At 39.3% G+C, this 127129-nt stretch overlaps 2 protein-coding genes and 1 non-coding gene across 3 annotated transcripts; 1 reads left to right on the forward strand and 2 right to left on the reverse strand.

Annotated features, from left to right (window-relative positions):
• Positions 1 to 9877: 9877 nt before the first annotated feature.
• On the forward strand, positions 9878 to 10984 carry CLDN2 (claudin 2). The gene has a single exon (XM_072957804.1). The coding sequence runs from the start codon at positions 10007 to 10009 to the stop codon at positions 10697 to 10699; it is 693 nt and encodes a 230-aa protein (XP_072813905.1). The 5' UTR covers positions 9878 to 10006; the 3' UTR covers positions 10700 to 10984.
• An 11379-nt stretch (positions 10985 to 22363) lies between these two features.
• On the reverse strand, positions 22364 to 72446 carry MORC4 (MORC family CW-type zinc finger 4). Its single transcript, XM_072957795.1, has 17 exons — positions 72067 to 72446; positions 71868 to 71940; positions 66599 to 66731; positions 61298 to 61516; positions 60412 to 60558; positions 57988 to 58120; positions 57540 to 57668; positions 54331 to 54450; positions 52819 to 52919; positions 41150 to 41248; positions 38045 to 38173; positions 36223 to 36291; positions 35765 to 35816; positions 34213 to 34388; positions 24167 to 24860; positions 23578 to 23861; positions 22364 to 23265 (listed from the first exon to the last, which is right to left on the reverse strand). The coding sequence occupies exons 1-17, from the start codon at positions 72166 to 72168 to the stop codon at positions 23112 to 23114; spliced, it is 2814 nt and encodes a 937-aa protein (XP_072813896.1). The 5' UTR covers positions 72169 to 72446; the 3' UTR covers positions 22364 to 23111.
• Positions 72447 to 91735: 19289 nt separating this feature from the next.
• Positions 91736 to 91842, reverse strand: LOC116279367 (U6 spliceosomal RNA). Its single transcript, XR_004188725.1, has one exon. It is a non-coding gene; the product is annotated as a U6 spliceosomal RNA (small nuclear RNA).
• Between the last annotated feature and the right edge of the window lie 35287 nt (positions 91843 to 127129).

Consider the following 127129-nt stretch of genomic DNA (forward strand, 5'->3'; position numbering starts at 1 on the left):
ACACCTATATGGAGGAGGAGGAGTCAATGAAGAAGTAGCCAGAGAGATAGAAGGAATATCAGGGGAGTGTTGTATCACAGGGGCCAAGAGAAGAAGGCAATTCAAGAAGGGCAAAGTTAATAGGGGCACTGAATGCTGTGTAGAAGTCAAAAAAATTAAGGACTGGAAGGTGGCCATTGGATTTGATGACACAGGGGTCATTCGTAACCTTGATGAGAACTTCTTGGCTTGGTGGAATAGTGGGGATAGACTCCTCTCTGCCCTTAATTCCTTCTCCCATAGTCCTTTCTTTCCTGCCCCTTTGCCCCAAGAATCTCTCTTATTTCTCCTTCTAGACTCCTCCTTTCATAGCATCATCTCCTCCCTCTTCCTCAAGACTCTGCTTTATACAGATCTCTCTGAGATTTTCCTCCTCAAATACCCCTCTTCTACCTCTTCTCCTGCTCGCCTCCAGAAGCCATCTCTTCCCAGATCTCATTTTCCTCCCTTTATACTCTCACTGCTGACTCCCCTCCTTAACCAGATACTGCTTTTTGCAGACAGCTATTTTTTCCTATCTTCTTTCAGACTCCTCAATTCCTCCACCTACCTAGGTTCTCAGCAGGAGTCTTAGCAGATTACTAAAGAGCCTTCTAGTCTTCACACCAAGCAGTCACGGTCTTTGGCATGATTCCACCAGGATCTGATAGTGCCGACCCATAGGAAATGCAGTGTTGGAACCTACTCCTTGAGTGACTGCCAATCTGGTAACCACATCCTGCCCTCATCCGCCCTGGCACCTGCCGCTAAGATTCTGCCTTTTCCTATCCTCAATAGCACAGACTCACTGTGAGCTGATAAGGTGCCCCTCTACCCCAAATTCTATCTTGCATTCAACTAGCATTTCTACTTGTCAAAATGCTTTCATAGACTTTAGCCCAGGCTTGGGAAGTCAACTGGGTGAAGCCTGGAGAAAGATGTGAAGGTTTGCCCCAGGTCACACAGCTGGTTAGAGGATTAGCCTGCTAGCCCTCCTGCCCCTTCAGTTTTGCTTACTTTCATGCCCACAGACTCCCCAGGCTTGAGCTCAGGCATGGCAGCCCTTTTAGCCTGTCCCAGCCTGCCAAGGGGTTGCTCCCTGGAAAGACCCCTGCTCAGGAGCACTGCTAGGGGATCAGGATTTGTACCTGCAAGACAATTACGGGCCACCTTGGGAAGGAGGATGATTTCTGATTTGCTTCACTGAATTCACATGAGGCAACAAATCTGGTTGTTTGCTTTGACATTGCTTCCAAAATGGAGTAGAGCCTAATGATTGAGAGCCACCCTCCAGAGCTGGCTCTTAAAACCCAGGCTTGTTTCTGCTCTGCTGTAACTCAGTCAGATGGTGCATATGAAACCCTCAGCACAGTGCCTGACACCTAGAAAGTGTCCAAAGAATAGTGGCCACTAGCCTTATCATTTCTATATAGCAATCCTTGGAAGAAAGTCAGTGTGGTACGCTGGCAAGCTTACTGAACCAGACATCTAGAGACGTAGATTCCAGATCTAACTATTACTGCTCAACTTGGGATGCTGGGGGAGTCATTCATCTCATCTCACTGGGCCCAGGCTTTCTCCTCTGGAAATAATAATAGCTGCCCAACTTCTGTAATATGTTGTATTAGCCTTTAAAGCATCCATGCTCTCTGACCTAGCAATTCTAGTCCTAGGAATTTGTCAGCTTTATGTGCAAAGATGCTAGGTTATAATAGTGAGAAAATGGAAATAACAAAAAAGTCTAATAGTTAATGGTTAAATAAATTATATTTCTATATGATAAGATACAGCACACCCATAAGAGAATGAGGCAGATCTGTTTTGTCATTGACCTGAAAATAGGGCCATGTCAGTGGACCATGTCAATGTTATATCATTAAATTATTTAGAGGTGATAGAAGGTTACAGAATTGTAGGGAAGAATGTGATTCAATTTCATAAAAAGTATTTCTATTCATGTCTTCTACCGTACATCAAAATGTTTATCATGATTAAGCTATATCTCTTGTTTGTGGTATTAGGAGGACCTGTATTTTCTTCTTTATACTTTGTTTTCTGAATTCTTTGCAATAGCCTCTAGTATGTCTCTAATCAGAAAAAAAAATTAGGGAAGGTTTTTTTTTTTCATTTAGCGAGGAAAGCCAATAGCCATACTCCACTCCACAGAGCTTTTGAGACACTCAGGTGCCGCAGAGCGTGCTCTAGATGTTGTGGTTATGAAGGAGGGGCCCACCAATTACCATGGCTGCCTCAGGCCCGCCTTGTAAGGACCAGGAGCTGCTTTTTGAAGCCACCAGGGTCTGAACCTACAGTACACATGTCTCCCTTGTGTCTTGGAGTCAATCTGAAGGGTGAGGTAGGGCTGGGAGCTCGCTAGAGAAAAAGCTGGATGGAAGAGCCTGCAGGGGTGTAGGCAGTGCAGGGCTGCTTAGGAACTACTCACCAGGGCCGTTTTTATGAAGCTTACTTCTTGCTGGGCCTCAGGGCCGCTGGCCAGGAACACTTAATGGGGGTTAACAGAGCCCCCTCCTTTCCCCACCCCAAAGCTGAAATGTTCCGAATTCCACCTTGGGCCAAAGCCCTCTCCCTCCAAGACCTCTCCTGGGCTCACAGAGGTCACCACACAAAAGCCCAGCTGGAGTTTTTGACAGGAAAAACACAACACTCACGGAAGGTTCTTTTTTTTTAAGTACCTCAATCTTCCATAGCTTCCAGGGGTTTAATTCTGATCTGTAATAAGTCTCTGACCCAAGGCTGAGATTTGCAGATGGATTTTGCAAAGCTGCAGCGAACAATTAGAAATCCTCTATCACCTCAGCCTGGGGCCCCTTGCACCCTCCTCCCCTCCCTCGGGAGCCCTTCCTTCCTCTCCAGGGCCACACATCTCCTCCAAGGCTCTGCAAAAGAATCTCTTCGTAAGTGCCTCAATTCTTATTTATTTCCTGCCTAGGTGGGCTCTGGTTCCTGGTTAGCATCAATTTGGCCCAGGGCTGCGAAGCCTGGCTGGGCCACCTCAGGGCCCGAGGGAAGGGGGCAGGAGGGGGAATTCAGGAGCACTTGGGTTGGGAATATTTGTTCCCTCAAGGCTACCACAAAGCTTCCAGTCTTTGAAACTGCGGGGCCAGGGGATGCACTCTCCAAATTAGATAATAATTTCTGAATGGTGCTTTTGAGGGCAAAAGGACTGAGATAAAGGGATGGAAGGAAAGGAGCTACAATTTACCCCTCTGCTTCACTGCAGGGGGCTGAGGAAGATTGGAAGGGTGCTCCCTCATAGTTCTAGTGCCTTCCTTGGCACTAAAGCTCAGGGAGTGGGCAGAAGATAATTTCTGAGTAAAGTCGTAAAGTCTCCCCCTTAAGCCCTTAGATAACTCTCTCCCTTCGGTCTGCAAGTTTGTCATTAGAAATTCTTTCTTTGAAGAAAATCCTGCCATTTACAACAACACGGATGGACCTCGAGAGCATTGTGTTAAGTGAAATAAGCCAGAGAAAGACAAATCCCGTGTGATCTCGCTTTAAGTGGAATCTAAGATAAACAAACAAACAAAAAAACCCCAAAATGGAGCTCATAGATACAGAGAACAGATTGATGCTTGCCAGAAGTGGGGGTGGGGATGTGTGGATGAAATGGGTCAAGGGGGTCAAATTGTACAAACTTCCAGTTATAAGATAAATAAATCCTGGGGATGTCATGCACAGCGTGGTGACTACAGTTAACAATCCTGTATTGTATATTTGAAAGCTGCTAAGAGAGTAGATGATAGAAGTTCTCATCAGAGGGAAAAAAAGAACAAATTTGTGACCGTGTGTAGTGAGAGTTATTAACTAAACTCATGGTGGCAATCAGTTTGCAGTATATGCATATATCAAATCATGGACACTTAAAGCCAATACAGTGTTATATGTCAATTATATCTCAATTAAAAAAAAGAAATTCCTTCTTTGGACTGAGACGTTATTCTCTTCAAGAGGCCTCTTTGAAAATGGAGCATGCTAACATGAGAGTGCTTTACTTTGATGATCAGGACCAAAATAAACTTCTTTTTAAAGCAATTAGAAAACCTCTCAATCCAGTTGTTCCCTGAGCTGTCATCAACCAACTGATGCGGAAGGAAAGGTGAACTGCTCCAAGAACAAGCTTTCCAGAAAGTAGGGCTTCAAAGGAATGGCTTTGCCACATACTAGAGCCCTCGGTTGCGGGGAGGTGAGGTGCGGTGAGGAGAGCAAGTGTCTCAAATTTCTTTGAGAGGCCGTGAGACTGAAATGAGGTTAGTTGACAGATGAGAGCTGTAGTGGCCTCCATCGCCCACAGAACACCACATCGGATCCTTCCTAGAGCATGAGAACCCCACCTGTCTTATCCCACAGAGTCTTATGAGAGTGCCCTCCAAGGAAGGGTACCACGCACCAGACTGTTGGAGCAAAAAGTGGGGAATAGCAGGGCAAGTACCCAGGCAAGAAGGGGTTAATTCAGGAGCTGCTGTCAGTCTTGACCCTCCTAATCCTCTCCTGCAGTTCCAATCCCTCCCCTAAGGAAAATTAAGTAAGAATCCTAAGCGAAGCCTTCTTGCCCAGCCCTTGGGCCATGGCTTGTGTTGGCCTCATGCCCAGAAGACAAATTCAGCTGGCAAGCCTAGAGTTCTGTGTTCTTCCCAAGCCACCAAGGCTTGACTTCTAGGAGAACCCCTTGAAGAGAGGAGTTATTTTGAAAGCTGCCTGCTTCTAAGAACAGCTGTTCAGTCTTCTAGATTTGTCAAAGTGGCTTCCTGTCCCCATTCCTTTATTTGAGACTTAAAACTTTGGAGATTTTTTTTTCTCATCAAACTTAGGGCCCTGAGAAGTTAGGGGACTTCCTCAACAGGTTCCAGGCAGAGGCGAGATGAGAAGTTAGTCTTGATTCTCAGGCCAAGACTCATTCTCTAAACCCTCCACTGCTCATCACACAAAGAAAAGTAGAACCCAGACTGGCTCACCATCCAACCACTTGCTAGTTTTGTCCACCTCTGACTTCCAGACCCTGGCAGAAAGCCGACCCCACTGGGCCATTTTTTCCCATTTGAATAAGCTTCAATGACTTGTTCTTCCCCCAGACTCTTTAGATTCCAAGCCTCAGTGACAATATTTTTAAAATTCTGCCTTCCCTCAGCCCCAAGCCACTTTCCTACTTAACTCCTACTGAGTTAGGACTGGCTCTGGGGAGAGGCTCTCCTCTTGGGGACACTGTTGACTCCCATGGGAAACCCAAGCTGTGCTCTTCTGCCACCACCCCAGGAAGGCCAAAGCAGGAGCTGCTCCTCTGGGAGGCAGGGAAGTCTTCTCTGAAAGCTCATATGTGCATAGGAAGCACAAAGGGAAAGTATTTAACCCAGCTTGGGTTGGAAGAATGGTCCAGGGAAGGTTTCATGGAGAGGACGAGTCCTGAAGGATGACTAGCAATTATCCAAGCAAAGGGTGGATGGCTGAATAACATGGTTAAGGGTCTGGAGACAGAGAGAAAGGCAACTTCAGAGAAGCACATGTGCAGGTATGATTGGATTGTGTGTGTGTGTGTGTGTGTGTGTGTATGCACAGAGGAGCATAAAGTATGAAGTTGGAGGTTACTGGTTACAGATGAGCCTCAGAAGAAAAGCAGGAGCCAGACTTTGGAGGGCTTTCCTGATTTCCTGGGCAAGACACTTTGAACTTCATTGTGAAAGCAATTAAGAGGTCTCAAAGTTTTTTAAGCATGGCAAAGAGGTGGGGTGGTACTAATGATTTGATTGACGTTTTAGAAAGATTCTTGTCTACTGGATTGATTGCCGGGGCAGGGCAGAAGTGGAATTAGAGAAACCAGTTTGAGGTACCTATGAGATTTTCAAGTAGACAAGAGGTAATAGTTACAGGGTTTGAACTAAAGTCCAAGCAGTGAAGATGGAAATAAGTGGAAGCATTCAGGATGTATCTTGAAAATAGATCTGATAGGACTTGGTAAGTGATTACACATTAAGAAGAGATGAGGAACCAACCAAGGGTGACTGGCTTGGGTTGCTGGATGAATGACGGTCCCACTGAGATAGGGAACTCTGTATGAGAAATAGTTTGGGGGTGGAGAGAGAAGACTAAAGGTGATTTCAACTTTGCAAAATGTTGAGTTGGAGGTACCATTAAACTGTTCAGATGGGGTCATTCCAAATGCAGCTGCGTATACAAATCTTGAGTTCAGGAGAGAGATCTATGTCAGATGTATGGATTCAATATTCATTGGCATAGAGACAGAGTGGATGTGATCACCCACGGAGAGTGTAAAGAACATGAAGAGCAGTCTAGAAGACTAGATGAAACCCTGGGGTGGAGGGATTAGGCAGATTTAGAGAATGGTTAGAAGAGACAGAACTTATAAAGGAGACCTAAAGGAATCATTTTGAGGAGCAGGGAAAACTGGGAGTGGTGCTACAGAAAACAAGGGAGAAGACAGATATATGAAGGAGAGGGACCAGGTGAGATGACAGAGATATGACGACTGGATTTGGGGACCAGGAAATTGGAGTGACCTTGGTGAGAACATTTTCAGTGGTGGGCTGATGGCCGAAGCCTAACTTCAAAGAGTTGAATAGTGAGTAGGAGGGGGAAGAAGTAGAGACATCAGTATTAAAATGGCTTGTTTAAGAATCTTGGCTGCAAAGAGCATGATGGGGCTAGGGCAATAGCTGCAGAGGGAGGAAGTAGGGTGGAGAGCTCAAAGAGAGTGCTAAGTATTTGATGTCATCACCAGGAGATGCTCACCAGGGAGAAGTTGAAGGACTTCCAAGCAGCTCTGAAGGCCCCATCGAGGTGCACAGTCATGATCAGGATAGGTAGAATTGTGCCCATTTTAGCAATAAGAAAACCAATGCACGGAAAAGACTTGTGCAGTGTCACAGCTGATAAGTGACAGAGCTGGGAGTCAAATAGATTGCCCTCTGCACCTCCTATCAAATGTTTTTTGGCCCCTGCTGCGCGCTGCTTTGCATCCATATTGACATTTTTGTATCCATCACTGATGAGTAGTATCGTCTACCAACCATGCACCCAATGCTGCAGAGGCACCACCCAAATCTGATATATGGTTTCTTCCCTCAAATTGCTTAGAATTTGGTGGAAGCGACAAGATACCCAGCAAATGCATATACATGTAAAATGGTGAAACTGCATCTCTATTTCTCTCTCTTTCTCCTGTGTTCCCCAACCCCTCTTCATTTCCCTCCCTCTTCCTCTGATTCTCTTTCAATCTTCATTCCCAACATTGGGCAGCTCTTGTCCCTTACTCTGAATGGTTATTGACTCATTTAAAAGATTATATCTTATAGTCCCTTAAACCTCTTTACCATTTATATTTATTCATTTGAAAGACATTTTTGAATACCTGCTCTGGGTGTGTAATGGGTGGGTAACGCACTGTGCTAGGCACTGGAGATGCAGAGATGGATAAGATGCAGTCCTTGCTCTCAGGTAGCTCACAGACTAATGGGGGAAGAATAGAATATAAAGACGAAATTACAGTATATTGAAATAAGTATTATCTGTATCTCAGTTTCCTTATCTATCCAATAGGGATTATTGGTACCTACTGCAAGACATTGTGATGATTGAGTTAATATGTATAAAGTGCTCATAATGGTTGCATAGGGTACACTCTATGAGTGTTACTATTATTATGATTATGATTATGATTATGATTATTATTAGTAGTAGTAGTAGTAGTATGATGGAGGTGAGTAAACACAAGATACCATAAGAACACAGAGAGAGGAGGGAAACGTGACCCAGGCTAGAGTAAAAGACATCTGACTTGAGCCCTAAAGGATGAGAACATTCTGCACAGTAGGAACAGCCTGTGTTCAGGTTTGGAAGCAAAAAGACAGCATGACATGATTGAGGAACTGAAAGTAATTTAGTTCAGCAAGAGCTGAGTATGAGGAGGGGAATGGCAAGAGATGAAGCTTGACAGGTCATCGAGTACAAACAAGTTTGGACTTTATCCTTTAGCCACTGGGGAGCCACTGGAATGTTTTACGCAGAGTAGAGACTTGATCAAATCAGTGTTGAAAGATCACCTTAACAACAGCATGGAGAATGAATTGGAGGAAGCAAGATTGGAAATAAGACCGGTTAGGACATTGCTAGATTCCAGGGGAGAGAAGATAACGAAGCACTGGAATGTAGAAGGAGCAGTGGGGATGGAGAGAAGGGTGCTATGGATTTGAAGTGTCGTCAAGAACTGGTGAGACAGTGACGGTAGAAGGTAAGGGAGAGAGGTGTTAAAAACCACTTCTAGGCTTTGGGTCCGGTGCAAGGAAATAGATAGAGGTATCATTCAGTGACCAGAGGGAACCCAGGGAACAACCGTTTGGAGAGAGGTGTAATGGGAGAGATGATGAGTTCTCTTTTAACATGTCAAATGAGAGGTGCCTATGGGACTTCCAAGTGGACCATTTAAATAGGTGATTAATCCAGAAATCCTGAAGCCCAGGAGGAACGTCTATGCTGAAAATACAGATTTGGGAGTGCCAGTGGATGGGTAGGAGATTAATTATGTCATGGAGGTGGATATGTTTAATATTCACATTTGAGAGATGATTAAAAAAAGAAATTAAAAAAAATTTATTATTTTATTTTCTGGGGTGGGGAGGTCATTAGGTCTATTTATTATTATTAAGTTTTATTTTTAATGGAGGCACTGGGGATTGAACCCAGGGCCTCGTGCATGCTAAGCATGCACTCTACCACTTGAGCTATACCTCCCCCTGAGAGAGAGAAATTTTGAAGGAGGTTAAAATGTAACAGCCAGATTATGGTGGCTTGAAAAACTAGTGGGCTGGAGGGTCTTGTAGTGGATAGAGAGAAGGATGTACCCTTGACCCTTAGTGTCTTGAACTTGGTAGGAGTGTTGTGCAGGGGCTCACTGAACACTGCAAAATCCTGAACAGCTCTGAGATTCTAGAGCATTGACTCGGATGCCTGCCTCTTACAGAGCTCTCTACTCTAGAGCAGGGAGCCTTTCCTCTGTCCATCCTAGTGTCCCTAACAGATAGTCTAGGGAATTTCAGGCCTCCCTCCAGGCCTTGGAAAATCCTTTACTCCAGATTCCTGCCACATCACCTGAGAGGCCTAGGGATGGTGGGGCATCTATTAGGAGAGCAGACAGGAAATGTCTGGATGTGTGATCCGTGCTGGAGGCCTTAGGCTAGCCTGTGGAGGGGGATTTGGGAAGGGCTGGGAGGACTGGAACTCTCAGCGAATGGACAGAAGGCTTTGTTGCCTGCCCCAACCTTCCATGGAGTAAACTTTCATGATGGACAGATGACCCAGGGCTAGATCATTACTCTCTATGCCTTTGGAGACTCAAGAGGCCTCTAATAAGTGGGAGTCCGAGGCTGTATCTTAGGGCCTCTTCCTCCTGACCCAGTCTCCTGGAGTTTGGCCCCAGTGTGCAATCCAGGGGCCCCATGGCTCTGTTGCTGGGCAATGTGTTAAACAGGAGGCCTTGGAGTCAGAACCATGCCAGCCAACAGCCTGACCTGGAGTTAACACAGTCACCACAACCGACACTGCCATCACCACTTTCTCGGAAAGCAGCCACCTGTCTGGCCCTTGGCTTTGTCTAACTGCCAATCCAAAGCATGTGCCTACGCAGGAGGCGATGACATTTTGGCTTCACTTTCAAAGTTTTTTTTTTTCTTTCGCATGTGTTATTTCTAAAGATAACAAAGGTCAAAAGGCATCCAGCATTTTCTGGTTTCTCATAAGCTTCTGGTCAATATTTAATCTGGTTTATGGATTTTTTTTAGGTCTTCTAGATGCCTTCTTGAGCCTGCTTGTGGCCACCCACAGACACTTGTAAGGAGGAGAGAAGTCGGCCTGGCAGAGACGCTCTGAAATGAGGGATTAGAGGCCAGGAGCCAAAGAGCAAGAGCAACAGCCAGAAGACAAGAGAGCAGGCCCTGAAGACGCGCCCACTGAGAGGTCCGCCATGGCCTCTCTTGGCCTCCAACTCGTAGGCTACATCCTGGGCCTTCTGGGGCTGATGGGCACCCTGGTTGCCATGCTGCTCCCCAGCTGGCGAACAAGTTCTTATGTCGGTGCCAGCATTGTGACCGCCGTCGGCTTCTCCAAGGGCCTCTGGATGGAGTGTGCCACACACAGCACAGGCATCACCCAGTGTGACATCTACAGCACCCTTCTAGGCCTGCCTTCTGACATCCAGGCTGCCCAGGCCATGATGGTGACGTCCAGTGCAATCTCCTCGCTGGCCTGTGTTATCTCTGTGGTGGGCATGAGATGCACCGTCTTCTGCCAGGGCTCGCAAGCCAAAGACAGAGTGGCAGTAGTAGGTGGAGTCTTCTTCATCCTTGGTGGTCTCCTGGGCTTCATCCCTGTTGCCTGGAATCTTCACGGGATCCTGCGGGACTTCTACTCCCCACTGGTGCCCGACAGCATGAAATTTGAGATCGGAGAAGCTCTTTACTTGGGTATCATTTCGTCTGTGTTCTCCCTGGTAGCTGGAATCATCCTCTGCTTCTCCTGCTTATCCCGGGGAAATCGCTCCAACTACTATGATGCCTACCAGGCCCAACCCCTCGCCACTAGGAGCTCTCCCAGGCCGGGTCAACCACCCAAGGTCAAGAGTGAGTTTAACTCCTACAGCCTGACAGGGTATGTGTGAAGAACCAGGGGCCAGAGCTGGGGGGTGGCTGGGTCTGTGAAAACCAGTGGACGCCCCCCACCCCCCAGGGCCACAGGTGAGGGACATTGCCACTGGACCATGTCAGAAGGTTCTGCTGAGGATACACTGACTTTGACCACTGGATCAAGCAGAGGCAGAAACGGGAGCTGGTGTGAGAGCATGCAGGTTGAACTGACCAGATGCTGGCCAAGCCAGAATTTCTGTTTCTTTCACCTTGGCTTCCCATCCCCCACCCTGAATCCCCAGCCCTCAACTCTGAACTCACCCTTCTACCCTGGGCTAGGTCCTTCTGTCCTGTGGTTTACCTGGGAATCCATCCAGAATCCACTAATCACATCCGACTGACCGACCCTCTCTGTGATCTAAGACCCTCCCTCTTGCTGAGGTTGGCTCTTAGCTCATTGCTGGGGGATGGGGGTGGGTGGGTAGGAGGGTGGCTTCTATGGGGATGGCTCTGACCTCCTTCTCAAGCCTCCCTCCAAAGAAACTGACTGGCCAGTAACAGGCCCTGGAGCCTCCATCCCATTCTTGTTTATGACTCCACAGTGTCTAGACTGGTTTGTGTATGAACTGAAATAAAGCCATCCCACAGTACCGAGGGAACAGAGAGTAACTAGGTGTAAGATGGGAGGGAGAGGCGGCAGCCAAGGACCAAAAAAAGACCAGAATCACTGCCCAGAGAAAAGTAAAGAAAATATGGTGGAGCGTTCAAGGAGGCCGTAGACTGATCCTTCCAAGGAACTCCCTCAGAAGCTACAGCTCCAACTTTCACTGAAGCCCCTGCCTCCCTCTGACCTGGCGTCCTGCCAAACAACAAGGCTAAGGGGCCTATGTAATGGTTTGTTTAGGAACAGGAAACTTGCTTTTCCAGAGATGGCTGTGGGCTGGGGGATGACAGCATGGGAGCTGTTGGGGACTGAGGAAGATATCACCCCTCGATGCTGCCTCGGAAAGAATAAGAACTTGAGTATCTGAGAAGCCGGGTGAACATGTGTGGAAACTCCAGTGGGGAGGGGTTCTATTGGGCCCGAGAGAGGCTGCCTCCAGAGACTCTTCAAGCCTAATGGAAAATCAGGCCAAAGGCTGAGATCGGGCCCCCGGGGTCTTCCCACAGAGCGCTACAGAGCCTCTGAAAGACCACAGCTCCAGATGGGCCCCCATCAGTCCTCTTCCTTATCTCCCCACCATCCTTCACCCTGCATTGCAGAGTGGCCAGCGGGCATCCAAGGGCTCCAGTGTGGAGTCATCCTGCCCAAGGTGCCTTGGCCCACATCTGAGTGAGAGCTGAGCTGCTGCCTGGGATTTCTGTTGCGATGGAAGAGCAGAGAATGATTTCCAGGCAGACAGTTCCAGCTCCAAGGTCTGACAATGCACCACTTCCCCTGGAACAGGGGTAGGGGTGAGAGTCACAAACAAACCAAAGGCATTTTCCTTCAGTGGCTTGAACATGACCAGCTTCTGACAAACTCCAGTACACCTCCCCCAACCTCATGCCAGCAGGAGGGGCCCATCCATCATCTGTAATGGGCTTTTCACATTGCTACCTTCTTGCCTATATTTAAGCTGCTCTCTGACGCGGGAAGGCCCTCTCCCCTTAGCCAAGTCTTCCTAGGGCTCGGAGAATTTGCTCAGCGCCACCTCCTTCACTGAGCCTCATCTGACCACTCCGTCCCTCTCCTACCCTTCCGTCCTCCAACCCTCAATGTCAAAATCACTCTTTGATGCTTATCGTTCACAATTTTTGATGGATAGTTATCTTTCCAAGTGTATGTATCTGATTTCACGAGTACGTTGTAAACTCTTGGAGGGTAGGGGCCGTATCTTAGAACTGTCTGTATCTCCCAGACTATCTATAAGAGTACTGGGCACACAGTAGGTGATCAATAAACACTTGTTGATTGCATAAATGCTTTACTAATTAAATTTAATTCAGACTGGGTAGGTATGATGGAGGGAATTGGGCTAAAAGGAGAGTAGAATGGAAATTGGCCTTTTTACCCACTGGGTGGATAGAAAATTCTAGACTTTACTGGAGACATTAAGAAAACAGGATCCCCCCGCCCCGTAGAGAAACAACCATTTCATTGTGTCCAGGGATCCTCCCTTTTCACAAGAGTTGTTTCATTTAAGTTATTTGCTAAATGGCTATGGGTTACACCATCCATCTCTGAACCACCATTATGAGGAGGGTGAAATAGATCTGATCATCTCCATTTGGCACACTGGGAAACTAAGGCCCACATCAGTAAAGAGATTTTGCCAGGGCCACACTGCTGGTGTTAGTGCCCCAGTCTCCTGATTCCCAAAATAGCACTGGGCCAATCTAACAACATTCACCGCCTGTAGGAAGAACCCGCCAGAGGTCCCCACATTGTCTGAAAACAACAATCTGTGGCCACGAAGGTAACATCGGGGACACATAGGCTCTCTTGGTCTCCTGTGAGGGGGATCTGGGAGAGTAGGTCCAATTCACTGCTTGGAACTGCCCCTCCTGCTGTGCTGGCCAGCTGGCCAGCTTGGGCCCAGCTAGCTGTCCCATCAGGGGAATGCCAAGCTTACATTTGAATAAGACATGACACCTCAGTTCCAATTCCTCTACTTCTGGACATGTGGGAGTTTGAGAGGCCAATGATTTGGCCCGGTTCCAACCTCACTGGGAATTAACAAAGGCTGATTCATAAAGATGTTAACGGTGGCAACATCAACAGTAATGGGCCCTATGAGATTCAGCCTCCTCAGTCTCCGGACCCAGTGGGCCTCAGCACACAAGAGCCAGCTATAAGAGGCACGACCCACGCAGTCTCAGGGTGGGCCTTCTTTGTTGCAGAGGCTAGGGCTCTGGCATCCAAGACTGTTTAGATGGAATAGTGGCAGGCAGGAATAAGAATGGAGAGAGGGTGCTCTCTGAACAGAAGTGTAATAAGAGGTCATATCTCAGGTCTGACACCAGGAATCCCAGAGCCCTCCACTGGGGGGTCCTGGAAGTTGGACAGTGGATTGGCCATGCTGACTCTGCTATGCTGGGTGGGCAGCAGTCTGGTACAGGCTCTGATGGCCCACCATCTGGAAGCCAAAGTTTCCAATCCACAGTATCCTTGAGTCCTCCAAATACCCCCAATAAAGCAGGTGTTTTACAGGAGACAAAATGGAGGCCCAGAGAGGTGAGTAAATTCCCTAAAATCACAGAGTGTCCGAGTCTGAGCATGAGCTTGGAACCTATTCCCACAGCAGCGTGGGTCTGGGATTCTGTCTCAGGAGGGGCCTGTTGCCCTTTGCATTCTTGCCCCACTCCTGTCTCTGTCTGTTCCTGAATATGAGGGCTTTTGAGGAAAATAAGGCACTGAGCTTCCCTTCATCTTAGGCTGAGGCTGGCCTGAGAGGTCCTCCTTCCTTTTAATCTAGGAAGATTTTTTGGAAGGAGTTAGATGTCCATCCTCAACAAAAAAACTAGGGCAGACCCAATAAAGAGCAACTCTTCCCTCTGGCTCATTGAGCAAGAGATGTCTTGCTCTAAACAGTTTCCCAGAACTCTCCCAGAGTCTGGGTCCAAGCTGAATGCTTTCCGCTCACTGCACTGCCTTCCATCATAAAGTAATTAAGATTAGCCATAGACTTAGGGGGTTGTGAAGGCTGTTGGGTTCATTCCCTAGCCTCCAGGTTCCCACCCTTGCACAAGGAGAGATGTTTCTGCCCTCCCTCATTCCTCTGATAATGGCGTGACTCATGTTTTCTCCTCCTGGGGGCCCTAGTGACCCACTGCTATGGGATCATCAGTTGAGAGGAGGAGGCTGAAACCGGCTTCTTGGTGGAAAGACAAGCTCTGACTTTCTGTGAGACCTTCATCCAGTCAGTCAAATGGTCACTCAGCCAGTTCTGTCACCAGCCAGCTAGCCTGCTGGCCCGCACTGATTGCAGTCTCATCTGGTGGCAGGCAATGTGCTGAAGGCTTTGAGGGCAACAAGTGTGAACTAAGTAAAGTCTGTGCCTCATAGGAGGTGACAATTGATCTAAGGGAGATAAAACATGCACACCAACCAGTGGGACAAGGCACAATATGGCCTGTCCTGTGAGAGATAAGGAAAAAGGGCCATAAGACAGGGGTGTGTCTGGGGCTCATTAGAAAAGCTCTGTAAATCCCCTCAAATCCCAACCCCTCTGAAATGAGGGTCTGGCACTACTTGAACTTCTGGGGGAGGATGATCAAAGGGGACTGCTTCCTCCAGCTGAAGAACTATGGGAAATAGAGAACTAGGGGAGAGGGCTGTGCTCAGGAGGAAACAGGGACCCGCCGCACAGCCAGCGGAGCAGCTCTCTGAGTCTTCCTCACAGGACCTCTAAGTGGCAGTGATGGCCAGAGGGACCCTGGGGCTCAGCCTCTCCTCCCTTATCTCCTTCTCCCAGGAAGGTCTCCAGAAGCTGCTGGGGGCAGCAGAGGGAGGGCCCATCCAGGTAACCTGAGGTCTTTTGGCTCTGGACCAGAGGAGAAACACAGGAGCTGGAGGAGGGAGCAAGGAGAGAGGAGGCCAAATGAGGTCTCGCAGGGTCAACGGTTCTCTCCCATTCAGCCCCAGGCTCATGGACAGGGGGTCCATTCGTGCCTGCAGCTGCCCACTCCGGGACACGGAAGCCCGGGGCGGGGAAGTGCACGCGCTCCTCCTCAGCCCGCTGAGGCCCGGCCTTCGCCTTACCGGATCTTGCTGTTGTCCCAGTGAGCGGCTCCCAGCTTTGATGAGAAATTCTGTTATCTTGACTGGAGGGGTGGCGGGGGGAGCACTTCAAACAGGAAGTCCAGCAGGTTATCACTCTCTTTTGCCCTAAATGGTGGCTCCCTACGTGCTATGATGTGATCACTGATAAAATATTAACAGGCTGTTATCAGGCACAGCAATACAGCAGCTGTAATCTGACCATGACCACCCCCTCCACCTCACACAACCCACCACTTTCCTGACACTTGCGGCTCAAGGATTCCTAGTTAAAACTTACCTACATTTCCTTGCTCTAGGCCTCATTTTTCGACAAGACATACAGGGGTGTCTTAGGGCTTGACAAAGGGGGCAGTCACCACACAAGAGCAAATCATCAGATCCTGCTTTCCTCTCATCCCTAAAATCCCATTGCTCCAGAATGCCCCCTTCCCGCACCACTCCACAAGGAGCTTTCCGGGAGGGCTTTGAACAACTTTCTATTTGCAAACACGACCTCGTGGAGAAAACACTGAGGAAATTCACCTGCTTTCAAACAGATATTAGGGAGGAAAATGGGATGGGAAATTAGACGCTAAATGAGTATGAGTAGGGTGACAGGCAACCCAGTGTTTCAGTAGTAACTCTTTTTCTCCAGTAACCCTTTCAAAGTCTGTGATATTTAACAAAGTTCTGTGTGGGTTGCTCAGGAGAAAGGCCAGTCACACCACAAGCACAAAGAGAAGATGCTCCTTGCAGCCTCTTGACTTGGACTCATTTCTAGAATTTCCCAGTGGGATGCAAGGGGTGGATCGGCATCCCCACAGAGGATACCTGATGATATTGTAAAGACCCTACTCTCTTGGTTCAAAGGCACTGAATGCCTTGATTAAAAAGTAAGTATGCTTTCTGGGAAGAAAAATACATTCAGCCACAGATTAACCATTAACACCAGAATTTGTGCTAGTTTCTCAATTTAGCCCTTAAAGGAGCCAGAATGAGAAGATGAGTCCAGTGAGCTTTTAAAAGAGAACACTAATTCAGAGACACTGGATGCTGGAATTTGGGGGACCAGGGGACTTCTCTGAGTAACACATGTACCCTTCAACTAAATGATTCAACAGCTTCAAAAATGGACATGAGGTAGAAATCAAGGAAAAAGCAGACAAGATGAGAAAGGTGGTGTCATCTTTCCCTTGGCAATTCCAAAGGCACCTCATGTGGTTAATTTTACTCTTCTGTGTGTAATAATAAACCAATATGTTCTCAAGTGTCACTTTCTCACTCCCCAAGAGACTTGCCCAACTCAGCACTGTCAGAGGGGGTGGTGCAAGGGAGCCAGTGAGAACACTCAAAGGCAGAGGCCAACAAGTCCAAGACCTCCTGGAGTGTAAGAATAGGATCTTGATGGCTGTTTTGGTATCAGGAAAGCTGCCAAGCGACAGCCCTGAGTGAAAAACCCAGTCAAGAGGAAATGAATTTCCACGTTGTTTGGAGGGATATTCGTTACATAAGTGAACGATTTCCTGATCACGAGGGCAGTTAAACATTGTGTGGGATAGTGGAACTTTCTTCCTTGGAAATTCCTATTCGTGTGGGCTGGCTGTAACATTTTCTTGTCAAGAAGAAGAAGACAAGACTGATCATTTTCAACATAGCATGGTTTAGAAGGGAAAGAGCCTGGACTTTGGAGTCAAACCTGGGTTTGGTTTGGCTTCTGTGCTTTCCAGATGTGTAGTCTTGGGAGAGACTCTTCAATTCTTTACACTTTAGTTTCTGCGTCTGTAAAATGGGAATGATGCCTGCCTCTCAGTGTGTAGGTCCTCAACAAATGGTTAACTGTATCCTAAGCATGTTGGTGACCTAGAAAGTAGTGCCAAAGTCACACTAAAATGTGTATGTCTTTGGGAAAAGGAGACAGATGATAAAGTATATTTTCTACCACAGATTGGAATCTACATTAGCAAGGGGATATTTTTCCCAGGCCAAATCTTCTCAAGATCCTCCCCAGAAGTCTGAATGAATAACTTGAAGATCTTGAATAGGCTTCTGCTCATCAAATTCCATTAGCAGAAGCCAGAGGAAAAGACTTGAGAAGTTGGAGAAGAGAGTGGTAATGATGGCTCTTTGACCTTCACGCACATTTGTGAAAATCTGAGGTGGGACAGAACCATGATCTATCAGGTCCTACTTCTAAGGAAAAGCTTAGTCCACGGGAACTGCAAACTGGGGATAATTTCCCAAACTCATAGACAGTTAGGGAGATTTCAACAGCCACTTTCTGAATTCATATCCTACGAAGGCTCTACTGTTAAACAGATTTGGCATAGCCCCCCACTTGCAGGCATTCCAAACCCTTGGTTCATTCTCTTCCTTATGCTCCAAATTGAATACTTCACTATTCTTCAAACCCTCTTGGATGTTCCCTGATTCATCCTCAACCCAGTCTTGTGACTTTTCTTATGCTATTCCCTTGAGCCTTTGCTTAAAGGCATCTTGCCTGGACCTGAGGATGCAATGGTGTATGGAATGTGCTTGGCACACAGAAGGTACCCAAAACATTTGCAATATTATCTAGAAGTGTGTTTGGGATCTCTGGTGATTCACGTAAAAACTTTGGGTTTAGGTGTAGAGGCAAGTAATGAAACACATTTCTTCTGCAGATTTTATTTTCCATTAGAAAATGAATGCTATTTATGTCTCACTTAATAAATAAAGCTTTAACATACCCAAGACTAAGTCAGTTCTTTCCAGTTTTGTAGTTTATTATCTAACCACATTTCTGACTTTTGATTCATTAAGTATGGTTCATGAATTTCCTCTCTGCTTAAGGTAAGTTATGAGTTAGGGATGTACTTGTCACCAAGCACAAGTTATTTGTCTGAGGAGATTACACTTGACTTAGCATAGCTCACCCCTAGCTTTCCTAAGCATACCCCTTGCTTCAGTCCTAACACAGTACTACAGAAAGAGGTTTTACTTCATAGTACAGAACTCTGAAACGTGTTCTATCTGGAGATTACCCTTAGGAACTGAGAGCCTCCCAATTAAGTCTCTACATTGTTACCCTAGATTATTTGCAATCACTGGTCTTGGGCAAGCAAATCTTCTTGTCCCCTGCAGCCACAAAGTCTCTGACCTAGTCCTCTTCTAGCTGCCCATTTGTTCATCCAACAAGCATGTACATACAGTTGCCCTTTTGCTACTGTGTGGGACTGGTTCCAGGACCTCATCGGATACCAAAATCCAAGGCTGCTCTAGTCCCTTAACAAAATGATGTTCGATTTGTATACAACCTATACACATCCTTCCCTATACTTTAAATCATCTCTAGCTACTTATAATACCTGATAAAATGTAAATGTTATGTAAATAGTTGTAAACACAATGTAAATGATATGTAAATAGTGCCCACAGGTAGCAATTTCAAGTTTTGCTTTTTTGTAAATTTCTGGATTTAAAAAAATATATATTTAAAATCTGTGGTTAGTTGAATTAGTGGATGCAGAGCTCAAGAATTTGGTGGTGGGCTAACCCTACTGACTTCTTAATACGTGCGGGGAACTTAAGAGGTATACCTCAGATATATTGCAGGTTTGGTTCCAGACCACTGCAATAAAGTGAACATCTCAATAAAGCAGGTCACACGAATTTTTTTGTTTCCGAGGGCATATAAAAATTATGTTTACACTATATTGTAGTCTGTTAAGTGTGCATTAGCATTATGTCTAACAAAACAATGCACATGCATACCTTAATTAAAAACACAATTAAAATACTTTATTGCTAAAAAATGCTAACCATCATCTGAGCCTTCAGTGAGTAACATAAAAGGTCATTGATCACAGATCATCATAACAAATATAATGATAGTGAAAAAGATTGAAATATCCCAAGAATTACCAAAGTGTTGACAGAGAGATGACATGAGCAAATGCTGCTGGAAAAATGGCACCAATTAGACTTTCTCCACACAGGGTTGGCACAAAAACAAAAACAAAAACAAAAATGCAGTACCTGTGAAGCGCAGTAAAACAAGGTATGACTGTATTTTCTTGAGGCATGTTCTGTCTATTCTGTGAAAGAGGATAGCTCCTCTTTCTTCTCTGGAAATAAACTATCACTGCTCTTGGAAAAAGTGAGCAGAAGATTTCTCAGAGAGAAATGGCTGCCAGGGAAGGCCTGTCTGAGAAAGCTGACACTTAGACGAAGACCTGAAGGACGAGCAATAGCCCGCTATACCAAGACTGGAGATGTGAGCATTCCAAGTGACGAAACAGCACGGATAAAGGCTCTACATTAAGTAAGAGCCTGAAATATTTCAGTGGGAAGACCACAGTGAGCAAGGGGAAAAGTGAGGTATGATGAAGAGTTGCAAGAGATAGAGCAGAAGAAGCAGGCAGGGGTCTTGTAGGACTTTGTAAGGAGTATAGATTTTATTCTAAGCGCAATAAGTCATTGCAGGAGTTTAAGCAGGGAGTCATGTGATCTTTTTTTTTTAATCACTCTGGTTGTAGTAAGACAATTGTGGGAACAAGAGTGGAAGCAAGGAACCATTTAGGACTTGCAATTATTTGTGGGAGGTGATGATAGTTTGTATTAAGATAGATGTGGTAAAAATGAGTAGAGTCAAACTATACTTCGAAGACAGAATTGACAGACTTTCTGGCAGGCTGGATGTGTGGGGCTAGAGGAGAGGAGGATCTAGGATGACTTCCAGGTTTACAGCTTAAGCAACTGGGTGGGTGGAGGTGCCATTTTCTGAAATGAGGAAAGTTGGAGGAAGGAACAGTCCCACGGTGTGTATGTATCACTGTTTAACATGATTTATTTGAAATGCCTGTGAGACATGGAAGTGTAAATGTCAAGTAGGTGGTTGAATATTTGAATGTGGAGCTAATAGGGAACACAGAACAAGGAAATTTGTGATAAGAGCCTTATAAGTGACAAAAAACTTGTATGTTCAAAGAAAACGTCATGTTTGGCTAGGTTAATCAGAGGGGTTTCCAAGAAAAAAGGTGATATTTGAGCCAAAGGAAAGATGATGAAGGAAGACATTCCAGGCAAAGAGAATGAAGTGGCAAAGGTGGAAAAGGAGAAAATCTCAAGACAGGTTCAGAAACTGAAAAGTAGTTCAGTTTGGATGGAACATGCTTTGTGTTTGGAATGCTGGAAGAGTCTGGAGTGCGTGGTTGAAGCCAGATGGGAAGTTGTATTGCACTCAGTGGGCAACTGGGAACACTGGCAAGTCTTTGAGCAGAGGCCTAATCTGGTGAGGTCATTAAAAGCGATTCAGTGACAGTGAGTAGAGTTGGCTGAACGAGTGAGAATAGGAGACAAGGGAAGCCAGTTAAGAATCTGTTTTAATTAGGGAGGCATGAAGTTGTAAGGACCTAAATGTTGACTGTGGAAACTAAAAGTTAAAGGGCAAATGGGAGAGACACTTGAAAAGAGGATTATGACTATGTTCCCCTAACAGGATAGCCAGGAGACGCCCACTTTCTTCTTCTCAATGTCTTTTGCCTCCACACTATATCATAAGCTCTAGTAGGGCTGGGTGACTCTCTCCAATCTCTCCTCTGTGGCATTTAACTTTGGGTAAAGGGACCGCATGCTGGTATGGTTTCACTGTAAACAGGGAACAGAGGGGTAGCTCTGGTATTGTAGTGAATGGACGCAACAGATAACTGTGGCTGGAAGAAGCAGTTTGGGGTTGAGACCACAGAGAGTAAGTACTGGTAAGGATGAATTAATTTTTTTACACCTTTCTCATTTTAAAGCTCAATTGCCTGTACTCCTTCCTACTCTGCCCCTACACTGACCACACACACACACACACACACACACATACACACTCCCCTTTCTCTCAGGCTGAATCTTCAAGGCTCTGAATTTTTCCCTATACCATCCTCCCTTCCAATATTGTCCCTGTCAGTGCAAAGTCCTGCCCTTTCACGGCCCCCATCTGAAGAAGAAGTATCCCTGAGAGAATGGCTGAATGTGCTCCCACCCATCCTTCAATAAATTTATATTTAGACAACCGAGGTCTTCCATATCATGGTCTAAATGCTGGACGTGAGAATCAATCACGTGTCAGGGAAGAGCTGCAGTGATGTGAGAAAAGGGGGCCAGGGACAGCTTTAAGCACTCATGCTAGTGGTAAATCATGGCTCTGGCCTCCCCCTATTCCTTGCAATCCCACTGGGAAAATCGACGATGGGCTTCCTTTCAATATAGTTAAAACACGTTTGGGAGAGTCTTCTGAAGTAACTACGCAGAGGAGAAACAGAATGAATGCCCAAAACATTCCTCCAGACGAGTTAACTCTTTTCAGATTGCTTGATCCCACCTCCCTTTTACAGATTCTCCATTACTTCCTATTTTTCACTGTTGGTATATTTTATGTATTTATTATTCAGTATCTTTTGAAGAGTACCTTGAACTGTTTGGAGAGTATACACTATGTAAATATATAGTAATAAATAAATATAATAAAGAAATGAATAAACAAAATGTCTACTTTTACAAGAAGGTTTTACCACTTTTGATATGAGAGCCACCCCTCACTCAGCACCAGCCTGAAGAGTAGGTAAGTGTATTCTGAGGGACAGCAAAGAGATCTCGCTGCTCTAAAATACCTCCCCCACAACCTGAAGTCCCACAGTTTGCTGATACACAGTTTAAAAATTTAAGCCTTGAAGATTTCTTTTTCAAGAATTCCTTATTAAAATGCAAATACCACAGAGGGGGGTAGGTAAATGGGTCATGATTTAACCTTAGTTCCCTTTACATTAACCCATCACTCCTACCAAACACATTTTTTACATTCCAGCCTTTTCTGTGCTTTTGTTCATGCTATGCTTCCAGAAGTGATGCTAAATATGACATAAATTACAAATTAAAATTTACCTTATGTTTTCACAGTCTCTCATGTGATATCTAAATCCAAGCCTACTCATTCTTTTTTAAAACGATTTATTTTTTCCAATGTAAGAAGAATAACAGGTTTATTATAGAAAATTTGAAAAAAGCAGGAAGATAGGGAGAAGAAAAACTATCAACCACAGTCCTACCACGTGAAGAACAACAGTCGTTAACAGTGTTGTCGTGCCGCTCTTTAAACCAACCTCAGTTTAGGTCCCATTTCTGATGTGATGCCTTCCTCCCCCAGAACTTCTCTATCATGTTTGTGCCACTTGCTTGTACAAGTCAATTAACTTGGTGTGTATCTTGTGTTTCCAACTAGATTGTGAGATCCTTGAAGGCTGAAACCATGAGTTATGCTTCTTAACTTATCCCCAAACACTTGGTACATTGGACCCAATATTTGCTGACTGATTTAACCTAAATGAATACAAATCATTTCAGAAACAATACGAAATAGGCCAAGTATCTGAGTCATGAAAGTTAAAGCTTTCCAGTCACCTGGTTTGGTGACTATTACTCTTCTGTTCCTGGGATTCTTAAAAGCCTATTTAACTAGACTCTTTCTCCACACCAAGACTGAATGAGAAGCAGACTGATTAAGAGCCAGGATTTACTCAAAGATTCTCGATGTAAGGCATAAAGGTGAGAGAGAAAGAAAGAGAGAGAGAGGGAGGGAGGGAAGAGGGGAGAGAGAGAGAAAAAGAGAGAGAGGTGTGGGAGGGAGGGAGGAAAGGAGAGGGAAGAGAAGGGTAGAAAAGGGGATATAAAGTATCTGGTGCTCAATCCAGTATGTGATTTGCCTCCAGCACCGTATACAGGATCCCATCCACTTGTTCTGAGTCAAACCCGATCTCACGAAGCTCCAAGTGAGGGAGGACAGAAGTAAGGAGATAGCTGACGTGGGTACGCAGCCGCGTAAGCTTTGCCAAAGCCCTGTATGATGGAGTGAGGGACAGGAGAAGAGATGACATGAAGTCGTTAGCCAACAGAACAAAATGAAGCTCCTTCAACATGGGCCTACATCTCTCAACAATTACATTTCCATTAGCTAGAAAGAAAGAAGGAAGCACAATGCCACCAAGCACAGGGAGACTGGCTGCAGCTCTCTAAGAAGTGATTCCTCAATCCTTGGTGGCCTAGGAATTAATTAAGGCTTCTTCCCTTATCTGCGACCAGTAACGAGGGGTCCTAAGGGATGCTTCCCATTAGCACTCTCAAGCTGATAACTAAACCCTAGTAATTAACCTTTCTAGGTCATCTCCCTCTGGGGTCCGGTAGGAGACCTGAGCCTTCTGCAGCACTTCCAGGTGTGTCTCCGTCTCTTTCAGTTTCTCTTTTAGTTCCTGCTTTTCCTCTTTGGTTCTTTCCAGCTCAGCTTTCAGAATCTGGAATTCAGCTTGGCGATAGCCCATGTGTTTCTTGCTCCAATACAAGCCTTCCGTCTCCTGGGCGCTATAAGTCACCAATTCATGTTGGACTTTCTTGAATTCAGAATGCCAGTGATTCCTCTCCTGTTCCAGCTCCTCCACCTGCAGTCCAAGAAACAGAAATTCAATGACCCCACATACTACTGAAAGCTAAAGAGAGTGCCCCCAAATTTCCCGACTATTCACCCTGGAATTCCTCTACAGATATTCTTCTCCCTATGGGCCTTTTCATCCCAAAATATGGGAAGGAAGAACATTAGGGTTCACTTAGTCTGAGACATACCACAGAATCACTCAATGGCTTATTTTGTTTAAGGCCTCAGAACATGAGATCATCGGAATTCCAGCTCTCTGGTCCCTCAGTTACAATGACCTTGTATTCCTGGTGGTAAGGTGTTGCCCCTAACCTTTTGCTGGAACATATTCCTTTCTGCCAAAACACGTTCCAACTTTTCTGTGGTTCTCTTCAGTTCTTCTAGCTCTCTTTGGTTCTTCATCTTTGGCGTATTACGACCCCCGCTCTCCTCGTAGCCTCTTCCTTTCTCCACAACGGCTGCAGCAGGGGTGGCAGCAGAGGCCACAGAAGAATAAGGCACCGGGTTCCAGGATTCAACTGCTTTTCTCCTCTCAGCAAGCTCCTCTCTGTTAAAAGGGATCAGCTGAATGGGAGCTCCTGAATCTCTAACACCTTTTGCAACACCGACAACAGCTACAAAAGGTCCCTTGTTTACTTCTTCCTTGTTTATGTGTGTGCTGCCCCTGTTAGATTCTTCTGCTACCAATCTTGGCATCTGATCTTCTAATTCTTCAGAGAGAAGGGCCCCCTGCTGTTGGTCTTGTGCCCCTGAATACAGACCTGAAACCTCCCTACTCTGACCGGTGTTCTTGATTGCTTCGGGGTATTCCGGGGAAAGGTACGGTGGTGTGCTTCTCTCAGAACTGGATTTCTCGTGGCTGTTCTCCCCTTCTGGGTAGGCAACTGCTGCCTCTACCCTCCTGTAAGGGCCAGGCATGGAATAATCCAGAGGAGGTGTTGTCATATCATTCTGGAGCCTTCTTCGTTTCTCCATAGGTTCCTCACCTAGGATCCATTTGTACTTACTGCAAGAAGAGGAAATTCAATTTTAAGCTGTCACAATACAAGCGAAGTATCTTCCTTATCCTATGGAACCCCGTCCTCAAATTTCCCATGTTAAAACTGACTCTAGCTGTTATTCACAGGGCATTTCAGGTTAGGACTACATCTTTACTCTCAAACCACAACCCGTTCACTCATGCAATTTGCTGACATAGCAATAGGCCTTAACGGAGAGATGAAATCAAAAGGCATGAAGACACGGTATCTGGATAAAACAGGACCAGGCTGACCTTGCTAAGACTTCTGAAAATAGGATGGAAACTAGACTGACTTAAAAGTTTCCAAAAGACAAGTAGAGGGAGGAAAAACAAACAAACAAAAAAACCACATGCAAAATCCCCTAACACAAGAATGGAAAAAAAGGTCATAAAAAGCCTATTGGAATATGTAGAGGAGACTGAGCCAGCTCGTTAACTTTAAAGTGTCACAAAAACCTTCCAGGATCAAAGACTTAACACACATTTTTATATTCCAATGGAACACTACACAATGCCTTTGCCAGCCAACTGGATTGGGGCTACTGCCCATTATCCACTTGTAAAAGTTAATTAAAACACAAGGCTCTAGTCAGAAACAAAGAAACTGAATTGGCCAATTCAAGTCATTTCTCACTTTTCACAAAAGAATTCCTCTCTGTTGGGGCAAACAGGCACTCCCTCAGTTCTTCAGGAAAGGCCAGGATAGTGACCTCAAATCACCTTCCATTTCTGGCTGCTATATACACTAACGGTTGAAGGAACATACAAAAAAAAAAACGATGCCAGTGAAATCCATAGGCAATTATATATATCATGCAGCAGGATGGGACCCCCATTTTTATCCTTATAACTATTCTGCTCTCTCTCCAGAAAACCAGGAAATTTCAAGGTAAAAATTAACTTTCAAATTTTCAATGAGAAAGAACCAGGCATGTTATTTGCCACCGTATCTCAAGGATGCCCACATTTCTCTGCAATTTCTGAGAGTATCTGTTAAGACATCACAAACCTTAGCTTCTTATAACGCCTTAATGTTCTCCAAAACTAGTGTTCACCCTGAAATAAAATTGGTCTGCTATCTTAATAGATCTTGTAGTGTCAGCCTCAGGGGCAAAGCAAAAGGACTTAGGGGCTATGTAAGAACAAATGTATCCATCTTTAAACATGCATAAGGGCCACTGTAGATGGTCCATTTAGCTGTGGAACTGAGGCAAATAGTAAAACAGTTTGCTGGTATGAAGGAATAGTATATGCTACCAGATAGAAACAACAAAGTTTTATGAAAAGCCATTAAGGTCACATTATCTGCCTTCTCTTCAATTTCCCACCGCTAAGGGAAGCATTAAGGTCCTTAATTCTCTTCTCTCCGTACATTTTTTTTTCCTTTGGTAATGTCATACAACCTTTTGGCTCGAACTTCTGGGAAATAACCCCCAAGTCATTCCCCCAGCCCTGATCTCCAGCACTGAATTTCCAACTGCCCATCACATATTTCTTTCTGGAGGTCCCACTGGCATCTCACTCAGTATGTATAAAACTGACCTTTCACTTTTACCTTCAAATATGCTCCTTCTCCTATGTTTCCTATTTGTGTTCGATACCACCAAACTCTCAGTAATTTTATGTAGTTTTACCATTATCAATACTCAAAAGTTCAAGCTCTCATGACCTCTCCTGGACTATTGAAATGGCTACCTCCAGTATCCCCGTGTCACACCTCCAGATCACCCACTGCCACTTTAATCTTCCTATGGCATTGCTCTGATTATGTCACCTCCCTACTTGAAATCTTTAGGTATTGTTCCCCACAACATAAAAGCTTTAATGTCTTAGCTTGGTATTTAAGCTTTTCCATTCCAAAACATAGGAAACAATTGCTGAACACTTACTCTGTGCCAGCCAGTGTGAAAAGTCGTAATGTGTATGGTCTGACCCAAATCTCCCAGTTAAACCTGAGGTAGGTGGTATTCTTAACTTCACTTTTAAAAGGATGCTCAGGCCTAGAGAAGTTAAATAACTAGTGAAGATCATGTAGCTAGTAAGTGGCAGAGCTGGGATATAATTTGGCCCTAGCTTTTTCTCTCACTATTTCCCTTCAAAAACACCAGCCAAACAGAATGCCCCATGATTTCCCATGCTGCTTCTTTTGATTGGAATGCACTTCTCCTCAACACTGCATGTCTAAGTCCAGTTCAAATACAACCTCTGAATTCCTATAGCAATTTAGTAATCTCTATATAACATACATTACTTTCTACTGTGTGTGTGTATTGTAGGTTCGCCACTTAAGTATAAGCTCCTTGACAGAAGGGAGCTTAACTGTGCTACTTGGGGATGAGGGAACAAAATTTTGTACATAAGAGGTGATCAAAAATGAATTATTATGTTTTTGTTTGTTTTGGTTTGTTTTTTTGCAGCCCACAATAAGTTTATTGTGTCTTCAAGACACTACAGTGTAGAGTCCTCTCCCAGAGAAGGGTCTTTCAGAGACAAGGAACCATTATCCAGACGAGTAGCTCATTTGTTATTTTCATAGGCAGCTGGATTCTTCCTTTTGGATCTCTCAAATTCTTAGAACTATTATGTCAATGAAAGGCAATGAGTGGATTTTACTTATTGGTTCTATAAATACTTCTGGTTCTTCCCTTTAGGAATCAATTTACTGCAGATCTGTATTCATTTAGTAAAGATTAATTTAGGGTTTACATATTAGTAATTCTTTTCCAGCTATATAATCTCTTCTCATTTTCTTTTTCCTTTTTGTCATATTCCTCCATTGGCTGTCTGCAGAGAAGCCAGCTGATATTTTGACAGGGATTCATTTATTATTTTGGAGTGTATTATTTAATTTCCACATATTTGTGAATTTCCCAAATTTCCTTCTGTTGTTGATTTCTAATTTAACTCCACTGTGGTTGAAGAACATCCTTTGTATGAGGTCAATCCTTTTAAATTTCTTAAGGCTTGTTTTATGGCATAATATATGGCCTACCCTGGAAAATATTCCATGTGCTCTTGAGAAGAAAATGTGTTATGCTGTTTGGGGGCAAAATGCTCTGTACATATGTGTCAGGTCCAGTTGGTTTATAGAATTCTTCAACTCTTCTATTTCGTTGTTGATCTTGTACCCATTATTGAAAGTGGTAAAGTTAAGTCTCCGACTATTATTATTAAATTGTCTATTTCTCCCTTCAATTCTGTCTGCTTTTGGTTCATTCATTTTGGGGCCTCTGTTGTTATGTCCATATATGGGTATAATTTTTATATTTTCCTGATGGACTTTATCAATATAAAATATTCCTCTTTATATCTAGTAACATTTTCTGTTTAAAGTCAATTTTGCCTGATGTTAGTATAGCCACGGTAGCTCTCTTATGGTTGCTGCTTGTATGGTATGTCTTTCTTCAACTTTTTATTTTCAACCATTTTTATCTCTGAATCTAAAGCATATAGGTAGTATAGTTGGATTTTAAAAATCCAATCTGATAATCTCCAACTGGAGATGAATTGTTTAATCTTTCTGTTTTCTGTATGTGTCATACCTTCTTTGTTCCTTTCTTCCTCTACTGTTCCTCTTTCCATGTTATGTGGGTATTTTCTAGTTGAACATTTACAAATCTAACAAAACATTACTACAATCATTACTTATGTAATGTTATATCTTTTGAGGAAGTGGAAGAAGAAAGTAGAACAAGTACATCTTTATATTTATAGAGTTTGCTAAATCAATCTTCTTATTTTTCCATTTTTTTATTTTCTTCATTTCTTACTATGGGTCTGAGCTACCATCTGGTTTTATTTCCTTACTCCAGTACAGCTTTGTTTCCACTCACCTCCTCTGTGCTGTTACTGGCAAACATTTTACATCTGCAGATAAGCCCAACAATAAAATTATATACATATATACGAAAATATACACAAATATATACATATTGTTTATGCAATTATTCTTTAAGTCAGTTAAGCATAGAAAGAAGAAATATGCCACTGTATTAGCTTTTATAATTAATTACATTTATCATTGCCAGTACTCTGTTTTTTCATGTGAATTTGAATTACTATCTGGTATCACTTGCTTTCAGGCTAAAGAACTCTCTTCAGTATTTCTTGCATGGCAGTTTTGCTAGAAAAAAATTCCATCAAATTTTGTTTATAAAGGAATGTATCTATTTCACCTTCATTTTCTAAAGATAGTTTTACTGGATTTATGATCCCTGGTTGAAGTCTTTCTTTCAGTACTATGAATATGTCATCCCACTGCCTCCTGGTATCCAATGTTTCTGATAAGAAGCCAGTTGTTAATCTTATTGAGGTTCTCTTTTACATGATGAATATTTTTTCTCTTCCTGCTTTCAAGATACTCTCTTTACTTTTGGTTTTCAATATTTTCACAATATTTTCACTGTATGGCTACAAATCTCTTTGTATTGTTTCTATTTTGAGTTACTTGAGCTTCTTGGATGTGTAGATTAATGTTTTTCATCAAATTTGGAAACTTTTCAGCCATAATTTCTTTGAATATCATTTCTACTGGTTTTCCTCCCCCTCTCTTCTCCTCTTATACTCCTATTTTACATATGTTGGGCGCACTTAATGGTGTCCCACATTTCTCTGAGGCTTTTTCCATTTTTCTTCATTCTTTTTCCTCTGTATTCTTCAGATGGCACAATCTGTAACTGATATAACTTCAAGTTTCTGATTCTTTCTTCTGCCAGCCTTAATGTGCAGTCCTTTTAGTGAAATGGTTACATTAGTTATTGCATATTTTACCTCAAGAATTTCCACTTGGTTCCTTTTAAAAATAATTTCTATCCCTTTATTAATATTTTACATTTGATTAAACATGTTCTTTGAACATATTTATAATGGCTGCTTTGAAGTCTTTGCTAAATCTAACACTTGAATCTTTTTAGGAGCAGTTTCTATTACCTGCTTCTTTTTTCCCCTATGTACAGATCACACTTTTCTGTTTCTTTGCAAGTCTCATAATTTTTTGTTGGTAATTGATATTTTAGATAATATAGTATGGCAATTCTGGACACTGATCCTACCTCCCTGAGTGGTTGTTCCTGTTGTTTGCTGTTTTTTTTTTTAATAGTGACTTGGCTAAACTGATTCCTTGAAATTTATTTCCTCTGTAGTATGCAACCTCTGATGTTCCTGCTCAAATTTCTTCTTGGTTTTTAATCTTTTATCTGGCAATCTAGGAGTTTCCTTGGGTTAGCATAGGTCAAAAGTCATGATTAAGACCCCTTATCCAGTTAGATTTTTACCTTTTGCCACTGAATGTATATGTGGCTTGAAGGCTGCTATCACAGTTCAAGGAGTTTATGTTTCTGCCTCACATTCAGCCAGGTAGTAGTAACTTGGATTTTTCCTCTTCGGTTACCTCTAAGAGGGCACAGCCTTATGCACGTACAGTCTTTCAGACTACCATGGATATATATAATTTTATTTTTAAGCCTGGCTTCCTAGGAAAGGCTCCTGGGTCAGAGTAGTTTATTGTTCAGCCAGTGGTTAATCAGAGGTTGTGCTTAAGTCCTTAGTGCCAGTGAGGCTCCTGACCTTTGTTGTTTGATCTATGTGAGGCTTGGGGACTGCTTTAAAGTCCACCTTATCTCCTGAGTGGTACACTCTTGTGCTTACGCACAACCTTCCTGCACAGGGTTGACTATGATCCCAAGAGAGCTCTTCTTAGCTGTTCTTTTGATTAGTTCTCTCTGTTAACAAATTTCTGATTACTCAGTCATTTTGCCTGTTGTAACTTGTATCATGGAGCTATGAGTGCCTTCTTAATTGTTCACCACTAAGATTTTCATTGTTTTTGATAATACTCTTAGGAATGGAAGTCTCCATGATCTGTTCCACACAAAGTCAGTTCCTTCAGGTAGAACTGGGAATTCTTCAACTGTAAGGCCTCCTTCTCTCCCTAAGCAGAACCTTTATTCCACTGTGTAAGAGCTAGGGGCAAGGACTGTGGCCCACTCTCCAAGGGTGAAACCTTTTCTTTACAAATGGACGCTGGGATGGTTTTTGGCTTGTTCCTTCTGGCATGAGCCTCTGCCCTAAGCTGGGGTTGGTGCAGTAGGGGTTCAGGATTGTCAGCATGCTGTCCCCAGGTGAGTGCTTCCAACCTCTGAGTGGGGACTGGGAAGGGGAACAGAAAGCTGAGTGGAAGAAGAAAGACCTGGTCCTCTTGAGTTTGCCTGAACAGAACTTCTGCAAAACAGACCTAGGGAATATGAGAAATATCAGAGGCCTGCCCCTTCCAGGGGCAGGTGAAACCATAGCTCTAGTTTAAGAGCTGGGGAAGAGGGAGCCCCCAACTTCTTGACCACATCCACTTGGTTAGAGCTCCTTGAATAGTTTTCATGAAACATAGTTTGGAGGGGGATAAGAGCAGGCTAAATGCCTTAGACTCTTGCTGTTCTTTCTGAGACTTAACAGATTTTCTTGAATGAATGTTTCTCTATTAGCTGTATGCTCCTAGGACAATTTCCAGGAAGTAGGGATGACTGTTTTGTTAAATAATTTTTCTCCAGTTAAATGGTTATATGTTGGTGAAAGAGTTCATCACACTCCTCATTTTGCCATTTTGGAAATCCCTCTCAAAGATCATATTTTAAAATGTTAATACTGGCCCCCAAATCAATCTTATTCACTTACAAAACTGTTTTTTTCTATTTCTAACTTGTATTTGTTGTTTCAATATTCCTTTAAATATATTAGAATGTCTTTTCCCCTCTCCTTCCACTACTAAAATGTAATTTGGATTTTTTGTTATCCTTTTAAAACATTAAATAATTAAGTCTTTGACATAATAGCTTGCTCAAAAGTTCTCTAAACAGCTAAATAAATTATAGCCACTAATTCTCACCTTTGTCCATATGCTCGTGGCTACTTTAGACCTTAATTTATATCACTCATATGAAACCTAGCATGTATTAGGGATGCTTACATATATAACTTTGAGTACCATAAGCTCCTTCATCTTTGATTCCTTAGAGCACTGCTTTCAAACAGTAAGCACTCAAATATATGTAGAATGAATGAACAGGAAGGACTATTTCCTTTAACAGAAATAAGCTATCTTCCCCTAAAAGGTTATGCTTGCTTAAATACTGGCTGAATCTACTCTTTATTGCAGGTCTTCACCTCCCATTGCTACATTCACAAAGCTGTTTCCAATGATGCATCTGTAGCCCCTTCTAGGTCTTATAAGCTACCACACTAGAAAATTTTAAAACACTCTTGGTTATTGTAGGCTTTATTTTATCTAGAGTTAGAGAGCTGTACTACATGACCCAAAGACCCTTAACAGCTTCAGGTTTTGATAACAAAGGAGATCTTTGTAAATCTTGACTAAACCTATGATTCCCTTTAACACTCTTTTATCAGAAAACCCTATGTATTTTACTCAACTCTTGAATACCTTACTTTTCCTCTATAAAAAGGCAGCTTATTTCCAATTAATCTGAATCCCCCTATACATGTAGCTCAAAGTGACATCACCATCATTTACTGACCTCACATAAGACATTAGCAGCAGCAATTATCACATATCTCTTGAAAGAATATTATTCTCAAATTAAAGTTACACATAAACAGTCGAAGTATTTTACCTGTTTTCTAGAGCCAAAACTCGGCTCTGGATATAGCAGTTCCATTAAGACTTAAACAGAAGTCCTAATAAAGACTGATGAAGTATGCCACCCAATGGATGTACTGCCATACTACACTCATAAAATACACACATAACATAGGTTAGCATTTGTAATCTCCTTCAAGTTACCAAAATCCACTAGATAGTAACAGCAGAAACACTGAAGGGAAAGGAAAAGTGGTCACAGCAGGGAAAGGACAGCCTTCAAGAGCAATGACACCTTGATATTCCAGTGACAACTCTGATATACAACCAACTCAAGGAGATCAAGGTAGAGAGGTAACAATGTGCTTAAAAAAATACCGCACTTTACTGTACACCCCTCCCAATCTACAATGGGAGCTGGAAAACTATGTATGGAAACAGCAGAATTAAACTCAAATCCCTGAGACCAACCTAGCTATAATTCTTACCCCCTTGCTGTATAGTTCTATTTTAGAAATTGTTCCTTCAATACGACTCAGATTCAACCACTAGTTACTAAGTACCTACTATCTTCCAAGGCACTGTTTTAGATGCTTTCATACAGATTCTTGTTTCATCTCTTCAGAGTTTTATTAGTTTTTCTCCTAATAGCTTACTTCCCCTTGAGACTCTTTGTTCATTCTCAGGGGGTCATGGGGTTCTTTTAATATCTACAGGGCTTAATTGTGGAAGAATCATTGAATAGGGCACTTGCACACATGAAGAGATGTTTGTCTAGGTGAGAAGCTGAAAACACTCACCTAAGAAGCAAGGAAGAGGGAAAAGAATCAGTAACATTAAGAGGGGCAGGGACAGGAGTCATTTTTATCCTATCATATATCCATTGCTTTTCTCCTGCAGTATGTTGAGAAGATATCCAAACTGGAAAGGGTTAATATAAAGTTCACAACCCACTATATAATAGTCACATTATTGAGGACTGTAGAAGTTTCTACTTTTAGAGAGCAACTCTGTACCTTCCCTATGGCTTGGCTCTGCCAGAAGCGAGAAGCACAGTAGAGAGGAGAAAGCAAGTCATAATCAACAGTTCTGAGTTCCAGTCTCATGGCAGCAGTGGGGCATACCTTTTAGTGCTTCAAATATTCCTGATATTTAAGAAAATTCTTGTTGTAAATACTAACAAAATAATATGGACGAGGTGCTGAAAGATGGAAAATAAGTCCCAAGACTAAACTTATACTCAAAATTTACTCTAGGAAACTAGAAGGCTTATCTAATGGCACAAACTTCTAATACTTATTTTTATATGTGGCCAACGTGTGCTAGGCCTATGGGGCCCCACAGGATTTTACTATTCCTAAACTTAATGAAAGAAACAATGCTTACCTATGTAATATTACCTTACATTTGTATACTACATTACAGTATGCAAAGAGTTTTCATGTCCATTATTTCACTTACACAATTCCCAACATAATGTGAATACATAATCCATAAAAGAACATTCATCAGATGATTACCTCAAAAAAGTTAAAAAAAAAAGAGAGATAGGTAGACAGACTTGACATAGCAGTTATAATGTTGAAAAATTGGGGGTATATGCAACATACAATTCTATCAACTCAAAAATGTTGTTTTTCCTCTGAATTCCATGCCAGGCCTTAGGAAAAAATGATAACCATACCAATGTATTTTACAGAAAAAAACAAACCTTGAGGCTCACTGAAGAGAGACTGTTTTTTTACCCACCTGGAAAATGGAAAAACACTGGAATCCAGAGGCTTAAGTTGAAGAGAAGGTGTTCTGCTTTCTTCTCCAACAGATGAAAGCCGGCTAGGGCTATCAATTCCCTCATATCCAGTTGTCTTATTATTCAAGTCATCCATATCTTGAATAGAAGGGATCTTCAGTGGATTAGTGAATACCTAGTAAAGAAAGAAACAATTCATTAAAATCCCAATTTCAAACTAAATACCAAAGGATGAGTCAATCCTCTGATGCTAGGAAAGAACACTTGGCCAAATAAAAAGAAACTGTTTCCTACACAAAACAAACAGCGCGCAGTAATGAACACTAGAACACTGACCCCAGGCATGTTCAGTTATAACCTTATCAGCTGGACACCAACAGACCTCCCCAAATCACTTACTGGCTCCTAGAGTCATCCCACCCACAACACAAACCCAGGTCCCCTAATCAGTGTCTAATTCTCTACTGTGACCCAGTTTAAGGCTGAGTTTTCACTCCTCTGAGATCTGTGATGAGGGCAGGGATGGAGGGAATAAGCACTGCAGCAAGAGTCTGTGCTGGTCTTGGAGAAATGCATGCGAGACTAACATGTATTCACATTGCACACACACAGAGACATGCATCTGGGATCTTGTGGGAGAGCCAGCTTATGAAGATAGTATGAATGATGAAGGTGAAGGAGTATAAAGGGGAGGTAAACTGACTGAGGACAGGGCAGTCCCAGGAAATCTCCCAATCTCTAGATCAGACTATTGAGCCAAGACATTAGGGTATGAAACCTGTTTATGAATACACCTGGGTCTTGGTAGGGTGTCAGAAGAATTAGTATTTTTTTGCCTCTATCCTCACCAGTCTGACCTACCCTGACTGAGTGGGTGGAAAGTGAATCTAACATGCTACTAGCAGATATCTCTGGGAAAGAGGGTCAAGAGGAAAATCATGCAGAAAGGCAAGGTTGGGAGGGGAAGATATATGGGTGCTATGGTGGCTGTCAGGAAAGGAGTGTCCCTGAAAGGACGGCCAACCTTATTGCACCCTTCAGCGTCCGGAGCTGGGCAACCATGTCCGAGAGACAGTGCTCCTGAAAATTCAAAACAGCAGAGTCTTTATAAAGCCAGCCAGCCTGAAAGCAGGGATAGGGAAGGGGCACAAAGAACCACCCCTTCTTCCCAAGGAAGGAGGAAGGAATCACCCCTGAATCCTGGAAGAAAGGAGACTGAGGAAAACCAGACACTCAACAGGAGCAGCCTGTATGAGGATGGAACATAACCCTGAATATTCTGTGACAACAAATATGACATTCACACTGTCCAGAATCAGTACTGAATCTAAATATGGGCAATAAATGATTTGGCTCATCTATTTTTGGTGATCTGAACATCAGTAGCAGCAGCTCAAAGCAAAATCAAAAGATCCAATGAAAACAAAAGACCACCAGAACAAATGGTTCATTATTTCTATGCAGCTTTCAAGAGTGCTGCTTCCTTCAACCTATGTCTTCTGTTGGGGAAAATTTTATGTGAGAAAATGAAAAGGGTGGGCTGTCTCTCACCTGGTGGCTCTCATTTTCCATTGGCAACTTCTTCTTCTCAACAGTTTGATCTCTATAGGAGAAGATAAAAGTGCTATTTAGTTCACTCATGAAATTTCTCAGTCTGAAATGGATTACCATTGTAGATTTAGGCTGAAATGTTCCTTCTAAACTAGAAATATTGTGAGCCTCTTTTTGTAACTAAGGGTTCCTTCCTGAACTCTATGATTAAAGAGAGCTTTCAAATGTCCTATCAAAAGAGGAGCAGGGGAAGGAGAGAGGCTAAGTCAACCACTAGTTGAGACATTCAGGAGATGATTACAAAGAATAAAGAATTAGAAGAACAGAGAGATCAATAGGGAAATCATTAAAAACAAAACAAAGAAAGTCATCTCTCATCTCAAAATTCCCCTGTCCTATTAAGAAGGCTCAGGCTGCACTACTGCATGATACAGAACACCACCTCGGGTATACTCAACTGTTTCTTAGCTTTGTTCAAGTACAGGTCTTCATCAATGAGTTCTTGTTCCTCTGGAACAGAGCATCTCCTGTAGTACAGAGAAGAAATCATCTTTTGGAAACAAAATGTGTCCTTCATTTTTACCCCTTACTTTCCTCCCAACTATGACAAGGCAGGTTAACAACCTTCCAACATTATGGAGTTCAGACTCTACCCATATTACAAAACCTGTGTGCAGGTTAACATGTAGCAGTTCTTATTTCGAGGTATATCATATCATTATTTTTGGTGCATGTATCACCTTTCTCCCAAGTCATTCAAAGTACCTGATAGCTACAAAATTCATATTATGGTGGACAGCATAAACATAATCTCTATATTTACACAGTGAGGTTCAAGCACAAGAGACTTGCTTGAGGTTCCACACAAAGGAATATTGCTGAAACTAGAACCTAGGCCTTTTGCCTCTCGTCTACTAGGAAAGTAACTCCCAAAGTGCAGTCTAGAAGCAGAAGAATCCCTAAACTATGTGATGATGCCTGAACAAGGAAATCAGAGGCTATGACAGCAGCAAGAAGAGACTAGGAGCTTCCATTATAAAAAAGAACAGAACAAAGATTAGCTAAGAGGAGAAAGAGAGGATTCCATAAATGAAAAGACACTTGCTATATGTAGTATTTAGCTTATTCTGAAGAAGAGAATTTTGGGAGTAAAAGCTGAAAGGAGTACTAGAACATGTATTCAGAAAATTCCTAGAAATAAACAAAAATTAATAATAAGTGGAAACCCTACGTTATACCCATTTTATAAGAGGACAAAGTGCCCTGAGAGGTTACGTCTTCTGGACTAAGTATAAACTGATAGGATATACAGGATTCAAAAACTGAGACTTCTAAGCACTCTGTCCCATGTTTTAATCACACAATCCCAGTTACTCTGCCTGAAGAGGTACTGAAGCACATCTGGAGACTATGGGGGAATGCTTGCTCATTACAGACCTGGACTTCATTTACTTAATTTTCTCCCTTTTAAACTTTTACTTTTTCTAAAAAGCATATTCTGGTTTAGTACCTTTTCTCTGTCAGGATTTACTCTGCAGAAAAAAAATTAAGAAAGTCATAGCTGAATTGAAGCAAACTGAGTTATTACTATGAACCTATGAGACTGACTTAAATCAAAAATATCTGTTAAATTGAAATGAATGCTTATGGCTATGCCAGGCACTATCTAGATGTTAGCTGCTTCAAGGAATATATTAGAAAGACAAACATGCATTGAATGTACAATAGGTACTATAACAGATTCAGGTATAGGAAGCATATGAAGAAAAGCATCGACTCAACCTGAAAAGTAAATCCCTTGTTCTCGAATAGTTTACAATCGCTTGAAGAGCCCAAGTTCATACATATGAAAAACATCCGAAAAATTCAAATAGTATGTGAACAAATGTCAAGAATTAAATACCACAGGAAGCCAGAGTAAAATCACTGTAAACTACTGTCAACAGAGAAGTATCACACAAAATAACCTTCCCAGACAGATATAATTTGGATGCAGATGGAATGCAGAAAGCCACTGTAAGCAAGTGGGATGACAACATCAAGTCCTGGAGGAGGGAATGTGTGTGGCATGTGCAGGGAAGAGTGAAGCCACAGGCCTGCTAAAGCAGAGGGTTTGTGTTAAGATACAATGAATAATTAGGCTGGATAGGTAGAGTGGGACCAGTTAGCACAGGAGCTTGAATGCCAGGCTGAAGACTGTAGATTTGAGATGAAGAACGTTTTAGAATATAGAGACAAATCAGGTGTTATCTCTGGCATAATATTGAGTCTTAACCTTACCTGTACTTTGGATGGGAATTATAGTAACAAAACCATCTTGCAGGTAATGTAGATGGATCAACCTTGCCAGGAAGCTTTCTCCATTTAAGACATTCATCACATTGTACCCATGTCTGATCAGGAATCTTCCTGAGTGAAGGAAAACAGAAGTATGACTGTATATTCTAGCTCTGTGCTCTGTCTTATATTAGGGAGGCATACCCTAAAAGCAAAAAAAACATGATTTTATATATGAAATGTGTTAGAAATATTATAGTAAGATGTCTAAAAAATATATATATACATATCTTGATCTTCATAGATAAAACAATGATAGAACTAGACCAGATATGGATATGAAAAATAGTAGCAAGTCTTAACGTGGTGAGCTACCATGTTATAGAAGTCAATAGTATTTATCCCAGAATCTCTCTTTTTTTTCCTTTTCTTTTTTTAATTAAAAAAATTTTTTGCAAGAGGAGTTAATTGGGTTTATTTATTTAGTTTATTTTAAGTGGAGGTACTGGGGATTGAACCTAGGACCTTGCCCATGCTAAGCATGTGCTCTACCTCTGAGCTATGCCCTCCCATCTATCCCAGCATCTCTTGCTCTAAGCAAACAAAAGGATAATTTTAACTTGAAAATGCATTAATCAGCAAAAAAATTGATATATATTACAGTATTACTAAAAAGTAAAACCCATAGTATCATTTTATTTGCTTCTATACAATCCCATGATAGATTTGAAATGCATTTCTGAGAGTTATTGAAGCATCGTCATCAAAATGTCTACCCCATTTCCCTGCAGTCTCCCTAGTCCTCTTTTTTTTACCTTTCAAAATTTCTTTGTTTATACTTAAATCAAAATTTTATTAGTTTGATATTCCCAAAGTTAATCCGAAAAAGTAACAAATTTGATTACATTTCATAACTAGAAATGGTGGCTCCAGTCCAACAACTGGGTTAAATTATTAAGATAAAATTCTTCAAGAGTTCTACTTTTAAAACACATACCCATTTCCATCTCCCCCAGGAAGTGTAACCCAATGACCTACACTTTAAAGTGAATGTGTTTCTCTGTAAGAGGAGGTGGTCCATATATAGCAGAAGTAGTCAGCATCTAATATGTGAAAGGCAGACCAGAGTGGGAAGGGGGAAGGCTGGAGAAAAGCACAGAAAGAGAGTAGAGACGCACCTAGAACCAAGTTGTAAACCATGTAATTTAGCCTAGGACAGTTTTCTGTATGTTACATTTATACTGTTCTTATACTGGACATTTTAATAAAGTAGTGTGATTCTTTTATGTCTTAGTTCAATATTTTTCTTATCTTTTTGAATAGTCCTTTTTTCCTACTTATAAAAGCAATATCAGTGTATATAGAAAAACTAGAAAATACAGAAATATATAAAAAAGAAAATAAAAGATGCTCATAAGTCTACCACTCAAATACAATGTCCCCTTCTTGTTCAAGACTCTGTTTTAACAAAAAGAATTCATACACGTTTTCGGACACACAGCTTCCTATCTCCTAGCTGCTGGCTGCTACAGGCTTGCAACCTTTAAGCTCTAAGCTCAGGCCTGACCTCTGGTGTCTATATATTTCCATACAGCGACTGTTTTATTTAGAGCCAGAGAAAGCAGTTTCAGCAGTAATGGAAAGAGAAGAAAGGTCCTATTAGCTTTGGTTTTACATGCACATGCACAGAAGAGTCTCTTGCAGAAGCACGCCAATATTACTTTCTCAGGGACAAGCATTAGAGACAGCAACTCCCTGCCTCAGGTTACATGCAGGCCATAGTAGATCCTTTCATCCAGGCAGATAGGAGAGGCTTTTAGCTCGTGCTTGTAATAAATAGGTAGTTGCAGGGGCTATGACATATCCTTCTCATTGCATCCTTCCAGAAGGGTGTTGTGATTAAGAACTTGGGTTTGGGAGCTGGGCTGCCTATAATTTTGGACCTTGGATCTACCAGTTTCTACTTGTCTAGTCTTGAACAAGTTATTTAAGCGCTCAGTGTGTCAGTGTCTACATTTGCAAAGAAGTAATAATATCATCTGTCTAGTTCACAGGGTTGTTGTGATGATTAAATAAATGTAAAAACATGGAAAGAACTTAGACAAGTACCTGACATATAAGTAAGTACTTAATAAATAATCATTATTACAATTCTATCTCCAGAAAGGCTATATAGCATACATACACACAGTCTAGGAATATATGAACATCTGTTTTATTGCATTAGTCACTGCTTACTTAAAAGGCAAAAAAAGCATCTCATCTTAATCTGCATTTCTTTGAAAATCATGGAGGTTGGGCATGAGCAAGGATCTTTAGAATAAGACAGTGATATTCATATGGCAGTGAATCATGTTGCATTTGAAACAAAATTTTATATCACACATTTGTCTGATGATTTCCATCTGAAAAAACAGGTGCTTATCCCAAAATGAACTTTTAACACTCTAGTCTTTGTCTTGATGGTGTAATTGACTGTATACGTGTTATTACCCACTCTATCCTCTGTGTTATGCTCCTTTCTTGGCTTACTGAGGCATTTCATCCTGATCCACCATTCTGTGTATAATTCCCTGTCTTAGATTCAATAAATTCTACATTTTTCTGATGTGTTGGGTTCTCTATTTCTATTATCAAATTTCTTGGTACGGTTCCAACAATGTTCACTAGGAATAAAGGGAAGGGAAGTTTGCTAAGATTTCTGAATGCCTACTATATGCCAGGTACTGTGCTAAAAAGGTTATGTCACCTTATTGAATATACTCAGAGAGGTGAAAGGACTTACTTACTCAAGCTCATCCAACTATTAAGAAGCAGATCCAGATTTTCAAACAGGAGTAGCTGATTTAAATGCCTATCATCTTCCACTATATCACACTGCCTATAGGATAAACTGACAGTACCAAACTCTTCATATTTATGATCCAAACAACATAAGTATTATACCAGAATGAAGAGGTCTAGAGAGAATGATGAAGTTAGTAACTGTGATTTCCTGTTTTTAGTTAATTAAACTTCCTTATGCAAAAACACCACCTTACCCTATTCCTTCCATTTGCTCTATAGAAATTACCCTTAATATTTTTATATTCTAAAGTTACTACTCACGGTATTGGCCTGACTATGGCTGAGGTCTCAAAATTCTCTTGGGAGGTCTTTTCCTTCCAATAAGCATTGAGCTTCTGGGCAAGGGCATTTATTGTCAACCTGACAGAAAAATAAATAAATAAATAAATAAATGTACTTAAGCATATCAATGTTGAGAATTTGTTGAATAATTTTGCAATCTTTAAGATGCTACCATTTAACAGAAACCAGCAATTTAGAATATTCACCATAGGTTTGAATATCTAAACTTTCAGAAACTAGGATGGGAATCCAATGCCTTTGCAAGTTACATGTCAAAATGACAAAGTCATAATATTGAATAGTCACTTTGGTTGAAAAGATAAGATGATTACAAGTCTTAAAAAATACTGTGTTCTCCAAATTTTCAGGGCTTTTAGAATCGTGGTGAGGGGAGCTGATATTAGAGACAATGACGGAAGACTAAATAGTAGATATGTTATTGGGGGGTTATTGTCAGATAACTACAGATAAACAATTCAGGACCAAGTTGAAAGTCAGAGGGTCAAATACCGCACCCTATCTATTACAAATCAATCAAATACTTAAATGTCTATATAGTTCTTCATCTAAATGTTGATCATGGCAGTTACAGCACCAATGGGCAACAAAGTCTCCTTCAACCTTCCACCACATAGCTGTTAGTGGAGGCTGTACCTTAATTATGGCTCTTGCCTTTTCTCCTTTATCTTTTCCCAAATGAACAAAAGCAGACCCAGGGTCAAATGATGTAATGTGTATAAAACCTGAATTTTACTTTTAAAAACTGCCGATTTCTAGTGACTAATTCCTATTTAATTCTACAACCCAGGATTACAACTTAATGTAGAGCTGTAGATAATTGAAATACTACAAATTTAGTATTTTTAAAATCTCTTGACTCCCTGGATCATTCCCCAAGGGTTTTGCAGACCTCTTCTCTCCTAAAGAGGAATTCTTCCTTAACTCCTTACTCATATTAAATTAGATTCTGACTGCACAGAGAAGATTAAAATAATTATATATAAGCTTCCCTATAAAAATCTTATTCCCCTACAACATACCAATGTTCCTACCTCTATGCTTATATCCTTATCTAAAAGTCACAGATGAAGAACCATTCCTTGTTTTCTCTTAAAATTCTACTTTAAATCTACTTAAAAAATGTAGATTGGGGGTGGTGGTGGTGATATTGCTCAATGGTAGAGGTAGAGTACATGTTTAGCATGCATGAGGCCCTGGGTTCAATCCCCAGTACCTCCATTAAAAAAAATCAATCAATCAATCAATCATTTGAAAAAAGTAGATTAGATGGGATTCTGGGAAGATGGTAGAACAGGAAGCACCAGGAATCTGCTTCCCCATCTAGAAAACAATTGCCCTGGCAGAATCTGTCTAATGTAACTATTTGGAACTCTGGAGTCTACTGAAGACCTATAATTTCCAGGGGAATTCTTGGATCATAAATTGGCAAATTTCAGCTTTTAGTGGTAGCTATTCATCTCCTACCCCAGTCCTCTGACAGGCAGCTGTCTGTGCACATGTTCCAAGAGCAGCTTGCAGGAGCCAGGGTGGGCAAAAAGGACCCTGTCCTCTAAATACTAGGGATTTGTGCTCTGATCACTGTTTGCTACTCCTGATCACAGGATCATGTAATTCCTTTGTAACCACAAAGAAATAGCTATAAAACATACACAAAAGGAAATGAAAAGAATTTAAAGGTTTCACTACCAAAAATCAACTAAACACAAAAGAAGATAGTAATACAGGAGATGAGGGACAAAATATCTATAAAGAGCATGTAAAATAAATAGCAAAATGACAGAAGTCCTTTTTATCAATAATTACTTTAAATGTAAATGGATTAAACTCTCCAATCAAAAGATACAGAGAGATAGGTAATATATATGGGTTTAAAAAATGATCTAAGTATATGCTGTCTATTGGAGACTAACTTTAGATACAAACACACAAATAAGTTGAAAGTGAAAGAATGGAAAAGGATATCTCATATAAATAGTAACCAAAAGAGAGCAAGGGTGGCTATACAAATATTATACAAAATCACAGACTACAAATCAGAAGAGCTAAAATGTGGAAGCAACGCAAGTGTCCACTGATGGACAAAATGCAAAATGCAGTATATACATACAATAGATTATTATTCGGCTTTAAAGGAAGGAAATTCTGACATATGCTACAACATAGACGAACCTTGAGGACATTATGTTCATGAAATAAGCCAGTCCCAAAAGACAAATATTGCATGACTTCACTTACATGAGGTATTCATAGTAGTCAAATTCATAGACAAAAAGTAGAATGGTGGTTGCCAAGGGCCAGGAAGAGTTAAGAATGGGGAGTTATTGTGTAATAGGTAGAGAATTTTAGTTTTGCAAGATAAAGAGTTCTGGAGATGGATGGTGGTGATGGTTGCATAACAGTATAAATGTACTTAATACCACCAAACTGTACACTTAAAAATGGTTAAGATGGTAAATTTTATGCTAGGTATGTTTTACCACAGTAAAAAATGAAAAAAGTGACTAGATATGTGGTCACCAGGGGTTGGAGAGGAGGGGAAATGGAGAATGACTGCTAGTGGACAAGGGGTTCCTTTTGGGGATGATGAAAATGTTTTGGAGTTAGAGAGTGGTGATGGTTGTACACCTTTTTGAAAATACTAAAAACCACTGAAGTATACCATTTAAAATGGTGACATTTATGGTATGTGAATTATAGCTCAACTTAAAACATAAAAATAAACTTCTGTTCTCATGTATTCAGGCAAAAATATTAAGGTAAAATTTACACAGGATAAAATTCATCTTTTAAAGTGTGTAGTTCTATCAGTTTTGAGAAATGCATACAGCCATGCAAGCACCACCTCAATCAAGACACCGTTCTCATGTATTCTGAAACCCCACTCCTTCTTGCAAAAACCTGCCTTGACTCCACTGTTCTGTTAATATCCTCCCTTCTACTTCCCCAAACTTGGTATATGTGGTCTATACCTACTACCTCCTCTTCATTCTCTCTTGTCTTAATCCTCTACAATCAAGTTTCCACCATTGCCACTACATGAAACTGTTCCTTTTCCCAACCTCATTATCTATCAATGATCCTGCCAATGTCCCAGTCTACTCAATTTGAGGCTTTGAAGTGACCTTTGATTCTTTCCTCTCCTTTATTTCCCTTATCCCATTATTAATATATCACCAAATTTTCTGATCTTTTTTTCACACTATCTGTCATATACTTCCTTTTTCACAGCTACTCTTATTTCAGGTCGTCACCTCATACCCAGATTACTCCAATAGCATTTAATCTTTTTTTTTCAATCTATCCTGCATTCTGTTTTCAGATTTATCAACTGACATATGGTTTATAAAGTGCTTTCACATAAAGCAGCTTATACACCATAAACCAGTGCATAAGTACAATGTACTATATTCTTAAGATAGAATTGTTTCAAGTCACTTCTCTATTCAAAAATATGCAATGAATTCTCATTGCTTAAAGTATCAACTACTCTATCCAATGTCCCTCTAAGACAGAAGTTCTCAAACCATCTTGGTTCATGGCACCTTTAGTGTCTCAAGTTTCTCACGACATCCTTCGGTCAAAAGAAATATGTACTAGTTCCATTTACTATTAAACAGTTAGGTCCATACAACTTTATAAGTATTTATGTACTAAAATTTAGTATCCATTTGAAAAAAATTATATATATATATAAATTTAAAATTTAAAAATTATATATATATATATATATATATATATATATATATATATATATATATATAAATTTAAAAAATTCTACTTCATTCTTAAATAGCCACAATTACATATAGTGGGATGGGTATGCCTGTTGGGTACTGCTCAACCACTCAAACCTTGGAATCAAATTGGACACAGCTTCCCTCATTTCTTATTCAATACTGATTTTTATCTATTACTTGCTTTTTATCACAGAAATCACAAAAAAACCCCAGATTCACAAAGATGTGATGCAATCAAAAGGAATGTAAACATTTTTGTACCTGGAAGTGGGGTGCTACTATAACAAATACCTAAAAGTGCAGAAGAAGTAGCTTTGGAATTGGGCAGTGAGCAGAGGCTGGAAGAATTTGAGGAGCATCACAGAAATTGCCTGGATTACCTTGAACAGACTGTTATTAGAAATATGGATGTTAAACATCCCACTGGTGAGGGCTCAGAAGCACAGAGCATGGTACAGAAAACACAAATTTCCTCAGAGAATTTCTGAAACATTGTGAACAGACTGTTAGTAGAATTATGGGTGTTAAAGTTGTTGCTGGTGAAGGCTCAGAAGGAAATGAGGAACATATAATTGGAAAACTTGAGGGAAGGTGATCCTTATAGTGGCAGAAAGCTCAGCAGAATTGTGTCCTACAGTTATGTGGAAAGCAGAACTTATAAATGATAAAACTGGATATTTAGCCAAGGGGATTTCCAAGCAAAGTGTTGAAAGTATGTCCTGGTGTTGGTTGCTGCTTACATAAAATGTGAAAGGAAGGAAAGAAATTGAGGGAAAAATTGTTAAACAAAAAGAACCAGGACTTAATGATTTTGGAAACTATCAACTTATCCAGACAACAAAGGATGCTAAAATTTAGAGATTCACTGTCAAGAATACATGCTCTAGAGAAAAAGCCAAGGCAGTGGCTGGACAATCTTTTGCTATTATTTCAGGAAGATCAAAAGGTCAATGTATTGAGTCACACAGAAACCTCTCTGAAAAGATTAAACATTTCAATCAGATCTCTACCACCATCTCAGCAGAGCCAAGAACAGAAATAGGATTATCTAGGAAAGACCTGTCAAGAGTGTTGTCTAATGGAGTGAATATCCACCATATATACTTGAGACCCACAAGGTCCTTAAGAATAGTATACGAGAACAAAAATTGCTAGACTGGATTGGATTGAAAGGGACAGAGAGAGTATAGATGAAAGATGGTTTTTGGACCCTCAAAACTCTACAGTCAGGAAACAGGCTGATGAAACTACTCAGCTGAAAATACATCCTACTTTACATGAAGAAGGAAAGATGACTCTGAGGGTGGTGCCATGAACCCAGAGAACAGAGCCTTAAATCCAGAGGGTGGAGTTGAAAGCCCCAGATTATTCCCAGGTCTTGAAATTTAATGGAGTTGGCTTGACTGGATTTTGAAATTGCTTGGAATCTTGTGGTTCTTTTTCCCTCCAATATTTCCTCCATGTTTAAACTGGAATATCTATAACTGGTATTCTATGCCTGTCCCATCATTAAATTTTAGGAGCAAAATACAAAAAAAAAGATACATCTGCAGATGGAGCGGAATTTTACACTAATATGCATCAGACTCAGAGTATCACCCATATTTGATTTAGATGAGGAGATTTGGGGATTTTGAGCTGACGACATTAAGACAAGAGTTTAGACTTTGAGTTGAGGTAAGAGTTAAGATTTTGGGACTCAATCAAGAAGAAACTGATCACTTGAACAAATCGATCACTAGAAATGAAATAGAAATAGCAATTAAAAACCTCCCTACAAATAAAAGTCCAGGACCAGACGGCTTCACCGGGGAATTCTACCAAACATACAAAGAAGAACTCATACCAGTCCTTCTCAAACTCTTCCAGAAGATTGAAAAGGAGGGAATACTCCCAAACTCATTCTATGAAGCCACCATCACCCTGATACCAAAACCAGGCAAAGACACTATTAAAAAAGAGAATTATAGGCCAATATCACTGATGAACATAGACGCCAAAATCCTCACCAAAATATTAGCAAATAGAATCCAACAGCACATAAAAAAGATTATACATCATGACCAAGTGGGGTTCATCCCAGGGACACAAGGGTGGTTCAACATACGCAAATCAATCAATGTAATACATCACATCAACAAGAGAAAGGACAAAAACCACATGATCATCTCAATAGATGCAGAAAAAGCATTTGATAAAATTCAACACCCATTTATGATAAAAACTCTTGCCAAAGTGGGTATAGAGGGAACATGTCTCAACATAATAAAAGCTATATAGGACAAACCTACAGCCAGCATAGTACTCAACGGTGAAAAACTCAAAAGCTTCCCACTAAAATCTGGGACAAGACAAGGATGCCTACTATCACCACTCCTATTCAACATAGTCCTAGAAGTCCTAGCCACAGCAATCAGGCAAGAGAGAGAAATAAAAGGGATCCAAATTGGAAAAAAAGAGGTAAAAGTGTCACTATATGCCGATGACATGTTACTATATATAGAAAACCCTAAAAGGTCCACACAAAAACTACTAGAGCTGATCGAACAATTCAGCAAGGTAGCAGGTTACAAGATTAACATTCAAAAATCAGTTGCATTTCTTTACACTAACGATGAATCAACAGAAAAAGAAAGTAAAGAAACAATCCCCTTTAAAATAGCACCCAAAGTGATAAAATATCTGGGAATAAATCTAACCAAGGAGATGAAAGAATTATACACAGAAAACTATAAACCATTGATGAAGGAAATTAAAGAAGACTTTAAAAAATGGAAAGATATCCCATGCTCTTGGATTGGAAGAATCAATATTGTTAAAATGGTCACACTGCCCAAGGCAATCTACAGATTTAATGCAATCCCTATCAAATTACCCAGGACATATTTCACAGAACTAGAACACATCATAATAAAATTTATATGGAACCATGAAAGACATAGAATTGCCAAAGCATTACTGAAGAGAAAGAAAGAGGCTGGAGGAATAACTCTCCCAGACTTCAGACAATACTATAGCGCTACAGTCATCAAGACAGCATGGTATTGGTACAAAAACAGACATATAGACCAATGGAACAGAGTAGAGAGCCCAGAAATGAACCCACAAACTTTTGGTCAACTCATCTTTGACAAAGAAGGCAAGAATATACAATAGAATAAAGACAGTCTCTTCAGCAAATGATGTTGGGAAAACTGGACAGCACCATGTAAAGCAATGAAGCTAGAACACTCCCGTACACCATACACAAAAATCAACTCAAAATGGATCAAAGACTTAAACATAAGACAAAATACAATAAGCCTCCTAGAGGAAAATATAGGCAAAATATCTGACATACATTTCAAAAATTTTCTCCTAGAAGAAATAAAAGCAAGAATAAACAAATGGGACCTAATGAAATTTACAAGCTTCTGCACAGCAAAGGAAACCAGAAGTAAAACAAGAAGAAAACCTATGGAATGGGAGAACATTTTTGCAAATGAAACCGACAAAGGCTTGATCTCCAGAATATATAAGCAGCTCATACGACTCAATAAGAAAAAAATAAACAACCCAATCCAAAAATGGGCAGAAGACCTAAACAAGCAATTCTCCAAGGAAGACATACAAATGATCAAAAGGCACATGAAAAAATGCTCAATATCACTAATCATCAGAGAAATGCAAATCAAAACTACAATGAGGTATCACCTCACACCAGTCAGAATGGCCGTCATTCAAAAATCCACAAATGACAAATGGAGAGCTGTGGAGAAAGGGGAACCCTCCTACACTGCTGGTGGGAATGCAGTTTGGTGCAGCCACTATGGAAAACAGTGTGGAGATTCCTTAAAAGACTAGGAATAGACTTACCGTATGACCCAGGAATCCCACTCCTGGGCTTATATCCAGAAGGAATCCTATTTCAGGATGACACCTGCACCCCAATGTTCATAGCAGCACTATTTACAATAGCCAAAACATGGTAACAGCTTAAATGTCCATCAATAGGTGACTGGATAAAGAAGAAGTGGTATATTTATACAATGGAATACTACTCAGCCATAAAAACCGACAACATAACGCCATTTGCAGCAACATGGATGCTCCTGGAGAATGTCATTCTAAGTGAAGTAAGCCAGAAAGAGAAAGAAAAATACCATATAAAATCGCTCATATGTGGAATCTAAAAAACAAAAACAAAAACAAACAAACAAAGCATAAATACAGGACAGAAATAGGCTCATAGACATAGAATACAGACTTGTGGTTGCCAAGGGGGCGGAGGGTGGGAAGGGATAGATGGGATTTCAAAGTTGTAGAATCAATAAACAAGATTATACTGTATAGCAGAGGGAAATATACACAAAATCTTATGGTAGCTCACAGAGAAAAAAATGTGACAATGAATATATATAAATATATGTTCATGTATAACTGAAAAATTGTGCTGAACACTGGAATTTGACACAACATTGTAAAATGATTACAAATCAATAAAAAATGTTTAAAAAAAAGATTTTGGGGGATGCTGAGATGGGGTAAATGTATTTTACATGTGTGATGTAAGTGGACCTTACAGGTTCAGAGGGCAGACTGTGGTAGGCAGAATAATGGTCCTCCAAAGATGTTTTGTGTCATAATCCATGAAACCTATGAATATATTAGGTTACATGGCAAGAGAATTAAGGTTGAAGATGGAATTAAGGTTACTCATCAGCTGACCGTTAGATTATCCTGAATTATCCAACCTAATCACAAGGATCCTTAACAATGGAAAAGTGAGGCAGAAGAGTCAGAATCAGAGGAGGAGATGTGATGACACGAGTAATGTCATCAGAATGATGCAATATGAGGACCCAACCCACTACTGATGGTGGTGGAAGAAGAGGGCCAAGGAATGCTGGCAGCCTCTAAAAGTTGGAAAAGTCAAAGCAACAGATTTTCCCCTAGAGCCCCTAGGAATAAATGCAGCCTTGCCAATGCCCAGAGATCTGTGACAGACTTCTAACCAATACAATTCTAAGACAATAAATTAGTGTCCTAAGCCACTAAGTTTGTGGTAATTTGTTACCACAACAACAGAAAATAATTTCTATTGCTTATAGGCAAGAGTCAAGTATCACTGTATTTCCCTCAAAAATTTAAATATCCTATGACTCCCCATAAGTTCATTATGTGCAGCTTGTCACAGAGTTGGGAACTGTGGCTCTAGAACAGGGTCAGCAAACTACAGCCTGTGGGCCAAATACAGGCCACTGTTTTCATAAATAAAATTGTATTGGACACAGACACGTTATTCATTCTTATTGTCTATGGCTGCTTTCATACGATAGCAGAACTGAGTAGTCGTGACAGAGACCACATGGCCCACAAAGCTTAAAATATTTACTTCCTGGCCCTTCAGAGAAAAATTTGCCAACCCCTGCTCTAGAATAGGGCCCTACTCTATCCATCTGACTTTATCCCCCTTCACTCCAGTTACATCCCCTTATCCCCACTCCCCATATTCTTCCCATTCTGAGTTCCTGTCACTGCCTTAGCTCATGCTGTAATTCCATTCTAGAATTCCCTTCCCTCCTTTTCCAAAACTTATATCCTTTAAGGTTACTTTCAAGTCATACCTTCTACCTAAAACCTTCCCTATCTGTTCTGTCAGGGAGTGCTTCATATACCATACCACTTAGTTTTGATTGATCAAACGTCCAGTTTATTGTTCTTTAAACCATTTCGTGTATGTGACAATCTGTCATTAGACTGTGAACTCTTCAAAGACAGCAACCATATCTCAATTTCTCTGGAAAATTCCACAAAGCCTAGCCACTGTGCTATGCATCAGTGAGGTGCTCAGTTAGTATGTGCTGACCGCATTTCTTCAACCAAAATTCACTCTAAAAATGTAAGTTTGAGCCCTGATAGCTGTAGCCGAAATTTGATATCCACAACTATTAAAAGTGATATTACAAATGATTTATTTGTAGACATTCCAGCAGTATGATGGCTGCTATCTTTTTTAGCATTTGCAGCTTTGATATCTAAAGTAAACACACAGAGGATGAGTTTGTGATAGCAGACAACCTTTTCTAACTATCCTCTCAAATTCCCTTATTTTTTAACTAAACACCTTTTCATTTAATATAAAATAAACTGAGTAAAAAGGGAAATGATGCCAGAATTGGGATGAGTTATGCAAATGTATTATCCTCAGAAGACTCTGTATACAGGATAGTATAATAGATTTCTGTTTTTAATAAAATGTGTAGTAGATATTAAGCTACTTAAGCTAATAAGCTACTTAATAAGCTACTTAATAAGCTACTTAATAAACCTACTGCCTATGGAATATCCAGATCTGGATCCCCGGTCATCAGCTCAAATTCATCATACTGAAACTAAACATCACAAACCAAGGATCTAATACCTCTAAAACTTAAAAGGTAGATGGGGACGTGGCAAAGATGGCAAAAGAGAGATGTTATGTAATTTTTAATATCTAACATTTGGGTTTCACAAATCTTAACTATTTGATTAATCACTAGAAATTCACTATTCCTTTCACTCAAGGGAAACAGAATGACTTGGCTCTGAGACTTCTGTCAAACTCATGTAATTTTTAAACTTTCACTCTTATGAGTCAAGTCCTAGTCAAAGATCTTCATTATGGGCCAGACTCAAAAGATCATTTTACTTAAACTAAGGGCAAGCAGTTATCATAACCTATGAGGAGCCCTAGTGACCAAGAACCAATTACCCTGAAATTAATCTGGGCTTGCCATCCAAATAGTTCTCTTTTTGTCAAATACTAAACCTAAAATTCTTATGGTTTTATATAAATTAAGGTACAACATATAACTAATTTTACTACAGTTTTGGACACAAAACAAAAGAGATTTGGGGAATTACTTTTCCTCTACTCTAAGAAAAAGTTTGTTATTGAGATTTTAAGGAAAACAATACCAAATGTCCTTATGCCTTCTTTCTCAATACTCCTAGAACACTCTTCGCCCTTTCACATACTTCCCTCTGCTTAGAATGTCCTTCCCCTATCTGTCTACCAAACAAACTCCAATTTTTCCTTGAAGTTTTAAGTCAAATATATTTTGCTTTGTGAAGCCTTCCTTGACTCTGGTAGGCATATTTAAACGTTGTTCCCATTTTGCATATATCTCCCATTAAAGTAATTATTTTATAGATATTTAAGTTTCTTATTTACATACATCTTATCCCATTTGTTCATAGGCATCAATGATTGTTACCTTTTATTCTTATGGAGCTAGTATCTGGCACGTAGGAGATATCTCATAATACTTAATTAAAGAAGGAATGTATGATCCATCCCTCCCCAAAAGTTTTAAAACAATTATATACTGGCTTTAACAACTCCTTTCTTTGTCTCCTAAACATATCCTTGCTGGTTCAGCTTCAATGTCAAGTTCCTTTCTGACTCTTTATTGGTCTTACCCATTAAATGTTTCCCTGAAAACATACGTCTTTCCTGCCACTCCAATACGTTCCTCTCAGTCTGTTCACTGACTTCAAGAAAATCTTTCGGGACAAACTTCAAACTGCTTTTTTTTTTCCCTCAACATATTCATTAACTTTATATGCACTCATCTCTTTTCATTAAGATCAATTCCAAGGCTCTTTGTTTTACCAGAACTGTTTTACTAAATTTCTATGCTCTTTCCATAATTTTTAAAGTTAAGGTTTATCTCAGTTGGGTTCCATATATCATGTATCAGCAAGCTTTAACAGAAAAATCAAATCATTTTATCTCTAATTTTAGGTAATAGATTTGAAGGAAGTTAACTTATCTGGCTGGTTTTTAGAGATGATTTTAGACATTTCAGAGAATAGAATCACATCTGAAGAAACTTTCAGAAACACCTCAGGTTGGGAGTGACTCACCGGTACTCCTTGGTGTACTCAAAGTCTTGTTTGTTGTAGGCAGGTTTTAAGAAATTGCACTCAATGACTCCAATTACTCCCACACCTTCTCCATGAGTTGGCTTAGAAGAAAAATATTAATTTCAACACTTACATTACTGTTGACTGTCTGGAGGCACTTCCTTTTGATTCCAAAAATAATAGAAGGGTTGCGTAACGTCCATGGGCAAGGAAAGGGCAGCAAGATCTAGAGAATCACTGAGGGAGGATCTACTTCAACAGACTGTATTATAATGAACTGGAACCTCTGGCAAAATCTAGAGCAGAGATTTTCAAACTGTGCTCCATAGGTTCCCCAGGATTTTCCAGGGGGGGATTAATAGTTATCTCTACTTCACCCACACTTTGCCCACTTTCAACTGTTTTATATTATGAGATAGTTATAAGATTTCATTTAAACAAAGAGTGACAGGGTTAAAAAATCATGGTTATATACTCCTGTTCTAGGGAACTGAAAGCAAATTTCATCTGAAAAAAATTTAATTATGTTATGTAATTAAAATATTCTATTAAAATAAACAATTTTTATATATGTAGGCCACCAAACAACTACTAAAAAGAGTCAGACTTGCAGTGATTATTAATTACAAACTGATACAAGAGATGTTTGGATTTAAAATCATTTTTGTATTCTTTAATAGAAGGAAAGGAGTCAAAGTATAATTAGACTTGCACACAAACAAGCTGTATAAAGACAATATAACAATGAAAAGCAATATAGGCTGAAAACTAGCTCTCTTGGGTCATATGTAACTTTGTCCTACTGTGTAATATAACGCAGTTTATCATTCTTTGTGCTTGAGCAATCTTATCTGCAAAACAGGAATGAATGAGATACTTGTGGATATTACTATTTTAAATTGTCATTAAAATTTTAAGATGATGGTAATATTTGTATTCTTCAGTTTATAAAATACTTTCACTTAATTTATCCCATTTAAAGCTCTCAATCCTTAAACTCTAAGGTAGGCAGAGCAGGTAAAATTATTATTCTTGTTTCCATTTTACCAGTAAGAAAATTGAGCCTCAGAGAAGTTAAACAACAGAGCACAGGTTATACAGCTTTTAGGTGGAAAAGCTGGGACTCGAATTCTTGTCATCATCCACTAAAATTTATGTATCTTCCACTATGCTTTATTGTCTTCCCAAGAAAATGGAAAGAGCAACCTTAAACACTAGAAGCTTATACACATGGCAGAGTTGCTTATGCTCTAATTCTCCCTCTTATTAATAGCCACCTAGAAAATGCATTCAGTAAAGTTCCTGGGTTGATTAACTCTACAAAGAATGAGAAGTAAAAAGAGCTTCTGGACACAAGTCAGTTCACTGGTAACACAGAATTCCAGGATCAGATTTAACAACCAACTCAAGATGGGAATAAAAAGCCACTCATGAGTATATTCCCTTTGCAAATTTTAAATCCTTTTCTGACTCTTCTCGGCATTCTAGGTCAAAGAAGCATTAACTACTCACCTTCACCTGGCATCCCACCTTCTCAAAAGACTTTATGAGTCGGTTATTATGATACATCATTACTCCAAACTGGTTATTATTCTTGCAAGAGAACCCAAAAGTTATTTTCACCTGCTTATTCTGAGAAGAAAATCATTAAGGAGACAAACACCAGGGGTTTTAGCAGACAAAATTTTGTACTGTATTATAGCAAAAAACATCAGACACCACTGGATACAAATTGGTACAACCTTTCTAGAAGGCATTTAAAAAATCTGTAGCAATAGCTTTGAAAATATTCTTAAACTTTGACCAAATAATTCTCTTTCTAGGAATTTATCCTACAGAAATAACCAGGGAAGACCAAACAGTTTTAGTAGTTACAGAAATTTATCAATTATTTATAATGGCTAAAAAAGTAATTTAAATGTCTGATAATAAGGGAATGACTAAATAAATCTTGGTATATCCATATGGTCTATTATGCAGCTCTTAAAATGATGTCCTTGAAAAATATTTGGGAACATTAGGAAATGTTCAGACTATAGTAACAATTATCATCTAAAAATATGTATTACAAATATATACATAGACTATGATTACCAAAAGGGAAAGGGGAAGGGGAGAGGGAAAAATTGGGAGTTTGAGATTAGCAGATACAAAGTACTATATATATAAAATAGACAAGCAACCAAGTCCTACTGTATAGCACAGGGAACTATATTCAACATCCTGTAATAAACCATAATGGAAAAGAATATGAAAAGAATGTATATATGTATAACTGAATCACTTTGCTGTACATCAGAAACTAACACAACATTGGAAATCAACTATACTTCAATAAAAATAAAATTTAAAAATAAATGCATATACATAGAAAAGACTGTAAGAAAATATACCAAAATACTATCAGTGATTTAAAAATTCATAAATAATTACAAAATGTTTCTTAACCATTGCTAATTGCTTCATTTGCTGCTAGGTAAGGTAAGAATTGTACATGGTACAACACAGATCCACACAATTATAAGCAATAAGGTAAGTGTGGCTACCATACAAAACACAATGACAGCAAAAGCACCAAGAACAAAATTACTTAAAGGTAAAGGACAATAAATAGTCCTGTTGTAATATATTTCATGGAAAGAAGTTAACAAGCTTGGGTAAGTGAAATAAAGAGAACTAATTATTGTACATAAAACATGAATAATTATCAGTTTTTAGCAAGTCCTATTTGATTTAAAAACCAAGGTAAGACAGTGAGAAAGACAAAGGGGAGACAGAGAAACTTACATTTTCATTAAAAAAGTACTAAGAAATCCTCATGTCCAAAATGAGTCATATGAAAATCTGTTTGTATTACTTTTTCAAGAAATAATCTCTATTACCCCCTCTAAGAACAAGCTACTTGGCATCAAATGCATGTGACAAATGGGTCAGGTATTACATGAAGACATGATACAAGTGGGTACATACATAAGTAATATTTGGCTCAGAACATATAATGTTCTGGGTTCTAGAAGCTTAAATCAAACCTCAAATAAGATCCTATTCCAGTGTAAAAACAGAACAGGACAAAACTCTCCAAAACAAAAAACCAAAACTGTATACCATAAAATTAACATTTTTTATGAAAATGCATATGTGTATGTATATACATGACTGGGACATTGTGCTGTATACCAGAAACTGATACATTGCAACTGACTGTATTTCAATAAAAAATGAACATTTTAAAGATAAAGACTGTCAAATTCTTTCTGTTGTATACTTTTAAATTCTAAATTATGGGGTGGGAGTACACTGGGGTAGGAGGTTCCCCCAAATTAGTATAGGGAGAAAGGACAAGAGGAGATCCTTTAATAACTGAGGAATAAATAAGTTAGTATCAGTAATCTTGTCCTTCAGTGATCTTAGGGAAACTCTATTAGTAGTTTCATGCCTATAGTGAATTTGTTTAACCCAAATTCTAATAGGGGAAGGTAACTAATTTAATGGGAAGGGATGCTGAGAAGAGCTGAGGTACACATGGAATGCACGCATAGGAGTTACCCTGATAGAAATCAACAAAAGAAAGAAGCTGGAGGCAGAAATGTGGTATATTCTGAAACAGTAGTTGAAAAGCACTTTTTTAGACTGGCTCCATTAAACCTTCAGCACTAAGATCCTAGCTACATACAGTGATATTATAACTAATTTGCCTACAGATACTACCAATGTTAGCTTTGGCTTTGTTAAGTCGGGTTTGTTTAGAGCTTTAAAAAAAAAACAGACAAGGTATGTGTTCTCCAAAAGGAGAAAATCCATCTGCTTATGAGTAACAACTATATGGCTTTTAAAAAGGAAATAGCAATTTCTAATTTTTGGTCAGAGGAAGAAAGACAAAGCGGGCTAGATAACACCTTTGATAAAGCAAATAGAGTGTGAACATGTTTCCTGGGGCAAGAGCAGAATTTAGTTACTAGAAAATAAATTACAAGAGCAATTCTTCATAACTACTTGTGAATTCTCACCCTTTCAAAGACTTTCTTGGCCCCCAAATCTATCAGTGAAGATGGACCTAATTTCTATAATTTAAGATTTTCTCAAGACTTTGAAATTCATTCCCAGGACAATGGAGGTTAGAAGTGAGTAATTATTCTCTGAGTGGCTGCCATTATGAGAAGTACCAGGAAATCCAAGTCAAATTTGTTGAAGATTTATCTTACCCTAGAAAATCAACCTTTAATTTCCACTCTCTTAAGTTCTATCAACATAAATCTGGACTTGTTATGACAAAAATCATAGTATGTCCAAAAGATTAACAAGTTCTAGTCAATATTTTGCTTATTTCAGTCAATGTAATATATAATGAAATTCCAGTACAAACCAAATGGTGTGGATCATTCCTTACAGCAGAGCTTTTCAAACCTGGCTATTTGTTATAATCAGCTGAGGATTTTTAAAAGAAATGACTATTTATTAAAAAGAGAGATTTCAAAATTCACTGAACTAGAATCTCTAAAACCTCAGGATGTTGTATTATTTTAATAATTTCCAAGTGATTGCTGATAAAACTGGTGCATAGACTGGCATTCAAGAAATACCTCCTCAGGGTACAATGAAATAGGGTTTGTACTATAACACACATGTTTGAATTGGAAAAGGAAAGGTTTTTGTTTTTCTGTGCCAACTTGGAAATCTAATCCTGGAACAAAGAGGTCAGCTTCACGTAGTTGTAAGGATACTGTGAAGGTAGGTTTATATATATCATATCCTACATTGGCCAGGCTCTTGGCAATCATCTGGGTAGTCACCTTCTTTTGACGCAGAAAAATTTTCATTCGTGGCTTCATATATAAAATACCACAAAATGCCTAAGGAACAGTGAACGGAAAGTTATACAATATTGCCAATGCTACTGACGTCCGCATAAAAAACTGCTAGCAACTGAGGTCTATTCTGGGCAAAGATTTGGCTCAGTTTCTATACCTTGTTATGCTATGTCAACTACCACACTAAGTGCTGCTGATTATGTTAGCTACACTGTTTCAGTTAAGACAGTGAAGAGGAATCCTACCATAAGTTTAAAAGGATGTCATCTTTATATAACTAAAGTGAGATCTTGTTCCATAATATTTTCACGTTACAGGACATCTTACCTCTCACTGTTGAAGAAAAACCACTCTTACTCACCCGTAAAGAATACTCTGTTTCTGGCAGCTCAGAGGTAATACCACCAGTCTCTTTTTCTTCTGTGCCAAAGTCTGATACCAGGATGTCATACTGATCTGTATCAAAGTCCAACTCGGACTTTCCATCTTTATTTCTGGGTAAAAGAGACAAGTACCAATCTAACAAAAACTGGCTCCAAAGGACAAAAATGCACTAGGAACCCAAGAGAAAAGAAACAAAATAAGCCAAAACTCAGATACCTACTTCTTTCCCTGACTACCAGTGCAAAGGAACTACAGGTTACTTGGTTTGAAGATCACACAATATTTAAGAGTATTTCCAGTCTTAACAAATATACTACATTTCATAGACATGATGATGCCAAGTACAGAAGGAAATTTTAAAAAAAGCAAGGTGGTAGTATCTGTGATTTAATAAATCAAATGGATGTCAGCTTTCCTTGAAGCAGGATCTTAAACAGATCCCAGCTTTCTGGGTATTGCTTGGTAGGTCATTCAACATCATTTTCCCCAACTGAATAAAGAAATGAATCAAAACCTACTCTTTCTAACTTCAACAATAGTATAAGGACTAACGATATAATATTTCTCCAGGTCTAATCCTATTTTTTAGAAGGAAAAAAAGGTTGTTATAGAAACAGCATATATTTGTTAGTCTTCTAGTATATCATCTATGGAATTATCATTTAAATATGATACTATTCCTGTTCCTTTCATAAGGAGCTTTCTTCTCATAATCCTTTTGGGTCACTTAAATATGGCCCATTCCAAGACCCTGGGCTACATCACTAGCAACTGGCAAGGAAAAAAGGCAAGACTTATCTTTGTTCCCAGAAAAAACTCAAAACAAATAATGGGTTATATTATAGGGAAAAAATATACAACAGAACAATAGTTCCCAAAATTTGCTCTGTGGAGCAGTATCCCCTCCCCCTTTTTTAAGATATTCTTAAAAAAGAAATAAAGACATAAATAAAGGCAGTTTAATCATAAAAAATTGAAAAACAATTCCTGGCTCTCAGAACCACCTCAAGCTCTAGGGATACCCTCCTCATACTTTAGGCTTCACAAGCTCAGGGCTGCTGCATTGAAAATGTAGCGCCTTCTTCAGGGCTAAACCAAAGCCACTACAATACATGTCCTGTATAAAGCTCTTGTCACTATAATAATATATTCTGTATTTTCCAGGGTAATCCTGATTATTGCCACCCAACCCAAATCAAACACATATACTCTGAGGAGATTCCCTGTCCTCCCAGCCCCTCACCACCCATCATCCAAGGAAAAGAGGTCCTGAGAAAGTTTTTGAAATTGGGAAATACCGCATACTGTATTGCTCTCTTAAATATTTTCAATGCATTTTGAAATAACATTAGCACAGTAAAGCCTGTGAGAGATCCTGCAATAAATTAACATGGAAAGCTTTGCTTAAGCCAGCTTTTCCCAAAGTTATTTGACCATGGAATCCTTTATTTACATAACACCTAGTATCATATAACTGAAAAACAATGTACAAAGAAAAAAGTCTGCTTAATGTGTTTCAATCACTGAAAATACCTCATGAAAATGATCCTTTATGATATAAATTATGTTACTTGAGGCTTTCCGAGCAGGACACAGAAGATGTGTATTACCTTACTTTTTTTTAATTGAAAGTACTGTCTATATGAACCAGCATTGTTTTTATCTAAGTTTTACCCACCTAAGATATGAGGTAAAATACTTGACCTAAGGAGAAAAAGAAGAATGAATATATCTGACATTCTGTTCTATTAAACATTAAGAGTAACACTTCTATTCTATATTAAAAATTTTTAGGTTTCAGTAGACACTGTTAAATGTATTCCATTTAACATGACAAGGCTAAACAGATGACATACCCTAGGTATGATTTCCAGATTGTTTTATTAGCTTTAAATATGTGACCTGGAGCCACCCTCATTACAGTTCAAATTTATCTGCTTCAAAGATTTTTCTACTTCTAATCCAGCTACTCTGAAAGCACTAATACAGAGGTCTTTATTTTTAAAGATTGTCTTGTGCTTTGGTACCCTAATTTCTCATACTTCATTTTCATCGTCAAATAGGTAAAATAACTATCACTGACCTATCGCAAAACAGTGTCCATGAATATAAAGCAGACATTTATAATGGAGTCTGGAGATTTTAGCATAATGTTAAACTATCTCGATGGTAATTAGCCACAGGATATGCATGTCTCCACTTTATCAATCTCCACATTTTACCAGTAAGGAGCATTGTCTCAAACAGAGCTGTAGTTCTAAAAAAGTTAAGGGAAGGTATGTAATGAGATACAAATATGTATCAAAATTCATCTGCTCTGCTTCTCTAGAGAGATTAATTGAAATGTGCTTCATCATACTACCTTTGCTTATTAGAATCTATCACCTTTGGAATACTATACCTGCGGATGTTCCAAATGAGAACACGAGTGCCTTTTTTGCCTGGGATGGCATCAAACTGGGACAGCAGGTCACTTTCACTGTTGAAAATTGAATAGTTCAAGATGGCTTCTAGGCTGGGCAAGGAATCCTCAGTAATAATCATTTTTTGTAAAACCAAACATAGTCAAAGAAAAATTAATATCTTAAGAGGATGCTATCAGTTAGGAAGATCTGCCTTTTGGGTTGCATGTTGAGACAAAATATAGACATATAGATATAAAGCATGGGCATTACTGCTACAGAAGAAAGGAAATGGGGAAAACACAGAAAGGTTGTAAAGATAAACACCAAAATCAGCTACTGCTGCAGAATATAGCTTCAAAGATACAACATAAACTAAGGCAGCCTTATATTTAAGAAATAGGTCAAAGGCTGAACCTCTCAACTCTTTGGAAGCAATGAGTTCAAACTTTACTGCTATACTGCTTGCGTAAACAACCTCATGTCTGACAGAAATAATAGCTTGTCCAGATATAAGAAAATGAGCTATTAGCTATCAGATAAGCTGATGAATAGTATGTTTCTGGGGGTATGACGCAAATGTAACTACCCTTAGGGGAAAAAAATAGAAGGCCCCGGGGAACTTTACCATGGGAGTGGTGGGATAGGGGAGACACTACATAGTTCAAATCGCCTAACAGTGAAAACTGCAATGTAACAAAAACATTTCTAAGCCTCTGTCAATGGTTCATTTATTTTAAAAGTACTTAATAGGATTAAATTCTAGTTAAATGTAAGACATTTGAATACCTCTTTATATATGAAAATGATAGCTGGATTTGTTTCTATCAAAATAGTCAGATTAGACTAATTTTTAACTAACATTTTCCATTTCTAGAAAGGATATTGTTTTGCTGGTTGAATGGAACAATTGGTACAATAATTGCTTGGGCCTGGACACATTCCAGATAGGTTTGTGACAGTAGTCCAACAGTGAGAGTACCCCCATTCTTGGTGAAGACAAGAGCATCCTTTCCTAGACGCATGGAGCCTGACTTGAAACCATTACCAAAGACTCCGATTGGACACTGGCTCTTCTTTATTACTTTATCTGTAAAGCCAAAGCTGCAATTACACAAGAAAAAAGAAATGAGAAAAAAATAAATTAGAAAGGTAAAAAGCACCCTAAGATAGGTGACAGGCAGAATGTTTGGCTTACAAATGAAGAAAACTTGTAAAAAGCCCCCCCCACTTTTTCCTTCTTTTTGGTATTTCTGGGCAAACCTATTAAGTTAAAAACATAGGCAATTACTATGGAGAAATGGGACTGATTTTCCTGTGTGGTTTGTGAGTATATAAACACTTCCATTACATTAGAGTCATGCTTTATAAATGTAAAGGCAGCTTCTTTCCACTAACAGAGAGAGCTGGAAAAGGCCATGGGCAGCTGTTTTTCTTATCTCGAGAAAATAGCTCTGATCACTAATAGTAAAGTTAAGGGAAGACGAAAAGGGTGGTTATCTCTGAGCACACCTTGGAGAGGGTAACAAGAGTACCAGATACTAGCACTACTCGGAGGTACAAGACTAGGCATCCCCAATCTAGTTATGTTGCCCTCTAGAACTCTGAAAGCCAGAGATTACATAGCTTGACAAGTTCAACTATTCACCCAAAGGATAACACTTTCAATTCTTACCCTCTGCTCCATCTGCTGGGACAGTTCATTGGAATGTGGCCAAGGGATAAAAATAGGTAGTTCTGCCTCTGAATATCAGCAAACAGCTGCAGTATAAAGTCTCTCTTGTTTTATCAAGGGCCTTTCAGTGAGTCACCTCAACAATCTCTGTAGCCTCTTATGTGATCAGCTTAATCTGGAAGCCAGACCCTTTCTCTTTCTTAGATTTTCCATTCAAACACACAACAAAATAATTAAACCCCCAAAATGTAAAGACATGAAGTCTAGAAAATGATTATTATCTTCTTAATAAATCTAGAAAATGATTCATATATCTCCTCTAGTCACAAATAAAACTAATTTTTAAGGGTTGGTTCTCTCCAGATGAACTAAGTTTACAACGTGTATACTACCATTCACTCAATAAATATTTACTGAGTACCTGCTATGTGCCATGCATTGTGCTAAGCACTGGAGACACAATAATTAAAAGAGACATTCTTGCCCTTCTGGTTTACAGTTTGAGGAAGGATTTTGTATATTACAGATTAGATGCTTCTCCTACATCAATAAAGTAGATGTTCCATCTGTTACGGCTGAGCAGCTTGGCTTTGGCTCTTACCATTTTAAGCACAGATGAGGCGCCTGATTTCTACTTCGTGGAGGCTGTGGTTTGTGTTTACTCCCTAAGGAAGGAGGCCTACCTTTTAATTTTCTATTTCAAAGTGTTATACAATAATACCATTATGTCCTTCTAGAACAGACACTTTACAGGAGCTTTGTGTATCTAACAAATAAATCCAACCACATAAAAAGGTAATTTCTAGGGCAGAATTTCCTTTTAAAATACCAAAAGAGCATTAAGTTTCTGTAGCCTATGGGTCTTAGTATTCCAGGAAATAACTTTATCAAAGGTAAGAGTCAGGCGTTCATTTTCCTCTTGTGGAAGAATTACCTAAAAACAATAGGGTCGTTAGGAGGACTAAATAATACACTGTATGTATATATTAACTTACAAAGTGGCATTCAAATTTTAATTTTAAAGTATTTCTAGAAGTCATTCTAAGAATTGTCATGTGCTAACCTCTACCTCTACTTCAGATTTAATGGCATATCTAAAACTCAGGGCTCTTCATAAACTACATGAAATGAATCTGCAAGGTTATTTGGACTTTAACCTTCTCTAATGCCACAAAAGCTTCAAATTAGGTGATCGAGGGTAAGTGGTGAAAATAGGAAGACTATATTATTCCTTTAATTTCCTTACCATTCCTGACTCTTCTGCCATTTATTGTTTCTTTCTCCTTTGTAAGTGTAAACTTTCATTGTGTTATAGTTTTGGGAGATCAAATGAGTATATAAGGTTGAGAAGATAAGTAGTGGGCCAGGGCCAGAACCAGAAATGGAAAAGGATGAGAATAATGAGATGAGAGGAGCTGGAAGCTCAGTATGTTATTGTTGTTATGTTACCCTTAACTCTTTTCGCGTGTTCTTTTATTTCACCTGCATTCCCATGTTAGGTACTCCATTTAACTGAAAATCACAGAAGGGCTGTCAGATACCAACCAATAACTACCTAATATACAAGCCTCACAATAGATAACAGAATTGCAGGAATGAATCTTACATAGTTTGGTATAGTTCACTGATTTTCCACAGAGATATCTAGGCTTGGACAGGTGGTTTCTCTTTATCAAGAAAATCCTGTTCTAACCTCTCACATAATAGACTCAATGTGTACACACTGCTGGGATATCAGCTCTTTGAGTGGAATCCAGGAAGATATAAGCTTTCTCCTGAGTTCCTTTAAATGTCAAGATTCTAGAATCTAGAGAGGTAATTTTAAATCTGGACTCTGACCAATGAAACAAACTTTAGCAAATTCATGGACATACAAGGGCAGGTACTGCTGTCCCCTAGATATACTGGTTGATACAATATGTAATATAAAAGCATGAAAGACTGCTAAGCACATTATTACTCCCTGGCTGTTGCTTTGGAAGAACTAGGAAATTCACTTCTGAGCAGAGGTAGCAAATACCTTCAATCCACGAATCTGTGGCTGCTTTTAATCCTTGACTTTTAAAAGAGGGTTTCCACCCTGCTGAAAAAGGCAACTAAATACATAGACTAGCTGGTTCACACACTATCCCCAGAAGCTAAAGAAAATTAATTGTGGATCTTAAAGGAATTTAATGATAGGCTTTTTCTTTTTAACTTGATTTTCATGGGGCTCTGTATTTATGGGAGAAACTGTTGCTTCAGGTACATAACTATTTTATTAGCCTGAAAATAGGAAGAACAGCATAAAGAGTTGGAAAATGTGGATAAGATTATAACAAATGTTATAGGTCAAATAGAATTTCTGTAGGCTTAATAATTTTGCATAATTATCTCTATTATTTCTTCTAAATATAAAAGTAATATGCCCCAAACCACAAACAGAAAAATTAACATACTTAATAATAATTTTCAAAGCTACCTCTAAAGCTCATCTATTTAAAAACAAACTGTAGTAAGTTGAATCCTTGGCTGGAGGTTAGAATTGAACTAAATGATCTCTTTTAAATAAATGGAACCTTCTAACTGATTCAAGTTTATTTTAAGATATGATCAGAAATAAAATCCAAAACATATAACTATACACAACTGAGGACTAATTTTAAAAAATTCTCTAAAATTAATTTTTAAATGTGAGGAACAATTGTCCAGCTCAAATTAGAGGGAAACATATTTGGCATGATAATATCAAAAGATGCAAAGGCTAAAGCAGATTCTGTCTGTTTTGCTCATCCTTCATATTTGAACTCAAATGTCATTTTTTCAGGGTAGACTTTTTTGAGTACACAGACTAGATTAGATCCCTTCATTATATGCTCTCATAGAAACTGCACTCCTCCTTCACAGCACTTACCACTAGTGGGATAACCTATGCAGTTGTATTACTAGTTGATGCTTTTCTATCTTTCGCACTAAACTGTCAGCTCCTTGACAACAAGGCTCATGTCTGGTTCACCACACTGGAGAGTGACTCTCACATAGGTGCTCAGTAAAAATTTGTTTAAAGAATCTGGAACAAAAATCATTACAATTATTTCAAAACCATCCTCCTCCTTCCTCCTGTCTTGTAACTGTAAGCACCAACTTTCAGAGATGTAGTTTCACAGACAAAATGGAAGGTGGTAAGATATGACACCCATGTCACTGGGATAAGGTTGGAGGGAAGGAAATGATAAGAGGATAAGTGGTTTCAGGGAAAAAAACTAGTACATATAGAATTAGACACATAATTATTTTGGTTCTATCCCATCTAACATTCTGTTCTTCTTAATATAAAATATTAACTTTGGGAGATAAAAGTGGGGCTGTAAGTTAAAAACAGGGCCAACTCTATACCTTTACCATCATACTGATCACATTCTTCCTCAAATATTCTTCTAATTATGAGGATCTGAGACAGAAGGTACATAGACTGCTAAGTGGTAAAACATAACCAAATTTATAATTGGTTATGCTCAAATTTCACTTTTCTTTATTGGATCAAAGGGACATCCCTACAAATAGGGTTATAGAATTAGCATACCTTCAAAGAGAACTACAACTAAATGAATTTTTCCATTTTTATAGCTCAGAGCCCTTTCCCTCCTCTACCAAATCCCTCTACTGTTACTCATGCTTCACACACTAGTTCAGGAAGCCATGTGGAGAGTAACCAACCTCATCTGCTAAAAAAGGAAGAGAGAAGGAAGGAGTTGAGGAAATACTCTTTTTCACTGAGTGATACGTGAAGATAATGAAGTACAAACTTACATTCTCAACTACAAACGTTTTAGAGTAATTACATGAACTCAGAGTGCAAGAGAAAACTGTATCACCAGTCTTCAGCAGTTAGAAAAGAGAACTCTCTAACTCTGCAATTCTACTACAAAACCATTAAAGGTTATGTGTATGATGCCCTCTATTTATCCTTTGTGAGGCTTGATTAAATCCAGGCATGTTCATCATTCTAATCTATAAATTGTTCCAACTCCAATACTTGTGATCTAAGAGTGCATTTAAGTTAATATAAATTGGAGGAGGTCTCAGACCACTGAAGACCTCCAGGTCTTTATACTCTTGCTGTTTTATTTGCCTAGACTCTCATCCCTTGCCCCTTGCTCTTTCACCATGTTAAATTCTACTACTTACCCTTAGATCTCAGCTTAAATATCACTTCATTTAAGAGGCTTTTCCTGACCTCCTGGATCAGACTGGGTTCCCCTGGTAAGTTATCTCATTGCATCTTATACTTTCCTATCATTATACCTATCACTTTTTGTTATGATTACTGCTTGACTGTCTGAATTGCCAGCTAGACTGTAAGTTCGGTGAAGAAAGTGTCTATTACATAACCAGTGCCCTAGCACGTAACAGCTGCTCAATAAATATTGGTTCAGTGAATAAAGGGAAAGTAAAATACTAAAGGACATTATTAAGCTTTAAATAGAGTTCATGAACTCACGACATGGGAAAAAGAATGAAGACATTTTTACCTGAGCATTCGGTGTAGTTTATGAGGTGTCATCCCACATCCATCATCAGTAAAGGTCAAACAAGATTTATTCTTGACCTCCTCAACATCTATAAAGACCGTCCTGGCGGATACATCTGGATCTACAGCATTATCTGCAAAAGGTAGAAATCTGTGATATCAGATCTCTTTTTCTAATATTCTACTAAAATGTCTACTTCAGTGCCCCTAAGACATAGAAACTGTCCTTTATTCCCTTCATGTGAATGTTCCAGAAGGTGAGCAGGGAGCATTAATGGTAGTGCACTTACTAGGTTATAGGGAAAAACATGCTTAGAGAGAAGGAGTGATTCTGCTTAGGCACTCTGTAATAGTCTTGAAGGTGAGGCTGTCCAACCTCATTAAATGGAGAACATAGGATTAAAGTAGGAAGAAAATATATAGAAAGTTTCATGATTCTTCCTGAGTTAGGTCTTCAAAATGGGTTAATTAGCTAAGACTCCAAAGACATCAAATCTAGCATGTTCTAACATGTGTGCCATGTCTACATCCCCGGGGGCGCCATTGTCTAGTGGCCACATCTTTTTGCCATAGGCACCAGTTTACATAACTGTCAGTCACTGACACGTGGTACAAAAGCCTCATTAGGGCTCACCGGCCTGAGTGGGAGGGCAGTTTGTACAACCTGTTGGATATGTTTCTTAAGCATTCCTGTCTTTCTTAGCTCTTTAATCATCAAGACAAAGACCTTCCCTTCCACCCCTTTCCCTTTCCCTGACATTCTATACTACTTTACTGACACTTATGTGGCTGGGCTGAGAGATCCAGGTGGGGTTCTGGTTGTATACTCATCCCACAACCAGTGTTCAAATCATGGCATTTCTCTACTGGAAACATCCATCACAAGCAAGAAAAGTATTGCACATATTCAAAACATCAACTTTATTACACAATTAAAAGTATCAGTTACAATCACTTAAATGTGTAGAATGTCCATCAAATAAAACAAGACAGATTAATTTCAAGGGCCCCAATGGTGTTGCCAGAGTCACTGATAAAACTGTCACTCAGTGTAACCCCCCAAAAGTCTTAATAGCACTAAGGAATCACTAACAGCCCCAGAGGGAGGTTAAAAGGTCTGATATAGTCAATCTTTAAGGACTAGTTGGGGTCGAGCCTTGTGTCATGTGGTAAATCAACTGGGCCAGCTTTTGGCAGCAATTTTAAGTTTGACATGCAACAGAGGCTTTATCAGAAATACAGTGTTTTACTTTGTAACAAGAGGCAGCAGTTTTTTTTTTCTTTAACTGACAGAAGGATTCAGCATTGTGAAGTTGCCTACATTGTTTCAAGAAACCACTTGGCAAGCAGGCCCTGAATTGTTTTAGAACCTATCAATCACTCCTGCTGGCAGAAAGCCAGGGCCACTGAGACTGATACCTTTAACTTGTCCACCAACAGGACCTCATTTCTACTCCGAAAACTTTGGACATACAGGAATTTTTTTCTAACACTTTATGAACATTCACAATTGAAACATACAACATATATCAATTCCAATCCTGCCTTTGTACAATTGGACATTCAATGAACCAGCTTTCAGTCCTCGCACAAAACCACTTTTACTTTTTTTCTCTTTACTACAAATTTTGCCCAAACTTTACTAGGTGCTTTTTGTTTTGGTTTTGTTTTGGTTTGGTTTGGTTTTGTTGTTTTTTACAGGAATATACCAAAGAGTTTTAATACAGGCATTTCAGGAGTTACAAGGTAACTGCCAGGAGCAGCTAGATATTTTATCTCCTTGGCTGGAAGCAGGTGGAGTATGGCGGGGGGGGGGGCACTCCAGAGGCCAGGGTCAGCTGGAGCAGCAGGGGAAAAGAGATCAGCAGGCAGGCCAGCAGCAGTCAGTACAGCTTTGCACTTACTTTCAGTTTTAAGTGGCTTTCCACTCAGCCTCAACAAATGAAATTATAATAATAACAAGGTCGGCCTTGATAAACGAACTTATAATAATAAGGCACCAATCTGGAGGATGGTTTCAATCTTCCCTCTTGCTGCTTAACCTTCCAAAAATTTATCAACACGAAGCTTATGCTATCAAATCCCAGGGAATCTACCTTCTCCCATGGCCCAGCCCACCTAGCCTATGAACAGGTAGGGCAGTGAGAGAACCCCAATTCCTTCCCCTTCACTCACCACTTAGGTAAGAGCTGCACAATCTCATGTGCTACCAGATCCCAAGGAGTTTTAGCTCTCCTAACCCGGCCCATGCCACCCTTAGTGGGAGGACTCTAACTCCCCTCTCTCACCACTTAGGCAAGAGCATGAGAAACCAGATCCCTGGGAATCTATCTTATCCCCTAATCATCTGACCTCTGGTCTTCTAAAAAAGCATTGTAACTCAAGCTTCATAGCTCATCATAACCTGGGAGGCAATTAGAAACTGTCCCGTGACAGCATCACTGGAGAGATGACAGCAAGTGGGAGATGGCTTTGAGGTAGGGCTTCCTCCCATCCTCTCCTGTTCCAGGAGGATGACCTATGTGGATTCCTGCAAGGTTGCCAGGGCCAAGCTGCTGCCCTATAGACATCCTGCAAGCATCAAAAAGTATTCCTGTTGAAAATTAAGGACATCATCTTCTGATACAAGGTTATTCTTCCTCTGTGTTCTTGTTCTCTCTCTCTCTCTCTGTACAAACACACACACACGCACGTGTGCACACACACACACACACACACACAGTGTCAGCATTCAACTGACCACAATTTTGAAATTCAAAAGTCATTTTTTATCCTTCTCTCCTTTACCCTATACATCCCTAGGCTCTCTCCCATCTTGCTCTTTCTATTTCCATTGTCACTTTCTTAGTTTACAGAGTTTATTCCCTCTCATCTGGATTACTCTGATAACTAGTCTTTCAAAGCCATGTCTCGCTTCTTTTTCAGTCCTATACAATGCTGCAAGATTAACTTTCCTGAAGCCCAGCTCTGACCATGACACTCCCCTGCTCAGAAAACTTCAGACTAAAAGGCCAAATACCCAAGCCTCCCAGTCACGTCCTGGGCCCACTCCACCTTTCTAACCTCATTCCCTACTTGGTACTTGGAGTAAAAAGACCAGTGTTTGAGTCTCGGATCTGTAAACATGTAACCTTGGAAAAGTCAAGTAGATTCTCTGAGCCTCTGTATCCTTATCTGCAGGATGAGAACAATAACCATGATGTCATTTACCTCAAAGGGTAAAGTTAAAAATGTATGTGAAAGCTCTATGTAAACTCTCCAAGGACCTACAGTTTTGACTATTTGTGAACTCCATGCTCCAATTAAACTCAACTACTCAATACTCTTCATGCCTTTATTCATGCAGTTGTTCCTTTTGCCTGGAATGCCCTCCCCTCCCCATACCCATACCCACATGTCCCAATCCTTCAAATCTCAGCTCAAATGTCACCTCCTCTCCAAAGCCTTTCCTAACCCTCCTCTTCCTGGTAAGCTGGAGTCATCCGTCCTTCCTCTGAATGACCACAGCACCCGATGTGTCTATCTTTGCCAATATATCACTTTCTATTTTGTCATAACACAAAGAATAAACCTTCTGTACATGTTTTTATCTCCCCTACCAGAATATGAATCTGTGTTATATTCATTTTTGTACCTACCACAGTGGCATTGCCCACAGTGAGTTCTCAATAAATATTTATTGAATAAATGATTCATCAGAAAATTAATGTGTAAGTGGAGAAGAAAACTGTTGAAGGAAAACCTAAAATGAAAGTTTTGGATTATCAGTTAATACTTTGCTCTCCCTTTCCCCTAGTATTAAATGACCACAAATAGTTGTGATTTGATTTTAAAACCTGTGTGTTTGTACGTATATGTGCAGGCATGTGTGTATGTATATAACACACATAGATACTTACACTCATATGGGTCATCTTAGGCCAGAATTAGGTTCTCTGAGTTAATGCTTAAGACATAAATCATATATATTCACAATTACAAATGGAACCCTCTTTAAATCACTGTAAAGTTCAGTACACGGTAGAGCATAGGTACACAGCGTTTTGTGCGGTGCCACTGTGAGGGAACAATACATTTCTGTCTCCCATTTCCCACTAAGTAAATTGGTACTTTTTCCTCTCTTTTGTTTTTTGCTAAGTTACATGCACGTAGATCTCATTCCACTGTGAAGTTTCATTCAAGGCACGGTGCAAAACCTTAAAAAATATAGTCCCTGTTCTCTAGGATTCAAAACGTGCCAATGTCACTTTTTCCCCTTCACTTCCTATTGAAACAGTCATACATATTGTAAGCATTCTGTGTTATGGTCAAACGAATCATCAAAATTCCCCATCACCCTTCCAAATAACTCTCCTGACCATCTCCTCCCGCTGCCCACTGACTTCTTGCCTGAGACAATTCACACTGCATGGCCACAGTGATTGCAAATAAGAAAGTGATTCATTTGGGGAGCTTTGAAACCATTTTCAAGATTTTGTTCTGTGTTACCTTGCCCCATAGCCAGCTCTCCCTTCTTTCAATTTTTAAAACATTTGCAATGTGCTCTGTATGCTGCTGCATTTTGTCCAGGAATGTATCTCTTCTTTGCTTTCCACACAGTATTTAGCACACTACTGCAAAAGCTGGTGTACTTGGCTTCAAGGGATCAACTGAAAACGCTTTAAAAGCAAACATCGGTGGAGCGAGAGGTTAAGTGCTCAGTATTCATTCCAGCGGTGTGAGGGCGCTCGTGGACCACGGACCTAGCCCTCCGCAGTAGCCGGGAGCCAAATGCACTCGTGTCATCTCTTAAGAGATGTCCCATCATTCCCAGACTCTCTGGTCCCAAAAGTTAAAGAATTCCATTTTCCATATCTTTCTTCACGGCCTACGGGTCCTCTATCGTGACCCTTTGCTAGCTTGGCGCCCTCCATGGGTCGCCAGTCCGTGTGGAGTCCTGCTGCCTTGGGGCCCGATATTTTTATGCATCTCCTTTTGATTATTAACTAGGTTATCCTAAAGTGCCCGAGACATCATGAACCAGAGAGAAAAACCACACAGGAGTCCTAAGTCTTCGGACACACCTTGTTTGCTCAGCTTTATTCGTGGAACCTTGTCCCCGGCGACAGAGCCGACCCCCTCCTCCGCCTGCGGAGCCAGGATGGGTCCTGACGCCCCCAACCCAGCCCCGGCCCGCCCCGCGCAGCTCCGCACATTCCTCTCGCGTCCGCGGCACCACGTTGGCACCGCTGTCTCGGGCGATCGCGGCCAGGCCCGCCCTCGCCACTCACCTAGCAGCTCCGCGATGGCACTGAAGGGTCGCGTGTGGCTGCTGGAGTTGCTCTGTAGGTAGCGGGGGCTCATCTGGGGGCGAGAGAAGGTCCCGTCCCGGGTGAGGCCTCGGCCCGCCGGGCCTTCCCCGCGCGCCCCCCGCAGCCCCGGGCCCGGCGCGCGCGCGCGCGCGTCCGCCCCCTCGGGCCCCCGACTTACCGTGCTCAGGCGGATCCCAAAGGCCTGCGGGCCGCCGCCCGGCCGGGCCAGCGCGCCACCCGGCGCGCCAGGGCCCGCGGGGGCCCCTCGGTACAGGAGCATTTTTTTGGCCGCCACGATACTCGTTTGCCGCCGCCGGACTCCTCGCCCGGCCGTCCCGGACTGGCCCTAGCTCACTCCCGCTCGCAGCTGGCGGCCGCCGTCCGGGACCGGCCCTCCCTCGCTCCCACCCGCAGCTGGCGGGGGCGGGGCGCGCTCCAGCCACCTGTCCGGGGCGGGAGGGGTGAGGCCGGCAGAGCCGCGCGGTGGCCCCGCCCTGTCAGCACCTCTCCCGACCCGCCGCCGACTGCCGGGCCGGCCGCCGGGCCGTACAGAAATATGGCGACCTCCTGACAGCCGCTCCTCGATCCCCGCCCCTAATTAATTCTTGGCGTTCGCCATAGGCCAGGCCGCCGAGCGGGAAAGCGTTGGGGGGAGGGGGCGGGCGCGTGGGGAGGGGCGGGAATGAGGCGAGGGGAGGGAGAGGGTGTAGGGATTTCTGGAACAGAGTCCCAGTTCAGCGGCATGACTAACGGGCAGGATAAGACAAGTCTTACAAGTTCTAAAGACTACAATTTTGCTATCTGGGGAGATAGCAGGCTCGCGTGATGGGAAAGCATTCGGACTATTTTGCCTCAAATGCCTCCCGAAGCAGCCAGAACTTTCTAGAAGGCGATTGGCAAAAATCCTCTTCAAAGCTTTGCAAGAGTGCAGGGAGGCTGTTTATAAAAGGAGAAATTGGAACGCACTTAAATACCCCAAAGTAGGGGATGGGTTAGGTTACAGAGAATCCGTAAAACGGAATACTATGTAGTTCTTCAAGGCCATGTTTGTGGATGAAAATTTATTCATGTGGAAAATATTCATGAGAGAATTAAGGAAACAAGAAGTTGCCACATATTGTGTAACATGATATCTTTTATTGGAAAAATAAGTACATATACACATACATACATATGTATGCGTGCGTGCATGCACACTCCCACACCCACACCCCACAATGAGAAACACCTGAAGTGACGTATTCCAAGATGGTACCTTCAGGTCTGGAGTTATGAATTTTTTGCCTTTTTTTCTGATTTGTGTTTTCTAATTTTTGTACCACTAAACATATACTGATTACAGAAAAAAGATTTTTATTTTTTTTAAAATGTTTCCTGGTGTAGGAAACATTTTTTGGCCAATAAAAAAGTGCTTCCTCAGACATCCTCATGTAAGAGATCATGAATTTCTGGTACAATTATTTATACAGAATGTTGTTTTTAATAGCCTATGTGTGGTTTACTCTTAATAAGTACTGTAAAATGGAGGCAATTTACCCCCTAGGAAACAGCTACTTTGACACATTCATAGCACTAGATGGTTTTGATCTTTTAACTTTTGGCCAATCTTTTGAATAAGAAAATACTACCTCTTTATTGTTTTAATTTACATTTCCCTACCAGTGTAGCTAAATATCTTCTCAGATGTTTATTATATATTTATATTATTAGAGCATTATGTCCCCCCACTGAGTCTTTTACATTTGTCTCTTTTTTTGGTGTCTTAAAGTTTTTTAAATATGCAGAAGTACAGAGAATGATACAATGAATCTGCAGCTATTTATTATTCAGATTCAAAAATTATTAGGGCTTTTTCATACTTGCTTTATCTATTTTTTTTTATTTCTGTAAGTATTTTAGAGGAAATCTCACATCTCATTTTACTCTATATACTTCAATGTCCTCCAAAAATATGGATATTTTCTAAAAATAAACAGCAACAATGCCACTTTCACACTGAACAAAGTTCCTAACTTTGATATCCCCTACTACTCAGTCCATATTCTGATTTCCTCAATTATCCCCCAAAATGTCTCCTTACATTTGGTTTGTATACATCTAGATCCAAACAAGATGTACACATTGCACTTGGTTATGGGCCTTAAATCTACTTTAATCTAAAACAGTCTTTCCTCTTTTCTTTTCTTCATTCTATTGCGTCGTTGAAGAAACCAAGTCACTTGTACTGTTGAATGTGCTACATTCTCATTTGTCTGTTTGCTTATTTGTGTTGTTACTTAGTTTGCTCCTCTTGTTAGGGGAATAAGTGTAGCTTAAATATAAACCATAAGTTGGCTCTAAAGTCTTCATTAGATTCCAGTACAAAGTGGTTTTTTTTTTCTGCAGGAATGCTCAGAGATGCTTTGTACTTCTTATTCTGTAACATTGGAAAGTACATACTGTCTAACGCTTAGTGATGTTCAGGTTGATCAGCGGGTTCACGTAGAGGCAGCCTGAATGTTCTACAATAAAGTTTCCCATCAACCTTTTACTTTATAATTTCATCAATTGATATTCATTGCCTGAAAAAATACTTTATTAGAGTTGCAAAACGATGATAAACAAATCCCATCATTTCTTTGTAATTTATTAACTTGATCCTTCTTTGTAGAATTTATCCTCGTTAACCATGGCTACTTGGTTACTCTGAAATACAATTCATATAGGAAGGACAAGATAAATGCTTAATTCTTTACTTTTTAAAAAAACTAACACAACATTGTAAGTCAACTACGCTTTAATTCTTTACTTTTAATCGACCATGTTTAGAGTAAAGAGTTGGGGCCTGTTTTGGATACTCTGATGTGCCAGCCTATCTCCCATTTCAATAAAGGACTTTTGGGCTGAGCCACTGAGAGAACAGTTGGATTGCCTCAGGTTTAGAGAGATGCCTCACTCAAGGTCACGAAGTTTTCTGGGGGCAGCACACCGTGACTGACCAAAGAAAGGCTATAAAGGCTTGATCATGTCAGCTTAACTTGGGGCAATTCTGAAGGGTCATTCTAACTCCAGATCTCTCTGTGGGCTTGGCTGAGGCTGTTGTTGGGTCTTCAGTGCAGCTCATCTTCCTCCCCTGCCCATGCCTGCTCCTTCCACAGGTGTTAATTCGAGAGACATCTCTTGTTGCATGCTACATTCTGTCTCAGAGTCGGCTTCACCGGGGAACTAAAATTATGGCACTTGAAACCAAGAGTTATCCAGGAAAAGCAGCACTTAGATGGGATTTGGGAACCAGATCACTCACTGCTCAGTTGGCAAGGAGGACCGCGTCACAGAGTAGGAAGTGGATCACAGATAGTCCCCTGCCACAAGGTGGCAGTCCTATTATTGTTAAGACCTTCACCAGGTGGTGAATTGGGATGGTGTACTGGCAGAAGGAAACATATGGTATGGTGTGATATATCAAGTATTTGAGAAATATGGGGAAGAGTAGCTATAAGACCAATAGAATTCCGTGGTTATTGAGCTCCAAGAAGATTAAACTCCCAACAGAGTCAAGTTTGCTGAGCCCAAATCAGGATGCTTCCGGGGAAAGAATAGGACCCTGACATACAGCTTGGGGATATCTAGATTAATGCCACCAAAATCTCGAAACCCCAGATTTCTCTGAACCCTCTGAACCTGCAGAAATGACCTGACTTCCCTGCTGGCCGTTGCTTCCATCTCTAGCTTAGAGATGTTGCAGAGCTTCTCCCCAAGACAAAGTGTGTCTTCGCTTCCTCTCCTGGCCACCAGGCCTATAACAAGGGTTGGGGCACAGCATGAACATGCTAAGCTTGATAAAGGAGGAAAGTAACTATACCCCAAAGAGCTGTACAGACTAGCCAGCATAGACTGGCAGGAGCTAAAAGAGTGCACACAAAATTGGATTCTGAGAGGGCTTGATCAAGGGAGCTAGACCATAAGGTCAGGTAAAGGAGAGTTTATCAGCGTGGGAACAATCTCCTGGAAAATAGGAATTAATACCCCGGCCAGGACAAGAGATGGTGCAAACTCCCCACTAGGGTGGCTCCTAGAGGTATAGAAAACGTGATGATCCAAGCTAAGTGAGGTTGAAATGCCAGCGTTGCTGTGGCAATAGTGGAATAAGGGCTGAAAAGATTTAGAAGTGAGCATATTGGAGTAGATATACTGAAAAAGATGGGAAACCTCAAACAGAAAGGCCCAGAATACACATTTACCGTGGCCCCGAGGAACACGCTGGTGAGAGGGGTACCAGCACCATTAAGAAATTCAAGAGTGTTTCCTCTGTAGGTTAGGTCTATCCGCAGGAAAGAACGTTATAGCAAACCCACTAGGGCAGTGGCAATTGTAGGGCTCTGAAAAGACAGAGACCCTGTGGCTAAGTGTAACCGTCACGAGGCAGGTGAGTGCAGTTGTCATGAGTACAAGGTTGAGGGAGAAGACTGAGGGGCCCAAAGTGCAGTTATGGAAATGGTAAACAGAACATGGCATCCTAGGGGAAGGATAAATGGGCAGGGACAATGAATGTCCATTCTGGTGAGGTTTAAACCAGAGCAGTCATAGTCTTCCTTGCACAATGACCCACTGCCATTTCTTCCCCTTAGCACAGCATGGCATTTCTGAAAGCCCTGTTTGGCCCTCAAACTTATTTGACTCAAGCCTTGGAACTTCGAAAAAATGCCCATTTACTGCCTTCTTCTAAGGTGTGTGGCCCATCTGCCTCGCTTGCGGTGGGGCACTGTGAACGCTGCTCTAAGTATCGGCATGTTTCCTACTTGGTGGATTTGGTGTTTAAACATAAGCTTTGTGTCCTGATTGTCAACCGGGGTCAGAGGCGTCCTCTCAGCCCCTCTCCAGCTCCCCATGACGGAGGGGCGATTCGGAGGGGCCCAGGGAGCAGTTGAAAGTCCAGGGTTTGGCCTCCTTAGAGCCTCGCTGCCGCTGCACAGCGATAAACAAAAACAGCCAATGAATCTACACAAATTCCATCACTGTGGCTCTGCAGGGCTGTAAAAAGGCCATAACGCAAGGTTCCTCATACTTCACCACTAAACAGGGCTGCGGCGGCCGCTGGCACGTTGTGAGGGAGGACTCCAGTGAACAGATCCTGCCAGTGGGCACGGCATGGGTGCCAGGTGTGAAACCCTGGGTCTTGCTGCAAAATGAGGGGCAGGGAATGGCTTCAGCAGGGTGCGGTGGGCCCTCTGAACATCCCTAACACACCTCTCTCTGTCTTGGGGCAGAGCTTTAGTCCTCAAGGCCGGCCTCACTCTGGTCCAGGGCCTTGGGTTCGAAGCCCTGAGCCATAAGCATGATCTCCATATTTCAGCCTGGTCCAGGCTGAGCTCCCCCAGCCACTGTCCCAGGCAAGTGGACGAGCCAGGAAGGCACCTGACATTTCCTCCCAGCCGATGAGCCTGTAACAGCGCTAACTGTTCGACACACACGTGTGCTCGTTACTGTGCAGGGCACTCCTGGGGCAGGAGCAGTGTTTCTTCTAGCATCCTTTGACCCAGTCTCCAAGGTCACTCATCCCAATTTCCTGGATGGATGTGATGGAGAGAGAGAGCCTAAGAGGAATCAGGGTGGGAAGTCAGCCAGGTGTGGTGGAAAGGTTGAGAGTCAGAAGGTATGGGTTCCTGTCCTGACCCCACTGAATTGGCCTCTGACTTTAGGGAAGTGTCACAGGCCTTGTTCCCAGGGAAGCAGAGTGTGACATGGAGATTTGCAGGCAGGAGTTTTCTTGGGGAGCACGCTCAGGATCAACACCTGCAGGGAGTGAAGAAAGCAGGACTGAGCAGAGGAGGAAGTCGAACTGTGATGCGGCCACAACAGAAGGAAGCTCCCATGGGGAGCTCTGGAGTCAGCGTGGCCCCTCAGAATTGTCCTAAATGTGGTAAAGGGGCCAGGGCTTTATGTCCCTGAATTCACCAGTTACTAGATGCAGGCTGCCTCCTAGGATGGGTGCACAGCCTTGGGCAGGGTGGCTCTGCTCAGCCAAGGGCCCATTCCTAGGAGGGGCTAGCTGTAAGCTGTCAGTCACCATCACCCCCTGCAGCTGGGGAAATGAGGGCTCCAGCGCTCAAGGGTAGGGGGGAGCTGGGCAGTGCTCCACAGCATCCCTCCAGCATGTTACTTCCCCTCTCTGGGCCCAGTTGTCTCATCTGTCAGAGGAGTGATGAGAAGGAGCTTTCAGCTCCAGGGCTCTGGGGTTCCACCCACCCTACCCCATCTGCTCTTACCAGCACCTCCCTTTCTCTTAGGCTGCACCCAATTGAAAGGCCCGCCCCTTCTGAAATGTTTGCAGTGACTCCTCATTGACTGTGATAAAGTACAAATTCCTTAGGTGACTTTCAAGGCCCTTCACAATCTAGTCCCCACCTATCTCTTCAGCCTCCCTCCTCATTACTTACTCTCCATGGTGGATATTTTGTTTCTATCAAGTATCCCCTGAAAACACTCTCCTTCCTTTCTTCTGCTCTTTCAGTAAGGATGCCTTCATGAGCAGGGTGTAGTGGAAAGGGCTTTGGAGCCAGACCTCGACCCAGGTCCAGATCTTATCAGCTGTGTGACCTTAGGCAGGTCACTGAGGCTCTCTGGGGCTCAGTTTTCTTATCTGAAAAACTGGGGACTTTTTTTAAAAATCAATCTTTCTCTGCATGTTTGTTGTGAGACGCAAATGAGGTAACATGTAAAGGGCCTACGAGAAAGCTTAGCAAGGCTCAACAAATGTTGGTTCTCTTTCCTTTCCCCTTGTTGAAATAGCTGAATGTAAACAACATTATCCAATGATTAGCTTCAGATATATTTAGAATGAGTAAATGCTGTATATAATTTGGTGCTTTCCTCACTAATCGTTAACTCAACAAAAATCTAGTCACCCAGAATTTTTAGTCTGATGCCAAATAAATTCCCAGTCTCTGTTCAGGCTGCTCCTGGTCTGCATCTTTCTCAGCAGCCTCTCTGCTTCAGTCATCAGAACACAGAAGCCTTTTTCTTCTCTTGGCCAAGAGGCATCAGTCAGCATCACCTGGGAACTTACTGGAAACTCACATTCTCAGCCACCACTGCCTAGACCTACTGATCAGAAGCTCTGGGGGTGGGCCCAGCAAAGTGGGTTTGACGAAGCACCCCTGCCCCAGGTGACTCTGACCCATGCTCAGTTTGAGAACCGCCCCTGCTCTGCGGCACAGGGCTCATCTTGGACCACGTGCCCTGCGGTTTGTTGGTGGCCCAGTTCCCTCCACCACCCAGGAAGAGGGAGGTATGTTGGCAGATGTTAGACGACTCTAAAAGAGACTGGGCCTTTGACAGGCAGTCCCGGTGTGACCTGTGCTCTTTGGTCACTGTAGGAGCCCCGCCCCAGGCCCGGCCTCACTGAGCTAGATCCTCCTCCAAGTCACGGCGGGCAAATCTTCCCAGAATAAGGGACTCCTGACGTTCTCGCCTACTCAGCACAGCCCCTAAAGCAGTGGTACTCAAAGTGTGGTCCCTAGCCCAACAGCATCAGTCCCACCTAGGAACATGTTAGAATGAAAATTCTCAGGTGCTGCCCCAGACCTCTAGGTGATTTTGATTGAGGTTCAAGTTTGAGAACCACAGGTCTAGGCTTTGCAAACTACTTTAACTTCATTTGCCTTTCAACATTACCATTTTCTTGCTACCTCTTCTTTTTTCCTTACTATACAGAAGATAAAAAGGAAGACAAAACTTATTGATAGAGAAGATATATAAAACCCTGTTCCCTCATTAGAAGAAACTCCCTTTCCACTTTACTCTTTGAATTTATCTGTTCTGACCAGTCATTTCAAATAGAACCAATGGCTGATCGAACTTGATTTACATTTAGTACTTATTTCTCCAACGGCTTGTTGCTAGTGGTAAAAGCTTCAGCACACAGAACAGAACATTTGGAATACACTGTGAATAAGCATTTTGAACAGATATTTAGCTTCATTACAGCCACTGGCATGGTGTGTTTTACAGCTCTGATTTCAGTTCCAGTTGTGAAAACTCAGGGAAGGCAAACAGATTTCAGAAAATAAAGAAAGAAAATAAAGGGCCGGGGAGGAGGGGGAAAGATATACTCCTACACTGGCAGATGAAGGCCAGAGAGCTAAATTAGCCAGGCAGTTTTACAGCAAGGGGAACAAAGGAACGCAGTGCTGGAGCATAATTAAGCTGTGGAGCCCTCATCAGGGAAGGAGGGGCTGCAGGACAGCAGGGCCGGCTGAGGGGCTGGATAGGAAAGACCAGGGATGGGAGGGAGCCCTGCGGGAGAAGCCCAGAGGCAAACCAGGGCCAGGGGTCAGACCTCGGGGCCAGTGGCATGGACGGCACCCTTCCCAGAGTGACAGCTCCGTAAAGGTCCTGCTGGGAAGGGAGTCAGCACTCACCCAGTGGACCTGCCAGTCCGAGGGAGGTGGCAGAACAAAGTGCCAAAGAGCCTCCTGGTCTCCCTCCCAGCCCCCGCCCCAGGCCCCCTCTGTGCCCCAACCAGGCCTGTGCAGCTCCGTCCCTTTTCCCAGTGATGGGAACGTGGGCGCTTTCCTCCAGCTCAGTGCCGGCCATAAGCCCTTCCTACAGAAAACCACGCTCCTTTCTGGGCTTTGTTGGGTTTTAAGTGAACTTTCTCCTTTCTCTTCCCAGGGCCTTATCAGGGGCCTGAGTGGACCTGCCCCGGGATCGGAGCCTTGGTCGGCACAGAGCATGCGAGCTTGGTGACTGGAATTTCTGTTTTCCCATCGTGACAAACCTGGGCAGCCCGCTTCCTGGCTCGTACCTGACAAGAATCCCAAAGCATCTCAGGGGGAAAGAGAGCTAAGCTGCAGCTACCTGGAGGGGTGGGAAGGGGGCACCTGTGGTGGGGGGTGGGCACTCCAGTCCAAGCAGGAGTGTCCTGTTAGCTCACCCAAAGCTGGTCTCCCTGGAGAGCTCTCAGTGCCAGCTGGCCACTGTGCCAGTCTTCAGCTGTGAGTCAAGATGTGTTCCCTGGGTATGAGGGGTTCAGAGGGAAGAAGACAGTGTCTAACCTATGCACCGAGGACTACATGAGTGGCTTGTTAGCTCGCCCAGGTGGGGTGGTCCCAGGTGTGTGTGTGTGTGTGAGAGTGTGTATATGTGTTGGGGGTGGGAGTTACTTAAATTGTATGATACACAGTGTCATATGCATTTGTCAAGGTCATCAAATGGTAAACTTGAGATTTGTACATTTTGCTGTCCAACAACAGATGACTGGATAAAGAAGATGTGGTATATACATACAATGGAATACTATTTAGCCATAAAATGACAACATAATGCCATTTACAGCAAAATGAATGTTCCTGGAGAATGTCATTCTAAGTGAAGTAAGCCAGAAAGAGAAAGAAAAATACCATATGAGATTGCTCATATGTGGAATCTAAAAAAAAAAAGAACATAAATACAAAACAGAAACAGACTCATAAACATAGAATACAAACTTGTGGTTGCCAAGCGGGAGGAGAGTGGGAAGGGATAGACTGGGAGTTCAAAATTTGTAGATACTGACAGGCATGTGCAGAATAGATAAACAAGATTATACTGTATAGCACAGGTAAATATATACAAGATCTTGTGGTAGCTCACAGCAAAAAGAATGTGACAATGAATATATGTATGTTCATATATAACTGAAAAATTGTGCTCTACACTGGAATTTGACACAACATTGTAAAATGACTATAAAAATGTTTAAAAAAAGATATGTACATTTTGCTATATGAACAATTTGCCTAAGGGGGCAAGGTATAGCTCAAGTGGTAGAGTGTGTACTTAGTATGCATGAGGTCCTGGGTTCAATCCCCAGTATCATCTCTAAAAATAAATAAACCTAGTTGCCCCCCCCCTGGAAAAACAAAAACAAACAAACAAACAGAAATGTTTGCCTAAAATAAGAACTGTAAACAGACATTGATCTCCAATGATATGCATGCTGAATTGTTTCAAGGGCTGTGTCCTGATGTCTGCAGCTTACTTTGAGATGCATCCAAAAATTAAATGGTTTGATACACGGATAGAAGAATGGATAAATATGTGACAAGACAACTACACTAAAGTGTAAAATTTAGAATCTAGTTGGTGTCTACATGAGTGTTAACTGTATCATACTTTCAACTTTTTGCAAGTTTGAAGTATTTTCCATAATGGAACAGTGGGGAAAGTAATGTATTTGGCATGGAAGTGTGGAAGTTAGTGTCATTCTTAAAGATCTAAGCAGGCAGGGGTGTTAGACTCTGTCACATCTACATTTAATTCAGCAATCTGACCCTTGGGGAAAAATAAAAATCTTGGAAAATGACAGACTATTGTGAACTCAACCAAGTAGTGGTCCTAACTTCTGCCACTGTGCTAGATGTGGTATATTCGCTAGAGCAGATTAACACAGCCTCAGGCACTTGGTATGCTGCCATTGATTTTGTGAATGTATTCTTTTCTATGTATTCAGAAAAAAGGATCAGAAAACATTCAGATTCACATGGGACAGACAGCAATATACATTTGTAAATTTGTTAAAGAGCTATGTTAATGCTCTTGCCCTTTGTTTTAATACAGTCTGAAGAGATCTGGATACCCCACAGAACATCACATTGATCCACTATATGAAAGAAATCATGCTCATCAGTCTGGATGAACAAAAAGTGGCTTGCACATTGGTGGCCTGGGTGATCGACAATTACAACATGGGAGATAAACCCCATGATGAGTCAGGGGCTTGCTGCATTGATACATATCTTTGTCCACTAAGGTTAGGGGCACACTGAGTAATTCCATCCAAGGAAAAGGACAAATTATTACACTTTGTGCTTCTCACCACAAAGAAGGAAAGTGCAGCATCTGGTTGGCCTCTTCAGGTTCTGGAGGCAGTATATTCCTCACTTGGGAACACTGCTCTGACACATATGCCAGATGATGTGAAGACTGATTGCTCTGAGTGGCATTCAAGGCAGGAAGTGGTCTGCAGCAGTCTACACTAGAGTACAAGTGGTCCTGCTACTTGGACTGTGTGGCCAGAGTACCCTATAGCAATAAAGGTAGTCATGCTGGGAAAAGATGCTACGTGGAATTTATGGCAAATCTCATGGGATAATCACAATGCAGACCCATGGCGTTTTGGAGCAGGACCATGCCTGCATCAAAGAATCATATGCCTTTGAAAAATAACTCCCAGCACACTACTGCATCCTAGTAGAAATGGAGCAAGCTGATAATGGGACACCAGATGAGTATGTGGCCACAACTGTTTATCATGAACTGGGTTTTGTCTGACCCACCAAATCCTAAGGTCAAATGGACATAACAGTAAGCTCTCAGAGGGAAGTAATCAATCCCGCACAAGTAGGTCCAGAAGAGTCAGGTAGCTCTATGAGCAGGTGGCCCAGGCTACCATGACATCCACCACTATTGAACTAGCATCTCTTCCTGTGCTCACACTTCTGGCATATTGGAGTATCCCATGTGACCAGCTGATGTAGGAGGTAAATATCTGAGCTTGGTTCATGGATGGACTGCAATGAGGCATGGGTGTAAGCTGAAAATGAATGACAGCCACATTGCAATCCCACTCATGATGGCCTTGAAAGAAAGTGATGAGGGATAACTCTGACGAGCCATTCTAGTTGAGACTATCTTTGGGTCTGCAACATAGCTGTACTTTCCCTCTTCTCACTCCTGCTTCCTTCCTGTCTGTTCCACAGGTGTTGATCCAAAAGTTACTTAATTAACATGCTGCTTACTAACACCATCTCAGGGTCTGCTTCCTACCCCAACAGAGTCCTTTAAAAAAAAAACAAACTTCTTTATTTCTTTATGTATATTTTTTTACTTCTCAAATTGTAAGACCTCTTTCTATATTAGGAATATTAACCCTCTGCTACGTGTTGCAGATATTTTCTCCTAGTCTGTCTTTTGCCTTTCAACTTTGCTTATGTGTCTTTTGAAAAACAAAAAATTTGGTTTTGTTTTGCAATTGAATTTGTTAATCTGTCCCTTCACCTACCGAAAAATTTTGACTTTGATGTATAGGCATTAACCTGAAAGGGTAACCATGGTATAGGTTAAAAGATAAAAGCAAGTTGCAGAATCATATATAGAGGAGCATTTATCAAACTCTTCTGGTTATAGAGCTCACTAAACTTCTTCTTTGGACGCTCAGATTCAATAAGCCTAGGATAAGGCCCAGGAATCTGTATTTTAAAAATAAACACTCAAAGTGTGTCTATGATCAGATTCATTGGGGTGTAAAATATCACTCCCTTTTTGTAAAGAAAATAAGAGGAGTAGGAAGTCTCTGTGTGTGTGTGTGAATACTATATGAGCATAGAGAAAAGTGTATAAGCATACACATCAGATTAATGTTGGTTTTTCCAAGTGGATGGAACCAGAAGAAATGAGGAAATTATGTCTTTCTTTATATACTTTTGTTATTCTTATTACAATGAGCACGAACTACTTATAACAGTTTAAGAAATCCAGTACATTTTAAAGCCATTTTCAAATTGCCTTCTTATCTTTTAAGAGAACATGATGAAGAAGAAAAAGAAGTGTTTAGAAAAGTTGTCTTATTCTTGGCTAAACCTTCCCTACACACTCTGGAATTTCCTCTCTATTAGGGCAGCTAAACCTGGCCAGGGGTAGATGAAGTTTATGCCTATGTGACCACGAAATGGTTAACAGAATTTCTATGTTGTTAAAATTTTGGTTCACACCAAAAATAGTTTATACAGGTTGTGTAACAGCTGCTGTTGCAATTATGTCTAATGGAAGGTTTTGATTCACACCAAAAACACTTACATGTGTTTTGAGTGGCTAAAACTTCTGGTTTCCAAGGAACTAACTACACAAGTCTCCCCTGGGGACTCTGAAATCATCCTTCTTACTTTTGCCTGGTTCACTGCCTTGGAAACATTCAAAACAGATTGCTGATCTGCTTCTAGGCACTGGGCTTTTGAGACTTGCTTGTCCTTTTTATTTAGAAAAAAAAATGTTTTTCTGATTATACAAGTAATTACATGCTCACTGTAGAAAATTTGAAAAAGACAGAAAAGTATAAAAAGAAACAAGGATCACTCATAACCCTACCACCCAGAGGCAACCACTATTAACCTTTCAGCTTATTACCTTCCAATTTTGTTTGCATGAATTTTTTTATGCATTCGAGCTCATCCTGGGCATATAATTTCATATGCTGCTTTTATTATGTAATGTGATAAAATAAGCAATTTCCAGCAAACCATAATTTTATAAGATATAAGATTCCATTTATATAGATGTACTCTGATCTACTTTACTATTCTCCTTTTATTCAACATTTAAGTTATTTTTATTATTTTCCTATTCTAAGTAACATTGAAGCTTATAACTTTAGGTATATCTGAATATGAAACCATTAGCCATTTTTAGTGCTGATGAAGGTGTTGCCTAACAGCTGTACTCCAGCAAGGTCCTTAGAACTTTTCACCTTTTAATCATCACAGAGAATTCCAGGGTCTCTTCAGCCCACCCACTAAGAGGCAGTGCTCCTGAAAATAGAGGACAAGGAGATAAATGAAATCATAGTTCTAATGACAGAAAGGACAAATGTGTCATCTTAAAACTCAAATACACTGAAATTCCCTAACAGTGACAACAGTGGTATCCTTTATAGTCAGCTCAAACCCCTATGTATCTATTTCTGCATTGTGCTTTGTTCTTATCTGAAGTGTTCCAACAACAACAACAAAAAACTTTTTTATTCTGTTTGTTCTGGCAGAACCCTTTCATAGGAAGGAGGGCCAAAAGACACCTTGTCCAGTTCAGCTGTGAATAGCTAGCCGAGCTAATGTCATAAAAGAGGTTTCGCTAAAACTGGAAGGATTTTTTAAAAATCATGCTGGCAATTTAATTAGGGCTAAAGACCCATGAAGTTTGGAAGGACATATATTTTCTCATTCTAATTTCACACCTCTTCAAACCCTTCTTAAAAATAACCATAGAATAGTAAACCTTCATAAAGCAACCATAGTTGCTTTAAAATACTCCAGAAAAAAAAGTGTGGCTATATGAAAAAAATGGATGAAACAGGATTAGTAAACTCTTGATAATTGTTGAAACTATATGATGAGTATGGGTTATGCTATTCTCTCTCGTCTTGGGTATATTTGAAAATTTCCATAATAAAAAGAGAGATAAACAGAGAGAGACAGATACAGAGAGAGAGAAAGATGGAGAGATAGAGAATATTAAAAGGAATCTAATAATTAAAAGTAAAAACAAAACAAAATACCATAAGACCTCTATGCAAAAGGTAATGTTTAATCTTGTTTAGTTTTTTTCTCATCTATGACTCACTTTCTAAAATAGCTAGGAAACTACATAAGCAATTTGAAGGGGCACATTTGATTATGTAATTTCTCACCCATAATAATTTAACTATTTGTGATAAACAAGAATCCTATTGGTCCTTATAGAGTTGGTGAATTGATATTGCATTGGCTTAGAAAATATACTTCCATAAATTACTACTGCCTTTCACACCTTGCAGAAGGGAAAAGTGACTGACTACAATTTTTCGGAGGTTAACTAGCCTCACTACAATCTGCTTCACACACAAAGTAGATGTTCCAGAAGCATGGACAAAGCATGGCCTCTGAGATGCCTGCGACACGTGGCCTCCTATGCATGCTGGCTCTCTAAGCAGAACCAGTTATTCCACCCAGTTTGTCCAAGTCTCTGTCCCAGCATCCGGAATCCGACATCATGATATATCCGTCTACTGGTTTTTCTTCCCCTCTAGAATGCCACCTGTTTTGAAGTCAAGATTGTGTCTTACTCAGTTTTTGTTTTCGTAGTACCTGGTACAGTCTCTGGAAATGGGTAGGCACATAAATGTATGACAAATAAACAAAGGAATAAATATATACAATTACTGGATCTAGAATATATAGATGGAGGATTAAAATCTAGCTGATATTTACTAGTTGTCACAGCCTTCAGAAATTTCCTTAACCTACGTGAGTCTCAGCTACAAAGTGGGAATGACAATGTCAAGCTTTCCTACTTCACAGTGTTATTGCTCGACTCAAAATCAACTTAAAATAGTGCATATGAAAGCCTTTTAGAAACGGAAAGGAGAGAAGGCCACCTGTGTTGTACTAAGGAGAGAGGCAGTGTAGCCTAGTGTGTATGGCTCCTATCATTGGGTGACTATGAGAATAAAACGAGGTGACAGATGTAAAATACTTGGCAAGGAACCTGGGACAATGTGACCTTTCCAGAAATGGAAACAGGGATGATTCTTCTTTTGTGTGTGAAAAAGTCCACACAACTGAGAGTGGTGGGACTATATAGGAGCTGGCAAGATGCTTTTAAAATGACCACTTGACCTATCTGATGCTAAGGAGTGCAATTTAGAATCCTCCATTATGTCTAAATAACAGCAAACCCACACACAGTCTCTACAGCTAGCTGGTGCCCTCACTGGACATATATATATACACACACACATATGTATGTGTGTATACATTTGTGTCTGTATCTGTGTATATATATGTGTTTTTAGAAATGTATATGTGTTGGGCCTGAAGATGTCCCAGATGAAGTGCATGTCCCTGTGTTTGCCTGTGTGCGTATTTGTGTGTGTATCTATATGTGCATGCATATATGTGTCTATATATACATGTGCTTTGCATGTGTGTAAATATTTGTACATGAGTGTGAGGCAGAGTACAAGGAACAGAACATTTGGACGTTAAGACTGTGGATAAATGAAGGGAAGTGACAGGCTGGTGAGGGCCTTTTGTGCAGGAACGTGTCTTGTCCTGGAGCCTTCCACTGATGGACATGGGATGATGGGGAGAAACAGCCAAGTCACATCTGCAGCACTGTCCGATTCCTACAGAGCTTTCTCACAGAACAGCACCCTGGGAATTGGAAACCAATGCTAATGAAACTGGATTTGACACTTTGAGGGCTCAAATCACATCTCATTTCAGTAGGATGGTGAGCAGAGGTGCAAAGTCATCCTCTCTGGAAAACAAATTCAACCTGAGAATAATTGTAACTCCAAGAGCTATACATTCGAACAGCCCTGTGATCCCTTCCCCTAACTTCACCTATGGATGATTTCACTGTGTCCACTTTATTTCAGAGACCTGAAAACCTTATTTAAAAGCTGGAAACCTTATTGAACTTCCAAGTCAGAGATTTCTGCCTGTCTTATTTTAGATTATACATGACACACAAGAGAAAAGGTGGCAAAGAACTCCAGGAACATTAAGTGATCTGAGCACTCTTACACTTGCATTTTCTTATTGTCCAGCCTTAGTTGGAAGGTTAGAAAAGTTGGTGGTGGTAAGGGGCCCTTTAAAAAAAGATTTTTAAACATGTCCATAGTGTTACCTCCCAGACAATTTGTATTGGAAAAAAAAGTAACTCATATACAAAGTCAGAAGGTCCAAACACAGAAGGCACGTTATGAGAAATGGAAGCCTTCCCTTCCCCTTTGACTAGCACCTATTCCTGAAGAAAACTACGTTTTATCAGTTTTTTATAGCTCTTCCCAGAAAAACTACTCATTTTACTCAACTCCTAAGCAGCATTTGTCTTATAGTTGATCACTCCCTCCTCTTACTCACTTAGCTTCCAAACTGCCACACCCTTGGTTCTCTATCTCCCTCCTGGGAGGTACCTTCTCAGTCTCTTTTTAAAAATTTTTTTTCATTTTTTTTGGAGGGTAGGTAATTAGGTTTATTTATTTATTTATTTTAATGGAGGTACTGGGGATTGAACCCTGGACCTCGTGCATGCTAAGCACATGCTCTCCCACTGAGCTATACCCTCCGTCCATCAGTCTCTTTTGTTGATTCTCTCATCTTTCCCACACATTCTTGCCCAAAACAAACTTGATGATATTCTGTTTCCTCCTTACCTGGGACTGGTAAATGGAGATACAGCCATAGCCAGCTCTAATAAAGACAGTTGGGTTCTGGGTCCAAAGGTTCACAAGATATCAATGGTGCATTTTTTCCAAAGATGACCACGACAATACTTCCAGTCCTGCAGGCCCATTTGTGATGTGACTTAGCTGCTCCTTCTATCAAACAAATGAGGCTGTTTTCTTTGTCTTTCAATCTAGGCTGGCCCCGTGACTGGATTTGACAAATAGAATGCAGCAGAAGTGATGTTGTACAGTTTCTGAGACTAGGCCTGAAAAGGCCTTAGTAATTTCCATTGCTGCCTTTTCAGGAGCTGTCCTACTGGAAAGAGAAGCTACATAGAGGAAAACTGAGACATGTTACCCAAGAATCAGAATCAAGACCCCAGACGTGTGAGTGGAGCCATCTTGAGTCCTCCAGTGTCAGCTGAGCTGCCACAGCTGACATGATGTGGGGTTGTGGCAGCCTCCTGAGCCCTGCCTGGATTTCTGAGCCTCAATATGGTGAGCAAATAAATGGTTATTTTGTCACCACATTTTGGGGCTGTTTGTTCTGTAGTAATTGATAACTGAAACAATAGTACAAAGAATCTTTATTCAACCAACTAAACATTACTCGACTCCTATAAGCTATGGCCCATAGGTGCAAGTCCACTCATGTTGCCATAGCTAGCCAGATGAGCCCTGAAAAAAGGAGGAATCATTTTCTATCAGTGCTGACATCAAACAGAACTACTTTTCAGTCAATCTCTGCTCTTCAAAGTAATCAAAAACAAGTTCTTAAAGATTTCTTGTCTCAGGAGAGGTCATAATGGTGTTAAATCAATACCTATAATGTACCTAAGTACTATGACCAGATAATAAATTGTGCCACAAACAAAAAACAAACAAAATTGTTAAAGATCTCAAAAATATTTTTTGATGAGTTCATTATATTCTGTTTAATCCAAGTTAGAGGCAAAAATAGCACATTAACCAGGGGCTGTGCTGGGCATATTACAGGTCCCAACACATCTAACCCCACAAAAACTCACTTTAAATAGTTAACGTTATTCCCATTTTACAGATGAGAAAATTGAGACTTAACAAAGTTGTGCTCAAGTTCACACATACAGCTGGAAAGTGTTGGAGAGAATCGTATTCTAGTTTTCTAACTCCAGCTATTCCACACTCTTAATCAGTAGGCGTATTACTTCCCATTCATTAAGAAAGTGGCTTGTCTTAGTCCTTAGGATGTCAAGACTGCTTTTTTTTTTAAAGTGAAAGCAAGTTTATTTAGAGAGATACAGACTCCATAGACAGAGTTGGGTCTGTGTCACTTGGAAGGGAGAGTGGCTTAGGAGATACATATTCCATAAGCAGAATGCAGGCCATCTCAAAAAGCAAGAGGGAGAGAGAGAGAGTGGTGTGGAGGGATGTTTGGTTTAAAGTAAAAGCAGATTATACACTCCATAGACAGAGTGCAGGCCATCTCAGAAGGCAAGAGAAAGAATGACTGTTCTATGGTGAAAGGCAGGTCAGGGTGGAAGGAAGGGAAGAGTCACAGCCGTCTCACCTTGCCCCTCTCCTCTGTTGTTCTCACTGCCCACTCCCTTTCCTGAAGTCAGATGGAAAATTCACTCTTACCTCCTGTATACAAACCAAAACCCATAGTTACATTGCCCCCAGGAAACTCTTGATCTACCAGCTCTGTATTCAGTCAGACAGAATTCAAGTGCTTCTGTATACGAGGAGACATGTATAAGAATATTCACAGTACCAGTGTTTTGTGACAGGCAAAAACTAGACAGAATGTCCATCAAAGTTAGAATGAACAAATTGTCATAGATTCATATGATGATATACTATACAACAGTAAAGGGGAACCAACTGCAGCTATCTGCAACAACATGGATGAATGTCACAAACAATGTGGAGTAAAAAAGATAGTCACAAAATAAGACATACAGACAATTGCAAGTATACAAAGTTCAAATGTCTGTAAAACAAAACGATGTTGTTTAGGGATGCTTATATGGAAAATAAACATTTTTAAAAAGCAATGATTATTACAATTGTCAGTCACTCTATGGGTAGAGGAATGTCTTCAGTGGTTGGGGGTGCTGGGAGCAGGAGGAGTGAAGGGGTAGGGGTTCTCAAGGTGTTCTACTTCTTGTCCAGAATGGCCATTATATGGGTGATAGCTTTAGAAATGTTATTTTTAACTGGCAGTACTCTTCCGAATGTTTCTGCTTTCTTAATGATATAGAAAGCAAAGTCACCAGCTGGGTTGGAGGATGAGAGAGGAGGTATAAAAGATTTGGTAAGAAGAAAATGGTATGAAAGAAACAAAGACATTGGAGAGTGAACAGATTAGGAAAATATAGTAGTATTTTTCTTACACTTTTAAGAAGGCTTTTCAAATTCTCCTGATTTATCATGCTTTTTCTCTCATATATAATGTTATTTTACTAACTTCAATATACTACACTATATGTAGTTGTTTCAACACTTAAAGTATAGTCTTACTTAATGTATAACAATGAATTTTAAAAGCATTATTGCCATTAACATATATAATTAATAGTCATACTACATTAGTTATTTAGTATTTCATTTTGAGCTTTGGAAAAACTGGTGTAGTTTATATTTAGACAAAAATACATAGAGCTCACATGGGGTTTATATGGTGGCTTTTTATTCTTTTTTCTTTCAACTTTTTACACCAAGCACTTTTAGTGCTGCATCCTACATTTCATAATTATTTAAACAGATATAGATATTATTATCTCTCTATTTTATTATCTTAAGCCTTAAAATCATTTTTTAATTAAAAATTTTTAATTGAAGTATTGTTGACTTACAATGCTACATTAATTTCTGGTGTACAGCATAGTGATTCAGTTATACATATACATATATATATATTCCTAAAAATATGGAATGCTTCACGAATTTGCATGTCATCCTTGCACAGGGGCCATGCTAATCTTCTCTGTATCATTCCTATTTTAGTATATGTGCTGCCAAAGGGAGCACTTAAAATCATTTTTTAAATTCAGAAAATATATTCACATTGAGGATCACAACACAAAATATAAACGTTGATTTTTAAAAGTATTAGAGAATAGTTACATTTTTAAACTTGACTCGGGAAATTTAAATGGAAAGAGTTTGTAGCTATACATAATTTTGCAATATTGCATGAGTTTTTATATGAACCAATTTAGAACAACTATTTAAATTATAATATATGATGTAAACCAATCTTTATATTATAATTAAATGGTTCCAGCCACCAACTTACATAATGTAAATTTAAAGTTTATACGCAGGCAAGTGCAGTAAATTTAAACAATTGCCGGTTGCTGTAGCTCAGCTTGCGTTATCTGCCATACCAGTTGTGGGCTTGCTGCTAATTTGTAATTATAAAAGTAACTGAATGGTGACCGGAGCAGGAATGGCAGAGTAAGGACCTCTGAAATTCTCTCCTACATAAAAGCAACGATAACACTGAAAAAATGAACAAAATAAACTCTTTTAGAACTCTAGAAATTCATCAAACCCTTGAAATAATCCAAGGAGCACTTATTCATGAAAAATGGTTGAATTTCAGTAAGAACATTGAGCTTTGTGACATTTTAACCTGCTCCTTTCCCAGCCCCCTTTCCTTATCACCATAGCAACCTTGAAAACCAACAGCCTCACCATCTCAATGAAAATCAGCAGCCTAGTGGCCTACAGGAGGAGGCAGATGGAGTCCAAGCTTCTTCAAAGCTCCAGGCTAAGGCAACTGTCATTATTTGCCCTGTCTGATAGGTCCCTGTGCTATGAGCACTCAAAAGGCTTCTCTTTACTTGACCTGACTCTGAGCTCACCCAGTATGAAAAGCCTTTACCCTGGGAGCATTTGTCAAAAGCAATCAGTGGCAATTGTTAAACATAACAGTTGCCTGAGGCAGTGACAACAGTAGGGGCAAATAAACTGTCCAAAAACTTAGAAAAGTCAAAGAAAAAGTTGTACGAGGGAGCTTTGAAGAGTGTCTACATATTCCTGGGAATCTAAAAAGTCATGCACATGTGTAGGGCTGTGTACATGCCCAGGGCTGTCCCAAGGAAAAAGCTGAAAAAGCTATAAATTCTCACCTCTGGCTGACCTTGAGGCTCTGCATCAGCAGGAGGTGAAGTTCAAGACTAGTTGTCAATTGCCTGACTGAATGTCAAAAGTATGCCCCCATATGCACATAGAGCCCTGTGGCAAAAGCTGGGAAACTTCTTGGTTCCAGGCATTTAAAAATATCATTCACCAGTTACTACTTGACCTCTTAAGCTAACTGAGCAGAGACTTCAGTGGCCACACACAACAAAGAATACAGACTTTACAGAATTGGTTCAGAAAAGTCACTAAACAAACAAAACAACAAATCCTGTGAAGGGAGAGATCTGATTTCCAAATTTGCCACGTTGTATTATTTAAAATGTCCGGTATTCAACACAAAAAAAGAGGCATACAAAAAAAGCATAGTTCATACATAGAGTAAAAAGCAGTTGATAGAAGTGATCCTTGAGGAAGTCCAGGCATTGGATTCCCTAGATGAAGAGTTTAAACTATTTTAAATGTACTCAAATAACTGAAGGAAATTATGTCTAAAGAACTAAAGAAAAGTATGAAAAGGACGTTACACCAAGCACAGAATATGAAGAAAGAGATAGAAATTATAAAAGAACCAACTAGAAATTTAGTTGTTGAACGAATGTCAGCACTGTTTTTCCAACAGAATGTGTTTGGTTTGTGTCTCTGTGTCACATTTTGGTAATTCTCACAATATTTCAAGCTTTTTCATTATTATTATATTTGTTATGGTGATCTGTGATCAGTGATATTTGATGTTACTACCTCAACTCACTGAAGACTCAGATGGTGGTTAGCAATTTTTAGCAATAAAAGATTTTAAAATTAAGATATTTACATTGTTTTGTTAGTTATAATGCTATTACACACTTAATAGACCAGAGTATAGTGTAAACATAACTTTTATTATGCACTGGAAAACCAAAAAATTTGTGTGATTCTCTTTATTGCAATACTCACTTTATTGTGGTTGTCTGAAATTGAACCCACCATATCTGTGAGGTATGCCTGTATAAATATTTTTTGTTTGTAACTTTCCTTTCTCCTCTCTTATTTAAAAAGTATCTCCATAAACCACTGATTATAAATATATGTTGATGAGAATACAATGTATAAAGATGCAATTTAAATGATCATAATAGTTCCATGGAGAGAGAGAGAGTGAATGGAGTTATATATGAGCACATTTTTCAAAAAGCTATAGAAATTAAATTGGTATTAATCCAAACAAGATTGCTATAAATTAAGATATTAATTTTACTTCCCAGGGCAAAGGACACTATCAAGAAAATGAAAAGACAACCTACAGAATGGGAGAAAATTTACATATATCTGATAAAGGTCTAGTATCCAGAATATATAAAGTAATCTACCACTGAAAAATAATGAGATAAATAACCCAATTTTAAAATAGGCAAAGAATTTAAATAGACATTTATTCAAAGAAGATATACAAATGGCCAATAAACACATGACAAGTTCATCCTTAATTATTTACTAGGGAAATGCAAATCAAAATCACAATGAGATACTACTTCACACCCACCAGGATGGCTATAATGACAAAGACCATAACAAATGTTGGTGACAATGTGGAGAAATTTGAACTCTCATACTGCTGGTCAGACTGCAAAATGGTGCGGCCACTGTATAAAACAGTTTTGCAGTTTCTCAAAAGGTTAAATATAGAATTGTCAAATTACCCAGCAATCCCAATCCTAGGTAAGCATACCTGAGAGAAATAAAAACATTTGTCCATACAAAAACTTGTGCATGAGTGTTCATAGCAGCCTTATTCATAAGAGCCAAAAGGGGAAACAACCCAAATGTCCATCCACTAATGAATGAATAAAAATATGTTATAACCATACAATGGAATATTTTTCAGCCATTAAAAAATGCAGTTCTGATATATGCAGTAACAAAGATAAAGCCTGAAAATGATATGCTAAGTGAAAGAAGCCAAAACCAAAAGACCACATATAAAATGTCCATTATAGGGATATCTATAGAGACAGAAAGCAGGTTAGTAGTTGGTTAGAGCTTGGGTGTGAAGGGAATGGGGAGGGGAATGCTAATTGGTATGGAGTTTCTTCTGGGGGTAAAGAAAATGTTCTAAAATTGTGGTGATGGTAAATTATATCTCAATAGAGAAAATAGTAATAATAATTGCACGGGTGGAATCCTCAACAAGAGCAGGGTTTCTTGAAATGTCCGAAGTCAAGTCAGGGCCTTAGACACCAGAGCCTTCTTGCAACTGAGTTTGACAGTGTAATGCCAATTTCCACCCCTAACACCTCCACCATCCTGGGATTAGAAAGAGTTTCTGACTCAGGACAGAACTGATAGCTTTCAAAATGTATTTCTGTTAAACTTTCAAAATGTATTTTTGCTAATCATTAACTATGATGAAAGGGTAAGGTATAGAGTCCCACTAAGGAAAGGAGTAGTAGCCTCTGTCAGAATTGCAGATTCTGTCTTGTCAGTTTAATCCTAGAGCTGTAGGGTCTTATGAAGTCACTGGACCAGCCCAGCCATTTGGCAGGTAAAGTATAGTCAAATCTACCAGTGGGGCTGAGGCCCAGGGGACAATAACTTGCCAGAGTTAGCTGCGTCCTGTGGAGTGGAGAGTGCCAGGGTTCAGCTGAGTCCAGGCTGAGCTAGGATTTGGATGTTGGTTCTTTGCCAGCTGTTTGGGAAGAAATGGATGTTTTCAAACAGTTCAGTTAAAAAGGGGCCCTAGGCAATGAGCCTTATGGGAAATGAGAGGAAATTTTAAAACCAAAATGGATAAAAGCAAAGGGAAGAAAAACTTCTCTTTTGTTGTAGCAGGAAGAACCCTAGATAGTTGGGAGACACGAGTTACAGTCCAGCCAAAGGAACTCAGGAATGCCACAGTACTTCTCTGGGCCACTTCTTCATAGGTAAAGAAAGTAGGCTGAATGGATTAGAGTGGTTTTTTTCTCCAGCATATTTCAGGGAACTCTAGGGTATTGTTATGGACTAGATGGTTTCCTCCACCCCTCCAAATCTATGTGTTGAAGCCCTAATTCTGAATATGACTGTATTTGGAGATAGAGGCAAAAAAAAGGCAATAACTGCTGAAGTTATAAGGGTGGAACCTTAATTCGATGGTATCCATAGAAGAAGAGACACGAGATCTCTCTCTCGCTCTTTCTCTTCCTCCCTCCTTCCCCGAGTGCACACAGAGGAAAGGCTATATGAGGACACAGTGAGAATGGGGCCATCTACAAACTAGGTAGAGAGTTCTCACCAGAAATCAACCCTGCACCTTGATCTTGGACTTCTAGCCTCCAGAGCTGTGATAAAATAAGTTTCTGTTGTTTAAGCCACCCAGCCTGTAATATTTTGTTATGACAGCCTGAGCTGACTCATACAGGTATTGTGGAGTGCATCAGTTCATAACTATTTATTTTACTTAAATTTTTAATAGTTTATTTTAAAAGCTTAATAAAAGTCATGGATACACTTATATGTGTCATATGCCAAAAGTGTTAAAGACCTCTGATTTTTATTAAATTCTGCTGCCAGGTTAGCTCATTTTTGGAAAGACCTTTGAATAAAGCTTCTTTTCCTATCAGCTTAAATGAAGAGTATAAGGCTATTTCAGAGTAAGCTGTTTTAAATGAGTGAGGCACTAAGCATAGAAGGAGAAGAGATATAGACCCTGCCTCTCAAATGGTTAAAAATGGAAATTATTTACACACATCTTTTTAAACCACCACAATTTTATAAACATTTTTCTGTGTGAATCAGAAATACTGTACAACCAAATACAATAAATTCAATCTTGCACCTGAGAAAAAGAACCATGGCAATAGAGCAATTTCACCAATAATAGGTATATTATAAATAAAATATAAATGAAATGAATCCAGCAATGTATTCAAAATGATATCATGACCCAGAAGGATTTACGCAAGAAATTTGAGATAATCAACACAAAAGAATCTACTTATTGTTAACTGTCATAATCTCCGGATGACGGCAATATGTAATTTAATTTTCTTATTTTTACTTTTTTATATTTTCTAATTTTACTGCAATGCATATGTACTGTTCCTATCATAACAAAAGGTTATAAAATAATTTTAAAGACAATCTGGGAGAAAACAGTTACAAAATTTGTATCACAAATAAAGGGCTAATATTCTAAAAACATGAAGAATTTTCTAAAATAGAGAAATAGAAGACCAGAAATTCTATAGAAATTGTTTTAAAACGCATTCATAAAAAGAGGTTAAAATGCCACTTAACCATATTAAGATGTGTTCAACTTAACTCATAAGTGAAATGCATTTTATTTATTTATTTATTTAGACATTTTTAGAGCAGTTTTAGGTTCACAGCAATGTTGAAGGAAATATAAGAGATTTCCCATATATCCCTACCCTGACATCTGCATAACCTTCCACATTATCAATGTTCCCTTTCAGAGTGGTACATTTATCATGATTGATGAACCCACACTGACAAATCATAATCACCCAAAGCCAATAGTTTACATTACACCTCACGCTTGGTGTTGTATATTCCACACCTTTGTCAGCATTTGGGGTTGTGAGTGTTCCAGATTTTGGCCATTCTAATAGATGTGTTGTGTGTAGTGGTATCTCATTGCTATTTTAACTTGCACTTCCCTGATGACATATGATGTAGAACACCTTTTCACATGCTTATGTGTCATCTGTATATCTTCTTTGGTAAGGTATCTGTTAAGGTCTTTGGCCCATTTTTTGGTTGAGTTGTTTATTTTCTTGTTGAATTTTAAGAGTTTTTTGTGTTTTTTTGTGTAACAGTCTTTTTTTTTTTTTTGGAGGTACTGGGGATTGAACCCAGTACCTCATGCATGCTAAGCATGTGCTCTACCAGTGAGCTATACCCTCCCTCCAATGGTCTTTTATTAGATATGTATTTGTAAATATCTTCTCCCTGTCTGTGGTCTGCTCTTTCATTCTCTTGATATTGTCTTTCGTAGAGGAGAAGTTTTGTATTTTAATGAAGTTTAGCTTATTTTTTTCTTTGATCATGCCTTTGATATTGTATCTAAAATTTTACTTCCATATCCAAGGTCATCTAGGTTTTCTCTTATATTATCTTCCAGGAGTTTTATAGTTTTGTGTTTTGCATGTAAGTGTGTGGTCCAGTTTCTGTTAATTTTTGTGACTAATGTAAGATATGCATCTATTTTCTCTTTTTTTGCATGTTAATCTCCAGTTGTTCCAGCACCTTTTGTTGAAAAGACTATCTGTGTTCCATTGTATTTCCTTTACTTTGTCAAAACTCATTTGTGGATCTACTTCTGGGATTTCTATTTTGTTCCAGTGATCTATTTGTCTGTTCTCTCAAAGATACCATATTATTTTGATTACCATACCTTTTACACTGACTTTTGAAGTCAGATAGTGTCAGTCCCCCAGTTTTGTTCTTTTCCTTTAATATTATGCTGGCTACTCTGGGTCTTTTGTATCTCATATATACTTTAGAATCAGTTTGTCAATATCTATAATATAATCTGTTGAGATTTTGATTTGTATTGTATTAAATCTATAGATCGAGTTTGAAAGAACTGGCATGTTGACAATATTAAGTCTTGCAATCCGTGATCATGGAATATCTCTCCATTTATTTTGTTCTTTGATTTTGTTCATCAGAGTTTTGTAGTTTTCCTCATATAGATCTTGTACATATTTTGTTATACTTATGACTAAGTATTTCTTTTTGGAAGGTGCTAATTAATGTAAACTGTATTGTGCTTTTTAATTTCAAATTCATCTTGTTTATTGCTGCTATATAAGAAAGCATTTGACTTGTATATTAATCCTGTATTTGCAACTTTGCTATTATTGCCTATTAGTTCCAAGAGGCTTGTGGATTTTTTTTTCGTAAATTATTTGTTGTGGTGGTGGTGGTGGTTAATTCTTTGGAGTTTTCTGCATAGACGATCATGTCATCTGTGAAAAGAGTCAATTTTAGTTCTTCCTCCCCAATGTGTCTACCTTTTGTTTCCTTTTGTCTTGCGGCATTAGCTAGAACTCCCACTACAGTGTTGAAAAGGAGTGGTGAGATGGGACAACCTTGCCCTTTACTTGATCTTAGTGGGTAAACTTCAAGTTTCTCACCATTAAGTATGATAATAGCTGTAGATCTTTTGTAGATCTTCTTTATCAAGTTGAGGAAATTCCCCCTTATTCTTAGTTTAGTAAGAGTTTTTATCATGAATGGGTAATAGATGGTGTCAGATGTTTTTCCTGAATCTATTGATATGGTATGATTTTTCTCTTTTAGCCTGTTGATGTGATAGATCACATTAATTGATTTTTGTACCAGCCTTACATACCTGGGATAAACCCCACTTGGCTGTGGACGTGTAATTCTTTGTATATATTGTTGGATTTTATTTATTAATATTTTGTTGAGGATTTCTGCATCTATGTACATGAGAGATATCGGTCTGTGGTTTTGTTTTCTTGCAATGTCTTTGCTGGATTTTTGGTATAGGGTAGTGCTGGCCTCTTACAATGAGTTACAAAGTATTTACTTTGCTTCTATCCTCTGAAAGAGGTTGTAGAGAAAAGGTAAAATTTCTTCCTTAAATATTTGGTAGAATTCACCAGTGAACCCATCTTGGCCTGATGGTGTTTTGGAAGGTTATTCATTATTGATTCAATTTCTTTAATAGTTATAGGCCTACTCAGATCATCTGTTTCTTCTTATGTGAATTTTGGCAAATTGTGTCTTTCAAAGAATTGGTCCATTTCATCTAGATTATATAATTTTGAGCATACAGTTACTCACAGTATTTCTTTTTAGCCTTTTAATGTCAATGGGGGTCTGTTGTGATGTTCCCTCTTTCATTACTGAAATTAGTGATTTATGTCCTCTCTCTCTTTTTATTATTTAGCCTCACTTGAGGCTTATTGATTTTATTGTTTTTTTCAGAGAACCAACTTTTAGTTCCATTGATTTTCTCTACTGATATCTTGTTTTCAATTTTGTTGATTTCTGCTCTAATTCTTATAATGTTGTTGATGTTATGTGTAGCCAGGGTTCTCACTGAGAAAGAAGAAACATTACAAATATGGAATAAGACAGGCAAGAAAAAAGAACCTTGTAAAAGTGTACTGGACTTGAAGGTGTCAGCATGTATGATTCAAAATTTCTAAAATACATATATGCACATGTGCATATATATGTATGTGTATGTGCCTGTGTATATGCATATTAATATTTCCTACTACTAACCACTGAAAGAATTTAGAAGCAAAGACACCCAAGTTACAATGAGCAGACCTATCACCTTGCTCCTTGCCTCTAATACATTTTCCCATTGTTGGGAGCCAAGGATCTTTGGAAAAATGGCTGACTTCAGAGCTGGGGCAGGAAATATACAAGATGAGTGTGGAAATTCCTTGTTATGTGCTAGAAAATAAGGCACAAATGATTTTCCCCCTGAACTATCTGAGAGTTGCATTCATCATGGCTCTTTACCCCCAAATACTTCAGTGTGTATTTCCCAAGAACAGGAATATTATCTGACAATCATAGTACAGTTATCAACTTTGATAAATTTCATAGTGATACAGTATCTACTCTACCATCTGAATTCCAATTTTGTACATTAATACAGTAAAGTTCTTTATCTTTATAGGCATACTTTTCCTCCCATGCAAGATCTGGTCTAGGATCAGGTATTGTATTTGGTCACCATATCTCTAGCCTCCTTCGACCTGGAACATTCCCATAGTCTTTCTTTTTTTGTGAGATTCTTTTTTTTTTTTTTTTTTTGCAGAATAATCTCTCCCTCCTCACTTTCTAAAATAGAACATTCTTTATTTGGGATCTGTCTGATATTTCCTCATGATAGGTTCAGGTTATGCATACTTCCCTGGAATACTACATAAGTGAATACTATATGAATTCAGAGTATTGCATCCAGGGGAACACAATGTTCATCTGATACTCACCAGTGGAGTTAATTGTGATCACCTGGTCTAAGTGTTGCCTGATTTACATACTATGGAGATACTATTTCTCCCTTGCAGCTGATAAGCATTTTGTAGAGACACACTTGAAGACCATGCATATGTCCTGTTTCTTTTGAAAACTTCCCCCTAGATTTAGCATCCACTGATGATTCTTACATGACTAAGCTTTATAATAGTACACACAATATCTATAAATATTTTATATGTAACTATCTATATCTTTATTAAGTTACAATCTCTATAAATACCTCTATATGTAACCATCTGTATCTACATTAAGTTAAATGTGAGTTATTACTGATGCCACCAGCTCTAATTCCATTGTCACATGACATAGGTCATTCTAGAATTCTCCCCTTGATGATCTGTAAATTTTCACTCCAACAGTGAGATATCTGGTTCCACTATTTGCCACCTATTTCCTTAATTGTTCATTTCCAGATACATGTATAGCAATTTCAGAACTGTTATCTCATTTCTGATGGGAAACAACTTATGTGCAGTTCATTTTGCCTTTAGTTTTATAAACTCCATTAAGTTCCAAAGTTACTTAGGTTAGCACCTCTTCCCCCAACCCCTCTCAGAGAGGTTGTTTCATACATTTGGAATGCATTTAGATTTTCTTGTCACAGTCTGCATTCTTTTGGGGATTTCCTGAACTCATACATTATTTTTTTATTTGCATACATTCAGATTGATTTTTTGTGCTGTAAAGTTCTATAGAACAAAAGCATAATGTCATTATCCACCATTACAGTATCATACAGTCCCAGAAGTCCCTGTACTCCACCTATTCCTCCTCCACTCACTATGAACTCCAGACAATCACTGCCATTTTTACTGTCTCTATAGTTTTTCTTTTTCCAGAATGTCATATAGTTTGAATAATACAGTATGTAAGCTTTACAGACTGCCTTTTTTTCCTCAGAAATATGCAATTAAGGTTCTTCCATGTTTTTTAACAGCTTGATAGCTCATTTCTTCTCATCACTGAATAATTTTCCATGTATGGATATACAACAGTTTGTTTATCCATTCACCTATTGAAGGACATCCTAGTTGCTTCTAAGTTTTGGTAACTATGAATAAAGCTGCTATAAACATTCATGTGTAGGCTTTTGTGTGGACATACATTTTCAGCTCATTTGGGTAAATACCAAGGAGCATGATTACTGGATCATTTGGTAAGAGTATGTTTAGTTTTGTAAGAAACCACAAAACTGTCTTCCAAATTAGCTGTACTGCTTTGCATTCCCAACAGCAATGAATGAGAGTTCCTGTTGTTCCATATACTTGCCAGCATTTGGTGTTGTCTTTTTTATTTTTTAAAATAAGCATCTGCTAGCTAGATTTTGAAGGCCAAGGAAATTTCTCAGGATAATTGCATTTTTGCTTTGAAGTTATTCTCAGTCTCCCAACACTCAAGGAGGAAAAGAAAAGAATTTTCCTAGAGCTACTGACCTTTAATTAATTCCTTGTAACTTACATTTAAACCTGTTATGATTTATTTGTTTCAAATGCTTGTGAATAAATGTTCAAATAAACAGAATACTGATTTAATAAATGCCAATTGATGTAAATGATTCAAAAGACACGATAAAAAGTGAAAAGGCAAGACACATACAGAGAGAGACTTAAGATTTCTAAAACCATAGGATAAAGTTACGCACAGAATATATAGAGTGGCAACAAGTAAACATGAGAAACAGTCCAATAGGAAAAATGGGCCAAGAATGTAGTTTGGTACATCATAGAAGAAGACACCCAACTGGACAAGAAGCATATAAAAAATACTCAGCTTTGCTAGTAATCAGGTAGATGCATATTCAAATGATTGCTTATTTTACAGTCATCACTGAAAAAAATCAGTATATGGTAACATCAGTGTGGTGGCAATATTAGGAAGTAGAAACTCACACTCTTGAGCAGGAAGTAGAAACCCACTTTTTGTGGGAGTGTAAGTTGGTTCAACCATTTTAAACAGACATTCAGAAACACATGATAAGCATTCCTTAAGGCTAAGTAATTATACCTCTAAGGATTAGCACTCCCTAAAGTTCAGTAATTACACTTGTAGGCGTGTGCATATAATCTCTAGATTATAGACAGGGGATGCCATTATGAAAAAAAGAGGGATACAGACAAGTCACCAGGCAATTACAACATAGTGTGATCAATACTAAAATGAAAGTGGTGAAGATGTCATTGGAGTATCCAAGAGGAAAGATCTAATCCATTTTGCAGGTAAGAAAATCAAGACTTAGGTTAATTCATGCTCAAATTCACATAGCTGGGAAGATTTAAAGGAAGGAATTCCATTTGTGTGTTCTAACTCCAGATATCCTACATACTTAACCATTAACCTATTATTTCCCACACATTAAAAGCCTTCTTTATTTAAAATAAGCTTGTTATAGCCTTAAATTGTTCTCTAAACTTACCCAAGTGTGAATGTGCAGATTTCTTCTTGACTGAAATCTGTTACCGTAAAGCGTCTTCATCTTACCTTATTATGACTAAATTTACTGCTCTTCTCTCAATATGCTCAAAGAGTTTCCATACTGAGGAGTATAGGATCCAATGATATCATAATTTCTGCTTTGTGTAGCAGAGATTCATTTCATTGGAGAATTTTTATGTATTAAGAGAGTATCACAAATACGGTAGGTATTATAGCAAATATATTTGGGCCTCAATTCTGGGAGTCTATGTGGGATTCTCTGGGGAAGAATGGCTCTTTTATTTTGAGGAAGTATACTATTCTTTCCAATAAACTACGTAGCTATTGGCAGGGGGCACATGTAGCGCTCCTGATAGAGAAAGGAGACTCCTCCTTGGCCACCTCCTGCAGCCACCCTAACCCAGTTGATCAATAAGGAGCACAGGTCTTCCCCAAATCACCTCCAAACCTAATGGTCTAGTAGCTTTTATTCCTAATTGGCATGACCTAAATGTCATGCCCAGATGCCAGTTTTGACACATTTCTCGCGCTTGTCTCACCCCTATCAAACCAACATGGACTGCTTTAATTATTTTGTGAGTTTTTTGTCCTGATTTCTCCTTCAGTTTCCCATTTAAAAACACATGAATCAATAGACAGGATGTGTTCATTAATTTTAGTTGTGTTTTCTTTTCTGTATGCCACTGATGCCTAAACTCACTGAGTTGAGTATGGGTAGGCACTGCGTTATTGAAATTTGTGGTCAAACTTTTATTTGGTTAAAAAAACAGGCATGCAGGAGTCCATCTCAACTGACGTAGAAATGACAGAGATTCCTGAGTGGTTGACTCTGTGACACACCTACATGGGGGGCCAAGGATGATCAGTGAGAAATGATGAGTGGTTGTGGATTCAGGAAAAAGAGAAATAAGGTTTGAAAATTCCATTCCTGAAACCAGTAATTCAGGTAGGTGGCATTTTAAATCCTGTTTACCAGCTTGTTATTTTCCAGAAGTATGAGGGTCTATGGAAAAAGCATTTCTAAGGGGGTAAATGGATTCCTTAAGGTGTATGATCCAAAGAACACTCCACACTTGCAGTGTGGAGCATATTGTCTCTGTAAGGATCATTTGATTAGAACCAAGGGAACAAGGCCCAACCAAGCGGGTTGTGGAGGAAAGTGACTGGCTATAAGGATATACCTGGAGTCAGGACTCAAATACCATTCTTTCTGGGTGAAGCCTGGAGTACAGAGCCAGGCTCTGCTCTTGAGTTCCCTGTAACTTCCCCAGACCCAAATCTGCTCTTCCTTTCCAGCATCCACTGTGTCAGAACCTATGTCTCTTCCTTAAGAGTCTGTCTTTCATTTGATCTCATTGCTCCTTTGTGAGCCTCTGTCTTCGTTTACCTTCTGTTCACAAAAGGAACTGACCTTTATGTGGGAACTAGCTCTGCTCCAAAGGCCAGCACAGCTGTGCAACACCTCTGAAGGGAATGCAGCCAGATTCCAGGCGAACTGTCTCTATTTTGTGTCTGAATGCCAACAGAAACTATGAATTCCATCTAAGATGTTCATGCGAGGCTGATTGAGTTGGTTAGCAGACAAGCACCCATGGAGATGGTTTGGGGAAGAGGTTGGGTTTTGTGCTCCAATCCTGGATCTTCTTGACCTCTAATAGACTCACTCTGAAAGTATGATAAGAATAATAGTAATACTTTCTATATGTACTAACAGGTAAAGCACATCTCTGAGGGTCTGATACATTAGAAAGTGCCCAGAACTATGGGGTATCACTTATACTCATGTACAACTATGGCCACAAGACAAGAAGGACATCTTTCACATCAAGATTGCCAACTTCCTCTTCTTCCTTTCTACTTCATATTCATAACAGGAATCTACTTACAATTCAGCCATTTACATGCAACTAATTATAGGTTGTTTTCTATCATTATTGTCTTGGTCTTAAAGTTTCATGGAATTCAAGATGTCAGCTGTTCCTCGACAAAGTGTGATACTGACTGGCTTTTTCCATGTCTCTTGGAAGACTGTCTTCAGGGTCTTTGCAACTCCTAAAGTTGACCAGTGAAAACAGCTTGTGATGATGGCTTGTATGTGACCCAAACCAGCTATCTTATACGCCATGGGGCACCCTCCTTTCCACATGCCAGCATCTTCATCATTTTCACAGACAATGACCCTAATTACTACAACTTTAATAGGAATTCTGAAGCTTATCAAATCATAAATCTACAGTTAGTAGGGGCATAGGGAAGTTGTGGATCTCCTCAAGCAATTTTTAAATTGAGATTCAAATAACATAAAATTCACTATTTTAATGTGTAAAAAAATTTTAGTATATTCATAACGCTGTGCAATTATCACTACTATCTAATTCTAAACCTTTTCTATCACTCCAAAAAGAAATGTCTTACCTATTAATAGTCATTCCCAATTCCCCCTCCCCTCATTCTCTAGAAACCACTAATCTACTGTCTGTCCTTATGGATTTGCCTAGTCTGGACATTTTATGTAAGTGAAATAATATAATATATGGCCTTTTGTATGTGGATTCTTTCATTTAGCATATTGTTTTTAAGGTTAATCCATGTTGTACCATACATCATTTCCTCATTCCTTTTTATGGCTGAATAATATTCCACAGTGCAAATGTACCACATTTTTCTTATCCATTCATCAATTGATGGACATTTGAGTTGTTTTCACTTTTTAGCTGTGATGAATAACATTTAATTCTTTGTGAATGTAGTAAATTCTGCACCCTCTGGTATTGAGAATGTGAGCTGATATTTTCAAGGCTACCCTGAGCTGAAGGGTGGGGATGGGACTAGAGTAAATTAAAATACCACAAAACTTGCTGTTCTTACTGCAAATCAGCTTTTTTTCTTGTATAAGTACTCCTCATATTGCTAAAACACTTCGGTTAGTGCCAAGATTTAATAAAAAGTCCATCTGACAGTTCTTGCCAGTTTTGTCATTGCCTTTATGGAGAGGCAAAATTGCAAAGTTCAATTTTTTACTGACATCTCACATCAAATGTTAAATAAAAATAGTTGACATTTACCTGGAGAAGATTTGATGACGGGATAAGTCAAAGAAATCAAGTTATTTTGTCCTCGGGATGCAGATGCCCTGGGGCATCGCAGCCCTTTTTACTGTAGGATTGGTAGTAAATTAAGCTTCATCTCATGCTGGAAATCCAACTGGTAAAAGCCCACAGAGAACAGCCTTTGTTCAACTGGTATAAAGCACTAGGAAAGGGATGACAACTATGACCAGCCTAAGAAGACCCAAAGCTCAATTTTGAGCAGGGAGAAGGCAGATCAGCAACTTTCTCCAGGACATGGGCTATTGCTGAGACCTGGCTGACTCTGAGCCTCTTAGGAAACTGCTGAGTCATAAAGTTGGCTCCATTAATAAGTGAATTTCAAGCAAAGAACTGAGGACATGTCATTAAGTCAGACATGCAAAGCACACGGCAACTCTGTGGGAAGGTTAAGGCATACATTTTGGACCCACACTCACATCAATAGTCTCTACAGAATTTATCTGGAATCAACACCAGGCTGAGAATTTATAAAATCAAAAATGTAGAGGGGATTTTTGTGAAATACACTGAGTCGAATTTCAGTACCAGGGCCTGAAAATTCTTAGCTCTTCTTCAGCTTCTTTGAAAATGAGTAAAATAACTAGAAACTACAGGAAAAGCCAGAAAGGTGTCCAAGTGTATTGCATGATTTTGGGCAACTGAGGCACTGGACATGGAACCGACATTGGACCTGCAGAGATAAGAATATAGCCCAGCAAATCAGTTAACCTAGAAGCACTCAGTGCCTAGGTAGTCATCACAATGTAGTGTTGAGTTTTCATTTTTAAACTTTAGAATCAACCCAGAGACAAAGCATGGAAGACTTAGTCTGGTTACAAAATAGAATATAATGTTAATTTTGGCAAGGAGATAAGCTGGTACTAGTACCAGGGAAGCAACCATGAGGGAAGAGCCTTGGTGTCAATATCTTCATTTCACAGAATGGGAGATGATAGATGCTGTTAATAAAAAATGAGATAGGAAAACTCAAGTATATTATTTACTTTACAAAGAACAAAAATAATAAAACATTAAAATTAAGGATGACTTAAATCATCATCATTCATAAACTTATAATGATACCAAAATTATAATATAATAATGATATGTAAAATTGATCAATCAAAAAATTGGGAGAATAGATATATGGTTGATCCTTGAATAACACGTATTTGAACTGAACAGGTCCGCTTATCTGTGGTTGGTTGAATCCGTGGATGTGGAACCACAGATACGAGGCAGCCACCTATAGGGAGGGACAACTATAAGGTATATGTGGATTTTCAACTTTGCAGAGGGTCAGGGCCCCTAACCTTTGATTACTCAAGGATCAACTGTAGAATTAAGAGTTAAAATATAGACACCAGAAGAACTGAAAAGAGAAGTAATAACTCTAGTTTGTGGAGCTGGGGTTGTAGAGTGGTGGCTACTTCCTTAACTATGAATAAATGTGTAGAAGTAATATATGCATATGTTTAAAAAATTAATAAAACAGAAAGGCTTACAATGAAAAACACATACCCACTTTTAGCCATTTCTTTTCATGGTGATGTCTTGACAATTTATAAAATAAACTAGAAATATAAAATTAGAATAAACAGTAGGACAAATATACAGATTGTTGTATATTTACACAATAGGATACCTTATAGTAATGGGAACGGATACCATATAACTACATCCAAAACATGAATGACTCTCAGAAACAACATTGAGGTGAAGAAGCCAGACACAAAAAAGTACATCCTGCATTATTCCACTTTATAAAGTATAAAAACAAGCAAAACGCATCTGTACTGTTAGAAGCCAGCATAGTGGTTACCCTTGGGGGCAAGTAGTGACAGAAGAGAGCACAAGGAGGATTCTGTGTTTGGGGTGTTCTGTGTCCTGATCTAGTTGTCAGTTACCAGATACGTTGTTAATTGGGCATACAATCCTTATGCCTGTTTTCCTATGTATGTTATACTTCACTAAAAGTTTAAATAATCATCATCATCATTATCATAGTAACAGCTAATATTTAAATGGTGTTTACTATGCATCAGGCACTGTTCTAACTGATTTCACATTTATTAATTCATATGGGTCTTTCTAGACATGGCCATTGGCACCCATTCTTTGCTCTAGCCATACTCTTCGCGTGGAATGCTTCTACCCTGATCTTCATGTTGCTGGCTCCTTCCTGCCACTCAGCTCTAAGCCCAGTCTCAATGACACCGCTTCATTTTAACTTATTACTTATCACAACTTGAAAATGTTTCCTTTTCATTTGTCTATAGTTTGCTGCCTATCAACACTAGAATGTAAGAAGCTTCATGAATACAAGGATCTTATCTCTCTTCTCCTCTTCTGTACCTTCAGAGCCTAGAACAATTTCTGGCATCTAGTAGGTGCTCAACACACACTTACTGAATGACTGTATGAGTGATCAGATCTCCTATCTAGTTCTTCTTAATCCATTCTCCATATTTGAGCCAGTGTAAAGTACAATTTTGATCAAGATCACCCCCTCCTTAAAAACTTACAAGCACTCCTCCCTTGCTTTTAAGGTATAATCTTAAGTCTTTACTATGACTTCATTCATATTTATCCTTTGCTAACCTCTGAGGCCTCATTTTTCTTCACTTTTCTCCTCCCAAAATAGTTCTGCCATGCTGAACTAGTCTCACTTTCGCTAACACACTAACTTGCTCATCTTCAAGTTTGCAAGCCTGGTGTTTTTTCTGCCTGGGGTCTTCTCACCTTGCTTTTCCTCCTCCTCATGTAATTAATTTCTCCACCTGATGGCTTTATTTTAGACATCACTGCCTCTGAAAAACATCCATGATCCAGACAGGATAGGAACTCTTAATTGCTTACATAGAATCCTCAAATGTCATTCACAGCACTCAGGTGGACAGGAGTAGATTCATGGTTTCCTGCTCTATGGAAATAATGGGGAGAGCTGTGCAAGGACCAGATGCAGCTAGACACATTGGGTCTGTGTTCTAGGAGAGGGATTCAGGCCCCTTGTTATAGAGCAAGTGAGAAAACAGCCTTGCCAGAAGAGCAAAAAGAGCTTAGTTTTGACACCAAATGATCTGAGCTCAAGTGTCAGTTTTCCTGGGAATTTCTGGTAATGCCAGCTTCTCAGTACCTGGAGGTCTTAGAGGAGGTTGAGGTCATGTGTGGTTTCTCTCAGTGAGTGGAGAGGGATCCCAAATAACTCATCTTTAGGCAATCCCAAGAGGATTCCTAGTGTCATTCATCTGACCATTATTTTAATAATTATCATACTGCATTAAAATTGGGTGTTTACTTTGTCTCTCCAACAAGTCTGAGTGACCTTTGAGGCCAAGGATTTTGGATTATTGACCACTATTGTCTCCAGCATCTCATCAAGTTTTACATACTTTGGTTCCTTTGAATGAATCAATGAATGAATGACATGCCCTCTAAAATTACACTTTAAACAACTACCTTGTTTAGTAGACTCCTCCTATTTACATGTATGTTACTGTCTGAGCTTCTAAAAGAATGCCCTGGTGGTTGGAAAATTACTCTAAGAGCCAAATGAGAAAATCTCAAAGCTGGCAGAATCCCTTGGCATTATCAAGGTGGAAAATCATGTTCCCCTTGACTCCTTACCTGTGTGTGTGTGTGTATGTGTGTGTGTGTGTTTGTGTGTGTGTATGTGTGTTCATCCATCCATCATTCTTCACTGGCTTCAGTCTTGATTACAGAGAAGGAGAAAATACTTACATTGGAACATGAACTGAAACTATATCAGAAGGCTTACTAACTCCAAGCAGTCTCTGAAGACATTAAGATAATATAAAATATTGACATATGTAATGCAACAAAATCTCCCTTATGAATAAATTTAAAACTTTCAGAAACATCTCTAAGCTTTTTTGGAACATGCTGCTATCTTTCTAGATGTTTGGTGTGTAAATTATAAAGCCATAGCAACAGAGGAATGATTTATTTTAGTACAGCAGCAAGTTTCTGAATGGTCCCTCCCTTATCACTATGAAAACTTCAACCAGACTTATTTCCCCTTTCCTTCTGGGTGGAACAGAACAACACATGCCCCTATCATAATGTAAGAAAGGAGTCCTTTCATCTGTGCATTGCTTTGACTCATACAATTTTCTCCTGATTTTGCTATAAACCTGAGTCCCCAAAGAGCTAACAGATAATTTAAAGTCTTCCTATGGTGAAAAAGGAAGCATAGATCAACAGTTAACACTTGGAATCTAATCAATTGCAGTGAGGGGTGTCATGGAATTACTCAACAGGAGAAGTAGTATGTGACTATTAAGGCTCACTTGGAAGAAATGTCCCATTTGGAAATTGGCTAGTGGGACCCACGCTATTTCATGTAAATTCATAGATTAAAAAGTACAAAATTGATTTTGTTCTCTCTTGAGAAAAAATTAGACATATTTTCAGTTGTGTTTAGTGTAGAGAAACACTAAGTTAAAAGTAATGAAAAAAACTTCAGTTGAATATTTTTAAAATGTTATTGTTCCATGAACTCAATTGCTTTTGAACTTTAAATGCAATCAAATGAATTTCATTGTTTTTAAGTGTCTGATGAAACAGTTCTCTTCACTTGGTAAGGTTTAGCCTGCATTAGTCAGATAGGCTTCTGATTATAAGTGGGCTGATTCCTGCAATGTGTACCTTAACACACACTTACCAAAAATAACTTGTACTTGATGAACATTTTATTTGGGAAATATATATATTACTCATTTCAAATATGTGGATGATATCAAATTTCCAAATAATGAATTCCTCTATAAATAAAATACTGTAACCAGGTGGTGATGTCTCAAACTGCTGTTGTTTAGAATGTGATTCATTAAGTATCTAAATATGTCATCTAGAGACACCTGCAAATAGTATCAAAATACATCATGACTAATACATGAAAGAGGTATCTGCCTTAACACATATATGTACACTTGCCATTGAACTGGAGTTACATATGCAGTAAGAAGCAAGAATTGCTTACTCTCAGATATTTGTAAGGGAAGGTGAGCAGGAGTAACTTATGCTTACCAAAATGTTAGAGATTAGTCATACTTGATCTAGGTCTTTGGGAAGAATATTCAGCAGGGAGACGCACATAGTACTTAAGCACCACAGGGACTATTCTCTTTTAGCACAGAAGTTAGCATACAGGCATCTCTTTCAAACTAAACCCTGGTTGGAAAGGCTGAATTCTGCAGGGAGAGACCACCAATTTCTCAGTGTTACCCTTGAGAAATGGCAATGAACCATTCTTTTTCTTTACCTTGATGCACACAACTTTTGGGGGCTTTCCTTCTATGATTTACCGAGAAGTAGTCAGTAGAAACTGAGATATCTGGCCTGGAATAGGTTACATGTCTGTTTATATTTTTAAATGACTGGAATTAAAATCACTTTTTCTAACCATCAGAGAATCTGAATCATCAAAATCAAATAAACATTCTCTTTTCTGGTTTACAGAGAGGCAACTTATTGTATCAATTCAATGTTTATTCTGCGCATCCATGAACGATGGCTATTTAGAAATGGAAAGCACAGCCAAACAGAGAGTTAAGCGACAGGTACCACATTTGGGTCTTAAGTTGTTTGCCCTAATGAACCTAGTGTTCTTTGGGAGTAAGTCGGCATTTGAATCTCTCAAAGGGTGTATAATTTCAAGTAAAATCAGTCATAGTTATTTGTGTGTACCTTACAGCAATTTTTTCAGAGCTGTTTTTGCTTTTTCCTACAGAGGGAGAATGGAGCCCAATAATACATGCTACTTATAAGGTACCTTGTTCTTTCCCCATTGGGCATTGTTCTTTTCTGACTTTGCACACTCCCTTTCTCTACTCTCTTACTCTGTAACCTTCCTCTAATCTTTCCACAATCACACTATGTAATAGTAACAGCTCACAACAATCTTGCATCCAGAATTCCCTGCTTTGAGCTCCTCTTGGCTACCTTCCAAACACACAGTGAACTGCTGTCCTCAAATGGTCTTGGTTTCTTCTTTCTACTTCCTTTGCCATGTGCTTAATACCAGTTGATTTATATCATTAATCTTATAATTAAAACCCTCCTTCATTGAGTTTATAGCACCGGCACCTCCCTGAGCAGTACATTCTATCTGGTCCTTTGAAATTTATTCTACTGATCTATAAGTTTTGTATCTTTCCCTAAATTTCTTTGATACTCAAAAACTGCTTTAATGCCCACCAGCTGAAGGCTGGTAGGACAGATACTATGTCATCTTCCAGGACAGCCTCAAAGCTGGGACTTCTAAGGGGCAAGGACTACTTCCAAGCTGTAGGTTCATTTCTTTCAATAACAACAGGGTTATAATACTTGGAATAATAATAATAGCCATCAATATGTGACAGGAACTACCTGGGCAGATTTTGCTCTTACCCCAGGTCTACCAATGCATCCCATAAATAAATGCAAGCCCACACAGCATTAATAAATTAGCATGTCTGGTAGGAAAGGGTTTTCTTCCTCTTCCTTCCTTTCTCTCCTTTTCTTATGGGCTTGAGACAAGGAACATATATGCAAACTGTCAGCATTATCACCCAAGGGTCTCTTTGTTTCACTGACCTCTAAGAATCTAAAGCACCTATATAAAGTCCTCTCAGGTGGAGAACTCAAGAGTGGAAATGAAGTGGGCAGGGAGCAAGACTTTAGAAGATCTCCTGGAAGTGGAGGAGATGGGAGAGAAAGGTGGGACTCCCTAATGTCCATAGAAGGAAAATGTTGGACTGACTAATGTTTTGTTGGGGAAAAATAAAGCAAAGTTGGTGTCATCCCCTTGACTCTGTGCATGAGTGTTTGGCTAGCAGTAAAATCTCATTCCTGGTAATGAGCCTGCTTATACCTTCCCAAATGCTGTTTCATAAAAAGGCCCTATAGATTTTTTTTACCAAATATATTGGAGGAATCAGGGAAATTCATAAAGATACTTGTCAAACACCCTCTTTTTCAATGAAGAATTCTTTTCATTCATTACCAATCCTTTCTTTTCCTTTTTCAGAGAAATTATTTTTTAAGATTACTCCAGTTGTTCATAGATACTAAACTCTTATCCTCATCTTGGCACCCCACTTAGCTAAAGAAAAGATTAGCAGTTAAGTCAAAAACCAACAATCTACTCTTGTTAAAAAGCCATGCCCCGTGAGACTCTTTCCCTTACCCTACTGGCTTTTCAAAGTGTTTTATGCAAGAAAGATATTCCTAAATATTTCACACATCATTTTTTTGAAATGTCACTGTAGTGCTAGGCCTTTTATATATCTTTATCATATTACATGTTCAGATTTAGTAAAGAATGCCAAATGACTTTCCAAAGTGGTTATAACAATTTACCAGCAATATATGAGAGTTTCTGTCACTCCATACCCTCATCATTTGTATCGTCACCCTTTAACTCTGACATTCTAGTAGGTATGCAGTGGTATATCATTTTGGTGTTTATTTAAACTTCTCTGATGACTAATGATGTTAGACACCTTTTAATATGTTTATTCATCAGTTGTGTATCTTCTTTTATTAAGTACCTATTCAAGTCTTTTGCCCGTGTTTTTATATAGGGTTTTTTCTCTTTCTTACTGATTTATAGTGGCTCTTTATGTATTTTGTATATGAGTCCTTTGTCAGCAAACATCTATTATTTGGCTTTCCTTTTTACTCTCTTAATGAATATAATGTGATGATCAGAGTTCTAAATTTTAATGTATTCCAATTTCTCAATCTTTTGACTTAATGGTTAGTGTTACTTTTGTGTCCTATTTAACAAATCTTTGTTACTCCAATTTTGTGAATATATTCTACTGTGTTATATTATAGAAGCTGTGTTGTTTTACTTTTCACATTTAGACCTACAATACACCTTGAAATTATTTTTGTATAAATGTGAGGTTGAGGTCAAGATTCATTTCTTCCTTTATAGATATTCCATTGACCTAGAAGGATTAATTTAAAAGAATACCTTTTCTCATTGCTCTGCAGTGTTGCCTTTGTCTTAAATCAAATGTCTACAGAGGTGTGGACTTATTTCTGGACTTCGTTCTATTGTTCTATTTGTCTACCCTTTGAAAAGACCAAAATACCTTTACTAATGTAGTCTTATAAGTCTTACTACCTGATAGTGTCAGTCCTCTAATTTTGTTCTTTAGGATTTTCTTGGCTGTTCTTGGATATTTGCACCACTGTATAAATTTTGGAGTCAGCCTGTCAATTTCCATGAAGAAGAAGGAGGAGGAGGAGGAGGAAGAGGAGGGGAAGGGGAGGGGGGAGGGGAGGAGGAGGAGGAAGAAGAAGAAGAAGAAGGAGGAGGAGGAGGAGGAGGAAGAGGGGAAGGGGAAGGGGAGGGAGGGGGAGGGGAGGGAGGGGGAGGAGGAAGAAGAAGAAGAAGAAGAAGAAGAAGAAGAAGAAGAAGAAGAAGAAGAAGAAGAAGAAGAAGAAGAAGAAGAAGAGGAGGAGGAAGAATAAGAGGAGGAAGAAGAGGAGGAAGAAGAAGAAGAAGAGGAAGAAGAAGAGGAAGAAGAAGAAGGCAGTCCATGACCTTAGCAAATTCGTCTGTTTGTTTACATCTGCTTCAACTTTTTTCAATAATACTTTGTAGTTCCTGTGTAGAGAGCTTGTTTGATTAATTCTTAGGTATTTTATGTTATTGTAAATGATATCTTTTAAAAAATTTCATTTACAATTGCTTGTTGATAGCATATTGAAATAACGTCGATTTTTGCACATTGACTTTTTAACCAGCAAAATTGCAAAATTCACTTACTAATTATAATATTTATCTGTAGATTCTTTTGTGTTTCTACATACACATTAATGTAGTTAATACTTTTTCATAAATATGTATGTGTATATGTACGTAGTACAAATATCTGCTGGGAGAATAGCAAGGGGATGCCTCACATGTAACTACAAACCAATCTATCAGCTGTGGTTTCCGCTCGGCATATACTCTGTTCTTTCCTCTTTTTCTGGATCCCATTTGTCTACATCCACTGCCTAAAAGCTACTCAGAAAAGCATCACCACTGACACCACCTATAGTGTCAAGTGGCCTGTCTCTAGATGCTTCTAAAATTCCCAGTCTTTGTGGTGTCAGATTTGTGCTGGGTCCCATGAAGAGGCATAGGAAAGGGCCTCCCTACTCTATGTTACACTGTGTTGCCTGGGTTCTGAAGCCCACTTGTTTGTACTCAGAGTTGAGAGCCCTTCTTGAATGCTCCTGCAGCTTCTAGTGTTCTCACCCTTCTCTAACCACAAGAGGTCACTCAGTCCACAGGGCTGGGGACACATCCTCTATCATCACCTCTATCTTCTTTCTTCATCTCTTGTGGTTCCTCTCCCCATAATTAAAACAAAACAAAACAAAAACCTCTCCCAAGTTTATGAATGGAGGAAATGGATACTGGATTGTGGGAAGTGGAGGGTGGACAAGGAGCTCATTACACTAGCTGCAGCCAACATATATTTTCCATTATAATTTCACAATAGTGAAATATTTGTAGTCTTTTCATTTACTTGATTCTTTCTTAGAATGGTGTGTGTGTTGGGGGGATGTGAGCACAAATACACAGAAAGTAGGATAATAGAAGATGGCTATTTGAAATGTGACTGTAAATAGACTAAAGAGAATGGAACTCTTTTTTTTACTTTTTAAAAAATTGAAATACAGTCAGTTTAAAATGTTGTGTCAATTTCTGGTGTACAGCATAATGCCTCAGTCATACATGAATATAAATATATTCATTTTCATATTCTTTTTTGCCATAAGCTACTACAAGATATTGAATATAGTTCCCTGTGCTATACAGTATGAACTTGTTTATCTATTTTATATATACCACTCAGTATCTGCAAATCTAGAAATCCCAATTTATCCCTTCCCACCCCCTTCCCCTCTGGTAACCATAAGTTTGTATTCTATGTCTATGAGTCTGTTTCTGTTTTGTATTTGTGTGTGTGTTTTTTTTTTAGATTCCACATATGAGTGATCTCATATGGTATTTTTCTTTCTCTTTCTGGCTTAATTCACTTAGAATGACATTCTCCAGGGCCATCCATATTGCTGCAAATGGCATTATTTTATTATTTTTATGGCTGAGTAGTATTCCATTGTATAAATATACCACAACTTCTTCATCCAGTCATCTGTCGATGGTCATCTAGGTTGTTTCCATGTCTTGGCTATTGTAAATAGTGCTTCTATGAACATTGGGGTGCAGGTGTCTTTTTGAAATAAAGTTCTCTCTGGATATATGCTCAGGAGTGGGATTGCTGGATAAATACGGTAAGTCTATTTTTAGTCTTTTGAGGAATCTCCATACTGTTTTCCACAATGGCTGCACCAAACTGCATTCCCACCAACAGTGTAGGAGTGTTCCCTTTTCTCCATACCCTCTCCAGCATTTATCATTTATGGACTTTTGAATGACAGCCATTCTGACTGGTGTGAGGTGATACCTTATTGTCATTTTGATTTGCATTTCTCTGATAATTAGGAATATTGACCATTTTTTCATGTGCCTATTGGCAATTTGCATGTCTTCGTTGGAGAATTGCATGTTTAGGTCTTCTGCTCATTTTTGGATTTGGTTGTTTGTTTTTTTCTTATTAAGTTGTGTGAGCTATTTATATATTCTGGAAATCAAGCCCTTGTCAGTCTCATCTTTTGTAAATATTTTCTCCCATTGTTTTGCTTATGGTTTCCTTTGCTGTGCAAAAGGTTATAAGTTTAATTAGGCCTCATTTGTTTACTTTTGCTTTTATTTCTATTGCTTGGGTATGGAAGTCTTTTAATATAATAACTCATAGGAGTTATGTTCAAATACCGAATTGATGGGGGCGGTTTTCCTTCATTCTATCTTCCTTCCACATGGATTTAAAGATCTTTCCATTGTCCATGAAAGGACTGGATGGAACAAATGATAAACAGCCTGGGTCAAAGACTGAAGTAAATAAAATATAGGAAAGCACAGAGGCTTAAGAGCAGGAGGGGCTTGTGGAGGAAAGAGGAAGAGATCATACTCCAAAGAGGGAAGAGGTTCCCTGAGAAAAAGGTGACTACATGGATGGCTCCAAGAATCAAGACAGAAATTCAACACACTTGTAGTGGAGTAGGCAGGATGAGCTGTGTAGTGTGGAAAAGCTACTTCCGGTTCTCCCACAAGGGGAACCCTCTCCTGCACATTCTTCTGGACTCTGGGCATGTGGCTGATTGGCTAAGAGTAAGATTTGTCTTTGGGGAATGCATTTTATTGTGTTCCATTTTGGTATTCAAGGCACAGTAAGGAAGGAACACTTACCACCTCTAAGAGTATTTGGCTTTGAGTGGCTTCCAGGGAAGCTGCTGTGTTGGCAGCATATTTCATTGAATGCAGAGAGTAGAAATTTCACATTTGACTCTGATGCTCTTAGTCATTTTTAGCCCCAAATTAGATCCTCTGTCTACAGTTCTTTCCTCCCCTAAATGGCTAATCAGGGGAAACTCTCACAAACATGGGAATAGCATTCTTGGGGTATAACAAGTTGTCTCCATTGCTCTTACACAGGGTACAATGTAATATACTGTAATATACAATGTAATCAGTACTTATGAATGTTATTCTTCAAGAAAAATGTTTATTCATCTGGAGATAGCTTACATAAGTTTCTCCTAGGAGACCTTTGGCATTTCCTTTAACTAGCCATTTTAGGTGTCATTTTGTCCATTGTTCTTTCCTCCAGGTCTTACTCTTAGTTGGAACATTGACAAGTTGCCATGACCAGAGTTGATTACCATCATAGACCCAGTCTCTGAAGGCAGCCCCAAGCTTTTGGTGATCTTTCACTCAGGGAAGTGTCCTATACTTCGGGACGTACAGATAGCCCTGAACCCTTCATTGGAGAGAGTTTAAATAATCTGTTGGTATGTATCAGGAGAGACATCATCAACATTTTAATCTTGAGTCCAGTCTATCAAAAATATTGTATTGAATAATAAAATCAAGTTTGATTAGTGCTACTGCTGACAGCACTTAGCTTGGCATTGGTGAGTACCTAGATCAGCAGTATATCTGAAAAGGCAAACATAAACACATCCTCTGTAAGAGCCCATTTTGAAGTCAAGCACTCTATTGTGTATATAACAAATTGAACCTCCCCTTCAGCCAGAGTTATCCTAGTGATAGCTAGAATCCTCAGTTCTTCATCCCTCGTGATCCACAAGAGGCTAAATTGTTTTCCCCACCAGCTGTCCCAATACCAGGTCTAAATTTTCATGTGAAATGACTAGACTTTGGGCTGTAGAAGTGTCTTCATATCCAAGGCATCTGGGCATATCGAATAACATCTGCCCACTCCCTCTGAATCTTTAGTCAAAGATCCAGTCTTTTAAAAAATTGAGTCCTGGAGTGGAGCCTTCAAAATTACTTGCTGTGTACTCTACTCTCTTCCTTTCCTTTTCTGATAGCTCTCATGGTTTGCAGAATAACACCTTCAGGAAATACTAGGAAAGTCACATTCACATACTCTTCCCTTCTGAATAATTACCAGTCACTATATAATTGCCGACTAATGAATGTATGAATTAATGGAAATATAGCTGTTATATATTAAGTGAAAAATCAAGTTATAAGACATGTATAATATCTTTTCTCTGTATGAAAAATCATACATACTTGAATATGCCTAGATGCATGGAAGAAAAGTCTGGGACTATACACAAGAACTTTCAAATAATAGTTTGCCTCTAGAGAATTTTAAAAAATGATTTACTTTTTACATTTATAATTGTTTCCTTCTTTTCTGCCTTCCTTCCCTTCCTTCTTCCATTTCTTTCTTTGTTTTCTTTATCCTTCCTTTCACTTTTTCTTTCCACCACAATCATGTATTACTTTCTTTTTAGTGTTACTTTATTTTTTATTTGGGAAATGGAATACACGCAGTGCAAAAAGATTCCAGTGGGGCACGAGGTCTATCGTGAATGTTAATGCCGTCCTGTCCCTGCCTATCCTGGGACCCTCCCGAGAGGCAGCCACTGATCCAGGCATCTCCTCTTGTGTGCCGGCCTGAATCTCCATTTGGGAAAACTGATGCGAGTCAAGGGGCAAACGGCTGACAGTCGACTCCAAATCTTAGGAATTTTTTTCCCCTCTGGAATTCCAGTGTTTTTTTTTTTAAATTGAAATACAGTCAGTTACAATGTGTCAATCTCTGGTGTACAGCACAATGTCCCAGTCATGCACACATTTTGAAATAAGCTTTTTTAAAAATTTTGAAACAATTTTAGATTTACAGAGAAGTTGCAAAGATAGTACATAGTTTGTTTCTCTTAATGTTACCCTTTTACATTACCATGGCATATTTGGCAAAACTAAGAAACCAGCATTGGTACATTATTAACTAAACTCCAGACTTAAGTCATACTTCACCAGCTTTTACATCAAATTACATTTTTCATTTCCAAGGTCCAATCCAGTATTCCACGTTTGCATTTGGCTGTCATGTCTCCTTAGTCGGCTCAGGTCTGTAACAGTTTCTTGTTTTTCATGACCTTGACAGTTTTGAGGAGTACTGGTCACGTATGTTATAGAATGTACCTCAGTTTGTGTTTATCTGATATCTTTTCATGATTAGACTAGAGTTATGAGTTTTGGGGGAAAAATACCATAGAAGGGATGTGTTCTCTTTGCATTATACTGTCAGTACATGATAATCAACATGATTTGTCACTGCTAATGTTAACCTTGATCTCCTGGTTAAGGTGGTGTTTACCAAGGTTCTCCACATTAAAGTTTGTTTTTCCCTTCTCAGGTATATATTAGTTTTATAATGAAATAACTAACAACATGTTTTTAAATGTAGAAAATATTATGCCAAAGACCAAATGGCCTCCCTGCAGATTAGTGGCTTCTGAGGCTGTCCAGAGCCTTTTTCAGGAGAGTCAGACACTGAAAATGTTATTTCCCAGAGAACAGAGGAATATGACTTACTGGAAATTTCTTTTTTATTTACTTTTCTGACAAAATTAAATTTCACTCATATCCTTTCTATGCTTCCCCTCAGGAATATAGGAGTTGCTTTGTTGAAGCAGTTTGAGTAGTAATGGAAAAAGAAAGTTTCCACGTTGGTTTACAGCAATCTAAAGAGTGATGATTTGAACTTGATTTTTGGAAGTAGCTTGAAGTGCTCTATAAGGCTCCTAGACCACGGCTGTGCTGAATGCACCCTTACACTTAGCATAGGGTACCCTAAGATGTTTTTCTTTTACTTTCACAACTGAAACGAGATACCAAGGCCTCATTTTGGTTGAAGTTTGAATTTAAGTAAGTAATGCCTTTGTGGGGAAATCACTTTGCTTCCATAAAGGAATATAGAAAAGTGGCATTGTTCCTTGGGTACTGCAATGCTTTAATTTAAGTCAAAGAGAAATGATTAATTTTTTTATTATTGTTTTTGCCAAAGAATACTGTACAGTATTTAAAAGCACAAGCTTGTTCTTGATCCATTATTTACTGTCCGTGTAGGTCTCATGATATTTCTGTGACTTAGATTCCTCATTTGTAAAACTTGGAAGAGTAAAATATAGTATCTACTTTATAGTATGAGGATTATTGTCTTCCTTTTGAATTGATACTTCTTTAATTACAAAATGTGCCTCTTTATCTCTAGTAATAATTTTTGCCTTAAAGACTACTTTACCCATGACAGTTTTGTTGGTGGTGGTGTTTCTATGGTTCTTCCATCCTTTTACTTTCAGTCAATCTGTAGCCTTATGTGTAAAATGTCTCTTATAAACAGCATTTAGTTTGTTTATATCAATGTAATTAATAATACAGTTGCAGTTAAGCCTCCTACCTTGTTACGGCTTTCTATTTGTCTCATCTGTCCTTTGTTTCTTTGTTTCCCTTGTCCTGCCTTATTTTGGGTTAATCAAATTTCTCATCATTATTATTCCATTTTGAGTCCTCTATTACTATTTTGTTTATACCATTTTCTAATGTTTTTAGTGGTTCTTCTAGAGCAGTATTTCTCAACCGAGAGTGATTTTGCTACCCAGAGGACATTTGGCACTGTCTGAAGATATTTTTGGTTGTCACACTTAGTGAGGGATGCTAGTGGCATCTACTGGGTAGAGGCCAGGGATACTGTTAAACATCTTGCAATACACATGAGAGCCCCCCACAACAAAGAGCTGTCAAAGAGTGACAAAGTTGAGAAATCCTGCTCCAGAGGGTTAGTATTACATCACACATCCTTAAAATTAATTACAGTTTACCTTAAATTAGCACTTTACCTGTTTATGATAAATGGTAAAATTATACAACAGTAAAGATCTGCTCACATTCTTTGTGCTCTTATCATATATTTCACTTCTACGTACATTATAACTCCACAAAGCACTGATTTTATTGTTACAGTAAATAATAAATAATTTTTACAGATTTTCTTCAACTTATGAATGGGGTTACATTCCGATAAGTCCATCATAAGTTGAAAATATCATAGGTCAAAAATGCATTTAATACACCTAATCTACTGAACATCATAGCTTAGCTTACCCTGCTTTTAACATGCTCAGAACACTTACATTAGCTTACACTTGAGCACTCATCTAATTCAAAGCCTATTCTATAATAAAGTGTTGCATATCTCATGTAATTTATTGAATACTGTACTGAAAATGAAAAACAGAATGGTTGCCTGTGTCCAGAATGGTTGTAAATGTATCAGTTATTTCCCCTCATGATGGCATAGCTGGTTAGAAAGTGCAGCTCGCTGCCATTGCTCAGCATCACGAGAGAGTATCACATTGCACATTGCTAGCTCCAGGGAGGATCAAAATTCAAAATCTGAAGTATGATTTTTTTACTGAATGCTTAGGGCTTTCACACCACCATAAAGTCAAAAAATCATAAGTTGAACTATTGTAAATCAGAGACCATCCATAAAATTATGCACGTATAGACCCCCTTCTGTTCCTCATTCCTTTTTGCAGTTCTGTTCTTCAAAGTAGTGTCATTTTCTTTAGCCTGAAGGAATTCATATTTCTTACAGTGCAGTTCTGCTGGCAATGAATTCTCACAACTTTTGTGAAGAAACATCTTTATTTCACCTTCATTTTTCAAAGATATTTCACTGCACAGAGAATTATAGAGTGGTAGTTTTCTCTTCTACCAGTTTAAAGTTGTGACTGTACTGTATCCTGGCATCCATGGATTGTGTTGTGTTGAAGGGTGTGTTGTTAGTATTATTTTTGCTTCTCTGAAGGCAGTTTTCCTTCTCCACCCTCTGGCTTCGTTTAGGCTTTTCCATTTATCCTTGGTTCAGAAGTTGAACTATGACATACCCAAGTATGGTTTTGTTCTATTTAACCTGCTTGAGGTTTACTGAGATTTTTGGATCTATGGGTTGATGTCTTCCATCATTTTGGGGAAATTGTCATCCATTACCACGTCAAATATATTTTTTCTTCCTCATTCTCTTACTCTTTTCCTTTTGGGATTCTAATTACACATACATTAGACTGACCAACAATCTCACACATATTTCTTATGCTTTTTCTCTTCTTTCCATTTTTTTCTCTTTATGTTTCAGTTTGGATAGTTTCTATTAAACTGTCTCTGAGTGCACTATTCTTCTCTTCTGCTGTGTTCAGTCTGCTAGTAAACCCATTCAAGGAGTTAATTGTTTTTTTTTTACATTTTTTATTGATTCATAATCATTTTACAGTGTTGTGTCAAATTGAGTTAATTGTTTTAATTGAGGTAAAATACACAAACATAAAATTAATTTTAAGGTGTACATCTTAGTGGCTTACTAAGGTCACACAGCTAGTAAATGATAGTGTTAGTATTTGAACATGACATTAGATCCCATATTCTTAACCACTATGCTATACAGTCAATGGAGGAAGCTAGAAGGTAGGCACAAATATAAGTTGATGGTAGATTTGGTGGTAAAAAGATGAGGAAGTTCTCATCTGATTGTTTTCATTTTCTCCATGAAATATGATGAAAAGGTCCACATTCATATGTTTAGATCAGTCTCATTCCTTGTAATGCCAATATGGTATTTTATCATATGGTGTACCACAATTTAATTATTAACTAATCAATCCCCTATTGAGGAACTCTTAAGTTGTTTTCAAGATTTTGCTATTACAATGCTGTAATAAATATTCTTGTGTGTGTGTGTATATATATATATGTCTTTGAAAATATTTCTATTTCTGTATAATGGACTTACAGAAGTAGATTTTCTAGATCTTCACAATGAAATTTTTAATAGGTATGGCCAAATTGTCCTCCTCAAAGGTTATATTTATTTATACTCCTATCCAAAGTGTATGAGAGTGTCTATTTTCCATACCCTTGGAAACACTGATGTTATCAATCTATATATTTGACATTCTGACAGGTTATAAAAATGTAACACCTAGTGTCTAGATCTTGGTTTCTAAATACCTTTTTTTTCCCAATAAAAGAAAACAGGGGACAATGTAGAAATAGTTTATTCTAGCACTGGGGTATGGAAAACACCAGATGAGCCTGGAACATCTTGTGGTGCCAGAAAATATGGAAGTAGTCAAAAAGTGGGGACATATAAAAATGACATGGAAGCTCCCAATGGCCACAGCTAGAACAATCTGAGCAACAAAATAATGACAGTATTAGGTTTTAAGTCATAGAATAAAATAAATGTCCACTAGTCTATGCTGCTGTAAGTAAATGAGTAAATAAAAAGGAGAGATGGGACATCTTCTTCAGAGAATTTCAATTAATATATACAGATGAAATAAAAGAAATAGAAAATCACTATTAGGTAAACATGACAGTACTGATTGTCACCGTAAGAGCCATTGATGAATGCTAAACTTAGCGGGCAGAAATATGATGAGAAACAGAATATTTGAATGGTCTCAATGCATCATCTTTAATATACTTATTAATTACAGAGAGAAAAATAGTACTTTACTGTAAAGAAGAATAGCAGACATTACCTTAACCAAGTAATCAAGGTTAACATGACAAGTATTAAGACATGTCAGGATCAGGTATCTCCTGGTATATGCACTAAAAAGGACACAAGATTATTTCTGTGAAATTCTTATCAAAAATGCATAACTTGAATATAATCAAGGGAAAATGTCAGACAAACCCCAATTAGGGACATTCTGCAAAATAACTGACCAGCGAGAATTGTCATATTTAGGAATAGATTAAGGATACATGATAACAATATGCAATGTGGGATCCTTGATCATAAAAGGACATTAGTGGGACAAATGGAAAAAATCAAATAAGGTCTGCACATTAGTTAATAGTACCGCATTGATATTATTTTCCTGGTTTTGATAATTGTACCATGGTTATGTAAGATGTTAAGCTGGGTGAAAAATATATGGGAACTCTCTTACTGTTTTTGTGACTTTTTGATAAATCTAAAAATGTCTTTTTTAAAATATCTTTTTTAAAAAACATTTTTTAAAGAGAGCTTATTGTCCTAATTTGTATTACTATTTTGAATATTTTTCTTAGTTTATCATTTGTATTTGTTTCTCTATAAATTTTCTTTTTGTACTCACTTTATAGTTTGTATGTTAAGAAAATTATATATATTGTATAAGGAAATTATCTCTCTGTGTGTGACAAATTATTTTCCAGTTTGTCTTTTGATTTTTTTTTATAGCAGGTTAGTGTGTATATGTGTATATAGATTTTTTAACTGACGATTTCTGCTGACTTGTGGGCAGAAAATAAGAAACAGTAGCCACATGGCTTTAACTCTCCAATAGTAATCAAAAGATCACAGAATATGGACATGACTGAGAAACTTTTTCTTTCCTCCATTAAAAATTACATTTATTTTAAAATGTTCATACAGTAAAATTCATCCTTTTTGGTGTACAATTCTAGGAGTTTTGACAAATGCATACACTTGTGTAATTATAATCAAGATACAGAAAATTACCATTATTAACACAAAATCCTTGTGCTACCATTTTGTAATAGCTCCCATTTTTAACCCATCATCCACTGATTTGTTCTGTTTCTACAGTTTTACTTTTTTTCCCAGAATATCATAAATGGACTCTAACAGTAAGTAGCCTTTTGAGTTTGGCTTCTTTTACTTAGCAAAATGCATTTGAGATTCATCCAAGTTGCTCCATGTATCATAGTTCATCATAGTTTTTATTGCTGAATAGGATTCCATTGTATGGATATACCACAGTTTATCTATGCACCAGTTGAGGGACATCCTCCATTTTTATTTTCCTCTACTGTTAATGGTCTAGTAAAGGGCAGAGGTGAGATTTTACACCCAACAGGAAGAAGTTCCTTCTGAAAAGTCCAGCTTACAAATATGCTCCCGGGTAACATGCAAGTAGTTATACCAGGATAACTTATTTCTTGTCCTTTAAACTATAGTTAAAATTGGAGTTAATCATAAGTGAGCAGTATATCAAAGGAATAGATGTTTGTCCTGAGTATAGTTAGATGATATCCTCAGATCAGACCTGACAAATATTCTGGAAGCCAAATCATTGGCAGAGTATTAAAAATTTCTTTACTTAAAAAATACTGAAAAAAGTAAAAATCAGCCCAAATCACACTTTGAAAATTCTTATACAGCAAAAGTCCCCTTTCAGCCTATCCAATCCCACCTCTAAGAGGTTTACAATTTGGTATGTATATTTCCCATCTTTTTCCTAAGTTTTTCAGAAATCTATATATACATATATGATACATATACAAATGCTTTTGTTTATAAAAACATATTCACGTTATACATATTTCTTACTTTTTAACTTAATACAAAATCCTGAACATCATACAGGTTAGAATGTATTCATAGATATACCTCATTATTTTAATGGCTGTAGATATTCCACTAAATGGATGTGCCATAATTTATCCATTCTCATACTGATGGACACTTATGTTGTATCCAGTGTTTGTGTATGTGTGACTTTATTAAAATGTAACTCAGATACCATAAAATTCACCCAATTGAAGTATATAATTCATAGTTTACAGTATATTCACAGATTTGTACAATCATCATCACAATCAATTTTAGAACATTTTCATCAAGCTCTAAAGAAACCCCATACACTGAAGCTATTACCCCCAGCCTTAAGCAACCACTAATCCACTTTCTGTCCCTATATATTTGCCAAGTCTGGACACTTCATATAAATGGAATCATATAATATATAGTCTTTTGGAGTGACTTCTTTCATTTAGTATGTTTTCAATGTTGTAGCATTATTATCAGAAGTGTTCCCTCTTCTACTTTTTGGAAGAGTTTGTGAAGAATTTGTACTAATTCTTCTTTAATATTTGCTAGGGTTAATCTGAGAAGCCATTTGAGTCTGTGCTTTTCTTTATGGGTATTTAAAAATTATTAAGGAAACTCTTACTATAAGTATTTTCTTTGCACTCCTCCATTGGCTTTAGTAGTTTGTATATTTCCAGGAATTTATCCCTTTCATCTAAGTTACCTAATTTACTGTCATCACACAATTGTTCACAGTATTCCTTCATGACTTCTATTTCTATAAGTTTGGTAGTATAGTTCCCTTCATTTTTTATTCTAGTAATTTGAGTCTTCTTTTTTCCCCTGGTCAATCTAGTG

The sequence above is a fragment of the Vicugna pacos genome, unplaced genomic scaffold (assembly GCF_048564905.1).
Source record: "Vicugna pacos unplaced genomic scaffold, VicPac4 scaffold_76, whole genome shotgun sequence".
Taxonomy (NCBI): domain Eukaryota; kingdom Metazoa; phylum Chordata; class Mammalia; order Artiodactyla; family Camelidae; genus Vicugna; species Vicugna pacos.

Excerpts from the sequence above, each read along its gene's own strand:
- MORC4 (XM_072957795.1), bottom strand. The coding sequence starts at position 72,168 with ATGCTCCTGTACCGAGGGGCCCCCGCGGGCCCTGGCGCGCCGGGTGGC. Across the intron at positions 60,559-61,297 it reads CCATTCAACCAGCAAAACAA|AAAAATGATTATTACTGAGG; the intron begins TATCCTTTCTAG and ends TTTGGTTTTACA. Across the intron at positions 41,249-52,818 it reads GAGTACACCAAGGAGTACCG|GTTGACAATAAATGCCCTTG; the intron begins GTGAGTCACTCC and ends TTTTTCTGTCAG.
- CLDN2 (XM_072957804.1), top strand. The coding sequence starts at position 10,007 with ATGGCCTCTCTTGGCCTCCAACTCGTAGGCTACATCCTGGGCCTTCTG.